General features: G+C 39.5%; 3 protein-coding genes across 10 annotated transcripts; 2 read left to right on the plus strand and 1 right to left on the minus strand.

Annotated features, from left to right (window-relative positions):
- The first annotated feature begins 8,612 nt into the window (after positions 1–8,612).
- On the plus strand, positions 8,613–89,139 carry NBEAL1 (neurobeachin like 1). 7 transcript variants are annotated; one of them, XM_038143524.1, is made up of 56 exons: positions 8,647–8,800; positions 9,245–9,537; positions 24,579–24,670; positions 29,841–30,002; positions 31,326–31,407; positions 31,598–31,725; positions 32,553–32,635; positions 34,745–34,830; positions 36,370–36,676; positions 37,855–37,961; positions 41,249–41,335; positions 42,769–42,852; positions 44,409–44,507; positions 44,610–45,190; positions 45,811–45,943; positions 46,511–46,630; positions 47,795–48,098; positions 49,006–49,091; positions 49,404–49,493; positions 50,992–51,160; positions 52,147–52,280; positions 52,667–52,826; positions 52,923–53,025; positions 53,767–53,923; positions 54,409–54,567; positions 54,899–55,058; positions 55,336–55,424; positions 56,231–56,809; positions 57,386–57,561; positions 57,915–58,068; positions 59,479–59,607; positions 59,920–60,225; positions 60,336–60,485; positions 61,390–61,547; positions 62,014–62,138; positions 62,967–63,093; positions 64,173–64,321; positions 65,163–65,296; positions 66,010–66,111; positions 67,265–67,360; positions 67,481–67,605; positions 68,809–68,949; positions 69,043–69,173; positions 70,204–70,313; positions 70,870–70,987; positions 71,629–71,726; positions 72,014–72,130; positions 72,623–72,712; positions 73,857–73,966; positions 74,523–74,695; positions 75,124–75,218; positions 77,064–77,180; positions 77,864–78,025; positions 79,078–79,226; positions 79,888–80,023; positions 82,594–89,139. In XM_038143524.1, exons 2-56 carry the CDS (start codon positions 9,487–9,489, stop codon positions 82,693–82,695), a joined length of 8,172 nt encoding a protein of 2,723 aa, XP_037999452.1. In that variant the 5' UTR covers positions 8,647–8,800; positions 9,245–9,486; the 3' UTR covers positions 82,696–89,139. The 7 variants fall into 7 exon arrangements, 6 of the variants coding, with proteins under 6 accessions (XP_037999451.1, XP_037999452.1, XP_037999454.1 ...); XM_038143523.1 differs by lacking the exon at positions 82,594–89,139 and having other exon boundaries at positions 8,613–8,743; positions 79,888–82,578; XM_038143526.1 differs by lacking the exon at positions 41,249–41,335.
- Positions 89,140–89,436: 297 nt separating this feature from the next.
- On the minus strand, positions 89,437–96,118 carry LOC119703533 (alpha-aspartyl dipeptidase-like). The gene is made up of 8 exons (XM_038143531.1): positions 95,985–96,118; positions 95,812–95,900; positions 94,638–94,712; positions 94,016–94,095; positions 92,498–92,671; positions 90,999–91,058; positions 90,167–90,249; positions 89,437–89,639 (listed from the first exon to the last, which is right to left on the minus strand). Exons 1-8 carry the CDS (start codon positions 96,083–96,085, stop codon positions 89,561–89,563), a joined length of 741 nt encoding a protein of 246 aa, XP_037999459.1. The 5' UTR covers positions 96,086–96,118; the 3' UTR covers positions 89,437–89,560.
- Positions 96,119–96,143: 25 nt separating this feature from the next.
- Positions 96,144–111,907, plus strand: LOC119703532 (cytochrome P450 20A1). 2 transcript variants are annotated; one of them, XM_038143528.1, is made up of 13 exons: positions 96,144–96,274; positions 96,891–96,940; positions 97,027–97,193; positions 102,079–102,224; positions 102,874–103,041; positions 103,725–103,803; positions 105,412–105,527; positions 105,941–105,995; positions 107,406–107,526; positions 108,365–108,476; positions 109,084–109,148; positions 110,916–111,005; positions 111,177–111,907. In XM_038143528.1, exons 1-13 carry the CDS (start codon positions 96,203–96,205, stop codon positions 111,325–111,327), a joined length of 1,392 nt encoding a protein of 463 aa, XP_037999456.1. In that variant the 5' UTR covers positions 96,144–96,202; the 3' UTR covers positions 111,328–111,907. The 2 variants fall into 2 exon arrangements, with proteins under 2 accessions (XP_037999456.1, XP_037999458.1); XM_038143530.1 differs by lacking the exons at positions 102,079–102,224; positions 102,874–103,041; positions 103,725–103,803.
- The last annotated feature ends 232 nt before the right edge of the window (positions 111,908–112,139 follow it).

Here is a 112,139-nt window from a genome sequence, read left to right on the forward strand (position 1 = left end):
ATGTTTCCTCTTGTTCACAAACACCTAATATTGTGCATTTATGGGAACTGTACAGTGTAAGGAATGGATGTGTTAGCATGCTTAGCTAACCTAGATTTGCAAAATAACACAGCAGTTAAGGTACAATATCTGCTTGTCTGCTTAGAACAGGAAATCAAAATATTTCATTTGTCTTCAGCAGAAATAAAATAAAGAAAGACCAGTTCCCCAGACAGCAATTAGCATATGCCTACTTACTGCAACAAAGTATCTGGTTCAATTAGTGCAATTGAGAACCTGGGCTCTGTAGTCATGTGTAGATTACGTGCTGGCATTCCTATGGCAAAAGGCAACAACCAACAGAAATAACTATTCAGAGATCAGAGTGATAGGCTGTCTGGAATCTAGATTCTGCCACAGTCTAGAATTTAGGAATAGCTAAACTTCTCCAAAGTTTTCCACCTGAGACAGGGATGGTGGCAATTCCTATTTTTAAGGACCACTGAGAATGGTTTTTGTTTGCAAATGTTCAGAGAATCTCAAGGAGACATTAAGAACAAGTTTTCACTAGCAAGTTGTCTAGGCTCCTGCAGCTTGCTTTAAGGTTGGTAGCAAGCGCTACAGCTGCTGGCATGCAGGCTGTATTTCTCTACCAAAACACTGCTATTTTCAAATTACTCCTATGCTTGAGTTTTCCTGAGGTGCAAAAGCAGTCAATCTCCATGTAAAAGCAGCTGTCATAACAGCGCACTGGCTGAGGGCACCTGCAACAGATGGGAATAACTACACTCCTCAGACCACGGATAACGTTTGTCTAACAAGATATTCTGGCTCCACAGTTTAAGATCAACCCACAGCCCTTCCTGCAGTGCTCAGTTCATCTGTTGCACAGGGACCTAGGAACAGAATTCAAGGAGAAGTTGGATGAATACTTGGAAGATAAATCCACTGTGAACTTTTAAAAAGAGATAAGAAACCTCCTGCTCAGAAAACCCCTTGAGCTAAAACAGCTTGAGGTCCTGAAATTTGAATGAAATGTCATGTATATTTGCTTCATATCTACCCTTCCCTCTGCCTACTCCTGGAAGTTACTTGGTTGGATGGCCCATCTAACAGCCATCATGGTTGCTCTACATTTGTTCCAATAAGGATTTTACATACACCTGCCCTACTCAAGTTCAAGGTCTCTCAAGTTCCAAACTTCATTACCAAGTCAAGTGCCCACTGTATTAATCTGTGAAGGACCAAGTGGCATCTAAAAGACAAACCTGCTCCACAAAGCAAGCATGATCACAGAACAAAAAAAAAAGTGTAACACTTCTGAGCCTGAAAAGATCTTTGACAAATACAATCACAGGCCTGCACATAGAAGTTGTTCCTGTAGGTAAATTCAATTTGCTTAGCATTAACCATGAAGAAGTTATTTTTGATACAAAGAAAGCATACAGGTGTTCAGAAACAAATGCTAGATTCAAAGCACATTCTTCCTTCAGTCTGCATTCACTGTTAAAGGGTAAAACTTCCTGGCTGAGGAAGCACCTCCAAGAGAGAGTGTGACAACAGTGATACCATTTACAGCAGCCATTAGAATCACAACTAGAGCTGTGTAAAAACAGGATAGCTAAAGATTTGTCCCTAAAGTTTTGCAGTTTCATGAAATCACCATACAAGACTCATAGTGGAAGACACGTGCAAGAAAGCCCAAAACAAGTAGCATTTTGGTTGAAAAAGAAGTCAGTGAACAAAAAGACCCAAAATACCTTCATGCAGTATGAGCAAGAAACATGAAAATGCACTGCACATGAATAAAATTCATGAAGTTTAGTTCAAATGTGAGTGTGGAAGGAGAGAAATGGAAGGCAAGTATGAGAGAAAATGTGTAACAGTCAGACCCTAGCAAAATTAGGAGAGATAAGAACAGCTGAGTGAATGGAGCAAACAGTCTAGCATGAGTACAGCTTCTTGTAGACAAGTACATTTGCAAACATCCTTAGCTGGTCTACCAACAAAAGATGCAGAGGGGAAACCTCAAGTGGTTGTTTCATTATCTATCTCTAATATATTTAATAAAGAAAGCCTATAGTGTGCTTAACAGATTTCAAATACTAAAACAGTTACACATAAAATACACTTCAGTAGTGTTTCCTGTTTGGCTAATTTTCCTTTTAGTTTTTCAACTTTTGAAAGAGACCTAAAGTTTATATCATCTTAGATTTTTAAGATGTCAGGCAAATAAGTACAAATATCAAACAAATGTAAGGAATATCACCAAACAGTACTGCTTAATTTAATATTTCTAACTTGATTTTACTGCTCCTAAGATTGGTAGTCCAGCAGACAGAAAGTGCTCAGTGGGCTTGGGTTGGGCAGAAGAGTCTTGTTTTTTTCCAATGTCATTAAGAGATGTGAAAGCTTCAGCACGATTCAGATATAGTGGAATTATTCCTTCTTTGCCTGTCTTCTGCATTACAGAAGATTTCTAGGAACCCAGGACTGGGAGCAGGAGAGGGACACAAAGTTGAATGAATTTGTAATAAACATAGGTCATCCACAGAGCTATCAAAGAGCAAAAAAGGGGTTTCACTTTCTCCAAATGCTCCCAAAAACTTGTCAAAAGGCTGCTAACAGGATACTTTCAGCATGAAATAATGCTAACAGTTGCTCCCCACTTTCAGAGTCCCAAAGGGAGATCCACCATTCTCTAGTACTAGAGAAAGGAAGACACCAGTAATCTGCACATCCTATAGAAAATGCCTATAAGGGCTTTGCTAGTCTTAGGGCTCAGCAGAAGTGTCCCTAAGGACCCTTGCAGTCTTTGGATTGCTTTGTATAACCTAGGCAAAACCCAGTCCATCTTCAAATACTTTGCAGTGTGATTGGGAGTACTTTTGGTTTATTGCAGATGTCTTTCTTTGAGGGCTGTTCCTGTGACACCACCACAGACAGGCATCAGACCTGCATGCCTTCCTCAACTCCTGATAAAGTGGAAACCAGCTGCTGGATGATCTATCAATGTCCCAACTACACAGGCCATCAATACTTCCTGAAGGTGGAACCTCTCCTGACTGCCAGCACATTGGGCTTCAATGTAAAAAAACCCAAAACCAACAACAACAAAACCAAAAGCTTTCAGACCTTAGAGGAAAAAATTATTCATTTATGATTATGAAAATCCCAGACTCCACCTGTAATTGAGCCTATGGGCTAACTCATGCTTGAATTGATGAAAGGATGTAACTTTCATCTTCAGTTGCCCCATAAAAGCAATGGCCTTCACAGAAGTATTTCTTCTGTGAGTACACTGGCAAGCTGACAGCAAACAGTGTCATCATGGAAATACTGCATACCAAGCCTCCAGCTGTGACACTGGATGGCTTAAGACAGAGCAAAGCATTTACAGAATTTACCAAGTTTATTAATAAAAATTATTTCTAGCAATGACTATTTAAAATGCTACAGATAGCAAAATAAATCTTTCAATTGCTTATTCACTTCATGATTAATAAACACCCAACAAACAAACAAACAGTCCTGGTGCCCAATAGTTTCTGCTACCATTTGGCATTAAATCCAGATTTCTGCACAGGATTGAATTGCTCCTACTTCCAGCTCAAGGCCTACACTGTGCTCTTTTGTTTAGCCAGGACCTCACACCATTTGGAGGCATGAACTCATGTTGACCCTCCACAGCACAGAAGTAGCTGCTTTCCCCAGGGCCTGGGGTTAGGAACCAAAAGAGAGACCTGTTATATTAAGGATTCTACAACCAGTTCAGTGTGCAAGTGGGCCCCCATAGGTCTACCACATACTCTAACAGCACACTGTTTACACTACACTGAAGAATGTTTAAAACTCCATTTCAAGTTTTATAACAGTAGCCATCATTCAGGTCTCTATACCCTTTCTGTGCTCAGGAGTTAGGCTAGCCAAGTCCCTGGGATAGTCACAAGGGCACACCTTCGGTTTCACATCCCACTCAGAAGCAGGCAGTGTGTTTGCAGCCAACATCTAACTTTCGGGAGGCTGTGGTACTAACATTTTGCAATAAGCCCACCTCTAGTCAAAGTTAGAGCTTTCCTAAGCCCATTTTCCCTTAGTTACTTCCCTTCATTTGCCTTCCCAAACCAAGAGAAGTTATGCTCCAAGTTGCTATAGCAGACATCCTTGAGACAACCTTACCCTGCTCAGCTAAGAGGGAATTAAATTCAAACAGATCAAGAAAGACTACTAACCCCTACACTTCAGTCTTGGTTGCTGCTATGTTGTTTTTTTCCCGACACACTGATTGCTTTCAGGAATCATGCTGCAGATCCATACTGCTGAGCACTGCAGCATAGTGAAATAATTCATTAAATACTCTCTTAACTAAAGAAGAATGATTTGAAGTGCAAGTATGGTAACTTCACTGATCCCTGGCACTGAGATTGTACAGAAAATGATGGCTTACTTGAGTGAGAAGTCAGTGTGGTGAAGGAAGGAGAACAATTTTATGATGCAATCTTTGCAGTAACAACTGGTGCCTTCAAGCATCTGCAAAAGAAAGACAGCTGTAGCACAAATCTACATGTTAGCTCTTGCATAGCTAATCTAAATGACAGCAGAGGAGAGGGGCAATCCTAAGATTCAACACTCATCTTGAATTTTCGCTGTTTGCTTAAGAACTTAGGCAGATCAAAGCATTTAAACACATAGTATCTATTTAGACTGAAAGGGTCTTTACAAGGTACCCCCACAAGAACATTCCTAGCACAGCTGCAAACTTAAGGGAGCCCGTACTACAAAAAAAGGGAGCAGAAGAAATCAAGTCACTGACTGAGCCTTTGACAAAGGTGGAGTCATTATACTGAAGGTTCCCTGTGGAAACAAGCAGAAAGGACAGGCAAGGACAAAAATACTCACCAGGGTCCCAGGCTACCCTGGGGTAAATTCCTTTCTGAATTTAAGTCTCGTGAATGGCTTAACCCCACATATCTGAAAGCAGGGCAGGCAGGGGGACTTAATGCTATTAGCCAGACCATCACCTCCCAGCTTTAGCTGTGGCCAGTCTCCAACTCTTTAAAAGAAAGTAACTAAAATCCCTAGATACCATTTTATATGTCAAGGGGCAAACAAATTCCTTCCCATTTTCAAATTTTACAAACAACTAACAAGCTCTGAATTACCTCTGGTACAAAGTGAATAGAGTAACAGAAGGAAAATTAAACATTTGGTTTGCTGACTTAAATAACAGAATAATTGCAAACTCATCTGGCAATCATAGCCAGAGAAATTCAAATCACCCTCAGCAAAACATCATTGCAGAGACCTTGGAATCTTACAAGGACCAGCTTGCCTCTTTCCAATAGCCACACCAAATCCAATCACAAGTTATTTTGGCTTGAATGTCCAGAAACTATAATCCAAAAACTCTTGTTTCTTTACATTCAGCAAAAGGTATTTTGATAATGGAAAATTTACATACAACCACAAGGCCATTTGTTTACTTACACTGTAAAGATTGCTCTCTTCTGTACAAGAGCCTGTTTGTAAAAGAAAAAAAACAGTGTAGTAATTGAGGGACAGGTTCCTTTCTAAGCTAATTTCTATGTCCATTTCTATTTCAGGTCTCTATTGCTGGTAACAAAGCATTAGCTTTAAGACATCAAGAAAAAGCTCAGCTAAAAGCTTTGCCATACATTCATCTCAGCATGATTTATGTTAGTCTGGGACTTGGTTTCAGTAGAAGCCTTAGGGCCAAACAACAGGCCTGAAAATATCTTTAAGTCAAATACAGATTTTTGCCTGTTTCATTTGCACCCACAGAAAATAAGCACAATTTTGCAAAAGCAGTATTATAAGGTATGTAGCTTTTCCTGCCACTTCAGAGGTTCCTGGACTCAAAATTACAGTCCATTTCTTTGTTAAATCTTTCCTCAACACAAAATTAATGCCTTCTCCTTATCCACACCCTTCTTTCTACCCATTCTGTTACCTGGACTTGCTGACAAACATGTTTACTCCACAGTAAAATGACTGTGTTACTAATTTATGACTTCTGATGAGAGACATTAAAACCCAAAGTAATAAACAAAGTATGAGAAATAACCACTGTTGTAAACAGTTACCACAAGGCAGCAGCTAAGGGACAATGAAATACTAATGAACACTGCCTACCTGACAGTTTGAGGTCCATGAAAAAATTGATATATAATTATGGACAAGCAAGCAATGAAAAGTCTAACAATTATCTCACAGCTGAAGCAATCCATAAACACTCACATTTTAAAGTACCCATCCATAGCTGGCAAGGCTTCTCTTTACCCCTTCCTCCATTCTTTGATTTTCATATTGTTTGCTGAGTATTCATGCAGGTAAGTGCACTGAAATATAAACTCACCTAGAATTATACCCCACCTGCAGAGACAAACCTGTAACCCACCTTTTTCCACATAGTTTCCACCTCTCCTATTATTGCCCATACATCTGTGTAAGAAAAAACTCATAGCAAATACTAAATGTCTGTCTGTACAGAGAGAGACTAAACTTGACATGCACCCAGTGATGCAAACATCCCAAAGTCACCTCAACAACCTTACAGGGAGCTACTTGGCTTAGGAAAACCTCTAGAAGGTCAGACCAGGAGACCACTCACCCTGAATGACACAGGAACAGACTGTTCTGTTGCAAATCACAAATGCTTTACTTTCCATCTAGAGCACCTATATAAGGCAAGAACTGCCTACACAAGCAGCACTGATTGCCTAGGCCCACTAAAATAACTACATTGCTACAACTCCAGCAGGGTGGAAAATGGCTGCTTTATAGTCTGGGAGCATCCAAATTACGGGGGTGGCAGCACTTAGCCAGGGAGGAGTCTCCCATTTCTGTCAGAGGATGGCTTTTTATTGCTTCATTGAAGGCTGTTGCAGGACTGGTGTGTGTAGGAGCAGCTGCTTTTACAGGAGTCAGAAATGCAAAAAAATCAGAGCAATATCTGAAGGGAGGATTGGGGTTTTTACATGGCTTTGCTAGGGCCTGACTTCTTCAAAGGGAGCAAGTTGTAAGAGAAATTTGAAATAAGCTGTTGTTTAGTCTAGAAAAGGCTGCAAAAAATGTGGTAAGAGTTTGTACCTCAAAAGACTAGCTAGAAATAGCTTCCTTTTATCGAATTACTACAGAAGGGCCTAATTAACAGTGGCTTGCATTTGCTAGAAAGGTGATGCAGGTTGGCTGTTAGGGAGGAGCTCTCAGCAGGAACTCAAGCCCTGAGGTAAGTCTCTCAGGGAGGAGGCAGGCTCTCTTTTTTTCCTAGACATGTTTCACCGAAGGGGGTCCAGGGTGGTTTAAGCTCAGCAGATCCTGCCCTGGAGACAGAGTTAGACTCTAAGCTCCTATTTATTCTTGATGGAAAAAATTATGTTACATCCTCAAGGCAGCAGAATATTGCGGCTAGCATTAAGTATCAGAGCACATGTATCACACAACTAAAAATAATTTTACAGTCTCGTTTTTGTCAGTGTCCCTCCATCCGTGCTATATACTAAGTTTAGATATTGCAGTAAAAGATACTTCTACCACTCCCACAGTGGTGATCCACATGAAACAACATGGAGCACAGATTAGCTCTTGAATTTCTCCAGGGAAGCTTCACTGATATTCTAAAAACAAGACAAATATGCAAAGGCCTGTTGCAGGAATGTATTTCAATCTGTCTTTGGGCTCTTGGTGATACTTGTCCATCCCTAGAAACAATTAATGTAGCAGACACTACAATGATTTTGCCAGTCAATTCCTTTGCAAAGGATTTCCAAACCTTGTATTAAATCATTGCAAAGGTGTGAAAATCCCGTGAAAGTAATCAACTGTGTAATGAATGGCAATGCTTTATTGCATGAAGCTGTACAAACCCGAGTGAGGAGACATTCCAGTGGCAGAAGGACCAGGGCTGTGGCCAAAAGCTGCAGGACAGTGATTTTCCCAGCAAGCCAGAGAGACGTCCCTTGTCTCCTTAAACCGCCTCCTCCCTGCTGTGGAGTCTGACACAACATTAACTTCCAGCCCCACTTTCCAGGGGAGCAGGAGGACACGGAGGGAAGCCCATTCCCTGAGAGTGCCCCTCGAGTCATGCCAAGGAGTTCCAGTTATTGAAGGAGCAGGAGGGAGGGCCTTCACTGGAGTGTGGTGCCTCAGCTGCCTCAGCGCAGGCCGGGGTGCTCGGGCAGGGCCACTCGCAAGCTGAGGGATGTCTTTTTGCATTTCTCCTTTGGAAATCTAACTTTTTGCACAAAATCTAACTTTGGTTCCTTAGTCCTACACAAGCTCTGCATACAAGGTAGGGGGCTGCCTTAGAAGTTGGATGTATGGATATATCCATGCTCCGCAGGCTATGCTGGTAGGCCTCTCTGGAGCGTATATAAAACACGTGTATGTGCTTGGTAACCTTTATTCCTTGTGAAGCAAAGCAGTGCGGAGGTTTCCTGAGGTGCTCAGGATGGGGATGCTGATTCTTTACGGGCACGCTCCTGGTGCGGCCGAGGGGCGCAGCCCGGGCAGGAGCCGCCGGCTCTGCGGGTGAAGCCGCAGGCTGCGGATCGCCTTCTCCGCCGGGGCTCTGCCCCTGCCCCGGCTGCCCCGGGCGGGCACTGCCCCTGCCCGCTGCCAACATGGCGCCCGCGGCTTCCCCGCCCCTCGGCGGCGGCCCGGGGCGTGTGCGGGAGCGCGGGCGGGGCGGGCGATGTGGCGAGGCTTGGCCCCTCCTGCCCGGGCGCCACTCGCCGCGGCCCGGGTAGGCTGCGGGAGAGGCCGCGGGAGCGCGGCGGGAGCTGGGGGAGGCCGGGGCTCGGTAGGTGGCGGCGCGGGGCGGCCGGTCCCGGCCGGGAGCGGGCGGCGGCGCAGCGCGGGGCTCTTCCCGCGACCCGCGGCTCTGCCCTGCAGCCGCTGGCCTGCGGGGCCCGCCGGGGTCCGGAGCGGCCGCGGAGCCCGGGGCCGGTGCAGAAGGGCGGTGGCAGTGGCTGTCACTGCCGGGCCGGGAGCGGCGGTACCCGGGGCTCCGGCGGTACCCGCGGCTCCGGCGGCGCCGCTCGGCAGCCCTGCGGCTTCCCCCCCGCAAAAGCGAGCAAGCGCCACGAACACGAAACGCCAGACCTCTCCGTCACCGGCAATAGTGTCAGAGAGCAAAGCGGTGCGACCTGCCGCCGCCCGAGTCCCCAGGCTGTCTGTGGGCTTTAAGTGCGGATTTGTTTTCCTCCCTCCACCAAAGGCCTGAAGGGTATGTTTTCACTTTCAGAGATTAAAACCGAAGCGGCGCTGGCGAAGAACGGACATGCTTGACACTTGTCTGCAGTTGCTTGTGTTGTACCTCGTTGTTTACTCGAAAAGGAGAGACTGAGACCCTCTTACTTGGCTTCTTCTCGGGTTATGGTATAACTATTAATAAAGCAAAACTGTGGAAAGAGCACCTGGGAACTGAGCATGGTAGGATCTTGAAGAGAAAAGTAGCTGGGATCGACGGGAAGAGGAAGGGGAGGAATGGCATCCCGAGAGAGGCTGTATGAGCTGTGGATGCTTTACTGCAATAAGGTAAATATTTGTGTTTGTTTGCTTTTATCCTCTCTTGTTTGGTAGTCAGGTATTTAAATTGTAACATATTTTTTTCTTGGAAATTGCATGGACATGATTAGCTTCTGAAAGGATGTAATTGCACTTAGGCTATTTACAGCCTCATCCCACGGCTTACTGTTCAAGTTGGTATTTTTTATGTTTGAGATGAGAATTGCAGTGTTCGTGGGTCAGTCTAAGCAGTTATTGTAGCTGTATAATTTAACTGTGTGAATGCATACATTTACATAATTCTTTATTTTGTAGCAATTAAGCTGTATTGTATTAATTTAATTCAGTGCTGCCTAGTATTTAGCTTTTTACTTACTGGTTTCTGAACAGCTTCAGTTTTGTTTAAACTTTTTTAGCAAAACCCTTCCCAAAGAGCAGATTTATTAAGTTGCTCCAGAGTCTGCTTTTGCTGGCTATTGCCATGATATCTACATACTCCATTAGTAATGAATTTCCTTCACCTGGCAGAAATAATACAAAAACGCTGTCCTGCCTCCATTTGTGTTTTATAGTGTAAAGCAATTAGTATGTTTCAAGCACATGTCCTAATTGCTGCCGGGTGTGCTGAGTATGTAGAGAAATTGGATTGCAGATTATCGGAATAGGTAGCTGTAAAATAAGTAGCATACAAAAAACAGCTGTAAAGGTGGAGGAAAGGACTGATCTGCTGTCATACAGGAGCTCAGTGGCAAGGGTAGCTTTTGATGGCCTTATTCTCTGGTTTTGTTTTGCGTTTTTGCAGTCTCATGCTTCGTTTGTGTTTCAGTTTCTTTAAGTCTCCAATCCAGTAGGACATTAAGGGTAGAACAGTCCTTCCCTTGTTCTTCCCACCTCATTTCAAGAGAATGCAAAATGTTAAGTACAGACCATTTAACACCAGTGCACAAAGTACTTGTCTTAATTCTCTTGTTTCCTAATTTTTGTACAGCCTTAATCCTCTCCATGTTGTTAAAACTAGTGCAAGCATAACAGCATGGTATCAGTTTTTACTGCTCCCCGTGTGGGTGATCTGCTGGGTTGAACCTTTGCCTTTTAAACCAGTGTAGTAGGAAGTGGAGTAGCACTGGAGAAGATGCATGTTTTGCCAGTGAATTCATCGATGTGAGAGGAAGAAATGCACTTGGAATACACTCAGAGAATCCAGACTTGACTCAGCTTTGGGAGACACTAAGACCTCAGAGATGAGCCAAGTTCTGAATGTCTTTGCTTGGCTGTTCTTTGGCTCTTTCCTCCCTTGTTGTTTAAAATATTCTTTTGTCTGTCTTGGATCTACTCCCCCTTTGCTGGAAGCTTTCATTCAGATTGTATGCTATCTGTCTCCATGTTGTTCATAGCAGGAAGTTTGCATGAAGGAGTGCTATTTGAAATGTGTAGTTTAGATCATTTAGGGGATGTTCAGTTTCTTTACGAGAATGATGTGCCCATAGTCTACTCAGATCTCAGGTGGTAGAGGATGGGCTGTCTGAGAAAAAATAATAATTTTGTATGTTCAGTCTCCTCATTAGCTATCTGTGACTTTTTTTGGCCTATTTTCTATATTAAGGGCATGATTAAATGAAATTTGTTTGTTGATATGGGCTTGTTCCTAAGTAACAAAACATATATTTTAAAAATAAAATAGAGTGTCTTCAACATATGAGGGCAACTGGAATGATTCAAAAAAAGGTTCACTTTTTCAAGAAGTGTTAGGCACAAAACAGTTTTTTTCCTTACCTCTCAACTGGTTCAGGTTAAAATGATACCTTATTCTGCTTGAGGCAGACATCCAGAATTCGAGTATTAAGCTTGGTGAAGTTAAGAGCAGATGAAGAAGTTATGTCTCCATCTTGGGATGTAAAATGTAGGAAGCCTTAAAGTAAATTAGTTTATTCAGTCCACTTGGAAACACCCATATATATTGCTTTGTTCTTAGAACATCTAGCAGAATGGGAAGGTGTAGCAATAATTACCAGTGATAGGATAGAGTGGTTTAGAGAAGTTATTTATACCTGGGAGTGAATTGTTTATACCTGCCCAGTGAGGTGTAGTATGTTGCACTGCAATGACTGTCCATGAATGACATCCTGGGAAATAAAGCTAGGCAAATTCTTCAAACTAGAAAAATGGCTGGAGAGTTATAGTTCAGTAAGGCACAACAAATTCCTGTTTATTGTGCCACAAATCCCAAATACGTGGCTTTAGCTTTTGCAGCCTTGTTAGTTACAGAAACGGTGAAATCCAAGCTACTTCTTTGTGATGCTTCCGACTGTTGCTAATAGTCTTGTCTTTTGATAATCGGGTCCTTCGTGATAATCTTTTAAATACAGCACCCTGTGCTAAAGCAGCAAGGCTTTTCACAGCTTTCAAGTGCTACATAATGCTGTGTTACCATCTTGCCACCTATCCTGGGTCATGACTTTTGTTCTTTGTGATCCCTTGACATCTCTGGCAGCATCAGTTGTGCTTAGTTTTGTGCAAAGTAACATTAGGAAGGCATTTCTCTATTTTCATTGCTTCTTGTGCAGTTGAGGAATTGGAGATATGGGCAGATAGCAGCATTAATCAGGGCCTTTGCGGGAGCAGTCTTTGGAAGACACCATGTATGAGGTGGTTTAATTTTTCTGGGTTTTTTTTGTTGTTATGGTGGGATTTTTTGTTGGTTTGTGATTTTAAAAATTTTTAAATTTTTCAATTTTTTTTAAGATAATGTTTGAGTGTCTGCAAGAGTTTGGTTTTAGTTGGTAGTCAATTGTTTTCATCTGGCAGTTTCTAATCTAAGGGTGGATTTGGTTTTGGATTTTTTTTTCTCCGTCTGTTTCCCTAAAAGCTACAGATTGCAGTCTGTGTTACAGATGAAAGTAGTAGCCACATTTGATTTACAATGCTTCTGATGTTGCATGGAAGCAGTTTAAAACTTCATTAGATTTAGTAAAAGTTAGATTTAGTAAAAAATTTTAGTAAATTTTAGTAAAATTTATTAAAATTTGAGTCACTGGGATTGTTACCACAATGTTGTATTATTCACAGCCTAAGTCTGTTTTTGTCTTGAGTCTTTTGTTGGTTTTGGTTTTTTCTTTCTTTTTTTCAATTTGTTAAAGTTTCTGCATGGAGTGCCTTGTTAAGGATGTAAATTGCTGATGGTTTTCAGTTTCAAATGGTTTTAGTGTTTGGGGGATGTTTTTCTGTTTAGTGTAAATGTACAATGCCTTTACTCAAATATTGATATGAATGTTAACTGCTGTCTTCTCATCCAGATGTTTGAATGAGCATTTTAAGAGAATTGAATTGTGTAGAATAGATAGCAGAATTTTTTCCAGTTGTTTGCCAGTTAAAAGCCTTCAATAACCTACAGGGGAGCATGGAACACTCCTTATGTAAGTGCATATAGAGCAGGTACCTGAAAATGCTTTATTAATGGAAGTGTACAGTAGGAGTAGAGCTCCATGGGATAGAAGAAAAGGACATGCTTTCATGTGTGTCTGTGACTTCTTTGGGTTTCCGTGACAGAGGTAATTTACCAGTTTTGTCTTGTAACATTAGACTTTCATGGCTGCAATATTACTATGGTAATATTGCTATTAGTGCTGTAATATTGGTTGATTAACCTTTTATTAGATAACCTTTTATTAGATATTGATTTTGTATCAGTACAGAAAATTTATTTCTGTTTCATAATCCTCTGAAGTAACTTTTGCTGCAAATTCAAATTAAAGAGATTGAACCTCTTAAAATCTGTAAGATTTTAAGTATATGTGGTTCATCTCCAGTTGTTCTGTTAGGTATTTCAGACTCTTAGACATAAAGCATGTCAGGATTTCTGATATTTTGGATTTTATTCAGAAGGTGTTCAGATAGCCTTTTATATGGAGATTTTTTCTAATCTGTGAAAATAAGAGATCCTAGTTGCCTTCAAAAGGGATTTCAAAGGCATTAATGCAAGCACTTAACTGCCATATTCACACCAGTTTTCATGATACTACAGTGGTTCTGAGCTTTTTCTTACACTCTTGTCTTCAATATAGCCCTGATTTCATTTAAACACTGCCTTTTCCTGTGAGATGACACAATGATTTCAAGGGAAAGCTGTGAATGTTCTTCACTCAGTTTGGAGCCCGTGCTTCTCATTTTAAAGAGGGAATGTTCAACCTTGGTGTCATTGATACAGTCAGGAGTTGGTGTGTTAGCTGATCATAATGATCTGCTCTTTACTAATGCAGAGCTGAGACAGTCACATCCCTTGCTGTGTTAAGAGCAGCAGACCTGTGCATAAGCTGTTATTTCAAACGTGCTTTCTTACCTTGTGCTGCACTTCTCATTTGTTTTTACAAAATCTGATTGTATTGAGATAAATGTTGTCTTCTCTATGGCACAGTGAGGGATAGCTATATATTATAAATATCTTCTCATTTAATATTGTAACATTGTTTCTCAAAGAAATGTGCCTTTAGCCAAATTATGCTTTGTTGTGGTGAGAAGCATGTGATTCAACAAGAATATAATTATCATTGACATTGAATTGTAAGCTCCAAGTGAAACACTGGCCATTGCATCCCAAATGTGATCTCATCCTGATTTGGCTTGCCCTTGTCTTCCTTCTTGTGCAGTTGCTGACTTGTCAGTGATGCAGGTCACATTGCTATATATCGCCTTTGTTAGATTTGATGAAGTATTCAGCTTACAGTTAGATGAATGTTTGAGCAAACCGAATGCTCAGTAAAAGTAGTTTTTCATAATTCACTGTCACGTAAATTCAAGCCTTTGCTGAAATGAGTGAGTGAAGTCTTAGAAGGAATTGCTGTGTAAAATATCTTTTCTGTAGATTGTTTTAAGTAAATTTCTTCTTTTGTAGGGAGTGTAACTTGTAGAATAACATGTCACAAATCACTTGTGGCCATATGGTGGCAAAAATATCTTTGTTCTGTCTCTGTTCAAGAGGCTGAACTAAGAATGGATACAGATAACAGTTGGTCTTCTTCTGAATTAACTGCTATTTAAAGAGATGTTTCTTAGTCCAAGAACTAACATAATTCTGATATTTACAAATATAGAACTTCTCACATAAATAGCTGACATCAGTATATGAGCCATCATTCTCTTGAGTGGCTGTTTCCTTCCTTAATTATGGGCCAGGGTGACCTTGTGTTGTAGTTGTTCAGACACAGAACAGAGACTGGCACAGAGAATGCAGACTTCAGGTTGCAGTGAGGCAGCAGATAAATCTAAACAGGCAAAGATGTAAGAAAACTGTAAGTTTTTACAAGCTATAAAGAAATTATTGTTGCTCATTCTGTAATATATGTGGCAGTACATATATGTAGTTGCTACTGCTGGATAATGTAGAGTCTGAGGTTTGTTGATGTTTTTGATGTAAGATTCAGGGTTTTAGTGGACTCCAACATGAGGTTAGAATTTCCACATGTCTATGGGTTTGTGGATCAGCACTTTACAGAAGCAGTAAGAAACATCTAGTTCTGAACATGCCAACAAATAATAATTCAGATCAAGCTTTTATTGACATGAAAGAATTGAGTGTCTCTTAAATGGAATGATACATCACAAAGCTACAAACACAGGCTTCTGGTTCTATGTGTTGATGTTCTAATATAGAGAGAAATTAACAAACCCTGCATGGTTGTGTGTGTCTGAGTTATGGCTCTTTTAACTTGATCAGCTGGGCAGATCTGGGGATGGCGTGTGTCCTGGTAAGAGAATATTGCCGAATCAACTCCAATATGCAGTGTGTTTGTGCTGATTACTGAAATGAGAGAAAGGCTTGCTAGCTGCCCATTGAACAGCATTGGAGCTTAAGGCCTGAATCCAAATGTTGTCAGTAGATACTGTTGAAATATTTACAGGCTTCAGAAAGGTTAAACAGCTGCTGTAGGAGAGAGAAGAGCTTCTCTAATTACTGAGCTTTTCCTGCTGGAAGAATTATATGTGAGTAGTGGAGCAATCATCAAAACATGCACATCTTAACAGTACCAATAAGCACTTTTTTCTTTAAAAAACACAAATTTGCTCAAGTCTAACTTTTCCATTTTATCTTCTACCAAATGGGAGGCTGCAGTGGAGGACAATGGGAGATACGACAGGGAGCACCAAGAAATGAAAAGTGTATTTGGTTATTCTCCTCATAAACCCTGTCTTAATTTTGGTATCTCAGGCTTCTCTGCAAATTTAAACATTAGCTGTGAGTTCTCTATGCTGGTGCGATATTTGTCTGTATTGATGCATTCTCTGATATTTAAAGCATAATCCAATTTATGATTGAGGATTACATTTGCCTTTAGTAAGCAATGGGAATAAGTGATACTACATACATAGTGAGTGGGTAAAGCTCTTGGGAGTAAAGCAGGGTATAGAAGACAAGTGTGTTATTTACAGATATCTGGCTCTAGTTAATTGTGCTGATCATTTAAAAACTGCACCAGCAGAAGTGCAGTGGATGCCAAACAGCATTTGGGCAAGTAACCCATATTCTGGTATGCCATAGTTGTTGAGGATTTTTTTTAAGTGTGCTTTTGAGAAGTGGATTTGGGGTTTTTAAATGATACCCCTTCAGTCTATACGTGAATTATACCTTCAGTGTATAGTTCAGCTTCAGTATGTTAGTAAGTTAAGTTCAGTATATTAAGTAAGACCGGGTGAGACTAAGGAGGCAAAACCAAATAGTTAAATCCATAGCTAAAGATACAGAAATTTGTTTTAGTTTTATTTGGTGTAATCACATGACACTGTGAAACAAATACAGGCTTTTTTGCTAAGCTGTACTCCCGTTCTCAACCTTATCTGCTGGAAGACATAGCTAGACAATGTTTAGCTGTTGATATGGTGAAATAGGCTGATGTTTTACTGTTGTAGCACCATCCTGCTTCCTTTCTGCCTGTGATAAACTTGTATTGTCTCTTGCACTACATTCAAAGTTGGAAACTTAGTGGGGCAAAAGCTAACTGTGTGTGTGTTGGTGCTAAAATTCAGCCTTTTTCTCATGTAAATTAATGGCATAATTTCGAGTTTATAAGCAATTAAGAGTTCTAGTCTTGTATAAGGTATAGTTTGAATTTTCATTAAATTTAGGCTATCTTGACACTGTAGACTTTTGACATAATGTTATTTCAGTTACCTTTCAATTATTTAGGATGCTTCTTGTTCCCCTTAAAATACAGCTTCCAGTTGGTTCACTATGGCAAATTTGATGGGAAAATTGCATGTTAATAGAATGTAATGTAATAGAATGTTAATTGAATGTTAATAGAACTGTAATTTACAGTATGGTCAATTCCTGATAAATGCTCTGTGTGGTGGACTCCAGGGGGCTGAAATAGGGTATACCAACTTGTACATGGGGCTTGCCTTAGTGATACTTTCTGTCAAATGTGAAGACATTAAAATCTGAGTTCACATTAATTAGATTCATCCAACGAATGGCATCAGCCACCTGCCAGTTTCAAGCTACGAGGTTGTAATTGTATCATCATTCAAAAACAACAACTGCAATGAAAGAGGCAAGAGATAGAAGCAAAGCCTCTAGTTTTCTATTTTAGTGAGAAAATTTTATCATTTTGTTTTTCCAGTTTTGTTGGAGATCTGAAGTAAAAAGGAAAATGAATAAAAGTGCTTGGATTATCTTTAAGGCAATACTAGAAGATTAAAAATATTTTTTGTTTTGAAAAGAAAAATATTAAACTTGACTTTAAAGTTTGTGAGCTAAATTTTATCATGATTGGCAGCTATAGGCTTATTTTGGTGTAAATCCCTATGCTAAAGAGAATTTTTAACTTGTCCCAAAATAGTTTTTTCTATCATGATTCACTGCAACTTCCATTTATAAAACAAAGCATCACCACGCCATCCCTTTTTGCTTTTAATTCTGGAAATGGAACAGAATGCTTGTGTGGATGTTGAAAACAGAAATTTATCGTTACTTGCTGGGAGCTTTTCTTCTTTTGGATCCACTGATTTGAAAATCAGTATTTTGATTATAATGGAAAGTTGAGCCCAAAGGTGATTCCCCAGTCAATTAGAATTGATTGATTGAATTTATCAAGGCAGTTATGCCAGTTTAAAATGGTTTATCATGAAGTTTTTCACTAATTCTAACTGTGGTGTTGCTGCTATAACAAAGCTTTTCATATTTTGTTTTCGCATTTTGTATGAAAGGTTCACAAAAAGCATAGGCACTGTGTCGTGCTGCTAGAGTAAAGGCTGCTAGGGGTTCTCATGCTGGAAATGTAGCCTTTTATGTCTGAAAACATGAAGAGGAAAGAGGTCCCTTAACACAAATTTTCTAATTCCCAAATGAATTGTTTATTTCAAACAGTGTTGAGAAATGTTCCGCAATTCTGCATTATGCAGACTACTTCAATTAATTTAAAGATGAGTAAACTCACCAGTGATCTAAAGGCAATGTTTCATGTTTAGTGTCCTAATGTTACATTTTGTAAGTCTAATTCAGCCTTGTCACCAAAGGATTGTTCTTATTTTAAATAAAATGCTTGGGGATGGGGGATTACTTATGATAATGCCAGTGCCAGTGAGATTTCATGGTTGTGCTTCTAAGCTGAAATCCACTTTGAAGGTTGACTGAGAGCTAGCACAGGAGTCAGACCCAGCTGGCTGTTTGATGGCTGCATGTTAAATTTAACGACTTCAAACAACTGCCTTGTCCAACAAGTCGGGCTTGTCTGATAGCTGGACTCTGAACTGCCCTGCAGGGAATTTTTGCCTTTAGAGCATGGAATGTGACCCTGCAAAGAGCCTCGGGTGGATCCAGCTTTTGTTTTAGCAACTAATACTTCCTGAACATATCTACTGAGCTTTGCCCTTCCAGTTCTTTGCCTGAAGCCTTAGTAGAATTGGAAGTTACTACTAAATCTAAAATAAACCCTTTATATAAATACATAAATAGTGTTGGTATGAGACCCTGGGTAAATGTACCTGTATTCCACAGGCACAGGGCTGAAGGCTTTCAGTAGGGAGGACTTCAGTGCCAGTTTTGTGTAAAATACTTTCATTTAACTGAGAGCTAGCTGTAAGACTACTACTACCTGGCTTCTTAATGGATATAAAAATGTTGTACTGGTTCAAACATTTTTTGTGACCTTCTTGCATAGATTGAAAAATAAGAATGTATTAGAACATTTTTGTCATTCATTTGATCAGTTTCATAGAGACTAGAAAAGGCTCTTGTAATTTCCAGACAATTCAGTGTATCAAAGACAGGAGCCTGTCCTAGGCTAGTGTAGATTTTGGCTGTAGTTTCTTTTCACTTCATTGCCTTAGAGAAGGTCCTGCCTGTCTGAAGGGCAGAGTAGATCCCCACTGGGCTATGGGCTTTGCTTCAGCGTGGTTCAGTGCTGAAGGTGAAGAACACAGAGTGTAAGAAGAGCCTTTCGAGAGTTTATAGATCCAAATTGCAAGTGTTAACACTCCATGGGAATCCTGCTAATTGGTTGGCAGGATTTAGGTACAGTATTGCAATGCATATTGGGGACCAGTACAGTGGGTTTATTTAGCAAATGTTTTTTTCTTTCTAGCATTGTACTATTTTGGAAAAGAAAAAAAAAAACAAACCAACCTAACCCTCCTCTGGCTGTTTCATGGGAGATGGGTTTAGTGTGTTATGGTTTGGAGTGGTTTTTGAGGTTATTTTCAGTACCTGTTAGAAACACTCCACTGCTCAGGCCTGGCAGTGTTTTTTTTTAAAGTGTGAAGAGCTGTAGCAGCTCTTACTGTGCTGAGAGGATCTTAGGGGAATGGAGGCCTGAAGGGATGGTGTGTAATTGTGCTGGGTTGGGTTATTTGTTTGTTTTTTAAATGAAAACCAGAGGTATTTAGGGAAGGGAAGGAACAAGGAAGTACTTTCACTTTCAGCTGCTCTGAGCTACATTTGATTTAATAGGCCCAAAGGACTTATTTTTCATTAGTGCAGGTGAGTGACTGCTATAGCACTTTCAAAGGCCTTCATTACAGTGGGCTGAGTTCAGGAGCCTAAGCTTAGCTTCTGCAAACTTGTGGCTATTAACAAAAGAACTTTTATATTCCTGGGCTCTTTGTTTTTCAGTGTTTTTTTCATAGCCTTTTGTTACAATGACACTTTAAGATAGCCTTGTTAAAACTCTAGTTGTTTCCATTCATCACTATGAAGAGAAATGGCTGACTTAAGTTCTATTTTACCTTCTTGGACTTCAAGCTATGGGGAAATTATCTTCTGGAAGTTTTAAGGCATGCAGTTTCTATATGTGAAGTATTATTCAAATAAATTACATAAATTTGACCTGCACAAAAGCTAGGCAGGTTTCAGGTAAACAAATCAAAAGCTTAGGCTTGTAACTTAGAAGGCTTTAAGGTTTCAGAAAACAGCATTTCTTATCTTGTAGTAATTGAAAAGTTTTAACTGGTGAAAAGCATTTTATTACCTCTCAGAAGCTTCTTCCTGCTTTTACTGCTTCTGCACTAATCAAAAATGTCGTTTTTGATTTCTTGCTGATCTAACAGACATGTCTGCAGAGTGTGTGTGGTGGAGCTGGAAAAGAATGCCAGGCCTCACTCACATTGGTTTGTCACAGTTTAGCCTTGTGGTGTACTACCAAAGCATACGTTGCTTTGTAAACTGTGCTCTCAAAGTGTGTCTTCAACCAGCACCACAGAAAACAATTTGGAGCTGTTTTCTGACATACAGCCTCCAGCTACCTGTCTGCAGAATGATAATGAAAGGGTAATTGTCAAAGAGGGGAAATACATTCCATAGTTTTTGCTGCTTCTGCTGCTCACAAGGCTTCTGAGTATTTACCATGCTTTATTCTAGTGTTCTACTGCTTCCTTAGAGGGCCACAGATGTAATGTAGTAGCTCACAATTTACAGTTAATCAGATGGAGCTGAGGTTGCAGTTCAGTGATTTGTTGCCCTCAGTAGCAGCATGGATCCCATGGGATGCTCTCTTCTGACACCTAGTAACAGATCTTTGTCATATTGCAACATGTAGTGGCTTGGAAAGTTGATCTGGCATTGGAGAGCACAAATGTATTAATGTTAAACTAAGGTTAATTTGTGTTTTCCTGTTAATATGGTTTTCCACTTCTGTCGCCGGACAATAGAGGATTGTTGAAAAGGTGAGTGGGGGGAAGACTTAACAGAAATACATTATTTTTCATTTTTCATTCCACCACATTTAAACTCCAGATTAAGTAGGACCAGCTGACCTCAACAAAAAGTTCAAGGTAAAGATGCTGGGTAGGATAATTTCATTATACATAAAATCACAGTGTAATCAAAACAGCTGATACCTGTTATTACTGCCTGGTTTTATTATGAACTTGGAATATTAAACCACTGTAAAAAGACTCTGTTTCTCCTAAGCTGTGATGCCTTTGGTTTGGAAGAATTTAAGATGCATCTGACTTACATAGGCAGGTCTTCAGAAAGGTTCTATGTATTTAGCTGTGTTTTAGGACATTTTTGCCAAGGGTAACATTTACCATTTTCAGTTTCCTTTCCTAAAATTTATTCAGTAAAATCTAGATTTTCTTGGAGCTTTCAACAGGAGACTGGTGCCTAGGATCCGGAATGGTTGCTGCTAATAAAGAAAAAAAACCCCTGAGCCAGATTTGAACTTTGAGAGCTGTTTATAGCTTCTGTTTCTAACATTATTGACATCACTTACGTGAAATATCTTAATTGTAGCCCATTTGCTAAATGTTTTGTCACTTTTTCCTGGAATGCACTTCTGCTTCACAAGTCTTCATTTTTGTTCGTTTCTGGAAAGGAGGCATGCCTCTGTTAGCTGGTGTATAATGGAGATCTATTTCTTGCTGTTTCTCATGTTGCTAAGTGATCTTGTTTACTTTCCTGCCTTCATGATTTTTTTAAAAAAAATGTGTCCAAGTGGTTTTGAGTTAGTGATGAAAATATCTAGATTTGACTCTCAGTCAACTGTTGCATAAACTGTTTTCTACTGGCACATACCATTAGTGTTACCTGGTATTTTGATATAAAATCTGATCATTTTAATAACTTGGAATATTACATTATTAATTGACAGGCGGGGGATTCAGGTGAAGGGAGTTGAGTTGAATTGTGTGCTGCAGGGAATAATCCAGCAGTGCGGCAGTTCTTGGTTTTTACCAGGAGCAGGAAGAGTTCTAGTGGCAAAGAAAAGTGAGCAGTCTGTGCTCTACAGGTAGGCAAAAAAGTTCTGGCTGTTTCATTAACATGTGGTTTACTCTTGCCATCTGTATAAGTGCTGTTTCTTGCATATTTTGTCTGCCAGTGTTCTCTTATTCCCAGTCGGTACTGATAGCTTTGCAAAGGCATTGGAGTTCAAAGATAAAGAAGCTTGAAACTCATTTAGGCTGTATCATTAAAAAGGAGCAAGCAGGCATTTAATATAATTTTGTCTTTTGTCCTGCGCTTCAGCTTTTCTCATCCTTGACTTTTGTTAAAGCAATTTTAAGTCGGATAATGTTGTTATTTGCACATCTTCTTTCATGATAACCAAGAAAAACAGTTTTTTTACACAAGTTTACTGTTAGCAATTAGGAATGAGCCTGAGCTGTGTCAACAAACAATTTTAATTCGGGAACACGAGTAGAATCAATCTAGTATTTCTTGTTGGATTTCAAGGAGAAGCTTTTCATGCCAACAAAGAAGCAATTTGTTCAACAGGGAAAAGGTCTTCTAAGTTCAGTTTTTGCATGTGTATATGGCCATTTTCATCAGAGGCATGGACACATGGATTTGGCAACATTTCTGTTCATTACATACCTGTAGTTGCTCTGTCCTTTGTAGCCTGAGCTCTGTTGTAATTACTAAAATGGTATCCTGGTTTCTTTTGTCTTTATGATCCTGTGAAATAGTTTGCTTGCAGCTAAAATGACTTGCTGTGAAATGCAAGAAAGTTAAAGCTTTAAACGTGAACATTTTTGAAAAGCTGGACTGTCTGAAGAAAGTGTCTTCTATTACTTCTAAATCGTTCTTTTAGGAAAGTCTTACTTCTTGTCTAAGTTTTGGGTTGATTTTCAATATGTTTGATGTCTGGACCTGAGAAACGTGTATTCTATGCTCACTTACTTGTGATAATCTGACAAACTCTGTAGCTTAAACCAGTAGTTTAGAAACGTTGAAATTACTCTTTATCTCAACTGCTTCCTTCATTCTGTGTTTTACAATTCCATGTTGAGGGCAATTGGAGGGTGCGTTTAAGATTAGTTAACCATTTGGCAGTTCAGTGCACATTAAACATGAGAACAAGGCTACATTACACTTTCAGAACATAGTGCTGTTTTGACAAATTTTTACAGAAAAAGAAAGGGAGTGATTACTTAAATAATTGAGAAGTGAATAAAAGCAGAGATGAGAAGAAAGATTATGAAGGAGGGAGAGATTAGGAATTAAGCAGAAGAAGGGAAAATAAGACAATTAGGAAAAGTGAATAAAAAATGCTGTGAAGTCAGTAGAAGCTAATAATCAGATAAGATACGTATCTCGCTGAGGGTTTTATTTGGCACCTGTTGTCACAGTACCTGAACACATTTTATATATAATAATTAGTGACAGTGAAGTAAATTGTGTCTGGATGTTTGTGACACTTCTTGCTTGAGTTGAGGATGGTTTTTGGGGACACAGAGAAGGGTAAAGGTTTAGAATGAGGAGGGGGTTCCCATGCTTTAGAACTCCTGTACGTCTGTGGAAAGATGCTCTGGGAAGAGCTTTGCACCACTTGAGGTTCTGGATTTATGTGTTTATTTTATTCTGAGGTTGTTTGTTTTGTTTTGCTTGAGTTTTTTTTTTAAGTTTTGTTTTGTTTGATTTCTCTCCCTTGTGGAGGGCTCTTTCATAGGTAGCTATTTTACATTGACAGGACTCTCTGTCAGTCTTTCTTGGTGACTTTCTTTTACACTGACATTGCTGCAGAGGAGTGTGTGTGTGTGTGTGTGTGTGTGTGTGTGTTAGAGATATTCACTGTTTGCTCTTCAATCTTAACTCTACAGGGAAACATCTTATTTGGGAACATCTGTGGTAGTATAAAGGCAACAAACAAAAGGAGGAGATACAGAAGAGGGAAAAGGATAAAGAAAAATGTTTTCAACTTCTGCAAAATGTTATAAATTATGGAGTGGATTCAGAAATAATTTTTAATCTCAAATACTTCAGGCAAAAATTTTAAAACTGTTTTGAAAATTATTTGTGGTGTAGAATGGGACTATGTGCATGTGTGTTAATGAACAAGACTGCACAGTCCTGGCAAAGGAATATTTTAGCTATGGGCTGGCAGCTTGTTTGTGAAAATTAAGCAGCTTAACTTCTAAAGTAAGACTACCTCATGTGCATATTTTGACAGAATTTCCCTGTGTGGTTTGCAGTGGTCTAGTATCTGTCCTAGTTCCTGGGACATTGTTTAGCCCTGAGGGACTGCTGGTCACAAACACAGTCTTTGTGCTCTAGTAGGAACAACTAGGAAGCTTAAATATAGTTTTCTGTCTGTTAATAGCTGCCTAATACGCAAGTCATAGTTTCTACATTGTCTTTCTGAACACCATCTGTCTCTAATCTGCTGTTATCTACCATATTGACCTATGAGTGAAGCAAAAAGGAAATTGGTTTGTGATTAGGATTGCCATTAGAGTTCTTATTTAATTTTATGAGCCATAAGGAGAGTTTTGTACTAGTATCTATGGTATCAAGAGTAGAACACGTTCTAGTAAGTTTGTAAAGCTGGTATGGATGACTCTGGAGAAAATGTTAAGATTGTTTATGGGGGAAAAGCTAAAATTCTTTGGTTGACACTGGTACCAGGAAGAGGAGATGCATAAACTAATGAATAGAGTAAAAATGTCCCATCAGCACAATGTGGCTGAAAATTTCAAAGTACACAGGTGGTTGTTTTTTTCTTTTGCTTCTAAAAAATGTGTATTCCCTCCTTTCTCCCAGTTGAAATGCATTAAATAGAAACTTTTATTTGAGGCAGTATTACAGAGTTGTTGATAGATGACCTTGAGTGCAATATTGCCTAATGTTCTCTTTCTTTTTACAGAAAGATCCAGATTACCTGAAGCTCTGGTTGGATAGTTTTGTGTCTAGCTATGAACAGTTTCTGGATGTGGACTTTGAGAAGCTGCCAACGAGGTATGTAGAATTACAGACCTGTTTATCTTTCCCTGATACCTGAAACAGACCTGGCTGAGAGCCCAGTCCTGTTCAATGGCAGTGCTGCCTTTAAACAAAAGTAAGTTTTTCAGTTGTCAAGTGGCACTCCCATTCATTTGAAGGTGAAGTTGGGTTGGGAATGATGAAACTAGGCAAATACTGGTATTTGGATTGTATTAGGAGATTGGCATGAGTACTTCTTGTCCTTGCTCATAGAAATATAATTGTTACTCCTTGTGTTCCTTATAATTCCTTTGAATAAGTATTCCTTAAATGTTGCATGTGAAGTAGTGTTTACTATCTGCGTCAGCAGTGACAGAAGAGAAGCAAGATATAAAGAATTTGTAATTTTATTTCAGGGTTTGCTTTAAGATTAAGGATGAATTAAATTCTCAATTAAAGATTTGGGTATCTTAGCTGAAAACATTTAAAAATTAAAATATGCATCAGTATAGACTTGAGAGTGATTTCTTTGCATCCATGAAGACTTCAGGGTTAGAGTATTCCTGACTTCCCTCATGTTGCTGACCAGAAGCTCCCACTTAGAATCATGAGAGTCTATTGGAGCCTAATTTCAGAATTTCATATTTAGTATTTTTAATTTGTATGCTGTGTCATGATTGTGTTTTCATGTCTAACTTTGAAAATGAGGAGTAAAAACTTGGGCATTGGATATTTTCCCTTGCTTTTGAGGTACTTGGATAAACTAGGGATTTTAAGAAAAACCAAACGTTAAAGGATTCAGACTTCATGAGAACTGGTGTCAGTATTATAGCTGATACCACCAATGATGTTTGAAAGCACAGAATGGTGCTCCTCGCATGATGGCTGCATTCCAAGCCCCGTTGAAATCAATGGAAATTCTTTAATGGGCTTTTGATCAGATCCTCTTTGAAGTGCAAGTGATAGCCTCAACTGTTATGAGGAAATGAAGAATGCTGCAAATGGATCTCAGCAGATAAAACCTGGACTTCCCAGCTCTTTGTATTAAAATTTTTCTCATAAGGCCTATATGAGTGCGAAATATATAGTGCAATTACCAGTAAGCAAGACCTTCAAGTTAATTCTGTGCTCTTTCTAAAAAATTATTTCTTTCTAGTGTCAAAAATACGTCTTACTATGTTTAGTTAAGGAGAAAAGTTTGTGCTTTGACACAGGTTATCTTTAGCATACTATTTAAAATGGAAATACGAGCACTGGAAGATAAGAATCTCTTGGTACTTTGGTTTTAAGTTTTTAGATTTTAATTGTACTCTGAGTTTAAGTGTTTTTTAGTGTATATGGCCATGGTTTTCATCTTGGGTTTTTTTCAGCAACATAAAGCTTAGTTACACAGAACAGTAGCAGCATCTTCATTGTTATAAATGGTGACTTTAGTGAGTGTAAAAATCATGTGTGTTTTTCTGAGCTTAATGACAGGATTAGTGATTTAGTCTGGAGGAATAGAACCATGTGGATTTAGACTCATTTGTGTAACAGATGTAAAGAAAAAGCATCAAAACAACATAGGGATGAGGGCAGATAATTCCTGTGCTTTTATGTCTACAGTAAGAAAACCCATGGCAATCAGATACTAGAATCAACGAAGAATTGCAGTTTCTGCCCATACATGCATTTGTGATATAATCAGGCATGTGAAAAGTGGCATCTTTTTGGGCTTAGTCAGTTTGTATTGCAGGCCTTTACATTGTGAAAGCAGTATTACTGGGCCCATGAAAAAGAAAACTAGGTCAGTGTGGAACCGCCAAATGCTGATTTCCAGTGGCTCCAGGGGCCACAGGGCCCTGTGGACTCACTTTATTTTTTTTTTTTTCTTTAACTGGATTCCTTATTAGACAACTAATTCTGTCTGTTGGTCTTAAAAAAGTGTGATGCTAGCTAAAATGAGAAACTGACTGCACCAATATTTTTTTTATTTTTTTTCCTTCTGTGAATCTTGGTGTGTTTTACAGCTGTATGCCTGAAAGACCTTGTGTATTGAAGGGCTAATGCCAGGAAATAATGAGAAACTGTTTAGGGAGAAGGCTTGAACAGATTGCTGGACATATCTAACTTTTTGGAAGACAGACATGTCATTTTGTGCCAATCTGAAACATATGTGGCAGTTTTTAGCATCCAAGAAAATACCATTTAAGAAATATAATGATTCTATTACAGGCTTGGTTTTGGGTTTTTTTTCCTTCCTGAAAGAAGGACTCTTAATTGGCACTGTCACTTGCTGATTTAACTCATAAGGTTTTGTTGGTTTTTTTTCTTTTCTATAAATTAGAATATCTAATTTCCTGAAGTCTGCTTTGGAAATGTGAAAGATGCTAAGCAGTACAGAATTAGGAAACCTCTAAATATAGTGTGTGAGTGCACCCACTATGATTTGACTGTATAAGTAGAGCTTATACAGTTATGCAGCTTATAGGGTTATACAGCTTCAGTGCTACCCATGTCTTTGTGCCTCTACTCTGTATGAAATAACTCATTGATGATGTTATTAATGATTTTGCTGAAAAGGTGAATATAGCTATGCTAATGGTTTGATCATTGAGCACAAAAGACCAGCACACCTGTCCCTCAAAACATGTATCCATGTCATATGTATTTACCATAAAAAGGATAAAACCTTTACCAGCTGGTGTGAGGATTTTTTCTCCTCATTGGAGATGAATTGTCATTTGATTCAATACTTTTAAAAATAACAAAGGCCTCCAGAGTGTTTGTCATACTTTTTTTTCTGCTTTTGGTTTGCATGATCTTGAGCAAAGGAGCTTAAAGGAAGCTCCTGCACAGTACCATAGAAACCGCATTTTATTAACTTGCTGACTTCAAACCCGCAGAAAAATGATGCAGAAATCATTATAGGAGTGCTGTGATTACATGGTTTGTGTGATTGCATGGTGATTGTTGAAAAGTAAAGCCTGGTTTGCTACAGCAGTTTTTACTGCTGGGGGAGGAGAGTTCCCAGTGTGTGTTCAAGCTGGGATAGGTGCCTCCCATGTGGAGGTGATTCAGTTCCCTTCCAGACACCTGACAGAGTTCGTATGGCTGCATAACCATGTCAGCATCATGAAGGAAATTATAAATAAAAGGATACCAAATGTGTCAAGTTGTTTCTCATATTTTTTGAGGTAGGGTACCGGCAGTCACATAACACTATCAGATAGGTTATGGTTTTTTTATATTAATTTTTCTCCTTCCTTTTGGAGTACTTACTTTAAACAATGAGTCTGGTTGGGAAAAATTGGTACTACATGTCAACAAATTTAAATCCTTGTTTAAATATAAGGTTTTTTGGGGGTATAGTAGTTATTTGGTCTGGGGTGAAAACAAGCTTATTTGTTTATAAATATTTACATTTATTTATATACTTTATAGTGTATTAATTTTGTGTAATGCCAATTAGGATGTCTCATGCCGGTCTCTCACATCTCTCCCAAATTCTCGTGGATTGTGCAACAGAGGCAGCTACTGCTAAGAAAACATTCTTTGGGATGTGAGGCATGAAGGGTATGCTGTTTGCTCTCTTGTAAAGCATTTTGTGATCTTACTGAAAAAGACTTGTTGGCCATTTTAGGGAATTGACTTCTGGAGATATGATTTCAGCTGTCAAAAATTCCAGTTTTCCTAAAACTGAGAGGGAATTGTCAGAATCTGAATTACAGAATCTGAATTACCAGATTATGAGAAACCATGCTTGTAGTTCCAGAGAGAGTGGATCTGCCAGCATCTTGAGGGGTGAAGTTGCTATCACAGAAATCAAAATTTCTTTCTTGGCATTTGATGGAAGAAGAGCAGTTGGTCTCAGTTTTGTAGTTAGTGTTGCTATCAGTTTAGAGCCTCGGCTATAACATTTGTGTTATAGTGCTCTGAATCCCTTGAGATTCTAATTCCACAATCTGAAAAGCAAATTGCACAACTATGTGAAGGGGCAAGGGAATGAAGTAGGTAGTTGTCTGTATAAGTGTAGGTAACATTTATTTTCCAGGGTATGGGATCTTTCTGTGGCTTACACCTGTCTAGGTGTTTTACTAAACTGGGCCTCTGATTTTCCCTTCTATAAAGACTTCCTTTTCAACATTAGAAGCTAAACAATGTGTTGTTCCCCATTTTGCTCAAATAATAGAGGTCATCTTGTATAGGGTCAGTCACTGCAGTTCTACACATCTTTTTTTGTGTTTTTTTCTCACATAGATGCAATGTGCACAGCAATCACATTAGTGAGGGTTTGAGCTTGCTGAATTTTTTTGTTGTAACTTTCCTCTGGCTTTGGCTGTGTTGGAGGCTTTTGTAAGCTGTAAGGCTCTTGCCTGTGTCTTCCTTTTCCTACGTAGAGTTCGTAGAGGATGTGTCAGGCTAAACAGCTGCTGCCAAAGGCTAACTGTTTTTAGCATGGGCAACAGTAGATAAACAGTTTTCATCTCAAAATATGTTCTTAAGAGTTCTGTAGATTTCTATACTGTTATTGAAATGGGTTTCCTTATGGTTGTTCCTGAGTAATTTTCTTCTTTGGTTTTGGATCACTGGAAAAAAAAATTAAACCACAAATGAACCCATTCTTTTCTTCATGTCTTGATTTTCGCTGGTGTGTTTCTAAAAATATTTTAGTTTGCAGAAAACAATAGGCAAACAATAATTTTGAATGGCTTTTTGAAATTTATGTCAGAATGACTTGAGGTTCACTGTGGATGAATACCAACTGGGCTTCAGTAACTATGCAATAATTGGCATCTCATTTATTTAGACACTTCTGATCTTTAGTAGAAAGTAGAAGACGTTCTTCCAAATATGTTTTGTTCTCATTCCACTGTGACTGCCCCTGGGGATTTCCCAGGCTACCTTTTTACCTGATGAAGATCATGCAATTTTGTTGTGGCAATTAAGGCAGCTCATTGTATGGAGGAGGATTTAGGAAGCCACTTAATGAATTTTAACACTTTTTTTTTTTTTTTAATGTGGTTCATTTCTGGGGAAAAGAAAGCTCATACTGGTGTATTGCCACCAGACATTTCCTTGTGGCTCATTAGAAAGTGTTTGTGATGTGTCAGTTGGGTGACCTTTCCCACAGAACTTCACTGGAACACCCCATGAGTGCATGGGAATCGATTGGCAGCTTGGCATTTGTATGATTAACCATTTTGTGTCTGGCTTTTTTCATTAGGGTGGACGACATTCCGCCAGGAATATCACTGCTTCCTGATAACATTCTTCAGGTCCTCAGGCTCCAGTTGCTACAGTGCGTCCAGAAAATGTCAGATGGCCTGGAAGAGCAGCAGCAGACTCTGTCACTTTTACTTGTGAAATTCTTTATCATCCTTTGCAGGTATTTGTTCTAATTGGTACCTCAGCAAGGCTGTTGTTTTGGTTAAGAAATCTTGATGCAGCTTATATAGATTTTAATGACACATACTATGTGATTTGATACCTTCCAGTAGATACAGAGAAATAACACTTCTCACAGAATTCACTTCAGAATAAATATTCAATTCAGAATAAAGGCAGAGGGAATAAAAGAGAGAGAGGGGAGCAATGCAATCATCTTAGCAATAATGTTTGCAATAGAAACAGGAGTTTAAACACTAAGTTCTTTGTAGCTGTAGAAGATAAATGTGTGGGAATTCAAGATATGATATACCTCATATAAGAAATACTTTTAAAAGAAAAGGTGCCCTCTAACAACTGTTAGCTATGAAATAACTCGAGAGAATTGTACAGGAAGAACTGTATCACATTCTTAACATGCTTATAATTCCATAAACAGCTTGTGAAACTTATTATTGCACTACTCATGCAGCTGATTCCCTTCTGAAACTTCTGCCTGATAGTGTAATTCTGTTGACACAAATGAATAAACTGTTCTTAGGGATCTATTCCTTACTATTTCTTCAGTTTGCTGTTGCAAAATGCTGTTAGCGAGAGGAAGGGAATAAAATATAATAGAGAATCTCCTTTACTGAGGAGTATTTGAAGAAGCATTTTTGAATATTTTGTCTCACCTTGTCTCTGAAACAATACGAAGAGCTAGCAATGTTTAAATACCCTGGAATATTGAATATAAGCTGAGTGGATGGTGGTGAAGAGTTTCTGAATTACAAACTGGTGTCACCTTTACTTGCTGAGAAGTTCTCCTATGTCATCACTTTGATATCTGATCTTCGTAACTTCAGAACTGAGAAATTCTTAGTTGTTGTTGCTTTATTTTCTAAAATAATTTATTAGGTGTTTGTTTTGCTCCAGAGAATTTAAAGTGAGAAATTTAAAGTTTCTAGGTTACATGTTTCCTAAAGTTTTAGAAAGTGTGTGCTCTAGTAAAGTGGAAGTTACTGTCTTTGTTATCAGATGCCATTTCTGAGCTTTCTATTTAGGGTGTCCTGGGAATTTGCTTAACCTCTGAAACCTCAAATTCCAGATGGAATTGGCCTGTAGCGGAGTGACTTGAGTCTTTCTTCCTGTCAGATGAAAACTTGTGAGCTCTGTAATGGTGACAGAAATAAACATTTAAGTATGTGCAGTCTTTTGGAGAGTATTTTTGAAATGCTGGTATCCTTTTGTATGAATATAGACAGAATGCTAAAACAAACATTGTTTGATCTAGCTTCAGATGGTACACTGTGTACAATCTGTGGTTTTTATGTTGTCTTTGCAGGAATTTGGCTAATGTGGAAGAGATTGGGATGTGTTCATACATTAACCATGTTATCACCATGACTACGTTGTACATTCAACAGGTACGTGGTTAATAATTCTTGTCTGTGTCTCTGCCATCTGATACTTCCTGCTCCTTTTTATGTGGTCTGCTCTTTCAGTAACAGTGTTATCAGGGGAACAATTCGTAGGCTCAAGACTGTTCTGGGAGAGATAAAGATTAATTTTCAACTTCTGGAAATTTTCTGACCATAGCTTTCTTTTTCTCCTCAGTTAAAAAGCAAAACAAAAGAAAAAGAAGTGGAGGATCAGACCCCAATAGAAGAATTTGTGAGACATGCATTGGCTTTCTGTGAAAGCCTGTATGATCCATATCGAAACTGGAGGCAGCGAATTGCAGGGTATGTGTGGACTAGCACAGGATAGTAAATACTGTGGTTTATGAGAGATTTAATCATCAATCAGTAGAATCAAACCACAGGAACAGAAACACATTATGCTTTCTCAAAATGGATATGATTAAAATAACTTTTTAAAAATTATGTTTTTACTGTTAATATAAAAGTTAAAATTATATTTGAGGATATATCAAGAGGTGATTGGTTGTAACTGATCACATGAAGGTGCTTACATTATGTTCTCCTTCCAAAAACTGACCATTTTTCTAAACTAGTGGAACAAAGAAGCCAAAAGGAATGTGCTGGGCAGACCTGCTTGAATTAGGGCAAAATAAGTTATTGAAGTTCACAGTCTAGATAACTTACATCTTTGAAAATAAGTTTATAAATGTACTAGTAGAATTGCATCCCTTTAATTTAATTGTGAGTTCTCACAAGCCTAATGAACTCATAATAATGTTTTCTGCCCATTTAAAATGGCTTGATCAAGAAATTTGGCATTGTAGCTGGTGGCTTAGTTGCAATAACCTTGGACTAAATAAGAGATTGCTAGTTTTTTAATTTTATTTTTTAACTAAACAATTTTGTAAAATGTTAAGTATTTTTAAGCGCAGACTGAATATGGGATTAGCTGTGATTCATGTCTTCAGGATGAAATACTACTTCACTATTCTTTTTCATCCTGTAGGCAAAAGATAATTCCTGATTTATGGCAGCATTTTCTATGTCATATTATAAATTCACATTATAAGTAATACATTAATAAGTAAGTAATAAACAAAGGTGTCATGTCTAATTTCTTTGCTGTACGTTTTTTAATGTAATTGCAGACGTTTCCTTAGTACAGTTGAAAGGAGTAGACAGAAGTATAAACCAGCTTCCCTCACTGTTGAGTTTGTCCCTTTTTTTTACCGTAAGTATTACTTAACAGCCTGTTAAAAAATAGTTTAGAACTTAGAACTTAGTGAACACAAGTGAACACATAGAACTTAGTGAGCACAAGTAACTTTCTCCTAAGCATGCCTAAAATGTTAGAGTCCTTTACTTTCTTTCTGAGACTGAATGTAGTAGGTTACTTTGTTTGTTTTTTGTACTTCTTCTTTGCTCTGAGCATCACTATTTTGTTGTTCCTGCTCATCTCTGAAAGACTCTTTCTTTATTTCTAGACTTTATTTCAGTGCCTAATGTGGTTTAATAGGGTTGGTTCTGTGAATTTCCTTTCTATTGTGGTACACAGTGATTACATATGCGATCCCTGTGGTAACTGCACTGATAACTCTTAGGAAAAAATTATCTTAGGAGAGTGTCCATGCACTTCTGTCTCTTTAATATGATTTAACGGCTAGAAAAAATGAAACTGTGCCATTCAACTAGCAAATGCTCCTTGGCCTCGTGTTTGGGAAACAATTTTCTCTCTGGTTAAGTCATTAAATACCATGATGTCTACTTAGGAATTCATGTGTTCTTATGATTACAGATTGTTTGTGTGGAAGAGAAGAACTTACATGTCCATATTCTGTACTTAAATCTCAAGAATGAGGGATTCCCAGGTAGTTTGCCAGATTAGCATACCGAAGTGCTAGTGCCTGCAGAATTGAAGCAGCAGGAACAAGCTGGAGGGAAGGGCAGTGAAGGAGTGAAATCGGCCCTTTTTGCAGCTATCCATTAACTTGGTTTTAATTGAAAATAAAAAAAGAGAGATTTTATTCATGGAGCGATAGCATTTATGAATTTGATTTTTCTAGGTTTGAGTCGCAGCTCCTGTTCCTTGAGATTCCATTGCTGCGTACAAAAAATAGGACAGTTGCCAAAAAGACCAAATTGCTGCTGCCAGTAAAATGCCCTTATGTATGTGCCAGAGCACTGGAAACCCATTCTAAAAGCTGCTGCTGAGGAATGTCATATGTAGGTTCTCTCCTCTCCCTGCAGTGCATTGCCCTGTGGTTCCTTCTGTCTCTTAAATACAATATAATGTGACTGAGCTAAAAGTGTGCTCATTAGCCAGCAGATACTCACCTGCTTGTTGGCCAGCTGGCAGAAAGGACAGAGTAAGAAATTGCTGAGCATGTGCCTTAAGCATCCTCCCATGCCAGGACTAATTTGAGGAGGGGTGGTTTTAGTCTGCCCAGCCTAATGATTTACTCACAATCTGCTAGGTACTGCTCTTTTCAATTTGTCTGAAGTTCTACAAAGATCCAGAGGCTATGAGTCAGGGAGTGGTGGTACTAGCTCACTAGCAGTGCGATCATCTAAGTGGAAAAATAGCTCTGCAATCTTCTTTTAAAACAGGCTTAGAGGCTTAGACATTCAGTATATAATCAGCAATCTTACTTGCCAATAAGTGGCATTTGCAAAAATAATCCTTTGCAGTTTCTGGCTGCTGTGTTAGGTCTAGCATTATTGCTGTAACAATATCCAGGTTATATCTATTGCTAAGAAGAGATGCTGAGGCTGTCTGGGACTAATTTCTCTCAGATATGGCAAGAGAAGAGATGCAAGGTAGTTGTCATTCAAGAAACTACTGCTAGAGAGGTTACAGGTCTGCACAGGGTTCTCTGACAATCTGCCTTAAAGTCAGCAAGCTCAGGGGCTGTTTTTTTGAGCTACCTGCACTGCATATGGCATCAGACTTTTCATGCCAGAATTTCTCTGAACTTTGTCGTGCTTGGTAACTGGTGTGTGTGAGAATGTCCTTCTCTTTCTCATTAGTGTGGACAAAATGGGCTCATTTTTACATTACAAATCGAGAGCAAAAGTTGTGTGTCTCTAGTTCTGTCAGCTGGCATGGGAAGTTTATGCAAGCTGAAGGTGTGGCCCTGTGAATTCCTGATAAATGTGGTAATGTTGTGTTGCTTTGATAATGCTGGAATTGGTGTGTTTTTGTCTGAGTTATATAAAACAAAGTGGACATGATACAGTTGATTTTTTTTTTAAATTTGTATTATAACAGGGAATAGGGGAGAGTTTTTTATTATTTGTTGGTGGGGGTTTTTTGAGAAAAATCTCATTTTTATTTAATCAGAATGCTTTCAAGAAAGTGAACATCTCAAGGAAAGCCTAAAATGTTGCCTGCTGCATCTCTTTGGAGCTATTGTGGCTGGTGGTCAGGTAAGGATACTCTGAGCTTTTCAGCTACTGAAACTTCCAAATGCTTGTTCCTTGTTTAAGATTTTTAAATACTCCATAACTTGCAAATGAGAAGAATTTATTATCCATGATTAATTATTTTTGTCTTAGCAACTTTGGGATCATTCTGAGCAATAATACCAAAATGCTAAAAGCTGGGTCCCAATTTCAAGTAACCATATGAGTTTGCTGTTTAGAACAATTACACGTTCATATGAACTTAACGTAATATTTTAAAGAAAAAATGTGCATAACTAGATTAAGAATTTCCTCCTGCAAAGATGGAAGTTTTGTGTTTATGTGCATGAAATTGATCTATCTTACTTCCCAGTGCTGAAAGTAAGCTGTTTGCAGTAGGAGGCATTTACAGCTTGGAAACTGTTTAAAGTCTGAAAGAACATGAGGAAATGAGGGTATTCATCAGCAGCAAAGCCAGCTTTCTCACCTGACTTCTGTAAAATCCTATTTAGTCTGATCACAAGCAGCTGCTACTTCTGATGATCTCGAAGAGAGTGTTTTTACAGGTTGCCAGGGAAACCAGGCAAAACCAGGCTCTGCTCTATCTTGGAAGGCAAGTGGAGTCTGAGCAGCATGGCCAACAGCAGTTTCCCTGAGCGGCAAAGGGTGCGATCTCACTACACCCAGTGATGGGAGCCCTACAACCAGGATGGACCTGCCCAGCCCACTAGACAAGTCTGTAGTGATAGAGCCTAAAGGCAGGCCAGGAAGTCTGGTCAGCACATCAGAGTCAGGGTTTGCTCTCCTGGTGCTAACGAGAGTCAGTCAAGAGACCAGTGGTTGCCAGCCCCATCCACAGCCATGAGGCAGGGCTAAGGTCAAGCTGCAGTCAAGTCAGTGGGTCGGGTTCAAGACATGACATGGCCGGGCATGGCCATGGCTGCAGTGTAGATGAAACAAGTAAAGGTTTGAGAGCCAAAACTTGAATGCAGCTCCCTACAGAGGGCAAGGAATCCCTGACAGGGCTTCTCAAAGCTCACCACAAGCCCAGACTCTATCCCTGAGCCCAGGCAGTCAGCCCCCAGGAAGAGAGGGGAGGAAAATGCATTCTGCCCCCAGGAAGAGAGGTGAGGAAAATGCATTCAGGACCCAGGCAAACATTTGCTAATGATTATGTTCTTACCACGTGTTCTCAAGTATCATGAATCTCATAATCTAAAATGAAAACTCAGGTGAAGGTTTGCCTCAAATTAGCAGTTTATCAGGGCTACCTTATAAGAATGTTATAACACGTATTAAATTGTGTTTCCTTTTCTATATAAGCATTCCCATAGAAAAAGAGAGCCTATTTAAGTGAAAAAGATGGGATGCATTTCATCTGTGGCCATCAGCATAATCCAAATACAATGTTTCTTAGTTATTTAACAACTACACAGCATTAGTAGATAGAATAATGCATATCGCATGGCTCAGATAACTCAAGTAGACACAACTGGTTTGAAGAGGTTTAAATTCTTCTGAATTTATTTTTCTTAATAATTCTTTTGCCTTAATGGGTTTCAGAGGAATGCTCTTCAAGCAGTATCTCCTGCCACCATGGAAGTCTTGATGCGTGTTTTAGCAGACTGTGACAACTGGGATGACAGAAACCCTGAGGAAGTGAGCAGGAAGGCAGAGCTGACTCTGAAGTGCCTGACAGAAGTTGTCCATATCCTCCTAACCAGCAGTTCTGACCAGCGCCAGGTCGAGACAAGTACAATATTGGAGAACTATTTCAAGTTGCTTAATTCAGACCATTCAGCCTTACCTAATCCAAGGCGATGCAGGCAGTGGGAGAGCAGATTCATAGCACTGCAGATCCAAATGCTGAGTGAGTACGCTGTTCCTTTCAATATTTCCTGACAATAACTCTGAAGCAAAAAATAATGACTTGGCTAAGCAAAAAAATTTTCTTACATTTCTTCTTATATATTTCTTGTTTTAATCATTTACTGTCGTAGTTGAGAGGATCACAATACAAAGCAATGCTCCATTTTCAGGAGGCTTCAAACCAGGTTTTGTTATAGCATGCATGCTATTTATACATTCTTACAAAGCTCGTAAGTTTACACTTTACTCATTGGTCAGGAAAGACAAAGTGCTTATTGGAATAGGCTACTGCAGGTTTCTCATATTTATCCTTCTTTCTTTCTTGGTTTTTATGTCAGTGACCTTGGACGAAAATTCTTTCAGGGGTAAACATGGATCCTCTTATCAAACTTCTCTCTGGCTCACAGAAGTCGCTGTAAAACCTCTTCCACAATTTAGTAATAAAAAACCAGAAGAAACCATATCAGATTGCTACCATTTAACCAGAGTGATAAGGTTCATAGGCTGAAAGTCTCCATTAAAAGAGAAAAACTTTGCTAGGCAAGAAGTGAAACTTACCAGAACATTAGTAATTGCAATATAAAACTGTTCTGTAATAAAATAGCTATGTGGTGCTGTTTTGTTTGATAGTTTGGCTTTCAAATGGCATTGTTGTAAGCATTGGCCAGAAGTAATAGTCGGAAAGAGTTGGGTATAAGTTTTTGGGTTAGAATTCAGGGGTTGAGTTTTTTCCATTTTGATGTTCAGCGTGGGAAAGGTGGTGTTTCTTTTCCCATACTTCCAAGAAAACTGAGGAGTAGTACTGTGGCCATGGAGAATAAGGCTGCTGTAGATTGCAGAGCAATTCCTTGTTGAGGAAAGAAGTGTTCATGTGCTGTAAAAAAAAAGGTGATGCTGCTTATGTACTCACAATTGGAAATGACTTTTGACAGAGCCCCAAAGCAATCAAAGATATTCATTAGGTAAAATTTCTCCATAACATTAGTCTGTGGTAGCCTTTACAGTGTCAAAATGTTTAGCTTTAGGCCTAGTGAGTTGTTCTTAAAATGCATATAATTCTTGATCAAAAGTGCAGATAATAAAATTTTTATAATTTTTTTCTGGAATGTGCTGGAAAAAATGCTTGATGGATTTGGGGTGTGTTTTGTCTTTGATGCCAGTTCTGTTTTAATTTTATAGATACCATCACAGCCATGTTAGACTGCACAGATAGGCCTGTTCTGCAGGCAATTTTCCTTAACAGTAACTGCTTTGAGCATCTCATTCGACTGTTGCAGAACTGCAAGGTAAGTTTTCCCTTATCACCATATTTTTAACAAACCCTGCCTTGTATTATTACTAATGAAGTAGAGGTGTCTAATCTGTTTTGTGGTTAAAACAATGAATAATTTGAGTCCTGAGCAAAATACCTTTACAGACCCTGCTCAGTCTCTAACATCTGTTATAATGCTGTATCTTTGAATTGCTGCTGAATCTTTTCCTACCTATTAAAATCTCTCAGATGTCAGACTTTGAGCTAAGCACAATGATCTCTAACAGTATGTCTGATTAAAAAAGTCAATCCCACCTGCCTTTTTATGTGACTTCTTGTTGTGGAGTTCGGTTATGTTCTGTTTCTATCACTGGATTATTAGCAAGTCACTTAAAAACTGCTGCCAGATGGAGGTCTGAATTCTAATTTCAGAGGAATATTTTTCCATTTAAAAATCTTTCTGGTGTCCCATTTTAAGTCTTTCAAAATATTTGAATCCTGTGTGTGGCTGACATAAAACATGAGCCCAAGCTGTTAAAAATGTTCCTCAATTTTTCCTTTTCTACATAGGATCTAGGGTTTTCATCTGAGCTGCAAATGATCATCATTTGTAAACTTCCACTGATTGCACTGATTTTATTTTTCCCTGTGTAAAAGAACACAGATATGATGTAACTCTCTGCACTATTTCTTTTTGTGATATGTTATTGTGATATGTTAGTGATATAGCTGTTTTGAACTCTTCTGATGCTAGATAATTTAATGCTAACTACACTATGCAATTTGTTACTAATCCATTTAGATTTTGGATTAGAATGTATTTCAGTGCAATGATGTATTAAAAATAAATGTGTTTGGATCATGTCCTAGTTGTGATTATAATTAGTGGCAGAATGCCAACTGACTTGAAGTGTTTTGAATAGTCTGTAGCTTTATTATCTCTTGCTGAAAATACATTGTTTGACCTTTCCATTCTTCTCCTGTGTTTGGGAATCTGCCTGTTTTTGTTACCTGGTACTTGATAGGAAACTCCTTTTTTAGTTTCTTCTAAAATCATCAGCAATGTGTTGTTTACCTCTTCATGGAGACTCTTAGCTGTGTTCTGGCACTCATAAACAAGTGGCGGAATTTAAGAAAGCAGGAACAGCTGATCTATTTTTTTCTTGCAGCTTGCTGTTTTTATTTTCATTCTGCCTGTCTGTATGTTACAAGATATGTTCTTTTAAAGTTTTTTTTTCCAGGGATACAGACTCACATATCACTGTGCTGTTTAGAGATCAGTGGTGCCAGTTTGGTACACAGTGTGCTTTTTTAGCCTTTCGCAGGCAAAATACCCCCACAGATGAGAAGTGGGAGAGATAGAGGCAGGGCAGGTGTTGCAGTATATTTGTGCTTCCAAATACACTGTCCCCATTCTTTTTCAAAGCCAAATAGCAAACACTGAGTTACTTTTGGAATTAGGATTTCTCCTTATTAGCTGAGGGTGGAGATCCAGGCAAGCTGTGTTTGGAAAGCGTGTTCTGCATTTCTGCAGAGAGCATGAGAGTCCATACATATACCTGAAACTCAGGAAGCTCTTGGATCTTCTGCAAACTTGAAATGCAAGTAATTTCTTTGGAAAGGAGGGGTGAAGCAAATCCATACCACTATTTCTGCTCTAGATATCCCAAAGAACTTGGGGTGTTCAAGGCTGTATTTCTACTCATACTTCCTAATCATTTGCAGTATTACAATCTTCCAAGATGTAAATCCTTTTTTTTTCTTTAATGTTTGCTGGCTTTAAGGCTCATAGGCAAACTGTCTTTCCTTATCTATGCTTTAGGGTTAGAGATCTACACAAAAGCTTTACAAAACTGCTTGGTTAAGTTTTGATGATCTGATTGTCACTTTTTGCCAGTGATATCCAAAAAGAAGGACTGTAATTTAGAGGTATCTGGAGGTGCTTATTCTGTACTGAGAGTCATTTAACATTCTGGTTTGTCAGTGCTGAATCTTTTCTCATCTGTTTAACTATCTCAGAGGTCAGACTTTGAGCAAAGCACGATGACCTCCAACAGTATGTCTGATTAAAAGAAAAAAATGTGGTTTTTGAACAACTTTTAAATGGAAAAATTAAAACCATATAGACATTGTAAAAATAAATCTACTTTTCCTTTTCACATGCCTTATGAGAAATGAAGCAACTCATAACAAAAGTTTGATGACATCTTTACCTTTTCATTGTCTCCATTTGCTTTTGTTTAATGTTCTTATTCTTGCTGATGTTATAGTCCTCTGAGACATATTATAGTTACTCTGCATTGTTAAGTGCTCTTGACTGTGATGTACCTTTCAAAGTGTTTCTAACAATGCGCTTTCACACCTATGTAAGTCAAAGTAATATCTTGAGTGTTGTCCTTTGTTTTGGCCTATTTTATGGAAGTCTGTTTCTCAGGTTGTTCCTCTTCAGGGAGACTAAGCTAGCAGATAATGGAGCAAAATGTGTGTGTGTGTGTGTGTGAGAAATGCTTAGGGTTTACCCACTAAAGGAAAGTGTTTATATTTTTTAAAGGAGCTTTTATAACATGTTGATCAGAGTTGTTTTTTTTTTTTTTAATGCATCAATAGAACAGAAGGAGGTAAATTTAGTTCTGATTACATTACAGCTAAATTTGGCACACAAATTGACTGCAATTGATTATGAATTTGAGTGAGTTGGAAACTTTAAAATTCAGGTACTGACTAGGAATTTAGCTACTGAACACAGAGCAGTTCCTTAGCTGAAGATGCAGTATAGGTGTATATTTGATTTAAAACTATTTGCAAGCTGTCTGATCCTTAGGATGATGGCAGAGATATTTTGCCCTTCTTCCTGTCCTAAAGACTGTGTGCCCCAGAAATTCTGCTACTGTAGTGTTTGAAGATGAACATATTCTGTCTAGGTATCTTCAGCTTTCACCTAGGCTGAAACATAAGAGGGAAACGATGAAACATCTGTATCCATTTCCTTATTAATGCCCCACTCTTGTCTTTATTTCTCACAAGTTAATTTCTTAGAGCTCTGTCATGTTGCATATTGTGAATGAAATCACAGTTGCTAAGCCAGAGATGAGTACAGATAAATCTTTCTCTTTGTCTCAGTGATTACATAATTTCCTTCTTTTTCTTTTTTGAAAAAAAAATTAATTATTCTTTAGCCAAAATACAATGTAATCGTCAGTATTTTCCCCCCCTTTTTGTTTTTGTATGTGAAATACAAATCTAAGGCAGCCTCCACAGATTTGGCTGCAGGTAACTGTTTAATGCAATTATTTCCATTATTCTTGTCTCTGTTTCTAACAGCTGTTTTTAAATGCTAACAATAAAGTGGCAGACAAGAGTGAGAAAGACCTTACCAACAAATTACTGACAGAAATGAATGAGGACCAGGTACCTACCTAAACTGTATTTCGCTTCAGTTGAAGTCAAGACACAATCACAGGAAAATTGATTCCTGTGCTTCACCTTAACCATCCTCCTTAAGCCTTCTGCAGCAAGATGAACTTTTGATGCTGCACAGATCAGCATTTTCTGTCTCTGGAAAATGATTTTTCTGCATAGCAGATTGAATTTAGCCTATGTTTTATTCATCCGCTTCAAACTGCAGATATCGGCAATAGAATGAGCATCAGTTACGCTTCTTTTAAGGAAAAGGTGAAGCACATGAATGGGATCCAAATTCATTTCCTCAAACTAGTGGTGATTCTTTTTCCCCTCCTTTTCCTCTTTTTTTGCACTTTGTCTGAGCACTGTGGTGTTTTGGATTCTGGGGCCTTGTTTGTGAATCTCAATGATTGTGTTTGGTGTCCTGGTTCTTTGCTTGTCGTCAAGAACAGATGTTCACAAAACAATGGACAGGCTGAATCAGGGAGGTAGGAATAGCCTGTTGCTTTGCTTTTCCCAAATATTGTGGAAAGTTAAAAATGCCCATTTTTGTATAAATTTTATAGTAGAATTATTTGTTCTGATTAAATATGTAAAAAAGGCTGAATACATGGGATGATTATTTACGAATTGTGACTTTTAACTAACAGCTTTGGCTTTTTTGGACACAGCACAATGTTCTAACCACACGTAAATGTTTCTTCACATATAATAATCTTCTGATTCTTGACATTTCACTTTCAAAATATGCCTGAGGTGCGCATCATATTTCAGAGATGATGAAACAGTATGTTTGTTTGCACAGTGTTGCTAATTAGGTTTACTGATGGATGCAAAAGAGTGCTCCAACATTTTTGTTCTTAAAACCATCATAGAAATATCAATATAAACAAGAATTATAGAATAAAACCTCAAAAGATAACTTAAATTGGAGAGAGAAGCGTTGAATCAATGCAATGAAGCTATGGGTGAGGCAGCCACCTAATTTTGCTGGTGTGACTTATCTCTTCAATTTTGGGGGTGTGTCTGTGCTGTGTTGGTTTGCAGGGCCTTGGATGGAGAATAAGTCACTTTATATGAACTGCAGATGCTGATTTTCCAGCAGCACACACACTGCAAGAGATTTCCTAATTGTTTTCCTCCCTCCCTCTTGAGGTTGTCCATTAGACGCATGAGGAAAACTTGTTTGTCCATCGGAATATTTGAGGTGCAGTTTGTGTTGCAAATGCTTCTCTCCTTCTGAAGTCTGTGGTTAGTTGTCTACTGTGATGTAACTCCTTGTAGGCTGTGGGGTTTGAAATCTTGACTGATGGGGAGATGATTTTTGAAGCATGTTACCAAACTCCTGGTTTCCCTCCAGGCAGGAGGGCACAGCGCAGATTTTGGAGCTGAACTGTCTTTGCATGTTTGTATATGACTTCTGTACCTGCTCTTTTCAGGTGTTTCAGGGACACCTGGACTCCTTGGCAGTATCAACCATTCAAGCCCTCACAGCAGTAATGCACAAGTCTCCAGCTGCAAAGGTAACGGTGTCTATGCAGAGGGCTGTTTGCAGCTTCTTGATCATGTTTCTAGTTAGTATTGTTATCACAATACCTTGATGGATCTTGCTAATGGAGATGAGCAGATTGTGCTCACACATTCATGCCAGATAGGAATAGCTGATTAGCATTTCTTATCCCTTTATATGTGTCTGATGGCTGAACACTGAGTCATCTTTCTACTAAAACTGGAAGATCCGAATATGCTGGCAGTTGGAACCTTTGTAAAGAAAGTACATTGTTACTTGTCCCATGGATATATGGGGTAGATTTAGTAGGTATTTACAGGAATTTTCAGTTTGCGTTGTAGTTTTTTATGGCTTTAAACCAAGCCAAGACAGTATTGCTGCCCAGATGGTGGTCATGCTATTGCCCTGTGCCCTTCCTTGGTAGTTATTCTTGGATAAGGTTATAATGGATAGGTTGTGGTTAGTTTGTGATTCTAACTGGAAGCTAAGCCCATGGAAAAATAGTATATTTATTCCTGGATTGCTGATTTAATTAAATTCAACCCTTGGCTGAATGATTCCCTGGACTTGGCGCAGGTAAAGGGATGTGACTGTACAGTGGAGGATAAAGGAGGAGTGGGAATCATTTATTTTTTTGCTGCTTGCAGTAAAGCCTAAGGGAGAGACAACAGGATCCATCATGCTCCTCCAGAGCATTACTGAAAGTGTTATTTCTCCACTGACTCTGGAAAGCCTGGGAAGAGTTGTGTGTTGGACATGGGGCCTAGCAGGGATTCACAGAGAGTCAGAGCTTTCAATTGTACTTGTACTTGCAACAGTTAGTACAAGTACTAATTGTACTTGTACTTGCAACATGTGTGTTTTTTCTTTTCATATTTACCTAAGTAATCACTTCACTTCTGCTGAAAGATTTATTCTTTTAAAAAAAGTCATTTCAGCACAGACTATAGCCAGGAGAAGAGTATCCATTCCATGTGATGTATTGGCTGTTTAATAATTGAACTATAAATGAATACTACCATTTGAACTTTGCTGGTTGATTTTTTTTTCTTGTAAAATCAGTTAGTTTTCAGGAAACTTCAGTGGAACACTTCTCTAATTTTTTTTAGTTTTTAGGACAGGTGGTTTTTAATCTGTTCTAGCAAAGTCATTTACTGAAAGATTAATATTTGAATACTTCTGTGTTTCAATGTAAACATTTCAAGCTGTAGTTTGCACTAAAAAGATGAAAAGTGAAGCTATTTATTCATTGTGATATTATTAACATCTGGATTATACCAAAGTAGTTATATTCTTTTATAGGTAATTAATAAAACACAACTTTGAACTTTTATTTATCAGTGTGCTACAGTGAAATGCTTCTCATCTGCAGCATTCTAGAGACAGTAGAATGAAGAGGTTATCAAAAATAGATTTCTAACCTGTAATTATTACATTCTAAGTACTATGTGTCTAATATTGCATTAAATTGTCTAAATTAAAATTAAAAGTTGCTTGTCTACCTGCTGCAGTAGACAAGCAGTTTTTGTCCATTTTACTTGTTAGTGAGACGGGAATTTTTATCCTCAGGAGGTCTTCAAGGAGCGGATTGGGTATGCACACATATATGAGGTACTAAAATCACTGGGTCAGCCATCACGGGAATTGCTGGAAGAACTCATGAATATGGTGAGCTGTGCTTGCTTTTAAGCAGAAATGCTTTCATCTTTCAACAGTACTTCTGGCCCTGTCTTACTGTATTTCATGTCTGAGTTCCCTGCTGTTTTTCAGGCTGTTGAAGGTGACCACATGGCTGTTGGGATACTAGGCATTAGTAATGTCCAGCCCTTATTGCTGCTCATCCAGTGGCTTCCAGAGCTAGAATCACACGAGCTGCAGATTTTCATCTCCAATTGGTTGAGGCGAATCTGCTGTATTGACAGACAGAGCCGTGCCACGTGTGTCAATGCAAACATGGTCATCCGTATCATCGAGACCCTCAACTCCCACTCGGTGCTCCACTGCACTTGTGCAGAGAACCTGATTGCCCTGCTGGGCTCCTTGGGGAGCCAGTCCATGGGCTCAGAAGAGCTGCTCCAGCTGGTGCGGCTGCTGCGGCCAGAGGAGCCGCGGGGCGCTCACCCGTACGTGGTGCCGGTGATGCGCGCGCTGCTGGCCATGGCGCGGAAGCAGGGCCTGGCCAGCGCCCTGCAGTACTTCAACCTGCACCACAGCATGGCCGGCATCGCCCTGCCCGCCATCCACAGGTGGCCGGGCTCCGCCTTCTCCTTCAACGCCTGGCTCTGCCTGGACCAGGACCGGGTGGACCCCGGCACGACGGGCAAAAGCGGCAAGAGGAAGCAGCTCTACAGGTACAGTTACCGGAACTGCTACAGCCTACCGGTGTAGGCCGTCTGTGCCCTGTGGCATGTGGTGCTTCTGCTTATCTCCATTGCCCATCAAAGGCAATGCTTAATGTTCGGTCTGAGAAAGGGAGAGCTTTCATCTGTCACCACAGCCAAGTTCTGTTACAGAACTTAGGTGTAGTTTGTCTGCTGTAATGTTGTCAGACACAGTTTCAACATCCGTAACTCCAAATTGTGGGAAGGTTCATTGCTTAAACAAGACAACATTAAAAATGAAAACCCAATCCCTCCAACCTCCCACCCAAAACCAGGACAAGCTTTCACACAGTTTGTTGTGAAGGTAATGAACTCTGGATTTGTATAAGTGTACAAGTGAGAAGGTGCCTTCATGGTGCTTAAATCGTGCATTTTGACATGAATGCTTCTTGATATAATTTAACATTTTAGGTACTAGCAGAAGCTAACAAAGTGTCTTTTTGGTCTTCTTTTTTGTAAGAGAAGTAACAGTCACATAGTAAATATTGCACCACCACCACCAAACAACTTGAGTGGATTTTCTTCTTAATGAGTGTATTGTTAGGTGGTAGTTTTGATGAAGCAAGTCCTTGATTTTGTGTATTTTGTAGCTTTTTTACAGGAAGTGGTATGGGGTTTGAAGCCTTTATTACGTGCTCGGGGGTATTGGTGGTTGCAGTGTGCACAAAGAGGGAATATGCAACAGTGATGCTGCCTGACCATTGTTTTTTTGATTCTCTCTGGGTAAGATTTGATACTGACAAACACTTTGTTTAAGATTGTATTGTTAGCTCAGAAGTCAAAATTATGGGGTTTTTATCATTTAACAAATAGTCTGTTTTATAATATTGCAGTAATTCATTGCATAAGAGCAGTTTTAATCTCAAAAAAATGCAAGCAATTTTCACATAGATTAGTTGTTGATGGAGCTAACTTATGCATGTGTATTAGGCATTTTCGTTGATTAAGTTTGTTACAGCATTAGAGGTTTTTATATTAAATTAAAGCAGGCATAGATGGCTGTGGTGCTGTTTCTGCCTTACCCTTTTCTATTCCTATCCTTAAGAACTGATGTGCATTACTATGAAAGAGCTGTATCTTTCTCTTCAAAAACCTGTTTATATGTAAACATTACATTTACTCCTTTGAAATAGAATCAGCAGGTGTTCTTGTTAATATTCTTCTTGATGCTTTGGATTTATTTTCTTAAGTGCTTTCCTCACCAGCTTAGTAGAGATAAAGTTAAATAGTTTCATATAGTAATTTCACTGCTCTTAATAATGACTTAAGTATTTTTTTTTACTTAACCAGCACAACATAACTATTGTTCACGTGCCTGGAAAGAGGCCCTTTGGTCAGAGCCTCGTGTATATCTATGTCAATGGACAGCAGAAGGTCTCTGCCCCACTTCGATTCCCTGCTATGAATGAAGTAAGTTCCCTTCTGAGCCATAGCCTGGTAGGATGAGCTCTCATACAGCAGTGAGTGTTCAGACTGCTGCTAGTAATGTTCAGCTGTGGGTACTGTCCAGAATATCATTTTGGAGTGTAACTAACCATTAAGTAATGCTTGTTTAGTCATTTCTGTTTAAAAATAAAAAAGTCTACCAGGTGATATTGATTAAATAATGGGGTTTTCCTCAAAAGAATTGCCTGAGCAATATTGACATGATTTATGATGACATCACAATATGTGGCAGCTCTACCAGGAGGATTGATGTAACGGTACTCAATGAGGAATATTCCCTGTTATTTTCATGTATTTTTACTGGGGATTTTTTGAATGTTTCCTTAATATGCTATTCCTTATTCCTTTAGTAACTGAATAAGCACTTTATGTGGAGTTAATCTAGCCATTTTGGATGTATACACATTTAGCAATACACTAGTCATCAAAATGAGTGCATGTCATGTTTAATTATCTCTGTAAGCTTTGTTCATTCCTTTTGGGAAACAAATTTGTATTAAACTGGGCTATAACACCCAAAATTCTTCCCTCTTTTATAAGTTCTAATTTGATATTTGTTAAGTATGTTGAGAAAACAATTAAGTTGGATGCTGCAATGGTAAAATCAATATAAAACTTAAAAATGAGAGTAAGTGTAGTTTTCATTTCAAGATAAAACTTTGGATTTTGGCCCATCTGTAGAATAAGCATTATAAATCTCAGTGTCACTAGAAGTAGGGCAAGTAATCTTGCCATGAGAGCATCTGTTTGAGTGGACTAACTGATATGAGAAATGTGCAGTAGCAGATATACTGGGCTAGTATTTTGGAATATAATCCAGAAGAGGAGTATTTACAGAGAGGTATCAGGAGCACTGTCCTTCCTGCTGTGCTCCTGCCAGAGGTCGTGCAGCACTTGAGGTAACCAAATTGCTCTTAGTTGGAAAAAGGGTGTTGCCTGCTATTATGAGAAGTATATGCTCTGTTTTTTGGCCTACTGTGATGGATTGCTTGCTCTTCAAGACTTGGCAGAACTTGTTGCTTTGGGTTTCATTTTTTTAGTTCACTTGTGCTAGATACAATCTTCAGATTTAAAGCTTAGATTTACAGTATGTGTTTTGTTTTCTTTCTTCCATGTATGACTCACCAGTCTTTTACTTCTTGCTGCATTGGTTCAGCTGGTCAAAGAACAACAACTCCTCCACCCTCTCAGATACCAGATCCGCCTTTTTCCTCCCCAGTCATGCCCCACCGGACATCGCTTGGGGGCATTCTCGCTCCAGGAGGTTGGGGTGGGGTGCTTGGAAAACCGGAGTTCGTCACCAAAATGATCTCAGCAGGGACTCAGGACAGTGAATGGGGGTGTCCAACATCTTTGGAGGGCCAGCTTGGATCAGTTATTGTCTTTCATGAAGCACTGCAACCTTCTCAGGTGAAGGCGTTATATTTAGCAGGTAAGTGGTGATTGTACTGGTTTTAGCAAGTAAAAGGAATGAGTTATGAACAAGACCCCACTAAGCTTTGCTCTACACAGACCCATAATGAAGAACTTACAATGCAGAAGAACTGCAGAGCTGACCTAAGTGAGAGGGCTTTAAAGCAAATAAGCTTAACATTTAATAAGTATGTTATGAAGTTTGATTTTAAAATGTTATATTTGCATAAGCTCATCTGTTTATCATATGAACAGACCTACAAAATTAAAACATTAGGTAATAATTTCACTTGTACATTCTGAATTTTTGCTACCCTTTGCCCACATGTGTTTACAGCTGAGACTTGTATTGCCCTTATTTTTAGGCCACTTAAAAGTGCTTTATGCTTGAGGATTTTTCCATAAGAATCAATAATTAAGTGGTGATTTGGAAGAAAATACTCTGAAAGCTATGTAATACAGTTCAAAGTGTGAAAGGTACTAAGTTGCATAACGAGTGGAGGTTGTTACAGATTGGCATTAAAACACTTGCATCATTTAAAGGAAATATTTTGTATTGCTAAACAAAACTATCTTGAAGGTTACTCGTTTTCTGGGCATTTAGGCTTGATAACAGATTAGTGACAAATATGAGATAGGTGTTTGGACAGACAAACATGAGAGCTGTTTGAAGTTAAAAAGCACCTCTTCTTTGAGTAGTTTAGCTTTCCATGTAGAATATGTTCTTTTTTAAGCAGACCCTCTGAAATAAATTATTTAAGTCACAGAATGTCTACTTCAAAGCATGTCTCAAGTAGACATAGTTCAGACTGTCCCATTTGTTCTTCCAACAAGTTTGGTAGTATAAAATTTGTAAAGGGCAACATGAATAACCAGTGGACTCTTAAAAATATGTCATATGATTTTATATTCCTTTTTTTTTGTAGGTCCAAACTGTTTAACTCCATGGAAATCACAAGAAGCTGAAGTAGCAGACCTCCCCAGTAAGGTGCTGCTTCATTATACACCAAAGGTATGAAACAGGACATAATTTCTGTTTGACTACACAGTGTGCATTGCTTTCAGTGTTTGCACTGTGGCTTTTATGGGAAGATAAGGAGCAGTGAGAGCTTTCTTAAACTGTAGTCTTGCGCAGACATAGTAGGTTTGACAAAAGGATGGAATTACCTTGTGCAATAGAGAATGTCAAATCTAAAGTAGCATCTTATATTCTAAGGGCTTCATGTTGTTTAAATACTTTAATATGGACACATAGGCACAAAATCTTGTGTTCAAGTATCTGTAGATGCTTGGTGATATCATGGCTTCTTTATTTGTTTAATAGGCCTGCAGAAACCCAATTTGCCTTGACCTGTCTGCAAATCTTTTACATGGAAGACTAACAGGAAACAAAGTAGTGAATTGGGACATCAAGGTAAATATGTTGTGAAGAGGGAGAACCTGATGTAAAAGTGACAGTGATTGTTTATGTTCATCTAACTTTTAGAATGCTGGAAGTTATCATTATGCAAATTATATTTAACAAACGCACCATGTTTTTATACTGAGAACTCATGGGTTAATGCTGTAGCTGGAGTAGTGTTGCATTTACTTTGCATTTATTGAGAACTTATGAGGGCCACTGCTTTTACTGTCACAGTACATGAAGATATTTTGTGGCAGCTGGCAATTCTTCATAATAATATTGAATGCATGTTGTGTATCAAGAGCACTTTGTCATCTCTAGGGAATTCTGTCATGGTTTTCTTGCTGTCATAAACTTTGAATTAGATGAAGATTACTAGGGTTTAGGTAACACTTGGGACTTGTCAGTAGAATACCACGTTTATCCATCTCGAGGAAAATGTATCCACTATAAGTAAGATCTGCCTTTTTTTCAAGAACAGTGAACAATTGACTGTACTGGCAAACTGATTAATAAGGAAATATTGTTGGAGCTACACTATACATAGCCACTGTGCACATATATCACTGTACACTGTGCACATCTCTACATCCACTTGCTGAGACTAATGTTAAGAAAATTCAGAGACTCATTAGTTAATTTTGCTATGATATAAATAATTCTAAAATACTTCAATTTGTCTTCGTTGCCCAGTAATGGGCTCCACAGTGTTTGTCTCTGGACCAAGCTGGGAAAATGAGTGGGTCTCTCTGAGTAGCTTGCTAAGACCCTGATTTTTAATTTATTTGAAGTGTTTGTGAATCACTTCTAGAAATCTTGTGGTTGGAATATATTACACCTTACCACCAGAAGCATTGTTTAAATAACAGAATCCAGAATCAATTAAATTGGAAATGTCCTCTGAGGTCATCAAGTCCAACCTGTGACCAAACACCATCTTGTTAACCAGACTGTGGCACTAAGTGCCAAATCCAGTATGTCCTTAAACACCTCCAGGGACTGTCTTGTGCTATCTCCACTTGTGAGAAGGAGGGGAAAAAGGGGGACTTAGGAGAATTGAATTTTAGGGAGAGGCTTAGAATTGATGTATGTGTAGAGTTATTTTAAAATAAGAATAAAATTGTACTATTTAGTTGCCTGAAGTTGAAATGTTGCAGGAACATGATTAAAGCAGAGATGTTATAATCTTATAGTCTTCTCTTACTGCTTGCTGCAAGTAAGTTAGAAATCAGAGAAATGTTTTTCCTGGTTTTCAAAGATATTTAGCAGAGGATTCTTCCTAAGTTTTTGTGTCCTTCAGTTTTCAGTGTTTATATGGGGGCGGGGGAGGAAGGAAATGTACAAAACGTACTTTCAGAACAAGAGCTGGCAGAATGGTCCATGTGTAAGTGGCCTGTGAGACATTCTGATTGGTTTGTGAGTACTCTTCTATGCAGAGTGAATTCTTGCTATAGTGGAAGGGCTTTTATTTATGGTGATGTTTATCCTGCCTTTTCTCTTGATCCAGGATATGATCAACTGTATTGGTGGAATGAATGTGCTGTTTCCATTGCTGGAGCAGATCAGCTTTCTTGGTGCACAGATGCCTGAGAAGTCTGAAGGAGAAGCTCTGCCTCCAGAACTTGTAACTCCTGTAGAAGGTGACTGGGTGGTGTTTTCATCCCCAAAGGCATCAGGTAAGAAAGTGAAGCTGAAGTGAACTAATGTTTAAGCTTGATTTTACAAGTCCTTTTTTGAATGATGGAAGGCTGTTTGCTATGTGCTGGGTTTTCCAGAGCATCTATGTGAAGCTGAAAGGCTCTTTCTGTTCCTAGATTCCTGACATGGATACTGAATACCAGGAGTTCAGTACTATATAAAAAATAATATAACATATTTCAAGTATAGATATATTTAATGGCATTATTTTTCTTTTCATGATTTACTGTTACAGGTGCCAAGGTATGACATTGTTTTAATTTCTATTCTGATTATTTTGAGAAATTATGTTTGATGTAAAACTTAGTAATATCAACAGGAGAAGCTTTCCTGCAGCTTGAGTGCTGGGTCACACAGCCACATTGGGACAGCAGCACTATTTAGCTTTTAGCCAGACTTATATTTTCATAATAAAATATTCAGGCTCCTACCTCTTTTACACATAGTCATGTTTTGGATTAAAATAAAAAGAAACTGAAGGGATGCTTTAAGAATAGATTTTTAAAGAACTTTGACCTTAACAAAAACCACTGAGAAATCAGACCTTGCAAGACAGAACACTGCTTTTTTTCAAAGATGAAATGGTGGAGAAGAGTAAAAAGAAATAGGTCTTCTCTCTGTCACAAATTCTTTTGCATACCATGGCTTGGAAGTGTCAGTTTGCAACTACAGAGGGAAAATAACTGCAACATTTGCAAAAGATTGTAACAAAGAAGTTTGTAACCTACAGCCATGGATGAAGCAATTGAAGTCATGACTGGGATCACTTTGTTCCTGAGGGGCATGGAATGGCTATGATTAGGCACAGAAAAAGATCTAAAAACAGGCTACAGCTAAGGAACAGGAGTTGAGAAGTTCAGGAAGTAGGAATATTAACAGTTGATTTTACTTTTTCCCCTCTATTTTTATGCAGTGATCCAATGATAAACCATAAGACTTTTGCTACTGTTTTTCTGTTCTGCAGAAGCACGTCTGGAGAAGAACATAGTTGCAACTTTCATTTTGATGATAAAACACTTTATTCAGGGACATCATGTTAATCAAGAAAATCTCATTCACTCCCATGGAGTTGCCACCCTAGGAGCCTTGTTACAGAAGGTGAGCAAACTTGAGAAACATCATTTAGTAATGAATTTTGTGGATGAGGTCCTGATTATTTTAAAGCATAGCCAGAATACCACGGTCTTTAAAGGCCTCCTTAGTAAGTATTTTTTTTCTTGTGTTTCTGAAAGCAAGAAGGTGTGAGAAGTTTGGTATTTATCTGCAAAGTGCAATACAATGTTTCATTTTCATTAATGTTCTGCTTTTTTTGATATAAATATTGTGTTGTTTGGTTATTTAAATTAGACTACCTTTGTGTTTATTGTATTGCTTTAATGGAGCAGACATTGCTGTAGAAGATAAAAGAAACTTCCATTTTTTAAAATAAGATTTTATTAGGACATTCAGTATTTGAGTGCTGACACCTGTTGTTATTTTGCAAGGTGCCAAGCATCTTAATGGATGTGAATGTCCTGATGGCTGTACAGTTGCTGATAGAACAAGTCTCAGTGGAAAAGAACATGCAGCTTTTGCAACAGATGTATCACCACTTACTTTTTGACTTCAGCATCTGGAACAGTGGTGACTTCCCCTTCAGAATCGGTGAGCTCTTGGCCTCAGGCAACTGTGAGAAGGCACAGGACTCTTCGCATGATACAAATCTTTATCTTGGTTCTAAAAGAAACCTTTATGTTGTAGGACATATACAGTATCTTTCTACAATCATCAAGGACAGTAGAAGACTCTTCAGAAAGAAGTATGGTGTGCAGTTTCTTCTAGACACACTCAGGATTTATTATGGGTATGAGTTTTACTATTTCTGACTACTCATTTATTTTATGTGGCTCTTGGGGTTTTTTGCCATCATTCTAATGAGAAAATTAATAAATAAAACCGCAGATTGGATTTTGGTGGTTGATTTAGTTTACAAAATTGCAATTTTTTTTCCCCATTTGACTTACTACTTTGCCTTGCCTTGAATTTTTATGCTAAGATTATGTAAAGTTTGTCAGTGACACTAGGAGTGCTTGTAAAAATAATTAAAACTATAAATTGTAGGACTTGTGTTCAACAACGCAAATTAAGTCATAGATCATTACCATTATAAAAAGTTTAGCATTTTAAGTTCTTTTAAATTCTTGTAGAATTTGAAGTAGGACTTCTTTAGAAATTTAGAAATTTAAAATTTTAAGCTTTCAGTGCTGATGATTTATATCTGCTTATGAATATAATTATGTGTTTGAGGAAGATTGGCTAGAGACTTTGCTGTTTCCTGTGGGAGGTGGGAACCTGCAATCCTGGCATATATCCAGGATATATCCACATATATCCATATATCAATCCAAGTCTGCCTTTCAGGGCTTTGATAGACTTGCAAAGTCTGATCTGATTATTACTATTCAGTTGCTTGAGTTCAGTAAAAATTGAAAACTTTTGCCTATGCCTGGGTAAAGGAAAAATTACCAAACTGGCACCATCAAATTGCTAATAATGAGCCATGAAGAGCTTCCTTAGGTTGCCTTTCTGGTCTGTTGGCAAGCAGGACTGGTTGTAAAGACGGTGATTTGGCTCCTGATGACCTGAGGACAATACGGACGTCCCTGTATGGACTGATCAAATATTTCCTGAGCAAAGGTGGAACACATGAAGAAATTCAGAGCATTGTAGGATACATAGCTGCCACAAGTGACGAGGAGCAGGTATGCAACGCGGCATAAATTAATAGCTTAAACTGGACATGTTTTGGTTTTGCATCTTGGCATCTGGAAATATTGCCTTGTGTACTTAAAAGAAAGGTGAACAAAGAAGAAGATTACCACAAGCAAAAGTTAACTGATCTGTGGTTCTGTTTAGATGTAGGTGAGATAACTTTTCTAATGGCCCATCCTTATCTTAGTTTACAAAACCGAATGAATTGACCTTCAACTGACCAGGAGTTGTGATGATGTGGTTTCTATTTTGTAGCATCAGCAGCACTTGAACTTGCTTTGTGTCTCTGTTTAATTTGATAAGGTGTTCTGCAGAGAGAAAAAATGTATTAAAAGTTGTTTAAATGCAGTAATACTGAGCAACAAAATGTCTATTAACCAGCAAAAGTAAAACTTAAAAAACAATAAAATTTTTGTAAAACAAAGCATGAAATCTAAATGAACTATGTATTAATTTGGTTGTCTTTATTTTGTAGCTCTGTGGAATTTTGGACATTCTCTTCAGCCTACTTCATTCCAGTCCAACCCCAGACCAGCTTTTTTTATTGCTCTTTGAACCAGGGAATGCTGATATTCTTTATGCTCTGTTATTGCATCAAAGATATTCTGACAGGCTTAGAGAACTTGTGTTCAAGGTAATGAATTGAATATGTTCCTAAATTAATCAATTGAACATAAATTTGTGTTTTCCATTGGTCTGGCAGAAGTGTGTGTAATTAAAAAGATACTAATCATAAAAGTTTGCTTTTTTCTTTTCTCTTATGTTAGCTAGATGGCATTGTCACAAAGGAATTTGTGTTCTCTTAAAGTATTGGGATGTTTAAAAAAACTATCCATGTTGTTTGAGTTAGTTTATCAAATAAACTTTAAAAACTGTGGACCAGCATGTTACATCATACACAAGTTTGAGAGATAGGGATGCTTTTTTGGTGCTCAATTTGCATTTGTGTCTGCTTTTCCTTACAGATTGTGGAAGAGATGCTGAAATGTACCAAAGTTTATGAGCGGAGCAAGCATCGTATGAGACTCAGAGAAGTGGGGTACTCTGGGCTGGGACTCCTTCTCAATGAATCCTCAGTTACTGTTTCTCTTATTAAAAACCTTCTTAACCAAGTTCTGTACGCAGGTAATTGGCAAGTGCTGTATCTGACATTAGTACACTTCTGCTGCTCAGGGGCCAGCATCCCTGGTTTTTGTTGAGGAAAGCCAGAGGTGTTACTTGTAGAGCTGTTCTATTCCAAGTTCCCATTAGTCTCAGCTAACGTTTTCTTAGTTAGCTGAAGTTTGTTCCTTTTACTATCCCTGGATGCAGTCATAACTTCCAAGGCAAATTTTAAATATTTATCTGTTACATTGTCTTGTGTGATATTGCTTATGGTGGCTTTTTTCTTTCTTCCCTACAGATCCTGCTGTGAATTATAAAGATCTCCTAGCTGTAGTGTATCTGGCTCATAGATCAGATATAAACATGAGAGTGATTATCTGTAGAAAGGTTAGTTGTCTTCTTTAGAACTGGAGAACTGTCCTTCAAGCCTATAAACTGTATAGTGTGATAACTAAATTATTTCTTTGAAACACAGTGGCAGTATTTGTTGTTACTGTTTTCTTAAGCAATGATTTATTTTAAAAATGTGAATTTTGTGTACTCAAGTACTTTTAAAAAGCCAAAACAAAAAGTGAAGCCTCTATCATGATTCTCAAGTAGCTTGTATTTTCTGCATGCTTGGGATAGTAGCTCCTTGAGTTGCTGCGTTTTCTCAAAGCTTGTATCACTGGAATCAGTACTGAATGGTAGCTGTGAGATACCATGTAGTCTATTAAGGTTTCCCAAAATGAAGAAGTGAAACTATAGTGTACACTGTCAGTAAGCTATTAATACTGTAATATTATTAATTTTATCTAGTTAATAGTTTCTAATCAAGCATATTTTCTATTTGAGAATTTTTTTTAGACCATGGGTAAATGGGATTATTTATTGAGATAACTGGATTTTGGAAGAATTGTTGCAGAAGAGTTGCTGAAATACGGCAACTTACCAATATGGTTTGCTAGCTTCTTTTCTCTCCTACTCCTGAGAATCTTACACCTTTTTTTTCTGTTTTCTCAAATATATATTTTTTATGAGGAAAAATTACTTTGTGGCTGGTTTGCTTATTATTAGCTGATTATGGCTCTTTATATAAGGTTGTAAGAAAAGTAAAAAAGTTGTAAGATTGTAAAATGTTTAATTGAAAAGCCAGATGGATGCAGTTACAAGGTAAAATTAATGTGTAGCTATGGGATATCTTCTATCCTTAGATTTTGCACCTTTTGCATTCCCAATTGGATGCAGCACAACAGATTTCTCAGCAGCTGGGCTGGCAGGACACTTTGGTTAGACTATTCCTGAAAGAAAACTCGGAGGGCCGGATTGGCTGCAAGGAGAGCAGGACTGATTGCTCCAGGGAAGAGGAAAAAAAGCCTCCTGCTGAAGAGCTTCAGAAACATCAAGCTGATAAGACAGAGAGAGAGAAAGCTGGCAGCTTTGCATCAGTTAATGGTCTCTTTGATCAGTGGAGTTTAGAAGACAGCAAATCCCTGGACGTCCCTGCCCATTTCTCTGTTATGCCGCTGGAAGATGCATCCACAGCAGAGATGTCTTTCAGTGCAGGCCGAGAAGAACTGTGGCACAGTAATCCTTCACATTTGAGTTTAGATTTGTCCAGTGTTGACTCTTATGACCTGGCTGATGTTGGGAATCAGATGACAGACAGCCAGCCCAGCACTCCCTCACCCACAGAGAGCACGAAGCCCTTCTCTGGGCAGCCTGACAAAGAGCTGGGTGTTACGAATGATGTGGGCTTCGCTGCTGAGCTTTCTCTCTTTGAAAACCAAGGAGTGAGTAACTATGTGACTGGTTTCTCCAGCTGTTGAAAATTTAATTTTGTTCTTTCAATCTCCCTAATGAATGATTATTACTTTTATTTTTCCCTCCTATCATCCCACAGGAAAGTGAACAAAATGGCTCTTTTATAGTGAATAGGGGTACTTCCTTTTGTAGTGTCTTCTTTTTTGATTGTCCACTTGGGGTAGCTTTGGTGTTTTTTAAAAAAAGAAGAACAAACAAACATTAAAATAAGGCCAACCTCCGAACCACAAGAAACCACAAAAAATCCCTGCAAACTCTTCTCCCTCTATATTTAAACATCCTTTATCATCTAGAGGAGGTATGAAGCAGACTTGCTGTGAAAAAAAACCAAGGGTGGCTAAAGGCAACTTGTTTTACATCATATAAGCAAGCTACAGTCTCTTATATTTGTGTTTTCATGAGCTTTTCAATTGGACTTTAAAGTCCAGTGAAGACTGCAGAGTTTCAGATGTTGAAACATGAAAGCATAGGGGCTATGATGAATAAGAAATGTTTTGAAGGTTTTCAATACTAGAAGGGCTTTAAATATTTCACTTCTTTTCTAGGGGAGTGATAATGAACTCATACAGTTACTCACAGACATCCTACTGTGTATAATGTGGAAAGGTATTGAAAAATCTGATGATGATGCTTGGATTGAGAGAGGACAGGTGTTCTCTGCTCTCACCAAACTGGGGATGTCTAACGAGTTGCTGCGGCCTTCTGATGAAATAAAACTCAAGTGAGTGTGCAGTTCATCTCTTTTGAGGATAAACAGAAGTAAGGGACATGAGTGTAGCTAGGAAGGGGTGGGTGTTTCCCAACAATATGTACTTTTCTGTGCTGTCTTTTCACATACTGTCAGAAATACATTCCTGTGCCTGTTAAGGAGATGTGTCTTGAGGCGAGCAGGTTTTAAAACTATCACTGTTTTCATGAGTCTCTCAGTCGCTTTTATCTCATTGGCTTATCAAGAAGATGGCAGCTATGTAACTGCAGACTAAGAGATTCAATTAAATACTTAATTGGATTTTTTAAAAGCCACTTACACTCAGAACATGCAATGCTTACTTTGGGATTTTGTTTTCCATGCAGCTTGCTGGAGAAGATGTTAGAATGGTCAGTCACTGATAACAGAGATTCAAAAGCTCTCCCTACACATGCTGAAAATGCCTTCAAGCTCTTGCTAATTGTACAAGGTTTCCTGCAGGCAGAAGGTCTAATTAATTCAAATTTATGGACAGAAAAGGTACAGTAACTGCATAAGGGAAGTACTGTATATGGGCTGAAATGGTAATAAGAAGGTTGTTTTGGACACTGTCACGCTCCTAGTCATATTAAACCACAGATATTACAGAGTAAGGATTTAGTGGAATGGATTAGAGTGCCCCTTCATGAATAAAAATGTGAATATTTACCACAGGGAATGTAGTTAATCTTGCAAATTAACTAGGCATGTAAGTTGTACTCTTTGCTGAGAATTCAGCTTTCTTCGGTCTGGAGAAATATTTAGAAAATGTAGAAGCTAATGAAACAGCAGCAGTTGTAGCCTAAGCAGATTTTGCACTGTTCATCAGCATTTATGACTCTCTGAGCATCCTGAATGAAAGACCAGCTGAAACTCTGCTCTTGGTTGCAAGGTGTGAAATGTCACTTCTGGATTTTGACCCATGTTGGACTTTCAACAGATATAATTTATTTCAACATTTATGTAATCTCTGGCACTGGTCATGCTTCCTTCACAGTCTGAGTTGTCATTGCTTTTCAGTTCCTCTAAGCAAAAAAAAGAGAGATTACATGGAAACCATCATTATTTGTCTAGAAATCCTTAAAAATATTTTGTAAGGCTATTTTCTTTAAGAAAAAAATATAATGTCAAGAGTCATTAACACAGTAATTCCTATGCTGTTTTCCAAAATGCCTGCTTATAAGTAAACATAGCTTAAAGCTTTAAATGGCTTATTTTAAACAAGTTTCTTATTGTTAAAAGCTTTGCCTTCTGTTAGGAAGGCAAATTAGAAATGAGAACTTTGGAATGATGGGTGTTGTGCTTCTTGTCAACTCTGAATTGAAAATAAAAGTACTTTCATAAATTATCTTCTGCTGTGCCCAGGGAGAATTTAAAGAACTGTAATATCCTAAATGGGTTATTTCAGTCAGAATGATTTTACATTTGAGTAATTTGTTTGAGAGTGTATCAAGGTGTATTATTTTTAAACAAACACATCTGGATAGTGAAATGTGCTGTTTGCCTTGGGAATACCCACCTTTCACAAGGCTTGTGTCACTTTTGCTGTCTAATTACTGACAGAAAGAAGTGCCTCATAGAGTGTACACACAGATATATATATAGATATATACACACACTATATATATATATACACACACACACACATGTATGCACTTTATTTAGGGGAGATGCTTGACTTAATGTACTGGGCTAGGTAGATTTTTGTTGTCAGGAATTTATTTAAATTACTGGTTTAACTGCAGTATTCTTGGATGATTTGCTGGGTTTGGTTAAGTTACATATGTGAACACAACCTCTTCTTCAGCTCTTTGAAACTATTGTGTCTCCAGCTAGAGTAGTTATTATTACTTTTATTTAGGTTTATTTTATTTATTTTAATGTTACGATAATTTTCTGTTTCTGTAATAGCTTTTGGAAGAACTAGTGACTCTCATGGATAGTCTGTCAGTCTGGTACTCTGCTGGCCTAGAAGCAATTAGGCTTTCTCAGGTGCAAGTCCAGCTGCTCCTTGGATTTATTGCACAAGACAACTTACAGGTTTGTTGCAAATTCTTGCAAGTGGCACTTGAGTTTTAAGGGCACATTTGATGTAACTGTTGTGGGTTTTGGAAGAGCTGCTCATTCCAGTGAGCAGACCTGTGGCAGTCCCTCATCCTTCTGTTGGGAAGATGTTTTATTGCTTCTTAGCTTTTGCAGGTTTACTTTATAGTCCTGTCAATGCACAACACAGAGCACAACAAAGAGGTAGAGGGCTTCTGTTTGAGGATGGGAATATGCAGGCAGGAGTGGCAGGAAAAAGATGGGTGCACAAGGAGGATCACATTCATTTTTTGCTGTTTGTTTTTGTAGGTCTGTGCTATGGCAGCAGCCAAACTAAACACCCTCCTTCAAACCAAAGTAATTGAGAGCCAGCCTGAAGCGTGCTACCTCCTGGGGAAGTTGGAAGGCATTTTGAGTAGGTCGATTGAAGAGAAGACAGAAACTTACTCATTTTTGATTCCCCTTGTTCGGACATTGGTATCCAAGGTTTATGAACTTCTCTTTATGAATCTGCATCTTCCTTCATTGCCTCCTACCAACGGCAGCCCATCTTTCTTTGAGGACTTTCAAGAATACTGCAGATCTGATGAGTGGCAAGTTTATATTGACAAATATGTAAGTAGTAAATTCTTTTTGTATCGTTTCCTCCCTCTTTTCAGCCTTGAAAGCAGAGGAACCCATTCAGAAATCATACGGTACTTTTTATTTTGTTTTGATGGAACCAGATTGTTCCAAATATGAAGCAATATGAAGAGAATTCATTCAGACATGATAATGAGCAAATGGCACTTTATTGGAAAGATTGTTATGAAGCATTTATGGTGAATATGCACAAGCGAGACCGGGAAAGAGGAGAAAGTAAGCTTAAATTTCAGGTAAGGTTTTCAGCGAGTGCAAGGTTCTCTTTCTCGAGAGTTGCCTTCTAAAAGATGGAGAAAATGAATTTCAAGATGATCCAGTTTAAGTAACTGTGAACAGGTTAATTTAATTAAGATTTTATGGGCAGTGGAACTATATGCACTTCTAGGATATGCTTTCTAATTCTGCTCTGTCTATTAAGAGTCTTACATGCAATCAAAGTTGTTTCAGTACAGCAGGCCTTCCTTTTCATCAGCAAGGTAGAAATATGCTCATCCATAAGCTGCATCCTCTTTCATTTGTGTTTTGAATTACTAAAACCCGTTTTCCCTTATGAGCTGTTCGGGTTTTTTTTTTAACCCTATTTTAATACAATCAAAGCATTTACAACAGTGAACGGTTCTTATTCAATGTGTGGAAAAATTGCTTCTAAACTGACCTTTCTACATAAGGTCCAGATTGAGTTTTAGCATTAGAGCTAACTGGTAATTACAGGTAATACCCTAGTGAAGTTACATGTCTCTTTGCTTTTTTAATAACAAAACTTGTAGGTCTATTTTATTCAAATAGCAAAAGGAAAAATACAATGAGTGTCACATTCAAGAATACCAGAATTTAAGAAAAATCCTACCTATTTTAGTAGGATTTCTAATACTGACTGCTTTTCTGATGATGAAAAATTGCATTAGTGTGGGTTCAGCATTGATAATACTCTCTTCACATCTTTAAATCAAAGTCTGGCACTATTTCTTTTAAGGCCTAAGCTTTTAAAAATTTCTTTCCTAAGTATTACCTTAAAATTTCAGTCTGTTTTATCGCTAAACCTTTTCCATTTCTTTTTGTTTCATGAGGATTCTTGGAAAGCTGTTTTCCAAGGTCAGAGTTAACTGGGTGCTAGATCTGTTTGCATTGGTCTTTCAGGAGCACTTTGTGGAGCCGTTCAGCAGAAAGGCTCGGCAGGAAAACCTGCGGTACAACAGTATGCTCAAACAGCTCAGCAGTCAGCACACAGCCACGCTGAGGCAGTGGAGAGCAGCCCAGCTGTACTTGTTCTCTGAGCGTGGGCCTTGGGCTGAAAGGTGAGACTGGAGTTCCTAAACTGGGTATGATTCCTAGAAGGAATGTGCTCGCTGTTTCATGTGGTTAAAGCCAGGTCAGATTGACTGCAATAACCTTCCTTGAGATGTACAGTCTTGAGTGACAGGACAAGAGGAAATGGCCTCAAGTCATGTCAGGGAATGTTCTTATTAGAAAGTAATTTGGGGGTGATTGTGGTGATGTGGTAGTTTGTCAGTTGGACTTGATGCTCTTGAGCATCTCTTCCAACCTTGCTAATTCTGTGAAAATCAATACTGTTTACAAAATCAAGAGTGATGGTCAGAGCTGCAATGTGAAACAAAGGCACTAAACTGCATTTTAATCATTTATTTTTTACAGTGTACAACTGGATAGCCAGTATTTTTCTAAATATGCAGTCTTTTGTAATCAGTTCTTTCCTGTAGGTCTTTATTCAGATTGTTTTTATGAATATTCTTGTTTTCCTAGGAAACAGCGTCCTGTTCACTGGAAGCTTTCAAATGTGGAAAATTTTTCACGTATGAGACTAAAACTAGTGCAGAATTACAACTTCAACTCTCATCAGGATGCTAGTGACCTGAGAGATAATTTAGGTAAAGTTGTATTTGCTGTCTCACTTAAGTTCTTACCAAAGAAAGACACCCACTTTCCTCTTTGTGTATAATAAGCAGTATATGCTTATATACTTAAATCTTGATTTTTCTTTATTTCATCTCTAGTAAAATCTATGTTATGAAAGTTGTTCTTTGACCTTAAACAACATTTTCCTACTGGGTAGAATTCTTTTGCCCTGGTTCATTGAAATGTGGAGTTTTGTTGTGCAATAAGTAAAAGTCAACTCCTTTGTTTTAAAATAAGAAGTCATACAACTTTCTTGTATGAGATTATTTCTTCAAGAAAGAAGCAAAGAGATCACAGTAAGCAGTGTTTGTTCAAAGCCTCTTAGAATTTGTGGCTAAAATGTGTAGGTAGGAAGTGCTTTGTTTCAGAAGTGTGCCAAACAGCTGAGTTAGGGGTGTAACTGTCAAGTTTGGTGTATTGGATATCAAGGCTCAAGCAAAAAAAAAAACCTACAAAACACTCTTGTAAAGCCACATAACCAAAAAAGCAAATGCAGTGCATTTCTATTAAATCTGCATGCTTTAGCAATATCTGGAAAAACATTACAAAATATTTTATTCTAAGTGTCCACATCAGAATTCAAGTTAAATTTTTATTAGATGTATGTATTGTCATAATTTCGAGTGTAGCTCAAGGACTGTTCGTAGTGTTCTGCTTAACCACAAAAATATATAAGAAGCCTGGTTGCTTCTTACTTGGTTAAAACCAAAATTCAGCTGTAGAAGACAGGCTTTGTAGGTTAGATTTCCAGAAGCATTGTAGCAGAAAAAGTTATGAGCTGCTATGTCTATTTATGCTAGGTGTGCACCAGACACAGCCCTGTAGTGAGTCTCTGCTTCTGGAGGTGGTGAAGCAGGTGAAAGTGAGTGACTTGGAAGATGATGTTCTGGAACTACCAGAAGAAGACACAGCAGCCAGTTCCAATTTGTAAGTAGAACAGGATAAACAATTGTCATTGGCTTCTATGCTAGGGATAAGGAGCAAGAAACGACTTTAGGAGTTGACTACCATCCGAAGTTTCCCTCTTTCTTTGTCTGGCCTTAACAATTCAATCCAGGGCAGTTTTGATCAGCAAAGTTACTGTTGGATTTATCTTTGTCACCACTGAGAGAAGAAAAGCCCCAGGGAAAAGAAATCAGAGCAGATGTTTATGAGAATCCATTAGTGATTCACTGCTCATAGGTGGGCTGAAGCTCCAGAATTGTTAAGGCTTTTCTACTGTGTATATTGACTGTAATTCTCAGGAGGCAATCTGCTGTGTAAGGACATGGACCAGACTGGAACTGCTTCTTGTTCATAGTTGCCATGGTCATTCACTCCACTGTCAGCTGCATAGCATGAAAATTTGTGGTTGGCATTTAAGTGCTAGAGACTGCCTTGTGTTTAAGAGCATTCCAGAGGGAAGGCCTGCTGTGCTTCCTTCATGTCACTTGTGTGACTGCAACCAAAAAAAAAAGAGCAGGGAAAGGGGAGTTGAGGGAGGATGGCAAATGCTTTGCTTCAGTAATTGGACATGTCGTGTTGTGCATGCATCAATGTGTATTTGTGCTGTTAAGTCCTGTAGAGAGTTGGCACTCTGAGTGGTACTGATACATTTTGTACTTTAAAGGTTATTAAGTGCTTGCTGTAGATTATAGCAAAATAACCCTGAAGATAACTTCAGTCACATGAACTGGAACCCAGCTCTGCTTGGAGCCAGAGAACTTAAGCACCTAAAAGTTAAATAAGAAAGGGAAATGCAGCCTGATGCTTTTGTACTTTACATGAAGTCAAGTCCACTGTGCCTGAGACCGCAATATCAAGACTAAAGAGCAATGTTGTGAAATGATGTTTGTGGTCGAGTCTGAAACACCCAAGACTGCTGACGAAAGCAGCTTTATAGAATTGTTTATGCTGCAGTTTTAATGCCATTCAAATTTGATTCTTTCCTGAACTGTGCTCTTACCAAGGACCTAAGTAACAGTATAATCTACCCAACCCTGTAACACTTAGTGGTGTTTTTGCAGGGATGAGAAGGATGAGGAAAGTCAGAAAGAAAAACTAATACTGTCTGAAGACTGTGAACTCATTACAGTAATTGATGTGATACCAGGCAGACTGGAGGTTACTACCCAGCACATCTATTTCTTTGATGGTAGCATTGAGAAAGAAGAAGGTAAGCATGATCAGTATCTCTTTATTTTCAGTGTAGTTCAGCATTCTGTTTTTAGTAGGCTGAGTTTATGTTTTGAAAGTGAGTGTCAAAGTAATTGTAAAGAGACAAGTTGTTGGTCTGTACTTAAAATTAATGTTGCACTTGATGGTTAGTGGCTGACTGATCCCTTCACAATCAAGAATCTGGAACTGTAGTTTCTGAGCTGGTAAATTGATTAACTATTCTTAGTATTTCTTAAAAATAACTTACTAAAAGACCTGCTGACTAAAAAAAAGCTACTACCTCTAATTTACATGGTAAATGGTACCTCTCTGTTCTCTTTCTACAACAAATAATGCTGTACTCATGCATTGATTAAAAAGTAGTAGTATGTAAGCATTAATCATCTGTATTAATTTAGGGAACTTTAATAGAACATACACAGCTGGCTATGAAAACCCTGAAGTGAAATGTTGGACAAATAAAAGTAAAATTTCCCAAATCAGTATACCAAAATGTTCAGCCTTTGGGAAATCTAAACATTAAAGTTTGTTTGAGCCTGTTTAAGAAAGCAAAAAGGGTTGGTTCATACTTTTTGTCAACAGAATGCATTTATAATATGGCTTTAGTCAGAAAGCAAAAGCAACTTCTACATTCCATCAGGTATTTCTTGCTTCATTTCTTTCAGCACAACAATATCTGAAGTTAATATTTTCCTAGCAAAATGGTTGATCACGTCAGCTAGAGGACTTCCTTTTCTAGGAATAACTCTGTGGTGTTTTGAGCTGGTGCTGCACTGTGTCTGTATGAAAAGGTTTTTTTCATATATATTCCAACTCAGTAAACAGAGTGTTCCTCCTAGGGGTAGGTTTTGATTTCAAATGGCACCTTTCTCAAATTCGAGAGATCCATTTGCGTCGGTACAACCTGCGGAGGTCAGCTTTGGAGATCTTCCTTACGGATCAAACCAACTACTTCCTCAACTTCAATAAGGAGGTATGGGTTTCCTAAATGCCATGGATTTATGTAATAAGCACAAGGTTACGTTTAAGATCAGTGATTGTATTTGAGTGTGGTGCCTTTCTTAATACTGTAACACTAATACCAAAAGGTTTACTTTACATAGTCATCATGGAAAACTACACTGCAGTCTGGCACCTAGAAACTGATAAATTGTGAAAAGATAGCTAAAACAAGATTCTTCTTTTTCCTTTCTGTCTCTCTGTTATACAGAATGATTATTTAACTAAAATCACATCAATAGTAATCTAAATGTTTTGAAGCCCATCTTATTAAAGATGTCTGTTTAATTGTACAAATTAATTACAAATCAAAGGGGACTTCCTTTTTTACAACAACATTAGAAATCATTGATATTCGATGGTTAAGGAGTAGTGAACTTTTTCGCCCTCTGGGTAATATCAGTGATCCTTTTTATGAGGGACTATGATAAATTTCAGAACTTAGGGTGAGTTACATACTTGTAGGTCAGTTTACTAGTAGGTCAACTCTTAGAAAATGTGTGGTTTGTTTTTGATGTGAAGGATGTCAACATCCATCCCTGTCCAAATGTTTTAAACAGCAGGCGGTTGAAATACTTGAAAGTGTAACTGTGTCCTATTTATTTCATATTTTAATTAGCAGACAAGTTGCTTAATTGTCGGCTTCAATCTCCAGAACATTGTTTTATTAGTGCTGTTTTCTCACAGGTACGAAACAGAGTTTATAGTCGGATATTGTCACTGCGTTCTCCAAACATTTCTGGGACCAGATCTCCTCAGGAACTTTTCAAAGCATCAGGTTTGATGCAGGTATGAGACCTCAGCTCAATGGTCTAAAGAATTCCTCTGCTTTTTGAAGGACTCCCCCAGTGTTTAGATGGCAGTTGCCAATTTCTACCCTCAGCCTGCCCCCTGAACTTTCACATGCATAATTTTAGGATATGGTTTGGTTTGTGTTTACAGTCAGGTAAATGGGTATAGCCAGGCTCTGGTGATGTGATTGACAGGCATTTTAACATGAATATAAAACATATGGCAGATTAGCTTCTGGTTTTAGTCTATGATCTTGAGTGCTGTTTTGAAACTTCTTTCTCTGGATGTGCAAATAATTTTCCCTGCTGTCTTTTCATGATAGAGCTTTCAACAAAACTCACATGAACCTTAAGTGGGAGTTAGTAATATTGGTAAAAAAGGAAAATGTCAAAATGTCCATATTACCATAAACACAGATAAATTTTTAAATACAGTAAATGTATTTTTATCTTCCATCTCTTTATGCCAAAGTAGTTCTCTCTGAGGGAGGAAGCTTTACAAATAAATTTAAAATATTGGAAATATTTTGATTGTTCTTTTTTCCTAACCATAAAAACTATCGAGTTGTATATTTACACAGAGAAAATATAATCTGTCATGACACATCTCCATCACTATAGACAAATACCGAGCCCTTGTGAACACAGCTCTGTCTGTTCTTTGGTTTAGAATATAATGGAGCAAACAAAGCTGCACACACAATTATTTACAAATTGTTTACCTGTACTGTTAACCAATGGGAGAATAGTGTATAAATAAATCTTGATCTTAGCAGTCAGATGGATTTCAAAGTTCTGTTCTCCTTTTTATCAGTATCTGTGTACTTGCCTTCGTTTTGGTTCTCTTACTTCCTATTTTTCTTTTCCTTTTTAGCAAGGTTGCTAATTGTCTGCTGCTCTGTATTTGAAACAGTACTGTCACCAATCAGGACCTGATTTCAATGAAATATAGATAGCACAATCACTGAGTCAAAGGGAAAATAAACTTCATTATGAGAAATTGAATCTGGACTTGCATACAATTTTTGTGGTCTTGTGCTTTTCACTTGCCAGTGCTATCCTCTGGCAGATAGATACTGACAAGATGTGTAATTTGCAATAATTATATCTTTGATAAAATGGAATTCACTATATCTTTCTTTGTCTTTCAGAAATGGGTGAATAGAGAAATATCCAACTTCGACTACCTTATTCAGCTAAACACTATGGCTGGACGAACTTACAATGACCTTGCTCAATATCCAGTGGTAATTAAAAAGTTAATTTTTAAATTTTTTGCCAAAGGTATGTGTTTCTTCTGGTTTGAAGGATGTATTTTTAATCTCTATATGATGTTTGACTTATTTTATTTTATTTTTTTTTTTTAGTTTCCCTGGATTTTACGAGATTACACCTCAAAAGAACTGGACCTGAATAACCCTGCAGTATTTAGAGACCTGTCCAAACCTATAGGGGTGGTAAATGAGAAGAATGCTAAGACTGTGAAAGAGAAGTATGTATTTCAACACTTGGTTGTATTCTTTGTCTTTTCTGAGCCTCCAGGATAAAAGCACATTTAAAAAATCAAGTTGTGACAGTGAAATTTTGGAAGGTTTTGTGACATAACAGATGCACTTGCAAGTGTGGTTGGTTTGTTGTTCCTGCTGCATTCAGACTGTATTACATAGCACTCAGTTATATGGCCGTGAAAGGACAAAACTTACTGTTGTAAATTTTCAGTTGTTCTCAACTGTGGAGGTGACAAACTGAAAGATTGTAGAAGCAATTTAATGGCTTGAAAAGACATAATGTGTCCCATATCTGCTTCAAGATAAGGAATGTGAAATCATACTGCTGAGTTGAGCTGCCTAAGAGGTAGCATTGATCCTAAATATGTCCTTTCTCTTTTTTTCAAGCATAGATTATTATCTTCAAAATAAAATATGTCTCAAGTGACTTTCAGCAAGTCCTCTGTAGGTACCAATGACAGGTACTTACACCCACACGGCAGTGTGGTGATTTTTCCCTTGTTTGCTAGTCTGGGGAGTGAGTATGCTGTCATACCAGACTGCAGTCAGGTGTCTTCCAAAATCTTCTGAAAACTTGGAACATGGAGAATTTCCTTTGAATGATTAGGCTCTATCCTGACTGTAATGAAGTAGGCTCTCTAGAAGTATGTTTAACTCGAATTTCTCTCACCAGCCTTTTGAGGCTGAGGAATGTATCAGCCAGATGGTGGCATGGTAGAGTGACTTTGCAAGTAGAAAAGGAAATGGGCATGAGTGTGAAAAAGATCTCTCTTCTGCATCCTGCACAGTTAAACACATTTCCTAAATCTTGCAGGAAACCATCACAAGTCTATTCTCTAGTAAATATTCGTTTTAGTGGTGTGGGGTGTGTTGGTCTGTTGTGTAAAGTCATCAGTCTTGTCTGCCCTTTGTCTGGTTTCTGACAGCTGTTAGCAAATGCTTAGGGAAGAGTATAACAGGCATTCAAAGGCTTCATCTGGTGTGCATTTTTATCTTTCAGCAATCTTTTTCTTAGGGACTTTCTAAGTAAGATTTGGAATCGTCATGTTTGATGAAACTCAATGTATTTTTCTCTCATAGATTACTGTGGTAATTTCTTTTGAATCTTTGGCTGGAATAAGCATAATCCACATGTAAATCAACCATAATGCTCAACCAGTTGTATTTATAAAGATGTATTTTTTCAGATATGAGAATTTTGAGGATCCTCTTGGGATGATTGACAAATTTCACTATGGGACACATTACTCAAATGCTGCTGGTGTCATGCATTACCTTATTCGGGTAGAGCCTTTCACAACACTTCATATCCAGCTTCAGAGTGGCAGGTATGCTGGTAAATAAGCAGCCCCTTCCTGCCTCTTCCTTGTCATTTTCCTGAGGGAATTGTCAAAGTCTAACCTGGATTTTCTGATCCTCAGATTTGACTGTGCTGACAGACAGTTCCACTCTATTCCTGCTACCTGGCAGGCACTCATGGACAACCCCAATGATGTCAAGGAACTTATCCCAGAGTTCTTCTACTTTCCAGAGTTCCTGGAGAATCAGAATGGTAAACTGACTGCTAAGAATATTCTCACAAGAAACTGTTTCTGTATTCTTCAAAAAAGAATTGTTACAGCCATTTGTGAATACTGAGGAACACTTGCTATTTAAACCTTATTGTGTGATTGTAGACATTAATCATAATGCTGGCTTTAAACTCTTTAGTGAAGATGCCAGTTGTGTTAAGCAGCAGCCTAAACATAGTTTAAAATTCAGCCTATGGGCTTAAGAATGGCTAAAAATATTGTTGTTTACCCAATGGAGAGATCAGGGATGCTCACTGAGATGTTTGAAAAAGTTTGTAATAGTTACTATTGATTAAATACTTAGCAAAAGTTAGAAGAGATTAATTATAATTATTATAATGCTGATGGACAAGACAGTATCCTGCATTCTGACATGAGACTCAGACATTTTTAAATTCACGTTTATTGTTTAGTGATTTGATTCTCTATCTTTGCACAATTTGAAAATGGATTTGTCCGTTTGTGCTGCTAAAATCTACTTGAGTTCTAAGTTTAAAAAATTGAGAACTCTCGAGTCCCACTTTGAAGTCATTTAAGTATTTAGAGTTGTTTCAATGATAGCTGGTGAGATTTCAGACTTCTTAAAAGCCTTGATTTTATAACCATTTAAACTTCTAAGTAACTCTCTTCTTATGAATAACCTTATTGAAGTGTTTTGGACTCTTAATCCTGGAAAACTGCAGTATGCAATTATGTTTACAAACAAGCAAATGCAGATATGTTTACACATGGATGTGTAACAGATTAATATTACTTCTGGGGTTGGGACTTAGCTTCAAAATCATTTAGATGTTTTGGATAATTGTTATCCATTATCATTTAAAATCGTAAACATGCAGAACAGAACTTAGCCTCCTATGTCAGTGGTAGAGTTATTAGGGAATTACATTAATAATTTTTCAATATCCTTCTCTTGCATTGAGAAAATAATGATTTTTAATCTTTATTGAGAAAACAGGGTTCTTGAAATACTTTGTAGCAACTCTAAAACTTTTCTGAATTATTCACCAGGTTTTAACTTAGGCCAGCTTCAAATGTCCAAAGAGGTGGTAAATGACGTTGTTCTGCCTAAGTGGGCCCACTCCCCAGAAGACTTTATTTACAAACACAGGAAGGCTCTGGTAAGATATTGTTTGTATGTGTGATACAAAGGAGGTGCACCTGCACGTTTTTACTGTGGCTTAAATGTAAAACAAGTGGGATGGCATTCAAACTACAGTTGTGGTTGCATTTGACGTTACAGATACCATTAGAACTTCCAGTTAAAAGCTCTGTGCATGTTGATAAAACGCTGAAAACAGCATTTAATCTCTTGGGCATTTTGAGCACTAATGATTTGGGCATTTGCTGTCCTAGGAGATAAAATGCAGGGGTAGGCTTCCTTTGCTATTTAAAGGTGACTGTCTGGTGTTAGGGAGCTGGCAGGTTGCCTTCCCTTGCACAGGTGCATTTCAAAAGTGCATACCTCTTGTGTCACTGTATTGATTTTCCCTCTTACCTGGCAGTTACTGCCCGTAACACACAAGATTCTTATGCTTCTGCCCTGTATATTGCTAAATACCTAATTTGTGGATACTCTTAATTTAGGAATTGAATCTTTTCCACAGAGAATAGTAAAAACTTCAGGATGGGAGCAGTATTTCTCTTATTCTTACAAGAGCATTTTTTTCCTTCTAGGAATCTGAGTATGTTTCTGCTCATCTTCATGAATGGATAGATTTGATTTTTGGCTACAAGCAGAGGGGACCAGCTGCAGTGGAGGCGCTTAATGTGTTCTATTATTGTACTTATGAAGGTACAGCAGCATGTTCTCTTGTCATTGTCATCAGGCTTGTGAGTTTTCATTATTAGACAGTAGACACTTGATTTGTGAGTGTACCATTCAGCAGCATATGGTAAGGCAGCAGATTTATAGATGAAATATGGCAGAAACCTTGTAATGTGTCATAAAAAAGTGTAGGTTTTTTTTTTTTAAAGGAGGGCTGTTACAGTTTCTTGTCTCTTTTTTCTAAAAGTTACTGGATTTTCTTGCCACTTATTTATTTGCTTAAAAGCATATGTGGGAAGAGGTTTCTTGTGCTTTAGAGTTGAGGCACGTTGCTTGAAAGTAGCTAATATTAGAGACAAATTTAATCTGTTAATTTCTAAGCTAATTTTTGGGTGGTTTTTGTGTGCTACTTGTTGCTTGCAATGAGGTAAATTAAATTCATTTGATAAGACAGAGGCCTGCAATTCTTGCCCTGACAGATACACTTAAAATTCCACATGCAGAATGGAGTTTTCTGATTGTTTTAAATGGGGGCATTGTCTGGGGCTTTTCTGGGGGTAAAGGGTCATAATGCTGCAAGTAAACTAAGTTGACCATATTGGTTCTTAATGAGTTGTTTGGATTGTAATTTTTTTTTCCTATTCTTCATCATTCTGATTGTGATCCAGGGGCTGTGGATTTGGATGCTTTAACAGATGAGAAAGAAAGGAAGGCTTTAGAAGGGATGATAAACAATTTTGGGCAAACTCCCTGTCAGCTGTTAAAGGTACTGCTCTTTTGCTCCCTCTCAACCAGACCTTTGTGGTTAAATACAACTGAGTTACAGGGACTTCTGAAAAAAACAATGGTGTTTAAGGAAATGGTTTGTAATTTTAGCAACATTAAATCTTTGCCACATTACCAAAGAACCCGTTTTCAAAATAAATTAATTTATTTCAAGAAGGGATATTAGGTATTTAAGACTGTTTTCCCATTAAGATTGAGTAGCTCATGTGCATTGAACAAATTGATAAACTAGTCTAATTTGTTACTCCTTCAAATATTGCCTCCTAGGAACCCCATCCACAAAGGCTGTCAGCAGAAGAGGTAGTACAAAGACTAACTAAAAGTGATACCTCTACTCTGAATCTCTTCCAACACCTCACTGAGCTGAAGTCATTCTTCATAGAGGTAGATGTGTTACTTGAAATTGTTTGAAGTCTAACCTGAAATTTGATGTACTTGAAACAAAAGGTCACAACCTGGATGAAAATAAACTTGCTTCCTATTTAGAGAGAATATTTTACAATGCAATGGGTATTAAATGAGCTCTGTCTTTTTAGTTGGCTTCATAGAGGTTGAATCCCATAATCTCCTGGCTGCTTGTGTGGGTATTGTTTGAGTATTAAATTAGTTACCACACTAAGAAAGCTGCAAGCCTCACTGGTGGTGTGTGGAATCACTGAACTTGGTAGTTAAACTCCCTGATTGGGGTTAGGGTTTCATTTTCAGTGTTTGTGTTGAAGCTTACCTGCACAAACTGAACGGGTGTGTGCCAATGCCTTAGGGTGCTCTACAGGTGTGACACTGATTCCAGAGCTTTGCATCTTACTCTTTACAGGTTCTAGATTTATCCTTTAGCTTTTGGATATAATCAGATCAAACCCATGTCCTTTCTCTTAGGGAATTAGTGATGGTGTGCCCATTGTCAAAGCTGTTGTCCCCAGGAATCAGTCACGCTCCTTTATTTCTCAGGGAAGCCCAGAGATCTTGGTGAGTTGCATGTGTCAATACTGTTCTTACACCCATTTGACTATCTGCAGTTTATTTTTTTAATGCAGCTTGTAGAGAAATATTTCTTAACTGTTCCTCTTCAAATGTGTTCCTCTAACCTGTAGCAAATGTCAGTTAAGTTAAATATTTATCTTCTGAGGAGAAGCCAGGCTGATTTGTTGAACGGCATTTAAGAGCTGATGAGATATGACTGTAAATTCTAGTCTGACATATTGTAAGTTGCCACTTGATCAACTTCCCTGCAACAGCCAATTTGCTAATGCAATGCAGCCCAGATGTAAAATTACAGCATTGAGTTATTAATGGTGTCATTGTTTGTCATTGCTTTCCAACCCATGTGTTAAAACTATACCATATCTGGCATAGGCACATTCCAAAGGCCTGCACTGTTTCTAAAACTAACTCTTGCACTAATACACATTCTTGTACTATGGTGATACCAAATAATGAAAGGAGAACAGTGATTTTGTATTTGCATTTGTATATATGGCCTAGACACTGGCCCCAGTGCAATAATACCTCCGTTTTGAAGGAAAGAATATTCCAATATTCCTATTTTGTATGTCAAAATTGTCTTGGCTTAATGTTGTACATTCATAGGTTATTTGAGCACATCTAAAATTTTCCTTGTGTTTTTCATAAATACCGAATCAAAGTAACCTTGAATATTTAGATTCTTTTGTTACTTTCTCAGAAATGAAACTATAGTACAATGTTTGTTAAACTTCTTGTGTTACTATGTTTACTATTAATAGTTAGTATTCGGAGAAGAGAAAGCAGCAGCTTAAACTGACTAAATGACTGATTTGTAATTAAATATTTGAGAGGGGTTGGTTGGCTGAGATTTTTAGTGTTTGTCTCCTCCCATCCTTCCTACCCCAACTTCTCTGACCTATGTAGAACATAGACTATTCTCATATGGTTCTGTGTACCACATGTGGATTAACTCATCTGAGTAGGATTTCTTATTGATTTGTTTGTTCAGGGGGAGGTGCATGTGCTTTTTCCTTTGTGGTAGGTTTTCAAGAAGCCTCTGTTGGACTTCATGTGAGCTCCATTAGCATCAAGGCAAGCAGAAAGTAAACCTCTGGGTTTCATCAACTTTTTCATTAAACTTTTTTAGGTAACAGCAAGTCTGAACTGCGTTATTGGAACTCATGGTTGGCTGCCTTATGACAAAAATATTTCCAACTATTTTACATTCATCAAAGATACAACAGTGACAAATCCCAAGTAAGCAGATTTTGAGGAGGGGTACAGATGAATGCATCTAAAATAATGAAATACAATAATTGTTGAACACCAGTGAAAATTCTGTTTTCACCTAAGAATTCATCTTCTGGTGTAATATTACTTCTAATCTGTTAACAGCATTCTAGTACATTTATGTAAGTGGTATTTCAGGCTTCATTCTTAGAGCTGCTTCTCATTTTTTCTAATTCTCAATCATAACTCATTGTGGAATCTGAGATAGTCTTCATACATTCTTGTGCTGTAGTAATACATAAGCCTATGTGGTATATTTTGGTTTTTTGTTTTTAGAAAATGCCTTTTTGCCTTTAATGTTAAAATGCTTACCAGAGACATGAGTTATCCAATTGTGTAAAAGGCTGAAAAAAAAATCTAAGATGAAATCTTGCTTCCAGTCACTGGTGGCAGTGAGAGTTTTACCATGGATGTAGCCTCTTCTATAGATGGAATTCATTAGTGATTTTTAAAGACAAGAGGAAGTGCAAAATATGTGGATTTGAGCCAAGGTTACTGTTAACTGCTCATCGTTTGCCTGCAGAACACAGCGCAGCATGAGTGGTCCTTTTGCCCCAGGGCTGGAGATCACCTCCAAGCTGTTTGCAGTGTCCCATGACGCAAAGCTGCTCTTCAGTGGCGGACACTGGGACAACAGCATCCGAGTGACATCCCTTACGAAAGGCAAACTGATGGGACAGCACATCAGGCACATGGGTCAGTCACTCTGTGTTGGGAAATGGAAAGGGTTATGTGTGTTGTTTGGTGTTCCCAGAATAGAGCCACGTCCCTTGGGCACCCAAGTGTAGCAGCTGTAAAGGAAGGGCAGCGTAAGAGCAGAAAAATGCTTGAATTGTGATTATACAGAAATACTTGAGCATGGCTTTTCAGTCATTGGTCTGGTGCTTTGATGTAGTTTCAAAATAAAGCTTGCCTGCTATTTTTAGGTAGCAGAGCTGAATGTGTCAAGTGGGTACATTTGGCTGTATGATGATTTCATTGTTTAATAGTGTCACCAGCCCTTATCACAGTAGAGTGTACTGCAAATCAGGATACATTGTGACAAATTGTATCCACATTGTCAGTCTGTGGGAAATTAGTCTTAATTACCCATTTGACAATTTTGTCTTCTTTTCTTTATCTAGATATTGTGACCTGCTTGGCAATAGACCACTGTGGAATTCATTTAATTTCAGGCTCCAGAGACACTACCTGTATGATATGGCAAATAGTTCAGCAGGTGGGTTATTTAGGCATACTCAGAAGCAGTGTCTGGATGTATTTTTTTCCTTTGTTCCGCTATTATTTTATTGATTTCTTGTCAGGTTTGTGGGGAAGATAGTGCACTAAAATCAATTTGCTTAGTAATTTTACTCCCATTGTGTTCTCTGAAGTACTATACATATTAGTGCACTTCAGCTATACAGTAACTATTTTAGAGGCTCTCTTAAAGATTTTATAGAATACTTTCAGGGCAGGAAAATAAGAATTTTACATTTCTAGGCAGTTCTTCACTTCTGGTAGTTGCATTTTAGCACTGCCTTTTCTCTGTGGTGGGTATTGTTAACTACAGCAAAGGCAGCACTGTCTATTACCTGTGTTTGCACTGGCATTTGAGCATTCTTTAATATTGGTCTCATGCTATCACACAGTGCAAGTAGTTGTGTGATTACTACTTTATTAGTGTGTACTTACACTCAATCATGATTTCCATCATTATGCATTTAATTGCTGGTTTCTGATTGCTGCATTTAAGATATACAAGTAGGATTAATGGCTGGGGGAAGCTGTCATGTTTCAGACAGTAGATTCCATCAAGTCACCTTGTGCTTATCATGGAACTAAAGTCAGCACATTAAAGCAGTAGAATGATGAATAATTGCATGTGCTTTTGTGGAAGCTATATTTATGGTGGGAGTATTTATAATTCTGTAAAGAAGTACTTTGTAGTAACAGTGCATGGTCAAAAAAAAAACAAGACCTTAGTGCTCATGCGAGTGGCTTTTTGTCTCAAGTGGGGATAAATGTTGGAGATTTTTTTAGTTTCTCTTTTCGTGGTAAGTTAACTCACACCCTGGAAATGATCTTTATTTAGTGCTTTTCTGAAGTACTTTTTCTGAAGATTTTTAATGTATTTTTTATTAATAGATATTTAAATGCTATTTTATGCATAGTAGATATTTCTTATGAGACTTTTATCTTGGTCTTTACAAAGTGGCAGCAATGGACTGCATACTGGTATTTCCATTCTACTTCTCTGCAGTGACACCTTCTGTGTCACTGCAGGTGTATTTTGACACTTGTTCTGTATTCCTGCATGCTTCAGGCTTTCAGGGCCTGATCTGGCAAACAAATCTTTATCACAGAAATGAAAATAAATAGTTCTCTGTAGAACTATTTACAGTACCTTCTCTCTAAGGACAGTTCTTTCCTTAGAACTGGTTTGAGAATAAGTCTGTACATGCTGATAGTGCACTCACTGGGACAAAAGCTGTGATACCCTGCAGATATGTGGGGATGCTGCTATTTTTAATGAGCATTATTCCAAGATTTCCTTTGTGTATCATACTACTGGTAGTCACTGAGAAGTACTATTTGCTTCCTTTTCCTTGGAAAATGGAAAGAGATGCTGTTATTTTAAGTAAAATAAAAGTAAATTTCAGCTTTTTTAAGCTTGATTGTGAAGATAGTGCTTGATTCCAGGGTAAACTCTAAGAACTGGACAAGCCCAGATACTCAGGTGAAGAATGAATGTGTTGATGGGGTATGTGAACAGCTCCTGTTAGGCCTGCTCACTGTTGTCCTTGCACTCCTGGACACCTGCAGGGGTAGGAGGGAGTCAGCAAAGTAACATTGTCTCTCACACCCACGCAGTAACTACATGTTCATTCATTCTTGGGATTTCAGTGAGTGAGGTTCTGACGTGGAGGGTAATACATTGGTATTGGAGTGGTGAGTTATGCCTTTGGCTTTGACCTCTGTCAAATATACACCTCACACAACTGGTACTGAAGATACCAGAAGTTCATTTTTTGTTTGTCCTTCAGCTGCAAGAGAATGTTATTGCACTTTTTGTTACTCTCAGGGAGGAGTGCCTGTAGGCCTGGCACCTAAGCCATTACAGATCCTTTATGGGCACACTGATGAAGTTTCAAGTGTTGGCATCAGCACTGAACTGGATATGGCAGTGTCAGGATCCAGGGTAAGCACCTTTCTACTTGTCCTTTTTTTGCCTCTTCTCAACCAAACTGAAACCACATAAGGAGATTGAAGTTGATTAGGAATAGTAGAAAAACAGTCGCTATTTCACAGTCTTTTTCTTCAGCCTTGCTTTTCAGGAAGATATTTGCCATCCCTTTGCTGTCTGCTTAAATCAGACTGTCTCAAACTGCAGTGCACAGCATAGGCCTCACCTACTGTGTGGTGTTATTCTGCACAGATGAGCTTTAATATGTGTGGACTTTCTTGGAGATTTTAAGCTTCTCATAGCAGCAGTGTTCTGATTGTTTCTTCCCTGCTGTGTTAACCCTGGAGGTTGTGTGCTACTTGCTCATGTTCTGCCTTACTATACTGCACAGGCAGAGGCTGCTGAACTCTGGCTTTGTACTCCATGTAAAGCCTACTCATAAATGTGACCTGTGAAGTGGCTGATTTGCTGCCTATCTTCCCTCTTGCCCTGCTTGCATTTGTTTCTTTCATATGCCTATAGTACATGGTCTTGAGGGGAAGGCTTCTTTGAGCAGAGTTCCTAAGGCTCAGGAGTCCTTATCTCCCATTAAGGATTGAGGTGCATTCCAAGTATTCCCTGTATCCTGTGTGTGTACATTCTGGGTGTTGTGATAACTCTCTGCTGAGTGTCAACTGCCCTCGATGTGGTTGCTGCAGGATGGCACAGTCATTGTCCGCACTATTCGGAAAGGTCAGTACGTGAGGACTCTGCGGCCACCTTGTGAGAGTTCTCTCCTGCTGACTGTTCCCAATCTGGCTGTGTCCTGGGAAGGCCATATAGTTGTCCACACCAGCGTGGAAGGAAAGACTACTCTCAAGGTACTTAAGTTTGTGGAAAACCTCTGTTTCTGTCACTGAATATTTTAATCATAAGTCTATCTAACTTTATCTAATTTCCCGTAGTAATGAGGCTTTTTGAGTGTGCAGTATCAGTTTCTGTATTTTTTTAAATTTTGCTGGCCAATTCAAGTGAAATTTGATTAAAGGTAAGTGACAGGCATATTGTGCTCCTGTGATTTTTCATTAAAATCTCCAAACACCTGCAAGATGCTCAAGCATACATTAATGTATTATCCTAGGAGAGACACTTTGGACTGGAAAGCTAGGGGAAACAAGTTCCACTGTGCACAGGAACAGAGGCTTATAAGGAGAGCAGCAAGTTCTGAGTGCAAGATGCTCGGTGTCTGCAAAGGTTCTTAATTTGGGATTGGAGATACAGCTATAAGGTTGTGTCTCTTGAGTTGTGAAGTTGCTTTAATAATGGTAGAGCTGTTGTGATTTCTTTAAACATGGGAGATTTTTTGGAAAACAAATCTCTGATGTGGGCATAATAACTACATTAGGAAGATGGGGAGAGGAGAGATTCAAGGTTATGCCAGGCTGGAACAACTGAAAATGGTTTTGTTATTTGCATCTGTAATCCAGCAAGAAGTCATTGGCTTGTCTAGAAGATGCTTCTGGATCTAGCTCTGTGGAAATATGCATGTTTCCTTCTGCTTTTGGATTTGAGAGGGCAGGAGAGGGAGGGGGGTGGTAGCAAGGCTGAAGATGCATGCAATCTTGCTTTCTTCTTTCTTAACAAAAAATAGGGACGTGTCTATTAAATCCATGGATGTTTCCAGGAAATTTAGAATTGATTGAATGGACTACAACGTTACATCAAGAAGTAGCTTCAAAAACTTCCATACAGGACCTTACCTCCACACACATTGAGTGTGTGCTGCTCTTGCATCATTCAACAGGGAGACTATTGTCAGCATTGTCATCTGTGGGATGTTGCAGAGTTAGTGCCTTTTAATGAGCAAAAGATACAAGTACACACTCTTCATCCTATCAGTCCTCTGTGACATATTTATTTTTGATCTCTTCAGGATAAGAATGCATTACATCTCTATTCTGTCAATGGGAAGTATCTGGGTTCTGAGACTCTGAAGGAGGAGGTGTCTGATCTGTGTGTAACTGGTGAATATATCGTCATGGGCAGCTTGCAGGGATTTCTTTCCATACGGGATCTCTACAGGTAATGTACCAGCATTTTTACTGAGGTACAGATATGGAGGTTTATAGAGAAATGGCTGTGTGATAAACTTTGCTTGGTACTATAGGTGATAGCTGTTGCTTTTTTTGTGTTCCCGAAAAAAAATTGTTTCGGTGGAACTAAAATGTGGAGAAAAATAAAATGAGAGGTTGTAAGAGATCTCTTTCCTGCCAGACATTTATCCCAATTAAACACCTAGAACTGACAGGAGCAGCTGTCAGTTTGCAAACTGCTGTGATTAGTCACAGGGAGCTCAGCAATTGCAGGATCAAGCCTCACATAGTTCTGCACCGAGTTTTAAGCTACTGCTTAGCTTTGTAGAGCTCAATTGCTCCTCAGAATGGCAGGATGGGATGTTTGTCACTTATGCAGCTGTGGGACTAATGTCACTGTTTTTCAGTAAAAATGTCTTAGCTTACTGACTTAACTTATCCACATCTGTTCTTGTTATTGAAGCTCTATTTTGGGATAATATTAGATTCTTGGGATACAGTCAGACAATTGAAACTGCAGATTTTATCCTTGAGAAACTGTGTTTTATAGTGCATCTCGTGGACAGCAGTTTCACTTGCATGTGATTCTTTGCAGTATGTGCAAGCAAATACATGATTTATTTTCTCTCTGTGGTTTTTGTTCCTTTCAGCCTGAGTCTGAGCATCTCTCCCTTAGCCATGAGACTGCCAATCCATTGCATTTCTGTCACCAAAGAGTACAGCCACATCCTTGTTGGCTTGGAGGACGGCAAGTTGATTATCGTTGGTGTTGGCAAGCCGGCAGAGGTAAAACCCACCATCAAGAACTTTTTCTACCGAACAGTGGGAAGTTCACTTATTTCTGCTTTCCAGTTGAGCAAGAGGTCTCCTCTATGGCAGGGTAAATTTAAGAGCAAGTTTCAGTTTTCAGTGGGAAACAAATAACTTTTGAGACTGCTCTACTGAAAGTTCTGATTAAGAATCAGATGTGTATAGGGATCGCAGATGGGAAGCTCAGCTGGACTAACTTCCAGACTTTATCACTGACATCTGAATAAGCAAAGTCATAATAGCTAACCTTTTGTGAATGGGATAGTGTTGTCAGCCTCTTCTTGATGAAATAATTTTCCAGAAGAAAATTGGAAATGAAATGAGAGAGCAAGCTACTTTCTTTATTTTTTTTTTATGGTTTCTATCAGATATCTTTCAATATGCATTGACTGACATTGGGGAAAAAAGTATTACTTCTTTCTGTTGAGAGTCTCTAATGGCAAGGCACAGGGAATCACTTCTGTAGGTTCCCAATATGCTTGTGCTCCATATGGTGAATAGAAACTTGTTGGTCCTGCATATGCAATATCAATTACAGAGCATCCATCTCTCAAATAGATATGCCCAATTTTTCTTGTGCAAAACCATAGTTTTTGCTTTAATTACGTCTTATAATTACTTTCAAAGTACTTGAGTTAACTTGAAACTGCTTATTATCTTTATAACTCAATCTCTGTTGTGCTGCTATGTATTTATTTGAAAATGTGATTATCACTTTTGCATGATCTTTAGTACATGCTGGAAAAGGGTGTATTAATTCTATTTTATATTTTAAATGTGAAAACAGAGCAACTTTATTTGTCAGTATTTTTAAATTTTCTTGCTAGGGTATACATAGTTTAATATTGGAAAAATATTCACACAATGATAGTCTGATTTTGCTTGCACTGGATGTGATGGGGAGATTCCCATTGACTTTCAGTTTTCTATTGTAGAATTGAAAAAGAGCTGATTATTATGTGGTTAAACATATGGTTGTAACAGCAGTTTTAAAGCCACTGTCATTTCTAAGCTTCCTATTCCATAGAAAAGATCTTTTATAGGCTGAAATTTGTGTGTATCACTAGACTGAAGGCTTTTTGTTTTCTTATTTTCATTTTTTAATCACATCTATTTTTCTAACTATGCAGAAAGTGTTGTTTCAATGACTGGATTCCTTTTATGGTTATAAAGGCTTTCCAGTGACTTTTTCCCAGGATTTTCTGTTTACAGTTCAGATTATATGCAAGCTTAATATCCGTGTAAATAGATTTTTTTTTTTAACACAAACATATAAGGAACAACATTATGTCCCAGATTTTCTAGTTTTCTATAATGGCATCAATCAATATATTTGAAAAGTGTGTGTTTGTGTGGTGTTCTTTTGTTGAATGACTTATTTTGGAAGGAATGTGTTAATTCCTGGAACTTTATCTGTATCAAAGATGGTGTTGTAGTTCTGGCTTTCAGTGGTGATATTGATCCTTAGGACAGAGGATTGGATCCTTAGCACAGACTTGCTTTAATGTGCAAAAAGTGAAATGCTGCTTGCTATTAAGATTGGCCTTTAGTGTTTCTGCACTGGCAGTTTCTAATATGGAGTATAATAAATGCTTTTGTATTTTTAACAATTACTTTGCTGTTTTGGATGTTGCAGAAGTCTGGGCAATTATCACTTGTCAGTGTTAATCCTGGTCAGTGCTGTGCCTTTTCTAGAACACTGCTGCTGTGCTGATACAGCTCAGAAGCAGGTAACATTTGTAGTAGTAACTGTGAGGAACTGTTCTCAAACTTGTGAAGGCATGGATCTTATTTACTGAACTCCAAGGATTTTCAGAACCTAATCAGCTGCCAGGCTGATCACTACTGGCCAATCATCAACCTTGTGCTTAGGTAATGAAGAGTTTCTTAAAAACTGTTGTCAGATTGTAGACCTTCCAGATGCTGGATTTAATATGGCCTCTGGTTGCTTGTTATCCATCTTATCCTATGAAATACTCACTATGAATTACTTCTGCTTTAAACATTCCTCTGAGCACTTCACCCAGGATCTTTGGAAGACGGTATAAATTTGATACCAGGAGATAACCTTTCTCTTTTTCCTTTATTCTGCTGTCACTGTCCTGCATCTTGGCTATTTTTCCCCCCACTTCTATCAATTTCTGTTTGAAATCTCTGAAATAAAATGTCCTTTCTTCTCATTTAGTTCATTTTTGCTTGGCATTCACCTCTTCTTTTCTCTTCCTATCAAAATAGCAATCTAAACACTCTAAGCCGTTTCAAGTAGGTTAAGCATATAAGTACACATTAGTGGGAAATATCCCTTTAAGTGTTCAAATTCATAGAAGACTGTGGTTAGTGTTTTGTGTCTTGTTTTTTGTCAGTCCCAAGAATAATCCCTAAGTGTAACTTTTAGTTTATTTTCAAGTAATTTTTGTTGGTATATTTTGTTTATGCAGTACATTGTAGTGTCTGCATTTCACCAGATTCAGTGTCTGAATTCTTTTTTAATTTATCCACCTTATCCCTTCCCCCTCCTTTTGTTTCTCTGAATTACTTTTAAACAGATGCGCTCAGGTCAGCTTTCCCGAAAGCTGTGGGGATCAAGCAAACGGCTCAGCCAGATTTCATCAGGAGAGACTGAATATAACACTCAAGATTCCAAGTGATTGCTGCTTCTACATTCTCTCATGGATTCCAGAAAAATATTTAATCTTTTGGTCACTTTAGATGTATAAATATGTAATTAGGGCTTTGGTTCTGAAGCCCTTTAATTCTTATTGATGAAGAACTTACGGTAGAGGTATAGTAGTAAGCATATGTACTCATGCAAGTTAGCCTGCTTGCATATTTGTCCTTAACTGTGTTAACTTGTTCACAGCAAAATCCCTCTCTCAACAGCTGCTAAAACTGTGTTTTGGGCGGGCTAAAAAAATCCTAAACCATCCCCCCCGAAGTCTTCAAACCCCCGGATTACTAATTGAATTTAAGATAAGTAGCATTTGATTTAAAGCTGAGTAGGGCCAGATGCTCCTTGATAACAAACAAGGTATTTGACTTTGCTTTGACAGCACTGTTATTTCCCAGTAAATTACAACTCTGGTACTTGCAATGGTTGGACTCAGAATTGAATAGATGATGGTTACGACCTCCTCAATACGTTTGTTAGCCTAATGAACTTTATTACAGTTTGTTTGTGTAAATGGCTATTGCTCTCTTCTTTTGTGTAGTTCCAGTTTTAGGCTGTTCTGCAAGGAACATCTGTGTTGCACTACTTTATCAGAAATTGTTTTAAGTACAGACATGAATAACTTCAAAGGAGTTGGAGGTGGTGAAGGAGCTGAAGGAGGTAGGAAATATTGCTGCTGAAAATTATTTATATTGTTAAGTAAACTTAAGACATACACCAAGAAATCCCATTTATATATTTAACATCTTGCAGAAATACCCAGGAAGACTCATTATCTATTGGTCAAATATCAATCTGCTTCATAAGTAAGGCAACTTCTGCAAACAAAAGATACATTTCCACTGCAGAATCATTATGCAACATTGCAGCACAATTCAATTAAAAATAGCACCTGTTTGTTTCTTGGCTTAGTATTCACCAAACCAGGTGTTAGCCGTATTTTTTTTCTGTAAAAATACACAGGAAAAAACGGATGATACATCCATTTTCAAAATGCATTTAAGACCTGGTGAAAGAAAATACCAGATCCTTATGTGTGCTCTATCAAATTTCTTACTATGTTTTGGAGAAGCCATTACTGATTATTTTTTTTGTTTTTGTTTAGCAATACATGATGATAGAAGGGTGTGCATTTTCCTATCAATCTGATATTTTTCTAATGTTACTGATTGAAATTATAAACTCTATACTGTAAGAAAAGCTGCGTGCTGAGGGAAAAATACAAATTTCCAGATCAGCGTGCGAAGGTCTGTGTGTATGTGTATATATGTGTGTGTGTGTGTATATATGTATATTCATGTATGTATTAAAAGAAGAAAATCCCATGGGGTGAGGGGAGCACAGATACAAGGCAGGTGTGATTGTTAGCTAGTATGATCCCTTTTGGGTCACCCTTTCTTCCCTCTACCATTGCTTTTCTTGTTATTTTTTATTTATTTATTGAAATGAATGTGTGTTGTATCTCTCATAAATGTTATCATATATTCCCTGTGGCTGGGGAGTTGTTGAACTACCTGAGGAACATAATGAAATGAGATTATACATTAACTTTAAGCACAATATTTATTGACTTTATAGAAATAATAATATCTCCTTACCCTGCTAAAGGATAATCTTTACAAGTTGTGTTAGTTTCATTCAAACTGATTTCTCCTCCTCACTTTCTTTACTGGAAAAAAATCCCTCTTGATGGCTGATTGGTCTACTTTGTAAAGAAAGCTGTGTTGCATTTTCTTAACTTTTGTAAATGAAATAATAAATCAGATTAGTAAACAAGTGGGTCTATGCATAGTTGCAATATTCTGCCTAATCACTGTGACAGACTGGATTGTCTGGAAAGTTAGGAGAAAATAAGAATTATTTTCCTGAGTCACTTGCCAAGAGAAGATTAAGCTTCCAGAAGTAGAGTGGTGTGGGTTTTTTCATAATCCACATATGTAAAATGTAAATTAACCCACATCCCATATTTTCAAATAAGCTGTAGAGAAGTGAAAAATACTATTTTTAATCAATTACCTATCCAGTAAGAATACTGAGGATACTGTGGAAGTATTAAGTTTGTCCATGAGAATGTGAAGTTGTGTTTGTCCATTATGATTTCATGAAGAAGGGATTTCAGGGGAGCTCTTTGTAGATTAAAGTATTTCAGCTCAGAACGTGAGAACACTCTTTCTGTGTTATGGGAGGTTGAAAACACTCAGTTGGGGCATGGAATTGATGGGTTTTATAGGTATGCAGTAATGTTGTGTTTAAATGCTTAGACAAGGCTGTGTTTGTTTGGAGGGGAAGGGGACAGGAAATTATAATGTTTTAGGCTATGAGAATGAAGTGGAAAAAGGGAGATAGGTCTTATGTAGTGTTTGGTGGGAGTACAGTTTTCTTCTTGTCACTTGCACAGAGGGGTTTGTATAAGCATTTTAAAGCATCCTACTGTGGGTTAGGTACGTTTATACAACAGGTGACTTAACATTTTTCAATATTAAAGAATAATGAATACAGTGTGTCAGTTTAAGTAAAATATCATGTTGCAATAATTGAAATAATTTATGATTAAGACCTTTGACATTTGAATATCACCATTTCAGTGCATCACAAGCACTGGGTGATCATCACAAATACCTGGGACGGGTTTCAATGTGGACAGTTCTTGGGCTCTCAAACTCAAGGCTAGTCTGTGCTCAGTACAAAGCAGCAGCAGCAGAATGAGGAGGAGTCAGGTGAGTGCTGAGCTCTGCTGCTTTATGCCCCAGGTAGAATGGCAACATCCATGGCCTTTGGATCTGAGATCTGCTCCTTGGAGTGGGAGGTGTGCACCAGCACAGCTTGTCATCCTTGCCAGAGGCCATCTGGAAGGACCTCCATAGCTGTGAAGGTTTGCACTTTGCCTTTGTTTAAAACCAGCTTTAAATAATAGAGGAGTCGTAAGTATGAGCATTAGTATATTGTTTCTTCTAGGTTTAACTTATTTGCATAAAGAGTAGACAATAATGTTTAAAAATAGAAAATAATTCTTCTGATCACCTGTTTAGTCAGTTGAATTGCAGTCTGTTATGCAGTGCACTGTGAATTGGTGAACTGACTTTCATAATTCTTTGATTTCCTCCAGTCAATAAAGCTTAGAATCCCGTTTTGTTTTTCAGGTAGTATTGGTGAAATAAGATTCTCCCTTGGTTTTGTTCAAAGGTTTGTTTAAGTGTAAAAAGTAAAGTTTTGAGATTATAGGATTCCAATGAGGAATTTAGAACAAACAAGTCTTAAGTGACATTTATTTCATAGCACTACATCTGTCAAGATCTTCTTTGTGATATCTTCATACGTTTAATTTTTGGAACAACTCTAGTAATATTTATCAAAGTTTAACATATGCTTACCTTTGAAAATGAGTAAGTAGGAGTGTAAATATATATCTCTAAAAGAAACTGAAAACTGACCTACTTTTCATACCTGTATATAAATGAGATTAAGTAGTTAGCAGTATTAACTTCTTTGTAGCAATTTTGAACTTGCGTACCAAAGGGTATTTAGAAGACAGATCTCCTTTATTTCAAGTAAAATGTTTATTAAATTTCTCTAAATCAATTTACTTATAATTCTTGATAGTATTTTTAGTTGTCTTTTTAGCTATAGTGAAGAATCCCATCTAGTCTTTGCTGGGTTTGAGCTATACAAGCATACAGAAAGTGAAATGCTCTTCAAGTTAGCATCTGACTGAGGCAGATTTTTCTGTAACCAGTATACTTACCCATTACTCACTCATAGGGTATCTAGAAACCATGTCTTCTATCATCCATGTACCTTACCAGCACAACATCATAATCCCTGTCCTAAAGTAACTGCATTTGTCCTGATGGTTAAGACACATTGTGGAAATTGGATTTTCTCAGGAAAATAATTGTTTGATACTAAAAAGAGTAAAAAAAAAGAAAAACGAAACCAACAAAACTACCCCCAACCCCCACCACTTCCCCTCCAAAAAAACCCCAAACTTATCCACATCCATATTACAATTGTTTGATATAAATTAATAAATAATTGATATAAACAAATTTTTCCCCTCTGGCATATTATCATGCATATTATCTCACAAAACAGGTTTATCAATCTTTACAGGCTTTAAATGGCCAAATCAATTGACTGTCTTATAAGGATCCTCTTGAAAGTTGTATTTCTTTGTCCTTTAAATGAGTGCAAAGAACTAAGTTTCTGCACTGGAAAAATTCTTTAACATAGTCCTGCAGGAATGGTAAATTTATTTTTGTAATGCTCAGATTCGGTAACTCCTGCTTTAGTCAATGGGAGCTGTATACCTCACTTCCCCAAACCATGTCTTCCTCCTCCCCGTTTCCTTTGCAAACCCTTCCCAATCTTAATTAACAAAATCATTAGCAAAGAAAGTAAAGGAACCAAATGCGGCACAAAGCTCTTACTGCGTATGTGTAATTACTTGAAAATCTGTATCTATATACAGATTGTAGAATGGCAGGGAGCTTCAGAGCTAGAAGGGGTGCAGAGATGTCGACCTCCTTCTGCCCCTATATTGACAGTGTCTGTAGACACATGCTCTGTATTGTCACCTGAAACATTCCTGTCTTCCACTGCTAAAGACACCTTGCTGTCTATGTTAAATGCTGAGCTGAGGTACTGTGAATATTTTTTTTCCCTTTCAAAGAATTAAAAAAAAGCGTGCACATTAAATGCATACCCTAAAGTGAGCCTAGGGCCTGATCTAATAAATACTGTTATGTGAAAGCACTACATAGGGTTGTATTTATTTGAATGGAAATTCAAGCATGTGCTTCAGTGCTTTCTAGGTCTTTTTATTCTTTCTGACTTAAAAGCTGTGTTGGTTTTGGCTGCAAACATGACACTTGTTGGTAGTCTCTTTTTGGGGAGAGAAGTTTCCATGGTATCATATACATGTGGGTTCATTGTACGCCAATGTTAGAGTCCACTGAAGTGTTTGGAAGGTGTCTTTCCTTTCATTCCAAAGAGCCAATCTTATTATTACTAAATTGCCCTTGTAAGCATATACTTTTGAAGGAAGCAAGTTTTCTAAAAAGCTACTGCATTAAAAAAAAATATTTGAAATTTGGTAAAATGCTATTGTTCCCTTCTTCAGTGTTATGGATATCAGATGCCTGAATGTAAAAATGCCTGAATGGCACCATAGCATGCTCAGCATTTCAGTTGAGTGACATTCACCTGACTGCAGTCTTGAACCCCATAAGTGAGGAGCTGCTTGCAGTGTTTAGTCCGAGGTAGCCTTTGTTCAGTTTTAACTCACCTTTTTCCTGTGCATCTGTGGAACAAGACTGGCATGTCTTTCTTTAAGTTATCATTTACCTATGTGGTCCAAATAAAATAGGTGTTTCACTTGTTTTCAATAGAGTTCCTTCAGTGTGTGTTCTTCCTAGTTTTGTCCATTGGACTTGAGAAATTTGGCAGGTATTTCCAGAGTTCAGGTCTATGGTTATACTCAGCACAGACATAATTTCATCATACATCTTCTGTCCCAGAAGCATGATTGTCAGTATAGATTATGGTTTAAAGCTGCTGAGGGTGTTTTGAGATCGGAATATAAAACATTCAGCCATATATATTGTAGATCTAACTGAACTTGGAGGCCACTTGTTTATTTAGCTTCCTATCTAGTCAGTATTTTCCTCTCAAGGGAGCCGTATTTTTTGCCTTGAAATAGCTTTAAAATAAACTTTAGTCTTGCACCTGACAGTACTACTTTAGTCTATGCAGCAGTGAGCCGCTTCTTAAAGAAAGCCATGAGGGGAAAAAAGAATTCAAGAAAAACTTGCAATATGTATTCTGATTCTACAGGAGCAACTTAGGACAAGATTAGAGAAATGCTGCATGTGAGACTTACCTCACTTTGGTCAGTGTTTTGATAGAAGCTGTGATGCTACTCAGTTTGCCTGATGAATTTTTACTGAAGCTAATCAGGGGGTGGAAGCAAAGGCCTTACAGCAAAGTTAACCATATCTTCTGATAATTCTTACAGATTGTGCAATTACGTGATTACAAATGGATCTTTAAATGCCAAAAAATGCCTTTTTAAAGAGTTAAATGTTAGGTCTGAGGAGTGTTGGAAATAGCTACTTTCAGAAATAAGCCTTCAGGCACTGTAATGAATTTGTTGTCTGTCTTCTGTGCAATATCTTTTTCCCTCTGGGTGCTTTAAGAGTATACTGTATGTCTTACTTTGTTTTGATCAATATGTTTGAAGAGTGTGTATATTGGCTAATGATGGATTTTTTCCTGTACAGCATGGTGGAAGATGTTTTAAAATTTTGCACTTTTCTAGGATTTGCAAGTTTGTAACCTGAAAATTTTTAACATGCACACTTTTGTACATAATTAGCATTGTATATATTTAACATGAGTCTGAAGCAAATAAAAGTAATTGAATGCATAACTTCTCCCTTTATTAATAGCACAAAAATTAAACGAAGTGTGGGAGTACACTGAATGAACAATTCTTTTATGTAGCAGGTAGAAGTAGGCAGTGGGAACAGCTGACTCAGTGTCCTGTCTTAATTGTGTTAAGGCAACTTTTTTTTTTTTTTGTGGGGAAGGAATCAAAGTGGACATGTGAATGTATAAGCCCCTTCAAGCTTTGAATAGCTATGATTCTCCAAGTATTGCAATAAAAAGTGTCTTTTTGCTGGGAAGGAGGTGTCTGAAGCATGCGTTGAGGAAAACAGTCCACTAATGCATATTCAACTTTATTTATACAGCTGAAGTACCCCACCCACTCTGGGACAACAAGCATCTCTTTCCTTTTTCCTCATTGTCTTCCCTATATAGTAACTTTTGCTGCAGAATACGGAAGGCTATGGATTCAGGGCATTGCTGTCAGTCAGGAGGAAACTGAAATCTGTTCCAGGCTCATGTTCAGTTGGTTTCTTACCCCTGCAAACAAGAGAAACCATCCTGTGAGCTTTAATGGGAGGTGGGACTACTCTGCTCCTGTCTGTTACTAGGGATGGTTCAAGGCACCCTTATTCTGAACAAGCAGAGTTTTGACTGCATCATGTGACGTGTTTTGGATTTCTTAATAAAGTCCGTGTAATTCTAGATACGGATTCCCTTGTTCTGGAGTTCAGTGCATTAGGGCCAAATTGGCATTTCCCTGGCTTTCAATAAAGGAGCTGACTGTTGGGGCTCTTTCTGTAAAAGGTAACTAGAATTTGGAAACATAAGCAGCAATGGATGCAGTGCCAAAGCACGCACTGGGTTAGTCAGGCATCCTTTGGAGTGCTGTCATGCTGCTGGCTCCTTCGGAGCATTAAACAGTGCTCACATTTTCCCCAAAGAGAAATGGAACCAAGGGATTAAGTAATTTCTGATGGAGGGACAGGCAGCAGTGCCAGGAGTCTAATAGAAGCCTCTCTTCCTTTCTGTCTGAAGGAGGATATCAATGCAAGTGATGCATTTACCTCAAAAACAGACGTGCTCCTGTCACTCCTTGCAGCGTGGCTTTATCTCCTTCCACTAACAGCATCGTACCTTCCCGCAAGCCCTGGTGGAGGTGGAAACATTTAAAATTATTTTCAAGCTATGTGAAAGGGTAGAATGCTTGTCACAAGCAGGCCAGTCTCAGTGGCACCCTGACTACAGACTAAACCTTCTCGCTTACCTAACAAAGAGGTAAAGACAAAAATAGGTGAGTTATCTTGTTTTAGAAGTTGATTTTCTTATTTATTTCAGTTTTCACTCTTAAAGGAGAAACCATTAAGGAGGAGAGGAAACTGGTTTTTTTTCCCACAGTTATTCTTAGATCCAGTTTGGGTTGAGCAACAGCCAGCTGGATTTGTTAGTACACAAACTTTATAGTACAAGATCAAACACAGGGACAGGAAACATAGAGGTCCCACTTCCCCAGAGAGACATAATGAAATTACGTATACACTACTGAATATGCAAATTCAGAAGTTATTACAAACATTAAAGTTAGGAGTATCTGCAAAAAGATTAAGGGGGAGTTTTTAGCATCTGCATACACACCACCCCCAACACCCAATATATGGTGGTCAGAGCTGCCTAAAACAGGGTTGAGCAACACTAACAGGAGTATGCATTTCATTGGCCCTAATCCATTTTCTACAATGAGCAATATCCAAGGCTCAAGCTCTTAACAAGAATACAATTAGCATTCCAATCCATGATTCTGTAAGGCTTGACAGGCAAGGAACCCACACTGAGAACTAGCATGAATGCATTTAAAATGTTTATCATGCTCCAGCTTTCTGATGGAGAACTTCTACTCACCAGAACTGGAGGGGTGTTTGGTTCTTCATGATACTGGCGGATTCTTTCCTCTCTTGTCTCCTGCAATAATGAGCACAGATTTAGCTTCCCAGGCCATAAGGCAGGACTTGGAGCTATCCAGGCAACATGACATCAAACAATTTCATAACATTAAACAAAGCAGGCACTTCCCCTCAAGCAGAATGGTATGGCAGGATTGACTCTATTTAATAGACAGGTGTTTTACCCTTCATCACTAGCAGCAATTTACTGCAGGCTGATCAAACAGAACTACACAATCCCAACCCTAAAAAGCCTTAAAACTTACTTCCACTCAATTAATCCATGTTTTTTTTTTTTTCAATTAGTACTATCTCTGTGTGCAGAGATAGTACTAATACTACCAGGAAGGCGGTAGAAGCAAATGCCTGAGGTGCCACCTTTGTGAAAGAGAGTAGTGAATCGTGGATTTTCAGTGATTAAGTATTTGCTTGTTTGTCTTCAAGTAGGTACTACACTGAAGAATTTCCTTCTGTGAACAGCTCTGTCATGTTTCCTGAGGTTTGCTGCTGAACTGAGCAACAGTAAAGAAACAAAAACATAGGAACATAGAAGGGACTTAGTACAGCACAGGGCTTCCAGCCTCCTCTGAGAGAAAGAACAAAAGTTATTTATAGGGAAAAGACTGCCTGCTTCTCTAGTGACAAGCTGATTAAATGAATACCTGCAACTTCATCTAAATTCTAGAAGCATACCCATCTCTTCACCCATCTAGAAGCATCCACCATCTCTTCATTGTTCCCTAACTCTTAACTTCCTCTAACCATGAAATTTTGATTACAAGGAGGAAAGTATTTAGGTTGTTAAAAGGTTGTTTCAGATTGCTCCCTGAGGAATTAGCTGACTTGCGATTTCAAGAAGGAGCTCCTCCCCACTGTATGGAAATCTGTCTTTGTGCTTGATGCCTGAAGTGTTCTTCTATCAGCTGTACTAGTGCATGTGCTTGCTCTTACTGGACATTACAGGCTGTGCTCCCTGCAAGGACACCAGTGCCCAGGTATGTTCTCTCACAACTGTTTGAATCTCAGGATCTCCCTGTTCTGATTATTTCTTCAGACATTTAGATATTTAAGCCTCTTAATCTAGGTTTAAGTTAGGGCTTCCCAAGCAGCAGGTAAGACAGAACCACAGTGCTTTGCATCTTAACACTTCAGGTTTATATTTTCTTTTTTAATTCCTGTATTCCATGCCAGATATCCAGCATTTCAACAGTATTTCAAACATTGCAGAGCTTCTGTTTGTGAAAAACACTTTGTTCAGTAATACTGTTGCCAACTCCTCTCCCCAAGCAAAGTTAAGTTTTAGTAGAAAGTGAAGTGTTACTGCCTCATTGGCATTTCCAGTTTCTCTAGGGAGCAGCTGTTTGACATTCTATAGCTTTGTAAGGCCTCAAAAAATGCACACTGTTTTTACTCCTCCACACCCTAGTTACTGTGTTAGTTCTGGTGTGCTTTACTTACACCCATGTGAGTTCTTTTAATGTCTGGGTCCAGGTAGTGGGGGTTAATATTAAAAGGAACTAATCCTAGAGCCTGTAGGGAAGGTGGATAAACAATTGGCATGTCATTGGTGGTATTGATGCTGACAGTAGCAACGTTGGTTCCTGCGCTGGATCCCATGTAAGGAATCCCATCCTGAAAGACAAAAGCAATGATCAGTCTGCAGCACCACCACTAGAAACTCAATTTAATACCATCTTATATCAATCTCAGAAACCCATCAGTCAGATCAGACTTAATCCTTCCAGTTCCTCTCACTGCTAGCTTTACAGGTGAAAAGCAGAACAAGAATTCAGGTTCTAAGGCGGGCAGTTGCTTCTCTGTGTCAAAGAACTAACTGCTGCCTGCCTTGTACTCACAACACTGTGACCCCCCCAAGACAGAGTTTACCAGGCTGTCAGTGCATGTTGAACTTTGCTATTAAGAGGAGAGACTTGCCTCTATTGCAGTTACAGGAAATATCTGAACTGGCTTTTAACTAGCATCTGGAGAGAGCAGGCCATCAGAAACTCAGTACAATGTTGTCACAGCATCAACTTACCAGAACCGTGACCAGTTTAGTACTGTTTAGCTGTTAGTACTGAGTACCATGCTGTACATAGAAGAATGCCACACAAATATGGAAGTATACAGGTAATGCTGAACAATTTGTAAAAACAGAGCTGTCTTGAGACAACTGGTGGTAGTATAACCAAGTAGCTATCCAGACTTAACTGGTATTTGGGCATTTTCTGGCTTTCATTCCCACAACAGATGTTGAATTTCTATATATTAAGATGAGCCTAGTAACCTTTATTCTTGGCAGCTGGCCTTACTGTGGCTTGTATAAATCTGCATAAAGTCATTTGCAGTTCCACATTGTTAGGGAACACCTTGCTTCTGTTCTCCTCCAAAGATGGTGTATCTTTGCTGTGCCTTATGAGATTCACCAGCTGGACTGGTGCTGCTGACCAGAGGGGCTCAATGGCACTCACACTTCTCAGCTCCAAGGAGACACAAGAATTATGTAATTTTCAACATCAACAGGACACTGTCTAAAAGGCATATATGGATCTAAACATTATCACCAGTTTTATTAGCAGATAACCTGCAGCATGAACACAACTATATCAACAAGATATGAGCATCTCAAGCTGAAAAACAGGGTTTCTGGACATAGATTAAATCCTGCACTGGTCTTTGGACTGGTATTTTGAGGAGTTTACTTCTAGGGTTCTATGCAGCATTGTACATCCCAAGGTCTTGCAATCCAGCATCTAGAAAACTGCTCTAGGAAGACAGATTGCTGACCTTAAGTCTTTTCAGTGACTCAATGACAGCCTTATTTGGCCATGGTTTTCAGTTCACCAGGTTGTTTGAGATGGCTCAACATCTGAAGTATATTAGAGGCAAAAATGCAGAATCAGCTTGGATTTGTCTGAACAAAAGCTCATGCATGAGATCCAGCCATTCAGACTTGGCCAGAATCTGTAGTTTTACCTCAAGAACTCTCTTCCTGATCTCATGTATCAGACTGTTGTCGTAAAGAGCTTTCAGGAGACGGAATGTGTTCCCACCTCCTGCAGAAAGAAAGTTCAGCTTATTATCATGCTTTCACCATCAGTTTTAATTGAAGCCTTTACAAACTCAGCAGGTACTATGAGTTCTATGCTTTATTCAGGGCAGTATCCTGCTTTGAGAAGCAGTAAAACCAGAAGCTGCAGAAGAATGGTCACGGGGCATGCCATGGGCATGCCCTGAGTCATCCTTGTAAGGCTGCCACTGTCTGACAGTGACCTCTCTTCCAATACCCAGGACCATGGTGGTAGGACTAGAACTTCTTGGGCTTGCTAAAGTGATGATACAGCTGTTATGATCATGTTTTTACACTGAGGTACTGTTCAAAATAATAATTTGAAATTTACTGGAGATGTTCCATTAATAAATCTACTTCCCAGCCCACCACTAAATTTAGGGTCTTAGGGCTCCCAGTTATTGTCTTCTGTAGTTTCTAATTACTAGCCCTAACTGCTTAATTGTTGGTCTTCTTCTGCCACCTCTGAGCAGGACTAATCCAGTGTCCTATATAAACCTTCACTGGGGAGTAAGAAGTAAAACTTACCAATAAATATTGCTTCAGATTTCCTTACGGCTTCCACTGGATCGCAGGATTCATGAATGCTGTCCAGCCCATAACCTTAAATGAAAAAGTATTTACCCATACAATGTCAGTTTGGTGGAAGAATGGGATATGTTCCATCCCTCCCTGCCCACCTCCTCCAACCCTGAGCCAAATATCTCAACCAGGGAAATTTCAGAGAACTCCACAATGTAAAACAGACTGTAGATCCTATATTAGTGCAGGGCTTCAGCATCCAGCTGTACAGAAAGAAATGTTTGTTTTGTGGAGATATGCACTCAGCATCTAGGAGCAGAGCATTTCACTCAGCAGGTGCAGGCCAAGGCACAATATCCTGCTGAGCATTGCCAGGTAACTAGAAAATGAGGAAAAAGCTGTTAGTCCTCAGCTTGGCTATGCTGAAGTCTGACAGGATGTGTTGGTTCTAGCACTGCTTGTGCAAATACCTGATCTGAGTACTGTTTCTGTTAAAATGTCTGACTTTGATAGATTCACTGAGTACAGGAAGTTTCAAGAGAGACAGAAGAACATAGGCATTTGATAGCAGCAATCTTCCTGCAAGTCAAGGAGCAAAGTGTGCTGCCCAGGCAAGTGAGTACTGATTATTACTACACTAACGGGTCCAAAGTTACCCTTAACAGTGATAGATACTAGGTGGTGGTCTTGCTGTAGACTGCTCTGCAGAGATCTTTGCTCCAAGCAAAGTTCAGCTGCTGTCCATCATGGAACCGTCTGGCTCCTTGATGTGCTTTAAGTAATGGTCTTCACTTAAAACCAGTGGCTTGAGCAGAGGTTTAAGATATATGGGAAGAAATGTTCCCTCATGTGATTAAGAAGGATAAAAAAATGCCACTTAATAGTTAGGGATAAAACCTTCCTCCCTGGAGTGGGCAGAAGTGTTTGCAGCAGGATTTCCTCTGGAGAACCCTAAAACATCTCCTTCCGGGCAGAAGTCTGTAGCCGACTCCTGCTGCTCAGTGCCCTTGCTGCCCGTACCGCTGCAGCCCGTTCCAGCCCAGCCCAGCCCGTGTGCCCCGCGGGCCGCAGCGCTGCCGTCCCGGGCCGCTCCGTGCCCGCACGCTGCTCCCCGTGCCCGGTGCCGGCCCGGCAGCGCCCGGCACAGCCGCCGTGGCCGCAGCAGCCAGGCCGGCCTTACCCAGGCTTTCAAACTTCTCCCTGGCCGTGCGGGCGTAGGCGTCGCGGTCGTGCAGGGCGTAGGGGATGAACAGCACCCGCTTCACCTTCCTGGGAGAAGAGACAGGGGAGAGGGCGGTCGGCGCGGCGGAGGCGGGGGCCGGGCGCGCTCCCGCAGCCCCGCACGGCGCTTACTGCCCGAGGAAGCTCTGGATGTGCTGCTGGCAGTGGCCCAGGTACCCCCCTCCGTGCAGGGTGGAGTTGGAGATCAGCAGCAGGCGCCGCGGGCCCCCCATGCCGAGCTGAGCCGAGCCGAGCCGTGCTCCCAGCCCAGCCCGGTCCGCCCCTTCCTGCCCCGCCGGCGGCCCTGGGGTGGGGCCGAGCCGCCGCCGCTCCGCCGCCCCGGCCTGGCCATGCTGGACTTCGCCATCTTCGCCGTCACTTTCCTGCTCATCCTCGTGGGCGCCGTGCTCTACCTGTACCCGGTAATGCTGCCGGCCGTGGGGCGGGGGGCGCTCGGCCCGGCCCGGCCCGGCCCCCGGTGCAGGCGGGCGGAGAGCGAGCGGCCGCGGGGCCGAGGCAGCCCCGGGCCCGTCGCACGGCCCCTGGGCTCGGGCGGTGCCCCCGGCCCGGAGCCCGGGGCCCGCACGGGACGTGGCGGAGGCCTGCGGGAGAAGATGCCGGGCAGGGCGTTCCCGGGCCAGCGCAGCCCCGGCACTCCGACTGCTTTACGTGCTCCGGGAGTGAATCCTGCTTTCCAAAGGCATGATCGTCTGCTCGCCTTGCGTTTTTGCAGGCCTCCAGGGCAAATCAGTGTGTAATACCCTGCATTGCAAACTTGACCCTTTAAATCTTTACGCAGACATCTTTGATCTAACCAGATGAATAATCCTGGTTTAGCCAGTGGCACCAGGCACACAGTTGAGGTTTATCGGCTTAGCAGGTTTAAAGCCTGCAGATGTAGCATACCCAGCTCTTGTTTCATGTTTTTAAGTAGAGTAGTAGTATTGGTGTGGAAAATTCATCTCTCCTCCTGGAAACCTGTGGGAGCTGTATAAAATCTGAAGTTCATGTAGATTGATGCATTTCCTTTCACTCTAGGCATCTAGGCAAGCATCAGGTATCCCTGGGCTGGCTCCAACCGATGAAAAGTAAGTGGTTTCTGTCTCCACATTGTTTGAAGTTCAGCATTGGCAGAGGATGCTATTCATGACCAGATATCCTCTGTGTTTCTCAGGGATGGCAACCTGCCAGATATCATTGTCAGCAGCAGTTTACATGAGTTTCTTGTGAACCTTCATGAGAAATATGGGCCACTGGTCTCCTTCTGGTTTGGAAGGCGTCTTGTTGTCAGCCTCGGCTCCATCGATCTCCTGAAACAACATGTTAACCCCAACCGGTTGTGTAAGTGTCTTTTACGTTGTCTTTTGAGTCCATTTGTTCTGGCCTCACTGGGAACCAAAGGAACCTGGGGTTTCATTTTATGTTGAAAGAAAATGAGACTTTGTAGCTGACATGGTGGTTCAGGCATGGCTTTGGTCCTGCTTACTGGACTTGAGTATCAGTGACCAAGGGTTACTACTGTCCAGTTGCCATCAAGAAATCAGTATGCTTGTGTCTTTTACCATCTGTCTACAGGCAAATGTTCAGGAAAAGCATCATGCTCATTAGTCACTTGATAGAGCAAGGTGAACATCCTGTAGCCACTTGACATACATTTTAGAAGCAGTTTGAAATACAGTTTAGGAGGGTAAACTTTGCTAAATTAAGTCTGAAAACGGCTCTGCTAGTTTCTGATAACTGCCTTGTATGGTTCAGCATGGAGGTTTTTCATACTATTATTTGGAGAAGTTCTTTACCTTTCATGTTTCTTTTGGTGTGTAGAATTTTGTAGTGAAAATGATCCTCCAGTCTTGGAAGTGGATGGTGATGCTGATAGCTGACCATCTTAGTCATGGGAGAGCATTTTAATTTGTGGCCTTAGCCTCTTAGGTGGGCATTTTGCTTCATAAGGTTATCACACTTGATAAGTTCACTCAGTTGGTGTTTGGGTTCAGTCTCTTGCTTTCCCAGTTTTTATCTCAGGACGTTGACAGAGGTGCTGGGTGCACAGCTCTGACCTGGTCCTGTAGGCTGTTCTTTAGGCACAGGCAGATAGCTCAGCTCACTTTATGCTGGGGTCGTGAGGGGTAAGCTTCATGTACAGTTGCCTGACAGAATCAAAAAAAGAAATGGTGACAATCTGGGAAAGGAGTGGGAGTTAACAAGGATCAGCAAGACACAGTGGATAACGATGACACTCCAGAAGGTGGAAAACCACCCTGAAAGATCTGAATGCTCTCAAGTGTGTTCGGGGGAAATTAAGCAGACAGTCACTTTCTCAAAGCTCAGAGAAGTGGTGACAGGCCCCTGCACAGGCAAGTTCTCATGAATGTTCTGAATTTGGGAGGATGTGAGTATCAGAGAAAGAGAAATACAGTGCCTGGACATAAGTGCAGGAAATTAGGTGACCTAGGCTGCTACAGGGCTAAACATATTTTTTTAAGGATGGGGGATAAATGGGAAATGCATGCTGTACTTTGATAATTAGATTTTTAGACAAGTGAAGTGATAAAACTCTGTTTATGTCAGGGATTCAGTTCAGAATTTGCTTGGATGCTGACAAATACTGGACTGGTACTTGAAAGGGGGATCAAGGCTGGATTGTCTTGGAAAAGTGAAATGCAGTGTTGGGGACATGAAATACTCCATCTTATGTTAATGTCCTACCCTGATGGCATTATTCTGGAACCCTGTGTTGGCACAGAGCAGCAGAGTGAGATGGATATCCCTGAGGGCTGGGATAACAGGAACAGGAGGAGAAAAAGTGGGCTGCATGAATTGCCTATTGGATGACACGGCCATGGAAAATAAAGGATATGTTGAGTCATGGATTTTCTGTAAAAGGAGGACTTTTGCACAAAATGAGCATGAGTCAGACCTGGAGTCCTGTGTGTGGCTCTGACCTCTATACTCAGGCAGGATTTTGAGTAAAGAAAGTGCAAATAAAGACTGCCAGTGCTCTCAGAGGAGTGGGAAGCCTGTTGTGCAGGAGAAGCCAGGGAAAGTGTGGTCAGCCCAGACGAAGAGAGAGCTTCTGAAAGGATCCTCATGAAGGCAATAGGCTTGAGAAGGAGGGTTCTTACAGCCTCAGAGCTGGAAGAACAGCAAAATTAGTTGTATCATTGCTTTCCTTTTAGCACTGATGCTTGCCAGAAGTGCTCAAACTATATTAGAGGTGAGGAATCTTATAGGTTGTATTTTCTGAAGCACTGAGGTATAGACTGAGCTGAGTAGCTGTAGCAAAGCCCTTTCTGTACCCTCACTTGGTGGTGGGAACAGGGGTTGTAGTAGGTCTCAGTCACAAGCTGGCTCAGGGCAGCTTGAAGTTTTATTGGAGATGTGATCTTGCCCAAATCTCTTCTGTGCACACAGTGCTGTGGGACAGGAGACAGCCCACAGTGGACTGCATTATATCCAACTCCTGACTCTCCAGCCCCCCTTGAAAACCCATACCATGTGACTGTTCCTCTGTCAGCTGGAGTGCCTGAGGCCACCATCCATCTTCATGGATACCTGACATTTGGTCTCCAAGGCTGAAATACAGGATCTGGCTCCAGACAAAGGCTCCTCTAATCTCATATGTGTGTCACAGGTATGGCCAAACTTCTTGGAGAGAGAGAGAGAGAGAGGTGCAGATAATGCATTTCTCATCAAAGCCTTGAAGCTGGACTAATTAAGATTCATAGTTATAAACATTTCCAATGCCAGGAGACTCTTTTTCCTTAGGCTTCAAGCAGTGTTTGAAATTGGTATGTTTTCATGGCCTCTTAAAGCTTGGTTGAGATTAATTTGCAAGGGGAATTCAAAGGAAGTAAAACTTTGTAGCTGGTACTGGTGGCTCTGGGGAAGCAGTTCAGAGCTACAAACAATGTGGATGTGAAAAGGGTGGACTAATTCAGGATTGCCAGGAACAGGGGGTTCAGAGACCAACTTGGAAAATTCTCCTGAGTTGCTTTTTTGGGTTGAGGCAATGAAGCTGAAGCACACTGAATGCTGGAGACGGAGCTATGGGTCCTGGCCTGTCTGAGCAAGATTTCATTGCTGTTGTGTGATCATTTTACTCTGCGGGTTCAGAGGTTCTTTCTATCTCTGACATTCAGTTGTGCTCGATCTCAGTTAGATCTTTTCTCTATATTTATTTTCAGTGGTGTCCAGGGCAGCACTCTGAGGTTTTTGGGCTGGGGAGATTTCCATGTAAGTGAAAAGAACAGTCGAAATTTTGATATATGTCACTAGGAGGGATGAAAATGTAACCCTGGAGATGTTTTCGAGACAAGGACAAAGGATGAAGTCTGTGCAATTGCTGGCAGAACAGAGCTCTCTCCAGAGGCAGTTTGTGCCTTGTGGAGTCACTAGCCTCCCGCAGCTGTGCAGAAATACCAAACAGCAGGAGGCAGAGCCCTCAGCAAAAGGGCAGCCTGGGCTCTGCAGCCCTGAGTGCACAACTGTGTGTATCGGTGCTGTGGGGCTTGCCAGTTTAGTCTAGGGACATTGGGAGAAAAAATCCCAGAGTCCATGGCTTATCCAGCAGTTTTCTTTCATATGAGCAGGAAAACTTTGCAGTTTCAGCAGGCGTTGTTTCTAAGCATCCTCCAGCCTCTCTAGATGCCTCTGCTTGCCGGATTTTCTGTGTGGGCTTTGCCACCTGCCATGTGTCTTCCTGGCTGCCCAGTATTGTGCCTGGCTGTGCCAGTGCCAGTCAGCAGGGATGTGTGGCATCAATAGCAGCTCCATGACAAAGTACCTTGGAGGAGGAATTGTCAGCAGCAGCTAGAGGCACAAAACAGCCTGCGCCTCGTGGAGAGCCGCAGGTACCATCTGCTCTGCCAAAAGACACATGCTTGTGCTCCTTGTCATTCAAAGTGGGAAAGAGGGTGAGATGCAGAGCTTAAAAACATTGGAAGGGAAAAGATGTGAGAGAAAAACATTTGGGAAAGATTACCATATTCATGCCTCTGGCCTCGTTAGCTGCTTTTATGTCTTTAGGTAGTAAGTCCTCTGCAGGTGGGAATTTTCTCTTCTTGTACGTTTGCCTGGTAGCATAATGAGGCCCAGTCTCTGTGGGGAATCCTGGATACATCCACAGCTGGTAAAGTCATATGTGTCTAGCCCAGCTTTGATGTTTTCTGATGCCTCAGAGGTTTCACTCTCCATCTGGGAGAAATAACAGACTGTGATAAACAGTGACAATATCCTTCTTGAAAACCCCGATTGCTGCTTCCAAATAGCTCCTTAAAGACTCTGTCAGTTCCACAAGACACGCTAAAAGGTTTACAGAAAGGGAAAAACGTATGCCATGCTGTATTGCACAGTTTTGCATTGACGCCTAATATGCTTCAGCAAATTTATTAAATAGAGGTCCTTGGTGGTGAAATTCAGAGTTAAAAATCTAACTGAAATGAGTCATGGATTGGGAAGTGACATGGTTTTGTCTAGTTTGTACACTGATGGAAGTGTCTGTGTGGAAGGCTCAATAATGGAGAGAAGGTGATTAGCAGTAGAAAGCATTCTGCAGCTTAGGTTGTGGTTTTCTGTAGGAGCTTCAGAGCTTCTGTGCTGGAGGCAGCCCTGGCAGATGGGTAGGTGCAAGTTTGGGAAGAGCTCCTCAACAGGGAACTCAGTGCCCAAAAGAGGAATCGTGCAGGAGCAGCCGGGTATCAAACAAGGTTTGCTGGGTCTGTGACACAAGGGAAGGAGTGCCGAGAGCAGCCTCCAGCTAAGTGTGTCCTGAGCTGGTATCTCCTGAGTGCACAGCCACGTTCAGGGCAGGAGGACACACCAGGAGTGAAGGGGAATGTGCTAAAGAGCCTGCAGGTCAGGCTGGAGGATAAGGGGAAAGACCATGCCACACTCACTCTTGTCACCAAGTCGATGACACAACCAGCTGGGAACTGGCAAACAGGGAACAAGCTCTGAAGGCATTTTTACTAAAGAGTTACTTGGTAGAGCCAGCAGGCAAACTCTGCATGGGGAGCTGATCACAGGATGGCAGTCAGCCCCAGGAAAAAGACTTAGTGAGGTACCAGCCCACATTGAGCAAGAGAAGCTTGACACCCCAAAAGAGGCTATTGTAGAGGAAGGAGCCACACCTTGCCCAGAAGTAGCAGTCTCCAATTAAAGAGGCTGCTGTTTTAATCAGCCCTGTGTAGTGTGACTTTTGAATGGTGTTTCCTCTGTTTGCTTTCAGTGGATCCCTTTGAGACAATGCTGAAATCCCTCTTGAGGTACCAGTCCAGCCTGAACGGGGATACAGGAGAGAGCCACATGAGGAGAAAACTGTATGAGAACGGTGTGACCAAGTCCTTGCAAAGTAACGTTGCTCTCATCCAGAAGGTAACTGCCTTTGTACAGCAGAGATGCCCTGTGTTCCTCACAGGGGAAGGTTTAGTGAGAATGATCACGAGGATAAAGGACCTGCATTCAAATTAGTGCTGGGGCTATAAGCATCTGAGATAGCAAACAGCCTCTGCCTTTCATGGTGTGAATATTTGCATTCTCTTAGCTCCAGTGGGTTGGGGGAAGAGCTGAGCTTGCTTAATTTTTATGCCAAGATACCAGATGCAGTTAAAGGTACTGGAGAACCTGGATTGTAGATCTATTTCACTGGACAGGAGGATGGAGCAAGGAACCAGCTTTTGGGGCCACCAAGAGTTGATTTTGATTTAGTCCAGCAGCCAGAATATTATCTGTTTTCCTATTCTGGAGCTGTCTGTATAAAAGGGTTTAAGGTTTCTTTTGTGACAGAGGGAACAAGACAGGATGGTAGGATTGCCTTGTTAGGGGAGAGCCTTGAAAGAAGCAGAAGATTGGAGGCTAAAATGTTACTGTTTAACAGTGGAAAGAAACCTGGAAAGAGTTTAGCATTATTCCATAGCCATGAAAGTGTGGTCTGCCTTAGGAAGTGGGTGGGAATGTGTCCAGGGTGTGTTTGGTAAATAGACTGCTGGTGTTACTGCTAACTAATGGTTCATTCCCTCTCAAGCTGTCAGAAGAGCTGCTGGCCAAATGGCTGTCTCTCCCCGAGGCACAACATGTGCCACTCTGCCAGCACATGCTGGGCTTTGCCATGAAGTCTGTCACGCAGACAGCTATGGGCAGCAGCTTTGAAGATGACCGGGAAGTCATCCGATTCCGCAGGCACCATGATGCAGTAAGTGTCCTGAAGAGCCAGGAAATCTCCTATTCAGATTTTCCAAATTGAAAACACAGAGCTTGTATCTGTGTACAGTTTAGTACAAGCTACTGCTGAGACTTTAAAGTATGAGCTTGAGGGGTCTGTTTCACTTGTCCCAAGCTGAAACTGTTAGAAAGTTCCTGTTGCTGATCCTGCTGTCATTAGTCTGAGGTGTTTCTGAAGGATCCATGGGGATCAGGAACCCAGATCCAATGGCAGCTGGGAGGTCTTTGGTACCTAAGTCAGTTGAACTTTTTTGGGACTGCCAGTGGAATGTCTCCCTTTTGAAGATCTTCTGAAGGCTCTGTGACATTGTGGAGAAAGGAAAATCTGAGGAGATCTCACCTTTATCCACATGTGGGGATGTTAAACATGCTGGTGATAGGGTGGGAAAGAAACAGTTCCATCACCTATTTAATACTCCCAAAGCTTCTTTCCTACACTTGTAATTACAGTTGTTTAATTTCAGCTTAATTCCAGCTATCATAGACATAGTGTCTGAAATGGGATGTGGTGTCATACAGAGACCAGTACCAAATTGACAGGAAGTCCTAATTTTATTTGGTGTTTTCATTTTCATGAGTAGGGAAGAATAGAATAGTCCCAGCAGTCTCAGCCTGTGGTAAGTGATGGTGCTGTTCTCTCTCTCATCCTTCCAGATCTGGTCAGAGATTGGAAAAGGTTTCTTGGATGGATCTCTTGACAAAAACATGACTAGGAAGAAGCACTATGAAGATGGTAGGTTTCTCCCAAAATTAGGGTTTTTCTCCCACTCTCATTAGTACTTAGGAGTTAGCTAGCATGTGAAAGCACCTCATTTGCCCAGTTGTTTTGGCTTTTCTTCAGAGTTTTCCATCATGCCATAAGCTACCAGATACATTGTACTTACTCTCAGATTAGATCCTTGTTGTGGAGTTGAGTGGGAAGCTGCCTTTATGTGAGAAGCTGTAGGACTGGAACTCTAGTTCCCGGTCTAGTTCCAGGGTCTGTCCAGTCTGGAGAGTGATAGAGGGGAAGAATCAGGATGTGCTTCCTCCCTTACTGTTCTGTTCCCTAGTGTCCACTTTTGACCTCTCTTGGAGGCAAGCAGCTGTGCTAGGTGGAGACAGATGAAGCCCCTGGATTTGGCCCATATGGTCTGTCAAATGATGCACCATCTGGGGCCTGTACTGCCAGACAGTCACTCACAGGCTGGAAGACAAAGTACTGAGCTGCTGCTTTGTTGGATACACCATCAGATAGCCTCTGATTTCTCTTACAAGATAACATGTTATCTGTTATAGCAGTACTTTTGTTTCTAATATATTTTATGGTAAGTTATTTTAATTCTAGGTTGTCTTATCTTTTTTGTTAATAATTAAACCATTTCAGTATTGATTGATAAGATACTAAGCTAAAGTAGATTGTATCTGGAACTAAAGTTTTGCTTGTAAATCCTCCAAACCCAGTTTCCTTCTTTATGCTTCTGGTTCTGTGGGTTTCAGAACCTGAGGACAGCTTCTGCCCATTGAAATGGGTTCCTCCCATGGTCACTCTCTTCCTGAGTTGTAGTGTGATGATGCATGAGGACAAAATTTCCCAAACTCCAGATAGTGAGCCTTGGTATTTGAGTGTTGCTGGCCTTCCTGCGCAGAGAGGAGGAAGGAAGGTAATTCTAAGACAAAGGAACTGAACTGGGCCTTGATAAATGGAGTTTCAGACCCAAATTCTACTCCATGTTTCTTGGATAGTCCTCAGTTTAAGCCAGACAGGCAATGGTGTCTAGGTCCCTAACTTCCCCTGGTTCCCACAGCAGTCACCAGGAGTTAGGCACTCACATATCTTCAGATGTGTGGACTCTGTGGCAAAACCCTCCCATGTTCCCCCCATTCCTCTCCAGTGTGTCTGCACTCTCTAGCACAGAGCCATCCTCTTGCACCGTGCCTGTAGAACCCCTGGCCAAAGGGGCTCCGTCAGTCCTGGTGCTGTAGTAATCGCTGCTCTGCAGGTCATGTAACCAGAGTTATGTGGCTCGTATGTGTATTCGTGGGGGCTGCTGAAAACACATTCTCTGATGATGTCAATAATGATTGACAACATTACTTGTGTGATTTCAGCTCACAGAGTATACACCTTGGTTATACCTGTAAGGATGGCTTTTTATAGGCAACCTGTTATTTGGTTCCTGCATTTTCAGCTAAATTTGGGATACTGCCTTCCAAATTGTAACATATAACAGAGGCTGCTTCTGTAAGTGAGCCCAGCAGGGACAGCTGGTCTGAAAATCTGTTTGGGAAGAGGAATTTGCTTCTCTGCAGCACCAGAATGACCAGGTTTTAAAATAAACATTTCTTTTTTCTTCCAAAGCTCTGGTGGAGATGGAATCCATCTTAAAGAAGGTTACAAAGGAGCGCCGAGGCAGATCATTCAACAGGCACGTCTTTATAGACACCTTGCTGCAGGGGAGCCTGAGTGACCAGCAGGTCTGTGCAGCTGTTACCTCCTTACACAGTAATAGAGTTTTGCCAGATGGGCAATTCATTACATTGTAGCCTTTGATTAATATAAGTTCTTGCATCTTAGCTTAGATTCGTTACCAAAGCAGGGCTTCTGCTTTGTTTTTTCCATTCCTGCAATGTTTGATTGCATTAGATTTTGGTAGATTTCCTTGCCACCGCTTCATAGCTATTTTTATAAACCAGAAGTATGTTAATATTAAGCATGTCTCATGCAATTCACTGGAAGTTCAACAGAGAGTTCAGTTAATGTCTTCTAGATGTATTTCCTGTTCTCTGCACTAAAGGGGTTTAATGTGCTTGAGTGGACAGTGTGCCACTTCTTTATTCTCTTTACAGTCTTATGAACTTCGTTCCCTGAAGTACATTTTCTTTCCTAGATTCTGGAAGATACAATGATTTTCTCTTTGGCAGGATGTGTAATCACTGCTAACTGTAAGTACAGTAACTGTAAGTAGCTTCCCATCCTTGCACTCACTTGCCAAAAACTGTGTGTGATGACATGAGACTTACCCTAGGCTAATAAAAAATGGTATTAATCATTCTTTCTCCTGAGCTACAGAAATATAGAAGCAGCTAATTTTTACATGAGAATGCTGACACAGCCTCACAGTTAGTGAGCTGAACCTAAGCTGTGTTTGACAAGCTTTCCAGACTTATGGTGAACCTTAGAATTTCCCCCCATTGCTTTTTGCTTGCATTCTTAACCCCAGACAACTGATGCTAAATTTGATGAAGAAAATCACCAAAATAAATAAGCCACAAAGATCATGTTGTAGAATAGGTTCAGGCACATAGGAAGAAAGAGTGCTAGCATCTGTCTGGGTGCTTTGAATTTCTAGAGGATAGGTGTGTTCCATGTATGGAGGACTTTGAAAGAAGCCACTCTGGGATTTATGCAAAGATTATGAAAAAAAGCCCAAACAAATAAAAATACAAACTGAAGCTGTGTAAAATACCTTAAGACAAAGGGATGATTATCTGGCCTTGTACTTCAGCCAATGGGCCTGGGACTCCAAAAAAACCCTCCAAGATACATCTAGGTCTTAAAGAATGTGGAAGTAAACCAGACAACTGTGGTAATACTCTCTTCAGAGAATATCCTCTCCAGGTACACCAGGAAGACCATAATTTTAAGGGACTTGAATCCACATATTCTGGGATTCACAGAATCACAGAATATTCTGAGTTGGAAGGATCATCAAGTCCAAGATTCCAGATAGTTCTCATGAATAGACATTTTTGAGAGCTAGAAACATTTCCTTTTCGCTTTAGGGAAACTGCATCCTACACACTTACTTCTTATGCAAGGTTTTTTTTCTCACTTTGATATTGAAGATAATCTCAAGTACCTCAAAAAATAGATGTAGGGGAACAAGTGCTGGCCAACATCTGCAGAGAGCTCCCTTCAGGAGCCCCAGGCATTGGCTGTTTGGAGCACTTGCCTGAGATGTGCTAGGGAAGACCCCCAAATAAGGGAATTTTCTAAAGCTTTGAACAAACCAGCCTTTCATTGGCATGGTTGGTGTAATAGCGGTGATTTCCCTGGGTTTGTTGGGCTGTGTGGTCCCTTTGCCAGAGCTGTGGGGCTGAGTGCTTTAGTGTCCTGCAAAGCTCATCATAGCATCAGAAAGAGAATTTTTGCTTGCAGGGCCTCTTGATACACAGGAGTTCAACCTCTCTTCCTACCACTGAATACAGAATCAGCACAGCCTGCTGTGAACAGAGGCCACCTTATTTTTAGGCCAAAAAGGAATGTTGAAAATATAGGAAGTAAGAAAACTGAATGCCATTTGTAAAGGATTGGATTTTCTGAGTCCAGCCTTGTCTTGATTCCTTCCCCAGTGTGTACCTGGGCAGTCTATTTCCTGACAACCTCAGAAGATGTTCAGCAGAATCTCTACAAGGAGATGGACCGTGTTCTGGGGAAGGGACCAATTACCCATGAGAAAATGGAGCAGCTCAGGTGGGTCCTGTAGAAGGAACGCAGAGGAAGGCTGTGTCATGTGGTGGGGACAGGAGTTTCATGTGGAGTCTGATGCCTAGCCTGCTCTAGGCCAGGAGAAGGCATCCAAAAGCTGCTTACTCCCTTTTTTTTTTCTGGAAGGGATCAAACCACAGAATGATATGCAACATAGAGAGAATCTGCTGGCATTCCAGACACAGGGACACATTGGGATGTCTGTAGGAAACCCTTTAGGTTCATCAGCAGAGGAAAAACACAGAATCAGTGCCCTGGCCGCCAGGCCAAAACTTTTGCTCACAGTCTTGTTTGGTTTCTGTCCTAGTTTTCCAGAAGTAGAAGTAATCAGTAATTTTCATGGCTGGAAATAGAGATATTTAGAGAGAAAGCATGGACCAGTCTTCTTTTCAAAGGGCTGCAAGTAATGATGACTGGTCAATTGTGTGCCTTGATGTTTTCTGCATTTGTTACGTTAGTGCAACCAGGTGCATTTTGTGTTTGGACTAGTGCTGGGGTTTCAGTAAGGGAATATTGAGTGTGTGGTTTTCTTGCTGCTTCTTGTATGAGTGAGAGGTACAGGAAAAGGGCTGGTGTGTTTATGCATTTTAGTAGATTTACTTTGGTTTAAAATCTGAAAGAAGAGGGATTCCAATAACCTTCTGTAAAAGCTGTTAATGAGATTTAGTGCTTCTTACAAAGATGTTGGGACTCCTTGCCAGAAAAAAAAAAAAAAAAAGAAGTGCCTCTAAATAAAGCAGTTGACTCAGTTCTGCTTGCTGCCACAAGGATGTGGACAAGCTTCTCTCTGAGACTCACACTAACCAAGGGTTGCTGGTTGCAGGTACTGCCGGCAGGTGCTGTGTGAGACAGTGCGGACCGCAAAGCTCACTCCCATTGCTGCACAGCTGCAGGAGCTGGAGGGCAGAGTTGACCAACATACTATCCCCAAAGAGGTAGGGCAGTGCTGGAGCACTAGGCCACTCTCCTTTCCTGTAGGGGAATTTGCTGTTTCCTCTTCTTCCAGACCAGGGGTGAGGCAGGAAGGCCATTTCTTCTGATAGTGTGGAACCTGAGCAGGTGCTCTATCATCTGAAAGTACAGTTTAGCTCAAAGTTTGCCTGCAGTTCCTCTGTGGGAGAGGCTCTGCAAATTCATGTTCTCTTGCTGAGAAGATTTACTTCTTGGATGAGTAAGCTTTTGAAGGGGCCTATGGACTTAGTTATGCATAAAAGAACATTGTTTCAGGCTTCATCATATCAGTCATCATATCACCTTCCCTTCCAGAGAGTAAAGTAGTCCATACATACATCTCAGCAAGTGTAGGGAAATGGGGTCACACCCTCTGTAACCACCAACAATTGCAGCGTGATTCTTAGAAGTTAAAATCCTAACATCTGGGCATGGATTATGAAAATCTGTAGATGAATACTACGTAATTGTCTTTTTAATTCACCTAAATATGAGCAGTCTTCAGAATAATCATCATCCAGCAGAGCTGTCGAGAGGTGTCTTTAATTGTGCATTTCCTCCCTCAATGATGCGTTGTAATTCTCTTTGCAGACACTTGTGCTTTATGCTCTTGGTGTGATGCTGCAGGATAGTTCATCTTGGCCATCACCATACAAGTATGTAGAATCAACTGTAATTGCAACTAATTCCTTTTCTTTGTTAAATTAGATCTTGCAGTGCAGCCTTTTGTGCTGCAGGGCTGCCTTAAGCAGATTCTGGAGATGAAAGGGAGCCTATAAGAAAATCAGTTTATGAAGGTCTGGGTTTGTTTGTCTCCATGGGCATGGTTATGGGGCAATTAAAGTCAGGTTCCTCCAATGCACCAGTCTCTGTGTGTGTGTGTATGTGTTAGGGTTTAGTAAAAACTTTTTTGTGCATGTACACAGAGCTTCCCTGGCTACTGCTGGTAACTTCTGTTAAAGGTTTTCTGTGAAACAGTGACTTGAATGGCTTTGGAATCACTGCTCATCATCATGAAACAGGGATGCAAGGGAGGAAATATCAATGTGAAGGTGTGGTTTTTAGGGTGAAGGGAAATGCTGCCTCAATATTTCAGTCTGTCTGTGAAAACTGAAGTGGATCTAGGCCAGTGGAGGTTAAAGAAAAAAATCGCTGTAGCTTCTTGTGACCTCCAAGTGGCAAATATTAACCTGTATCTGATTTACTTCACTTGGGCTGCAAAAAATGTGGGTCAGTTATTCTAGACAGAGAGAGCAGACAGCTGAGATTTAGGAGAAAGAATAGAGCCTTTAGAACAGCACTTGTCCTCTCCTGCAATTACACTTTCTAGAAAGGGGTCTGGCATTGATGCACCAGTCTACGAGCCCCTTGGCAGGGACTGCCTCCCAAGGTAGGTCATAAGTGTGTTCAGGTTTGCTGAGACCCCATGGGACTTACAATGAGGACTGCTATGAACATTGTGTGTTTATTTCAGGGAGGCTGGGGTTTAGGTTTAGCTTGAAGTAGATGAAGATTTCCATGACAGAAGTAGGAGACCAGCTCTGTGTGATCCTTTCACCCACCTGCTGTACAAAAACACTGTTTTCCCTCCCTGCTTTTTTGCCAGGCAGGTGCATTTTATCTCCTATTACAAAATCTGTGATTGTCACTTCAGTTCAGGGAAAAAGTGATGCTGCTTTTCCTAAGGATCAGCACCCACAGGCTCTTTTACCTTGTTAAAAGCAGACCTTGGATGTTTAAGCAGGGAAGTGAAGGCTTGAAGTATTTCGCAGAAAGGTTTAAAAGAACCATCTTCTGTCCATCAAATTTTGTGTTTGGAGGTGGGGGTTAATATTTAAATTGAATGTTACTTTATTCGTTTCCCTTGTTTTAACTCATGCCAGCCCTGGATAATAGTTTTCTCACAGCCTCTACCATCCTAAAGCTGGAAACCACTTTTCTCACTTCAGTGAGTCACTGGCTTCCCTCCCCCACCACACACACACACACACATACACACACCAGCTGCTTGAAGAGAACGGTGAGGGGCAAGGAGAAAAGGGAAATATTTTTGGAAGTGAAAAAGGAAGGGACTCAGAGAGGGGGAGAGAGAGAGACAAATGAGATTGCGTGTGCCCTGGAGAGGAATAGAGGGCAGGTAACAGCATCAGCTCAGCTGTGTACTGCACATTAGTTCCAGCCCTGTCTCACACAACCTCAGTTTGTCAGCATTTTGACCAGATGGGACACAGCTGACCAACTGGGAGCATTGATGGAATGGATGCACACTTGCCTTCACACATTTGTGTGGAATGACCCAAACGGAACAAATTAGTGAGATTCTCTATTTCATTTCCGGCTTTTCGTGTGTGTGTGTGTGCACATTGCTGGGGAAAGGATGCTGTGCCTGCTCAGAAAACCCTAATGCCTTTCATCTTTTATAGGTTTGACCCAGACAGATTCAAGGAGGAATTAGCCATGAAAAACCTCTCCTTGTTGGGTTTCTCAGGAAGCCAGGAGTGCCCAGAGTTGAGGTGAGCATAGGGAAGGAGATCTTACTGAGTCTCTGTGGCAGACAGGAGAGAAGGTGTTCCAGCATCTTTGTGTTCCTGCTGAGACAACCTGTCCAAGCTGGCTGTTGTCCTTTGGCAAATTTACATCATAGCAAGGTTTTTATATTTTTTTTCTCCTGATTTTTCCCTCAGGTTTGCCTATATGGTGGCCACAGTTCTGCTGAGTGTCCTGGTAAGGAAACTGTATCTCCACCCAGTGAAAGGACAAGTCATGGAGGCAAAATATGAACTGGTAACCTCACCAAAGGAGGAAGCCTGGATAACAGTGTCTAAGAGAAGCTAAGAGCAAGCGCAGCAAGGGGTTGAAAGTGCCAGCAATGAAGTTCTGAGCAAGGGTCTTAATGAGACATACTGGCACCATGTTTATTCAGCCAAGGAATTTTATATCCAAAAAAATTTTTTTTACCTTCCATATTCTTAACCTCATGCCTGTCTTGGGTACTTTCTCTAATTCGACCAGTAGTCATATTAAAGTAGATTTAATCTTTATGTCTTTTTCATATTTGCTTTTGGATCTGTGGCCAAACCTTTGCAAAGGAAGCAACAAAACCTTGCAGTGGTGTATGGGTGAACTACTGGGTGTCAGCTAGTCAAAGACCAGAGCTCTGGTTAACTCAACCTCTTTCCAATAGCAGCCAGAGCTGTTAAGAGTGCCCCTCTTATCCAGTGAAATGCTTCTTCCTGAATCCTAGCTAGCTAAGACCTTGGAGACACAAGGACAAAGCCTTTCTCTATATATAGGTATTTTTATTCAAAGTGTCTTTCCCTCCCTTGAGCTATATCTGTCAGGAAGAACAGATATATCCTGTGAGAAGTATGTGTGAGTGTGAGAAAGAGAGAAATAAACTGGGGTGGGAATAGCACCACTAGTTCTCATGCTGTGTAATCTTGCCATGCTGTGGGGTTGCAAGAAAAAGGATGATTGAGAAATGCTAGTAAACCAACAGGAATAAAATTGATTTGGCCCCTTAGAAAACAAAAGCATCAGTAATAATATGATGAAATGAAATAAAACCACAGAACAAAGCCCCAAGAAAGGGAATCTCTCACCTGACAATTCTGAGGGCAGTGTCTAATCCAATCAACAGAAATTGA

The sequence above is a fragment of the Motacilla alba genome, chromosome 7 (genome assembly GCF_015832195.1).
Source record: "Motacilla alba alba isolate MOTALB_02 chromosome 7, Motacilla_alba_V1.0_pri, whole genome shotgun sequence".
Taxonomy (NCBI): Eukaryota; Metazoa; Chordata; class Aves; order Passeriformes; family Motacillidae; genus Motacilla; species Motacilla alba.

Coding starts and splice junctions, on each gene's coding strand:
- NBEAL1 (XM_038143523.1), top strand. CDS start 9,487: ATGGCATCCCGAGAGAGGCTGTATGAGCTGTGGATGCTTTACTGCAAT. Junction 48,099..49,005: donor GAAGGCGTTATATTTAGCAG/GTAAGTGGTGAT, acceptor TTTTTTTTGTAG/GTCCAAACTGTTTAACTCCA. Junction 53,924..54,408: donor CCACAAGTGACGAGGAGCAG/GTATGCAACGCG, acceptor TTTATTTTGTAG/CTCTGTGGAATTTTGGACAT.
- LOC119703532 (XM_038143528.1), top strand. CDS start 96,203: ATGCTGGACTTCGCCATCTTCGCCGTCACTTTCCTGCTCATCCTCGTG. Junction 96,275..96,890: donor CCGTGCTCTACCTGTACCCG/GTAATGCTGCCG, acceptor CTTTCACTCTAG/GCATCTAGGCAAGCATCAGG. Junction 105,996..107,405: donor ATGTGTAATCACTGCTAACT/GTAAGTACAGTA, acceptor TTCCTTCCCCAG/TGTGTACCTGGGCAGTCTAT.
- LOC119703533 (XM_038143531.1), bottom strand. CDS start 96,085: ATGGGGGGCCCGCGGCGCCTGCTGCTGATCTCCAACTCCACCCTGCAC. Junction 95,901..95,984: donor ATCCAGAGCTTCCTCGGGCA/GTAAGCGCCGTG, acceptor CTCTTCTCCCAG/GAAGGTGAAGCGGGTGCTGT. Junction 94,096..94,637: donor ATCTGAAGCAATATTTATTG/GTAAGTTTTACT, acceptor TTCTTTCTGCAG/GAGGTGGGAACACATTCCGT.